The sequence below is a fragment of the Prionailurus viverrinus genome, chromosome C1, assembly GCF_022837055.1.
Source record: "Prionailurus viverrinus isolate Anna chromosome C1, UM_Priviv_1.0, whole genome shotgun sequence".
Taxonomy (NCBI): domain Eukaryota; kingdom Metazoa; phylum Chordata; class Mammalia; order Carnivora; family Felidae; genus Prionailurus; species Prionailurus viverrinus.
Window position 1 is genome coordinate 82,966,826 of NC_062568.1, and position 144,179 is coordinate 83,111,004.

At 35.9% G+C, this 144,179-nt stretch overlaps 1 protein-coding gene across 1 annotated transcript; it reads right to left on the reverse strand.

Moving 5' to 3' along the window:
* Window positions 1-3,352: 3,352 nt before the first annotated feature.
* On the reverse strand, window positions 3,353-115,061 carry KYNU (kynureninase). Its single transcript, XM_047868803.1, has 14 exons — window positions 114,930-115,061; window positions 107,378-107,560; window positions 93,939-94,059; window positions 84,378-84,460; window positions 76,098-76,159; window positions 74,231-74,302; window positions 72,985-73,059; window positions 70,288-70,434; window positions 50,337-50,435; window positions 49,477-49,550; window positions 15,188-15,240; window positions 13,199-13,284; window positions 6,655-6,885; window positions 3,353-4,581 (listed from the first exon to the last, which is right to left on the reverse strand). The coding sequence occupies exons 2-14, from the start codon at window positions 107,544-107,546 to the stop codon at window positions 4,444-4,446; spliced, it is 1,410 nt and encodes a 469-aa protein (XP_047724759.1). The 5' UTR covers window positions 107,547-107,560; window positions 114,930-115,061; the 3' UTR covers window positions 3,353-4,443.
* Window positions 115,062-144,179: the final 29,118 nt, after the last annotated feature.

Here is a 144,179-nt window from a genome sequence, read left to right on the forward strand (position 1 = left end):
CGGTTCATGAGTTCTAGCCCCCATGTCAGGCTCTGTGCTGACAGCTCAGAGCCTGGAGCCTGAATCAGATTCTGTGTCTCCCTCTGTCTGTGCCCTTACTCTGCTAGTGTTCTCTCTCTGTCTCTCAAAAATGAATTAAAATGTTAAAAAAAAATAAGAAAATACATCTTGCTGAGAATAAAATACAATGCTACTAGAGGGCAGGAAATAAATTTGACGTTTTGAAAACTCGGAATACAGATGCTAATGACCCACATAAGCATCAAAACCACCAGTTTAATTACAGGATGCCTTAATCCAGTGATTTCCAATGTTGTGCTTTATAATATGATGCTTTCAGAGTGTTTGTAGGTTTCCTTCTTTAGATGATGCAAAAACCCATTTACTTCAAAATCAATGCTCTAGCAATTTCAATTTATGGAAAAAACGCATAGCACAATTTGAATATAAACTCACATAATTTTGAACACAACAGTAAGTAGAAAGTTACTGAGAAAAAAATAACTGTAGAAAAAGTTTACTTCTTTAATTTGAAATTTAGTTGTTGACCTCACACCCAGCCTTTTCCACGGTCAGTTTTGTATAATAAGTATAATTTAGTGCTACACAAACAGCTCTATGTAGTACAATAACTCCCAAGGGCATCACTGTAAAAGAATTGTATTTATATAAATGTGCATGAGTTATTAAGAAGCACAATTCGCTTTCTATGGAGAAAACAGAAAGTGCATAATATTTTTCCTTTTTGGTCATAAAACATTCCATGACAGTTTAGAGCATATCGTGGGGGATTAAATTATTGAGAACACAAATAAAAATCAATGGCAAAAAAAAAAAAGCCTTTTAAAATGAGATGGCATGAAAGTAAGAAAATTTAAAAACCTCAAAATAAAGTAAAAGCAGAAACCTAGAAAGTAAAAGCATGTGTTGCATCCTAAAAGTGTCTGCCACATCCTAGAGTGATTGAGCTTCAGTGCTGATAACTAAATGGGACATTGAACAAGTTTAGAACCGACCACATACATAAACTGATGGAAGAGCCCTCTAAAATGCTGGCAACCAAACAACATGTAAAAGGTCAGAAAGAAAAATTAGTATCTTCAGAGAGTTTGTAACTGTAAATCGGCCCTCAAAAGGATTAATACATCCAATTTCATACTATCCATGTGATCTGAAAAACCTGAAAACAAAAATTTTAAGTGTTTTGGTGTCAGAAATGACCCTGAGAAATTGGCAGAACCAAAAATGAACATCTTTGGAAAGACTTTTAACACAGTTCTCAAAGAATTCCAAAGGAGTCAATATAAATGAGTAGTTTAAAGTTAACAAGCACAATATACACAAGGAAACAAGTATTATTTGTGAAAAACAACAGAAACAGAACTGAAATTTATCAGACATTGAATATAGGACTATAAAAGGCTTATGGTTATTAGCACTAGATGAAGGCAATGCTTTGTTAAATTGGGTTTCCTAGAAATAAAGAGCAATGTTTGAATTAATATGTTTTTTTTGAAAGAATGCTCATCAGAAAAAACTATGAAAGAGGGAATATGGGGAGGGAAAGGGCTGAGCAAGGGTAAAAGTCAGGTAATACTCTAGTCTTGTCTCAATCCATAGATTAAGGATGGTTTCTGAAGCATAAACAGCAGTGTATGTGTATCTCCTCATTCTGTTTCTCCTTCTACTTGTGTTGAAGTAGAACATTCATTCTGTTCTACTGAATAACATTCTTTCTGTTATTTTAGTAATCACCCTGGCTATGTAAGTCTGCATATGTAACAAAGGCAATCAATCAACAGCTACTATCGGCAAGGATTGAGAGAAGAGATCTCCCATTTCCTATTGGTTGCAATGGAAACTGGTACAACTAGTTTGGAAAAGAGTTTGCTACTTCTTAGTGAAGTTGAACAGGTGTGGATCCTTTGACCTGACGTTTTCACAGTTATTATGTCCTGGGAAAACTTTTGAATCTGTGTACCAAGAATGTTAGTAGCAGCATTGTTGTAATATTAAAGATATTGGGAAGAATTCAAATGTTCACTAGTAGTAGAATAAACTAATAACCCCAAATATATACGAGAACACTGAGCAGCAATGAAAATGGATGAAAATGGATAAATCTCAAAAACCTGACACTGAGCAAAGGAGGCAGAATATAAACAACACAATTAAATTTGCATGAAGTTCACACACGGGCAAAATCAGCTAATGTATATTTTATGGTGCATACATAGGTGTAATACTTCAATGGAAGTAAGGAAATGGTTAACACAAAATATGATTTGATGGTTATATCTGGATTTGGGGAGAAATGGGAATGCAAGCAGGGAGAAAGGGAATTTCTAATGCTTTGTTTCTTAACCCACATGACATAGTGCTGAGTATGCTTTAAATGGTTTGTATGTATAACTTGATGCAATTTTAATGTGATTAGCCTGATATTTTAGAATTTAAAGTTTTAAGCACTACCATATACCTCCCCTTACTTGACCATCTAATTAATACCCTTGAGATTTTTCTTACAGTATCATCTGTTTTTCTTTCATAAAACTTACAGTTTGTAATCATATGTTTATTTGGGTGTTTATATATTTACTACCCATTTCTCCCACTAAGCTACATGCTCCCTGAGAGCTGAAACCATGTCTGTTTTGCTTACATCTGTGAGCTTCAAAACGATTTCTCCTACATGAAGTTGTATATAGTCGAATTTTAGGGTTTTGAGAACTTTTCCATCCACAAAGATGAGTTTTGCCAAAAGTTGGAGGTGGCAGCTTTGCTAAAGCAGTTATGCAACCACTCAAATAAGTAAGATAATGTATAACTAGATTAGCACAATACATGGTACGTGGTGACTATTCAATAAATATCAATAGTTGCTGGCATTGGTGTCTGTCCTGCATCTTTTTATTTAACTCTAGCGGTTGTGTAAGTTATTTCAATTCAAATTTGTTCATCAGGGACAATGATTACATTGCAGTCACTCTTTCTTGCTGCCCGTGTATATAAATGTAGACTGTTTTGCCAATTCATGAGTAGTGGTTGCAGTATCAACAACTGAAAACCAGGGAAGTCCAACAGGGCTGAGTGTAACTGTAGTTTTCCTGGAGGAAAGAAAGGGCCATAGATTTGGGTTAGAGGTTGAGAGATGAAGCTCTCATTTGCTAATTCTAATTCTCAATTGCCAATATCTTGGGGTGATTTATTACACTGTTTCAGAGACAGAGTAACATTTTCTATGGGGAGTGGAGGGTTGACCTGGGTGGCTTAGTCCATTAAGTGTCCTGACTCTTGATTTTGGCTCAGGTCATGATCTCCTTGTTTGGGAGATCGATCCCCACATCAGGAGCTGAGCTGACAGTGTGGAGCCTGCTTGGGATTCTCTCCCTTGCTCTCTCTCTCTGCCCCTCCTCCACTCACACTCTCTATCTCTTTCTCTCAAAATAAATAAATAAACTCTTTAAAAAATAGCCTTCTATTAAGAGAGGTTCCCATTAAAACAAACAAACAAACAAACAAAACAGCAATAGTGATAACATTAAAAAAAGGGACAACCTTGAAAAATGAATTAGGATCCAAGAGTCAGTGGGCAAATAGGTTCAATGAGTTTCAACCAGAATTTGATGTGATGAGATAAAATGAATAATAAATAGCAGAGCACTAATGATTTATGAAACTTTTGCTTTTGGTATATATACCATTAAAAAATATCGTATCTAAGATGCTATCTATTCATTGTGAGAAGCGTGCTAAAGTCAAGGATGGTAACATGAAAGAATGGTCAGTAGCAATGTAAGAATCATTGACTGAAAATTGAAAAAATTCTTCTTTCACAGATGTTGAAATATGATAAAAGTTTGTATATTAGAATCAATAAAATAAGACATAAACACATATAAATACTGGTATCTGATATTAAACATATTTCTTAGTGTGGACTGTGGTCAAAATATTTGAAAGCTACTACCCTAAAAAATGTATTTTCTGTTCTTTAGATTAGAGTTGGATGGAATACTGCAAAATCATACATATATCAGACTGCGAAATTACAGTGACTATAATAACCTCTTTGGTAAATTAAAACTAAAGCAACATTTCTAAAATTGACACAAAAAATTGCACATATATTATGAAGTTGTCAGTCAAATTATAAATTAAATCAGCATAAAACATTCACTGACCATGAAATGTGACAGCTAGCTAAGACTGTATACATAATACTTGGACCAATGAAAACTTTGATCCACCACGCATGGAGAAATTGAACAGACATGTGGATACCTCAGAACCCCAGACATTCAGAGAAAATATATCAGATCTTTCTGTAAACTAAATGATTCATTGCCAGTTATGTGCAATTGGTTTTGAAAAAATTTCCAATTATTAAAATAAGAACAAAAATAATAAAATATAGTAGCTCTTAGTACTACTTAAGTTGTTCTAGAGAACACTGGTATTTTTGGTTTCTGCAGAGTCAAGTGCAGAAGCAAGTAGATTGATAAACTTATAAACATCATGAAAAGAGTTGTAGAGAGGAACTGGAGCCACTCGGATGCCATCTGGATCCCGTTTGTCACACTGTGGTGGAGAAAATAAAGCCACAGGAATGTTAGCACTTATCACATAATGAAAATCTACATTCAAGATAAAACTGCATAAAGCAATCATGCCGATTTCCCTAAAACTTAATATATAAGCCTTTTGTTAATTTTAGTAAAATACAATGTTTCTGTGTTACTTGAACTCTCCTCTTAATAATAGTTAAAATATGAGTGAAAATCATGAGGATCCCACTAAAGTGCATTCCTTCAGCATTCATCCTCTTGAAGCATCCAGTAAGTCATGTATGCAATTTATCTGTGGGGAGACTCTAAGAGCCTGGAACCCTTGAGCACATTTAAATGAATGAGAACTTTAGGGGCACTTGGGTGGCACAGTCGGCTAAGTGTCCTACTCTTGATCTTGGCTTGGGTCACGATCTCACGGTTCGTGAGTTCCAGCCTGGGCTCTGCGCAGGCTCTTAGGATTCTGTTTCTCCTCTCTGCCCTTTCCCCTTGTGCTCTCACTCTCTCTCAAAATAAATAAAAAACTTAAAAAATAAAAAAAAAATAAAAGAATAAATGAGAACCTTAAAAATAAAAGTAGATAAATAAAATGGGGTGCTAGGCGGCTCAGTCAGTTGAGCATCTGACTCTTGATTTTGGCTCAGGTCACGATCCTAGGGTTTTGGGATTGAGCCCTTCATTGTGCTCCCTGCTGAGCATGGACCCTGCTTAACATTCAATTCCCACCCCCCCTGCCTCCCTCCCCCACTTGTGCTCTCTCTCACTTTCTCTTTAAAATCAAAAATACATAAATAAAAATGAAAAAAAGAAATGAATGATAACCTCTTTGACACCTAGAGAGTTTTAGTCAATTATTTTTACATAATCCTCTAATCCTTAATCTCACAGGTAAAGAATTGGCTGTATCCCTGAAATGTCATGAAATGGACCCAGATAATTTGGTCTAGCCTGAAGATCACTATTATTAATCTTTAAGAAACCCTCACTATGGGTTAGACAATACAATAAATTGTTTATTTGTGCTGGACTATTTAATTCCCATAACAAATTTTGGAGACAAGTAATTTGCACCCAAAATCCAGATGAGAAAACTCAAGCCAGTAGATGTGAGCAAACTTTCCAGGAGCACACAGCTTACAAATGGTAGAAAATGACTTGGAACACTAACATATGGATTTGTGCCTCTGGAATCTGAGATAACCTCTCCTCAAGAGTTTGTGGACCAGGACACCTGGGTTTCTCAGTCAGTTGAGTGTCTGACTCTTGATTTCAGCTCAGGTCATGATCCCAGGGTCATGGTATCAAACCCTGCATCAGGCTAGGCTCCATGTTGAGCATGGAGCTTGCTTAAGATTCTCTCTCTCCCTCTGCCCCAACTCATGCTCTTTTTTTAAAGAGAGAGAGAGAGAGAGAGAGAGAGAGAGAGAGAGAGAGAGAATGACATGAGTGGAGCAATTCCTAAATTACATGGTTACTGGAAATAGATACACGACCACCATTTTTCCTGAAATCACCCTATTAACATTTATTTTCTTCAAGAGAATAGAATGACCACTTAGGTCCAAGCGTTTAAAAAAAATTATTTCATACAATGCTAACATCCCTGAGATGTGTTTACAGCTCTCTTCTTACTAAAATGACAGGTTTGAAAATGACTTGGCTCAATCAAACAACTAAATAAGACTGACTTTTTTCCTCCTCCTCCACCATATTATGTTCTGTAATTCTAGTTATTCAACGAACATATATTATTTGGGCTTTCACTACTAAAAACTAGGGAAAACATGTCCTAATTGATTATGATGAAACCATTTTTTTTTCCTGCTCAAACTGTAATAAAAAGAATGAATAAATTATGGAAGGCTGGTTCCTCATCCAAAATTTGTGGTTTCTTCCCTTTTATCCCTTTTATCAGAAATGACAGATCTCTATGCCCTTCAATTAACACAGTGACACATGCTTAGCTGACACATAATCTATCCTCTCAAACTGACTCATGAAATAACATGCAACAGTGAATTAACCAAAGAACCCCAACGTGCCACCCAGAGAGAAAACCTGGTAGCAAAGCAAGAGATATACTTACAACCACTCCTCGTTTTTCTAGTTCTTGGAATACATATTTTATTGGAATAGAAAAGGTTAGTGTTAGCTGGCAGCCACGATCCTCTATGCAGGATGGAGTAATTATGTTCACAAATGGTCTCTTGGTATCTGCTTTATCTTTGTTACAGTAATGCTTGATCATGTATTCCAGATAACCAGTTAGCAAAACAGATTTTCTCCTCAATGCTTTCATAGTCGCTTGCTTAAAGATCTACAGAATGAGAAACAATAAGATTAACAGTGTCTTGTTGATCTGCAAAGAAGCAAAAATTAACTGAAAAAAAAAAAAAAAGGAAATGCGACTTTTGACCTTTCCAAAAACATCCCGTTTTAGACTATCCTTTGTAAAAACATATCCTCTGTTAAATGCTTGGCCGTTAAAAGCCAAATGGAAAGGTTTCCGTGACAGAAAAACTGTATAAATGTCATTTAAACAATACTTGCTAAAGAAGAAGGAAAAGTAAGGTACTATAGTGTTCCTATACAGTTACTTTACATTAGCTCAGTATAATTAGTACAAGTAAAACTTACCTTAATAAATGCATTTAAAGATCATGAAAGTCAAACCTTTTCCCCAAAGCCATTTTACACAATCATAATCAAGAAGACTTTTTTTTTGATTCTGATACAAAGTATTTTGGTCCACACCAAAGTGTAAGAGTTAAACACTCATGTATATATGGAAGAAAGTGTTATCAACATTATTTATAATTGTTTTTACTAATTCCTAAATCTCCCCAGCATAACAGTAAGCAAACAAACAGTTAAATAATAAAGCTAAGTTTTGTCAGTCAGGGAAACAAACCATGAAACCATAGTTATTCAATGAACATATCTATTTGGGCTTTCACTACTAAAACTAGTGAAAACATGTCCCAATTGATTATGATGAAACCAATTTTTTTCTGTTAGATAATACATATGTTAGTACTGAGGCAGTTAGGTTTGCTTCCCTCTCTCTGTGTCTTTCTGTCTCTCTTTTCTTCCCTCTCTCTTCCTTTTTATCTTTCCTTCTTTCATCATTTTTTCCCCTGCTAAACTCTAGCACTGGTGTGAAAATACTGCCATTTGCTGCCTGAAGTTTCTTATATTAAGATGAGTGACAAGTGCACACAATAACTGGTATTGGAACATTAGAGGTCAGAACAGACACGCTTTTCTAGCTTATCTCTTAAGGTCAAGTAGAGTTTAAAAATATATCCTACATATAAGAACTGAATGAACTGCAAACAGAGCGTGATGCACTGGCATGTCACTTAATATCCCTTTTCTGTATCATGTTATGCCACAGAGCTAAGATAGGGTCACTCAGTGACATCTAGACTTTATGAAGCTTGTGAAAATAGTTATTTTGGTATATACATGTGGCATGTGTGAGCAGGCATTCTAATAGAACTCAAACCATTTGGGCAAATGACCTATATTGCATGAAAGGTATGGATTTGGCTGAAGGAGACCAAGGGAGTTGTATTGATGGTAACAGTACCCAAGGAAAAGAAGAGAAACAGGATAGAATGGTATCTGTCTCTCTGCAGCCAGATGTTGCAGACTATGGAAGAGAGTTTGCTACAAGTAGGGTTGGATGTCTGTTTCAGAAGACATTCTTCAGAAGACAGAAGCCTGTTTGGATCAAGAGGGCCTGGGTCTAGAACCAAATCTCGTAAAGGGCAGGAGAAGGGACAGGCAAGGCACCATCCACATGTGGTTTGGTTGCTAGGATAGGAATAAAAGAATAGGAGAGGAATTTTTCCAATCTTCTCTTTGGACATTAATAGTAATTCAAGGTAAATTTCATTTATAAATAATTCTGAAAAACTTTCTGGTTCTACTATAAGCCCCATAAGAGACAGGTAAGAGCAATGTGCAAAGTACTACCTTTAATGATATTTCATTTGTGTTTATAGGTTAGTAAGACTTGGGGGAATATTATTTAACTTTATTGTTTTTCTTTTTTAAGGAGATTTTGTTCTTGCAGATTTCTCTGATAACTAGAAACTAAAGTTAAATTTTTTTATGATGGTTTCAATTTTGACATACTGTTACTCTTTGATAATGAAATAACTTTAAAATATGAAACCATTTTCCATCATTAAACCACAGTAAGGGCAGCTGCATGGTTAGGCACTCTTAAAATCCTGTCAGAGGGTGTAAAGGTCTCTTTTGAGGCATCACATAAAAATATTAAGAGGGGATAATAGGAGTTAACTGGAGAATAGAATAAATATCTTCTTTTCTTTTTAGCTTTTCATTATTTCTATGCTTTCAGTATTGAGAAAGGACGATTTTTTTTTAATAAAAAAATGAAAACTGTAGGTTAAAAATATTCAGCTTATAACAATTCTTGGCAGAGTTTCAACTACTCGGGTTATTTTTCTTACTGAGCAAAAAGAATACAAAGCTAGATAAGTTAGATAAGTTTAAACAGGAAAAAGAAGTATAGCATGACATTTTCAATTGTTGCATTTTTTTCTCTTCAGTTCTTAAAATTGGCTGCCTAATAACTTTCTGAGGAAACACATAGTACATTTCTCCTTATTTGATTTGTATTTAAAATTTTTTTAATGTTTATTCATTTTTTGAGAGGGAGAGAGAGAGGGAGAGAGAGAGAGAACCTGTATGCACATGAGGGAGGGAGGGGCGGAGAGATGGGGAGACACAGAATCTGAAACAGGCTCTAGGCTCTGAGCTATCAGCACAGAGCCCAACGTGGGGCTCAAACTCATGAAATGTGAGATCATGACCTGAGCCAAAGTTGAACGCTTAAGTGATTGAGCCACCCACGTGCCCTACTTGATGTGTATTTTAATTGAACACTCTAATTTTGTATTTTGGAGATATTTACTTCATTATAAATTTATATACTGAAATGTTCTAAAAATTGTCTACTTATCATTGCATGCAAGTATGACCCTACAAAATAAAATAGATGTATTTTTAATTTCAAGCTAGCAATTGAAAAGATTGAGGAGACTTCTGAAATACTCTGGTCTAAACATCTTCATCTTAAAAATGAGACAAATGAACTCAAGAGTATATATATAGTAAAGAGAAAGTTGTCACCTGTCTAAGGTCATACTTGGTGCCTCAGTGAGGGATAGAGTGTATGCCTCCTGGTTCCTACCTTAGTTTCTATTGATCCACATATTTTTATATGTAAAATTTGTACCATATTTTACCATATGCATTTGTACCATATAAATATATAATACAAATGATTAAGAGCCACTAATATAAACAAAGGACAGTTTGAAATTGATTACAAGGTGCTATTTTTCATGTTATCAATCAACTGGAGGCACATGTCATTATAAACAAAACCATATTAATACTTGTAAAAAATCACTGTGTTGCAAAACTGAGATCATATCCATCCATGTACACCGATTCTTAAGTTTAGAATCTCTCCTCTAATTGGTATTTGACTATGCAGAATATTTTTTGAAAGAGAAGTAGCTACAACAAAGACAGGCACTGTGATTCATGCATATTTCTCTCATTGATTCAAACTTTTTCAATCACCTATCTCAATGCATTAACTTAAGCACAGTAGCAATATGATTGCCACACCGATGCTTACCCACTTGGCATCGAGGGAGTAGAACATTTTAACAGTTAAGTAAAGAATAAGAAGAATGACATGCATTGTTTTGTAATTTCAGAATTTTGCAATTTATGATGGGGAGGAAGAATTTCAACACTTTCTTCAACACAACTTTTGCTTACCTAATGATAATTTTGGTTAGAATGTAGGCTTAGCAGTGAATAGCTTAAGTACAGTATTTCTTTCTTTTTTCTTTTTTAGTTTTTATTTATTTATTTTGAGCAACAGAGAGAGCATGAGCAGGGGAGGGGCAGAGAGAGAGGGAGAGAAAAAATCCCAAGCAGGCTCCAGGCTGATAGTGCAGAGCCTGACACTGGGCTCCATCCCACCAACCTGAGATCATGACCTGAGCTGAAATCAAGAGTCAGATGCTTTAACCAACTGAGCCACCAAGCACCATTTACTTAAGATATTTCTAAGAGGCTCCAGAAAAATACTTAAGCGGTAAGAGAAGTACACATCCACTCTTGTGGCCTTTGGGATCCTTTTGTTATTTGTTTAGATGTTAAAGAAAAAAAAATCAATCAATCTTCAGATTCCAGCTGAAAATAAAAACCTTGTCTAGGTGGCTACAATACAGCGTAATACGTTGATAAATACTTCCAAGCTTTTTATCATTCAAGCCTAGCCTAGGGGACTAGTGGCAGGAAAATTGAGAATGTGACTTCTTTTTCATGGCAGAAGGGGTAAGTACTTGACACCACCCACTGCGAAAACATACCAAAGTTAGAGTGTCTAAAAGAAAATTTCCAGATCTGGCTGAGAACTCATTTGCAAAGGTAAGGAAAATCAGAGGACAAAACGTCAAGTACCAGTTCTTCCTAAGGTACACCTCGGTGCTTTTCCTATGGTAACTCACCTTCTCCCTGAGACAAACTTGCAAAGTGAGAAAAACTGTGTATCATTTTAAAACGTTTAACAGAAGTTTTCTCTGAATAGATATTATAAAAATAATTCAAATACCATTATCTGACTTGCTAAGCAGATTCTATCCCTCCTCACCCCCCAAAAATTTTTAAAAACTTTTTTTCCCACTGGCTGAAAAATCTTGTTACTGGGTCTATTTTCAGTTTAAAAAAAAAAAAAAAAATCTGCCAAAAAGTGAAAACAACACAAGCTCCATCTAGTGGCCACATTGAGTAGATGGTCTTTAAATTGAGATGAAGTGAAATGAGTTGATTACCACTATCAGTGAAGTTCTATTAAAAAAAAAGTGCTTTACATTGCCATCCAGTGGCCAAAGTGAGAAACTGCTATATGTGTTCGCAGAATCCTAAAATTTAGGTTTAGAGATTTTGGAAGTCTTTATCTAGTCATTCATCCTGGAACACTCCACAATAGAATTTCATAAAATATCAAAAACCAGATGATTTTAAAAGACTTTAAATTAAAAAAGTCAAATTCTGGGGCGCCTGGGTGGCGCAGTCGGTTAAGCGTCCGACTTCAGCCAGGTCACGATCTCGCGGTCCGGGAGTTCGAGCCCCGCGTCGGGCTCTGGGCTGATGGCTCAGAGCCTGGAGCCTGTTTCCGATTCTGTGTCTCCCTCTCTCTCTGCCCCTCCCCCGTTCATGCTCTGTCTCTCTCTGTCCCAAAAATAAATAAACGTTGAAAAAAAAAAATTAAAAAAAAAAAAAAGTCAAATTCTTTTTTGAATACCTATATATTTAAAATCTCTGTTAGAAAAAAAACACATTTAGCTAAAATATATTTTACTTTAATGTATGTATATAAGTATATTTACTTAATATGTGTATTGATGTTATTATTAATTATATAGGATATAATTATTTACAATATATATTTCCTTAAATAAATTTAGTCTCATTCTTTTTATTTAATTTTTTAAAATGTTTTATTTCTTTTTTAGAGAGAGAGACACAGAGCATAAGCAGGGGAGAGGCAGAGAGAGGGAGACACAGAATCCGTAGCAGGCTCCAGGCACTGAGCTGTCAGCCAGAGGCCGACATGGGGTTCAAAAGAACAAGGTGTGAGATCAGATGAGCCGAAGTCAGATGCTTAATCAACTGAACCACCCAGGTGTCCCAAGTTAGTCTCATTCTGAAATTAATTTTATCAAATAATTAAGCTATATTGATATGGATATGAATATAATATAGATATAAAAGGACAAGGTAGGTATCTATATATCTATATAAATCGATGGAAAGGTAGATATAAATATTGGAAACCAAATTGATTCTTTGGATATTATTATTTATGGTGAAACTAATGTTATTTTAACTAAAAACATTCATTTACTAAAAAATATATATTGAGCCACTAATAGTAGAGAGATTATACAAGAATATGATGGAATAGACACTCCAGTAAAAAAAAAGAAATCCATTTAACTTATGAGACAACCTTTCTCATTCTTTGGTTTACTCTGATTATTTGTATTTTTTTCCTTAAAGTATGTCTTCCTATAGTTCTATCATATGGCACTTGGTGAGTTCGTTGACTCACAGAACCAGAAGAAACAGAGTCTCCAGTAATCACAACAATATCTGGCACATAATACTTTCCTAATAAGTAAATCTTGAATGAGTGAAATAATCAAGAACTAAATATTGCATGCTTATTTTGTCACAGAGACACCAAGAGAAGATTAAGCAACTTCTTTAAGGTCACACAAATTCTAAGAGGAACTAAAAATATGTATCCCCAAATCAGTTCCAATTAACATTTATTAAGTGCCAACAACATTTATTATGTGCCAAGCACAGTGCTGGGGCTGGACACATAGATAAGAGATGTCAGTTAGCACAGAGTCATTGTCCTAAAGGAGAATACCAGCTTTTGACCATTGTTTATACATAATGAGCATTAATCTTGCTCTTTAGCAGAGAAGGTCCTACAACATGTCACAGTCAGGTAAAGAAAAAGGTAAAGATATGAGAAGGGTAAAGCATAGTTCACTTACCTCTAAACTAGCATGTAAGGAACAGACCAACAAAATGGGAGGATTTGAAATTCGAAATCCACTAACCCCAGGGATTAATTGCAGTTCTGAAAAATTAACATCATGTCATTTTTATAGAATGTACCTTGAAAAGTGTCCTTCATGGGTTTTTTATGACACTATAGTAGAGAGAAGAATAAGATTTAAAAACTTTTATTTCTAAGATTTCTGAGATATTTAAGAGAAACTCTGTGGACCTAGAATACTGGCATATTTCCCCTTCACTTGCAATGTCTCTCTCCCCTGCCCCACTTTCTTAGCAGCCTACAAAATACTAGAGCCCTTAGAGATATAAAAATGACCTCTTAAAGAAGATTTTCTGTACCTCATTCTCTGTCCTTCCACACTCCCAAGCCAGCATTCCTTAACCTGCCCCATGCTTTGCTTTTCTACTATGAAACCATATCAGTGAGAGAAAAAAAATCAAAATTTTAATAGTTTGTAATTGTAATGTCATCCAAAGGCAGGAATATAAATTAAATGACCTATGAAGGTGACTTCTAGCACTAGTATTATTAGGTCAAGTGGCTTCTCCTAGGGAAAAAATAATAATAATAAAAAGGCTTTAAAAAAATGATCTGCCTAAGTATGATACATTTAAAAGGTAATTTAATAGCAGGTATTATCCTAATTAGAATCAATTAGATTGAATAGTAGCAAGTTAAGTCCAATAGCGTTAAGACTGCTCGTTGGAGATCAAATTAAAGCTAAAACTGACTAAAAGAGCATTAGAATATTCTAGGTCTTTAGAGATGCATCTAATCCAGGGCTCAACAAGCTATGTACTGAGGACCAAATGTGGCCCTTGACTTGTTTTTGTAAATAAAGTTTCATTGGAACATATAGCCACATTCATTCATTTATGTATGTCTATGACTGCTTTAGCACTACAATGGCAGAACTGAACATTTGCCACAGAGACAGTATAGCCCCCAAAACTTAAAATGTCTCCTCTCTAGCCCTTCACAGAGAAACTTTCCCCACTCTCGATCTAGTCCAATTCTCCCATTTACAGATAAGAAAAGCCAACACAAAGAGTGTAGGCAACAGGCATAACAGAGCTAACTATTCCAGCAGCCAAGATAAAATGCAGGTTTCTTGATTTGACTGGAAGAGCCCATCTTGATCTTGTGCATCTTAGTTTTTGCAAATAGGAATATATTTAAAATAGTAACTCAGGTTAGTAGTAGTCTGAAGGATCAAGTTGAACTGAAGACTCTCAAAACACTTATGAAGCTTTCTGTATCCCACATGATTGAAGATGGGAGTCACTCAGGAAAAAGAAGCAGGGCAGTTTGGGAGAACCCTGCACGTGTTGAAATTTCATTTCTACCTGCTGGGGTTCAACTGCCATTGTTTCGTGTGTGGCAAAAGCCACAGAAGGAAGAAAAATTGGAAAAAGACATAAAGTGAACATTTATTAAATAGCACTGCTATGTGCTGCTTGGTTTACAGCTTTGAACTTGTCTTACCCTCAAACCAACCCCTGAATTGGATATTATTATTCACATTAGATATGCAAGAAGGAAAATAAAACAAAAAACAAAAAAATCCCGAGAAGTTATAATTTGTGCAGCATCACAAAATTATTAAGCAGCAAAGTAGAATTGACATCCAAGTCTCTCTGGGCCTGACTACAAGCCAAAAATTCTTTCCTGCCCTCACTTCCTGATGTTCTGGGTACTCAATATTGATGAGATATGAATCCTATACATTACAGCTCATTTCCACTTTCTTCCCTACAGAGGGATAGACTCGAAATGATGCTAAAATCTACAAACACTTAGTCTTACACTCTGGAAATGTCATTTCTTATTTTAAGAATTCTCAGTGGCATTTTCAAAGTGCACTCTCCATGAGGCATGTATATTACATGCCATACAAAGACAGATGAAAATTGAAATAAAGGTAAAATAAAATGACTTGTGAAGTGAAACTGAATACACTTACTGTTATCCATCTTAAATCTGGTGCTGAGTTCATGGCCAAACCATCCCACTAACCTAAAACATAAATAACAACATTAGATATTTTGGTCTACAAAAATAACTGCAATTAATATAGGAATCTGGGCCCTACATATGAAAGCCATTTGTGTTGTGATTCATCAAATACACAGGCATATATATGTTATATGATATCATAAGGCAATTAATATTTATAACCTTATCAAGAAAAGGATAAAATCAATTTATTCATATAACTGTATAATTTTTGTAAAGTTAAGCCATCTGAAAATCTATATTTAATGATATTTTATTTTTTAAAATAAAATGAACAAAAAATGTTGAGTTTTTAAAATTTTTTTAGATTTTGAAACAAAAGTAAAAGCTCAAAAAGAAAAAAACAATTAATACAATAATATATTTTTCACAACAAGCTCCCTAAAGAACAATGGTGTAAAAATAATCGATATAATTGTTGAAATTTTTTGAATAATTTCCTAAGGAAATTGACTGCTTTTTTTTAGTGAGATAAAGAAATTAGAAAAATCATATACATGCATTCGTGTGTGCATAGTAGAGGAAAATAATTATAAAATAATTTAAAGAAAAGTATACAATTTGGGAAATATGAATTCAATATTTCTGATAATCTGTTCTACCTAAATAAATTTTTAGTTTTTTTTTTTTAAGTTTATTTATTTTGAGACAGAGAGAAAAAGAGCAAGGTGCAAGCACATGCAAGTGATCAGGGGAGGGGTAGAGAGCGAGGGAGGGAGATAATCCCAAGCAGGCTCCTCACTGTCAATGCAGAGCCGGATGTAGAGATCAGTCTCATTAATGGTGAGATCATGACCTTAAGCCTAGATTGAGTCAGACACTTAACTGACTGAACCACAGGTGCCCCAATAAATATTTAGTTTTAATGCTGCCAAAATAAAAAATCCCATGGCATTTTGTTAGAACTGGGCAAAATATTTTTAAGTTTACAGAAAATATGTGAGTGAATATAGTAAATTTTGAAATATAAGACTACAATGTTTAATTGTTCCTATCAAGGAACAAATAAATAAGTCATGATGAATGAAGAAATGTTGTAAGTGAGGTGCAAAATAAACAAGATTCAGTTACAGCAAGCATAGAGGAAGCAGAGAGGAGAATAGGTGAAATAGAAGATAAAATGATGAAGCTGAGAAAGAGAGATAAGAAAATACTGGACCACAAGGGGAGAATTAGAGAACTAAGTGATTCAGTTAAATGTAATAATATCTGTATCATAGGAGTTCCAGAAGAATAAGAGAGAGAAAAGAGCAGAAGGTTTCCTTGAATAAATTATAGCTGAGAACATTCCTAATCTGGAGAAGGAAGCAGACATCCAAATCCAGGAGGCACAGAGAACTGCCTTCATATTCAGTAAGAATAGGTCTTCACCATGGCATAGCATAGTGAAACTGACAAAATACAAAGATTAAGAGAGAATTCTGAAAGCAGCTAGGGACAAACAAGCCTTAACCTACAAGGATAGATGCATAAGCGTAGTAGCAGACCTGTCTACTGAAACTTGGTAGGCCAGAAGGGAGTGGCAAGAAATAATCAATGTGCTGAATATAAAAGATGTACAACCAAGATTCCTTTAACCAGCAAGGGTGTCATTCAGAATAGTAAAAGATATAAGTTTTCCCAGACAAATGAAAACTGAAGGCGTTCATGGGCACTAAACCAGCCCTACAAGAGATCCTAAGGGGGACTCTGTGAGTAGAATGCTGCAAGGACTACAAAGGACCAGAGACATCACCACAAGCATGAAACCTAGAGATAACACAATGACACTAAATCCATATCTTTCAATAATAACTCTGAATGTAAATGGACTAAATGCTCCAATCCAAAGACATTCAGTATCAGAATGGGTAAAAAAAACATGATCCATCTATATGCAGTTTATAAGAGACTCATTTTAGACCTGAGGACACCTTCAGATTGAAAGTGAGGGGATGGAGAACCATCTATCATGCTACTGGAAATCAAAAGAAAGCTGGAGTAGCCATACTTATATCAGACAAACTAGATTTTAAACTAAAGTCTATAACAAGAGATGAAGAAGGGCATTATATCATAATTACAGGGTCTATCCATCAAGAAAAGCTAACAATTATAAATGTTTAGGCCCCCCAACTTGAAACACCCAAGTATATAAATCAAGTAATCACAAACATAAGCAAATCTTATTGATAAGAATACAGTAATTTCAAAAAGATGTTAGAATGGGAGAGAGCCAAAGCATAAGAGACTGTTAAAAACTGAGAACAAACTGAGGGTTGATGGGGGGTGGGAGGGAGGGGAGGGTGGGTGATGGGTATTGAGGAGGGCACATGTTGGGATGAGCACTGGGTGTTGTATGGAAACCAATTTGACAATAAGTTTCATATATTGAAAAAAAAGAATACAGTAATTTCAGGGATTTTAATACTTCACTTACAACAATGGACAGATCATCTAGGCAGAAAATCAGTGAAGAAACAATGGCCCTGAATGATACACTGGACCAGAAATGCTTGACAGATATATTCAGAACTTTTCATTCAAAAGCAGCAGAACACCCATTCTTCTCAAGTGCACATGGAACATTCTCCAAGATAGATCACACATTGAGTAAAAAAAAGCCCTCAATAAATATAAAAGAATTGAGATCATACCATGCATATTTTCAGATCACAACACTATGAAACTTGAAATCAACTACAAAAAAATTTGGAAAGCCTCCAAATGCATGGAGGTTAAAGAACATACTACTAAAGAATGAATGGGTCAACCAGGAAATTAAAGAAGAAATTGAAGAATATATGGAAGCAACAGAAAATGAAAACATGACAGTCCAAACCCTTTGGGATGCAGCAAAGGCAGTCTGAATAGGAAAAGACACTGTAATCCAGGCCTACCTCAAGAAACAAGAAAAATCCCAAAAACAAAACCTAACCACACACCTAAAGGAACTAGAAGCAGAACAGCAAAGAAAGCCCAAAGTCAGCAGAAGAAGAGATATAATAAAGATTAGAGCAGAAATAAATAATATAGAATCTAAAAAAAATAGCAGGACAGATCAATGAATCTAAGAGCTGTTTTTTTTGAAAAAATAAACAAAATTGATAAACGCCTAGCCAGATTTCTCAAAAAGAAAAGAGACAGAGCCCAAATAGATAAAATCACCAATGAAAGAGGAGAGATCACAACCAACACCACAGAAATACAAAAAAATTTAAAAATACTATGAAAAATTATATGCCAACAAACTGGACAATCTGGAAGAAATAGACAAATTCCTAGACACCCACACACTACCAAATCTCAAATGGAGAGACATAGAAATTTTGAACAGACCCATAACCAGTGAAGAAATTGAATCAATTATCAAAAATTTCCCAACAAATAAGAGTCCTGGACCAGATGGCTTCCCAGGGGAATTCTACCAGACATTTAAAGTAGAGTTAATACCTATCCTTCTCAAGCGGTTTCAAAAAATAGAAATGGAAGGACAACTTCCAGACTCATTCTATGAAGCCAGCATTACTTTGGTTCCCAAACCAGACAGAGATCCCACTAAAAAGGAGAATTATAGGCCAATATCCCCGATGAACATGGATGCAAAAATTCCCAACAAGATACTAGCATAAGGCAATCCACTGTATATTAAAAGAATTATTCACCATGATCAAGTGGGATTCATTCCTGGGCTGCAGGGCTGGTCAATATTTGCGAATCAATCAGTGCAATGCATCATATTACTAGGAGAAAGGATAAGAGCCATATGATTCTGTTAATAGATGCAAAAAAAAGCATTGGGCAAAATACAGCATCTCTTCTTAATTAAACCCTCAAGAAAGTCAGGATAGAAGGAACATGCTTAAACATCATAAGAGCAATATATGAAAAGCCCACAACTAATATCATCCTCAGTGGGGAAAAACTGAGAGCTTGCCGCCTGAGATCAGGAACACGACAGGGATGTCCACTCTCACCACTGTTGTTTAACATATTGCTGGAAGTCCTAGCCTCAGCAATCAGACAACAAATGAAATAAAAGAATCCAAATTGGCAAAGAAGTCAAACTTTACTTTTCACAGATGACATGATGCTCTAAATGGAAAACCTGAAAGACTCCACCAAAAAGCTGCTAGAACTGACACATGAATTCAGCAAAGTTGCTGGATAAAAAAATCAATGTACGGAAATCGTTTGTAGTTCTATACACCAATAATGAAGCAACAGAAAGAGAAATCAAGAAATCGATCCCATTTACAATTGCACCAAGAACCATAAAATACCTAGGAATAAATCTAACCAAAGATGTAAAAGATCTGTATGCTGAAAACTATAGAAAACTCATGAAAGAAATTGAAGAAGGCACAAAGAAATAGAAAAATATTCCACGTTCATGGATGGGAAGAACTAACATTGTTAAAATGTCAATACTACCCAAAGCAATCTGCACATTCAATGCAATCCCAATCAAAATTGCACCGGCATTCTTCTCAGAACTAGAACAAACAATCCTAAAATTTGAATGGAACCACAAAAGACCCAATGTTTATAGCAGCACTTTCAACAATAGCCCAATTATAGAAAGGGCCCAAATGTCCATCAACTGATGAATAGGTAAAGAAGATGTGGTTTATATATACAATGGAATGTTACCTGGCAATGAGAAAAAAATGAAGTCTGGCCATTTGCAACAATGTGGATGGAACTGGAGGGCATTATCCTAAGTGAAATAAGTCAGTCAAAGACAGATGTCATATGTTGTCACTCATATGTGGAATTTGAGAAACTTAACAGAAGACCATGGGGGAAGGAAGGGGAAAGAATAAGTTCAAACAGAGAGGAAGGCAAACCATCAAAGACTCTTAAATAAGAGAAAAAACTAAGGGTTGATTGGCAGCAGGGAGAGAGGAGAAAATAGGTGATGGGCATTGAGTAGGGCACTTGTTGGCATGAGCACTGGGTGTCATATGTAAGCAATGAATCATGGGAATCTACTCCCTAAGCCAAGAGCACACTGTATATACTGTATGTTAGCTAACTTAATAATAAATTATATTTATAAATAAATAAATAGATATAAAATAAAAGAAGATAATTGTCACATTTCAAAAAAATGCAAGGATGAATAAAAGATATCCACATTTTTATAGTTTTCAAAAGAAAAATTTCTTTTTGACTTTAAAAACAAAAGAAAATATAGAAGGAAATATCAGTACGTTTATAAACACTTAAAATTCTATACTGAAATGACAAATAAAATTAAAAGGCAAACCAATGATGTGGAAAAGGCTGCTACTTGCCATGTATGAGTTTTCATCAAGTTTTTTGTTTTTGTTTTTGTTTTTTTGGCAGAAAAGGGCAATGCGCCCAAAGCTACCCAACCATAGAGCATGAACAGGGCATTATAAAAGCAGAAATGCAAATGTACCACAAATTCAGGGGGAAAAAACCCTTAATCTCTGTAATAATTTTTAAAATGTGAAATAACATTAAGATGAGACCATAGGAGGGATGCTTGGGTGGTTCAGTTGGTTAAGCATCTGACTTAGGCTCAGGTCATGATCTCCCTGTTCATGAGTTCAAGCCCTACATCGGGCTCTGTGCTGACTGACAGCTTGGAGCCTGGAGCCTGAAGCCTGCTTCAGATTCTGTCTCCCTTTCTCTCTGCCCCCTCCCCTGCTCATCCTCATGCTCTCTCTCTGTCTCTGTCCCTCTCTCTCAAAAGTAAATAAACATTAATAATTTTTTTTTAAATTCTACATATATTCTACAAACTCCATATACCAAACTGGCAAGTCAGTCAAAAAGTATGAATCCTATTTTCACCAAGGATTCAAAGAAAAAGAAATTAGTAGTTTGTCTAATCATGAGAATAGTAAGTAATAAAACCTTCATAGAGTACAGTTTGAGAATATATGAGACAAATATGTAGAATTTCCTGTCCCAGGACTTTTGTTCTTTCCAATCCATTAAAAGTACTATTTAGATCATACTACTTGAAGTATGCTAAAATTTATGCGCTCGTACAATGAGTACAATACTATTTACAGGGTCAAAACACCTATCTCAGAATAGAGAGTTAATAACATGAATTATACTACTTTCATACAATGGAATACTATTGAATCCATTATAAAGATCTTATTTAAAAGAATATGTATGCAAAAAGAATAAAGTGGAGATCACAATATTTAGAATATTACTCCAATTTTAGAATAATCATATATTAAAAACAACAACAATAAAAAAATATAACGTATGCATTCATTTGTAATTCTGGTCAAAATTTTAAATTTTTTAATTTCTGATTTATTTGTACTTCTGTTTTCCAGAATTTTCTAAAGAGCATGTATCGTTATTGCATCAGAGAAAAACTATAATTATCATTTTAATCCATATTCATTAGTTCAAAATTTTTTAATTTTAAAAATTATGTATATACATAATCTTGTATATACATACATATATTTTTCTATGTATATATAACATATACTTATGTAGAATTAGTCACCAAAATTAATTATGTAAGATAACTAATGCTTTTATCCTACCACTTAAAAATATCATATGGCTTCCCTTTAGTTGAAGGGAAAAATTCACAGTCTATTAGCCCAAGCATAACTTTCAAACCTTATATATAATATTTCTTTTCTCATTTCAAATAATTCATTCTCAAAACCTATCAAACACCTCTCCCCACCTCACCCGAACACCACAGGTTTTCTTCCTGAAATGCTTACATGGGTAGAAGCTGTGTAGGAGCAATGGAAGAAAAGAATCAGGGCAGAGCAGTGAAAGCCGAAGTGATATAGTACCTGAGGAAACTCCAGTAAAAACCTATTTTCTGAAGTGGAGGCAAGGTTTTCTTATTTTAATTTCAAAAGCTACATCCTTCGTAAAACCATAGGTAAAGTACAGGGGTGAGCAGGATTATTTTCAGAATAGCTGCTATACTAAAAAAGAAAAGAAGAGAGAGCATTTATATACAAAGAAACAAGAGGAGCTCTAATAGTTGGAAGTAGTCAGAGAAGAAGATACCTGAAAGGCTACCCTGTCGCCTGACCTAACCTCCGGTTTAGTCATCTCCCCAGATTGCTGACCCAGGAAAATTCAACTCATTCACTGATGAGCAGTGTGAAAAGGAACTGGATATTGCACTGTCACAAAGATTTTACATGAAAAATGTAAAAGGAGAAAAATCTACCCACAGATATAAAACATGCACCAGGAAAAGGTTGCCAGAAAGCTGATGAAAATGTAAAGCAAGTGAGTAAATTAATAAAACAATAGAAACCGAATGAGGAAATTTTCCATATGATGGAAAACTACCAAGTAGAAATGCAGGAATAGGATTGATATAGCTTGACAATAGGAGGGATAGCTTGCAGAAATCAAGAAAAATTCAAAAAAAAAAAAACATGTAAAAGAAATTTTGAAAAAAAAAGGAAAGAATGCAAGGAAGTTAGGAAACTAAGGAAAAGACAGCAAGTGTCAGAGGAAAGCTGTGAGAGAAAATGAACAAAACAAAAAAGAAAATAAGAAAAATTTGAAATAGCCAAGAAAGAAAATAATAAATGTAATTAGCAAATGATCTCTATCATAACCAAAGTAAATTTCTGAAGACAAAAAGCAATAAAAAAAAGAAAAAACTTTTTAAAAAGTTATAATTCAAGACAACTATATTAAATTAAAAAATGCATTGAATCAACCATACTGAAAAAATGCAACATTGAATTGGGGAGAATTATTCAAGATTGGTCAATTTTATTTAAACTTTATTAGTTACTGAATTTTGGGGGTGAAGAAAAATACTGAGATTTCAGGCAAAAATGGTAAGACAGAATAAAGGAAAAAAATATTAGATTTGTTTCAAATTCATCAAATGCCACACTTCAATGAAGAAAATAACGTAGAAATATCTATATAACATCCTCCAAATAGAAAGAAAATGTAATGCATGAATATTATGTGTGGATAAGCCAAATTGTATAAAGATTACTGACGTTGATTAAGCAAGAGATCAGCTGATATTTTCCCCGTGAATTCTTCATGAAAATCTACCTGAAGGTGAATTTAGTCAGCCAAGAGATGCCTGAGGGCATTATGACAAAAAGATATGTGGTGGTTATTGAGTGTATTTAATTATAGGACTAAGATTAAACAAATGTGGGGATGAAGGTGACAGAACATAATGAAAGAGAATGCTATATGACAATGTGAAAATGGACAACTGGCAAAATGAGGGAAAATAAATTTCACTGATCATCCATATTTAAACTTGATAAATGAAGTAATAGAAGTATAATTAGATCTAAGAACACACATTAAACACCAAGAAAGTCAAAATTGACTAAGTCATGGGGTGATGAGTGTTTGGGCGGAAGGAAAAGGACATCTGCTAAATCTTTCATTGTTCATGGAAGAGAACTAATAGAAGAAAACAAGAAAGATTAGAATTTTAAATTAAAATCTGAAATATCAGAAGTATTAGCTGAAAAATAATGAACCAAAAAGGAAAACATATATCATGCTGAAAGACTAAAAAGATCTAGAAACAGGGGTGCTTGGATGGCTCAGTTGGTTAAGCATCTGACTCTTGATTTCAGCTTAGGTCAATTTCATGGTTTATGAGTTCATGCCCAGCATGGGTCTCTGTGCTAACAGCATGGTGCATGCTTGGGATTCTCTCTCTCCCTCTCTCTTCGCCCCTCTTCACCTCTACTCTCTCTCTCTTTAAATAAATAAACATTAAAAAAATCTAGAAACAGAAAATATGACATTAAGTGGCATTGAATTAAGACTAGACATAGCCATCAAGGCAATGAAAGTCAATGGGTTTGATTTAAGTACTGAAAGACAACGTTATCAGATTGTATCATACAAAGATTGTACCATAAATCAAAGAGAATCAATTAAAATGAGTGATTCAGAAAAAAATAGACTAAAAGGATGAGCACAGGTATAAATAGAAAATGCACAAATGAAGCAAGGGTGGATGCAATCTTTATATTAGACAAGATGAAATTCAGACCAAAAGAGTTAAATGTTTTGGAAAAGGACATTTTATAATGCTTATGAATTAAAATATTCACAATAAAGACAAAACAGTTATGAATTTCTAGACATCACACAACAGGACAGCAACATTACAGAAATAGAAATATCTTGTGGTTTCAGTAACGTTTTATTGACCTCTTTGAGTCTATGACAGACCAAGTAAACAAACTATCAATGAAGAGGTAAATCTTATCTATAAATGTTTAATGCTTTGCTCTGAAATAAAGATTATAGCTTTCTAAGAAGTGCTTATAAAATATTGACTAAAATTAACTACGAAAAATGTAATATTTCCAAAGTGGTTATATTGCTGACTATATCTTCTGGTTACAATCCAATAAAAATAGCAATTAATAAGAAATTCAAAAAACCAGAAGACTCAATTACTTGGGAAATTAAAATAAAATTTATCTCAAGTTATTTTTATGATCAAATTGAAATGGTAGAATTTCTTTAAAAAATAATGAAAACACTATAGATCAATATCTTTTGGATATTGATAGAATAATGCATAGAGAAAAATTCATAGCTTCAAATTCAGATCAATAGAAACATTTTTAAATGAAGCAAATAAGTCAATAATAATACTAAAAAAATCATAGAGAACAAGAAAATAAACTGAAATAAAGCTGTAATGTAAAATTAATAAAGATAAAATATGGAATTAATGGTTAGAAAACATAAGTTACAATGATACATAAATAAAAAATCAATTTTGGTGAGGGTGCGAGACATCAATGAACTGAGTAAACACAAGACAAGTGTAGCTATAAAAACATTATGGGAAAGAATAATCACAAAGTGGGAAAAGTAAGTGCATCATAAGAGACAGATTGCTAAAATTAGTTTTAAAACCTATATTAAAATGGATAATTTTCCAAGACAATTTATTTATCCAAAGTAATTCCAGAAAAGAAAAAATATCTAAATCTACAGATTTTAATAGAAGAAATAAAGAAACATCTCAAACACCTAAAATTCCTAAGAGAAAGTGATCTCATGAGGAAATTCTGCCACACTACTCAGAGTAGATAATTCTAAGATTATTTAAACTACTCAGAAGCATAAAAACCAAAATTAATACCAGGAAAGAAAGAAAGAAAGAAAGAAAGAAAGAAAGAAAGAAAGAAAGAAAAGAAAGGAAAGAAAGAAAGGAAAGAAAGAAAGAAAGAAAGAAAGAAGATGGAAGGAAGGATGGATGGAAGGAAGGAAGGAAGGAAGGAAGGAAGGAAGGAAGGGAGTATGAAAGAGATTTCCACTTTTGGGGGGGAACAAATATAACATTAATATCAAACCAGATTAGAACTGCACACATAAAAGCGGAAGCCAATCTGACTTAAGAATATTTAATACTAAAATCATAAAGATTCAAATAGCACATTAAAATAATAGTGTGTTATGAACAGTAGAGTTTATTTAAGGAATGCAAAAATGGCTTCATATTAGCAAATTTAATAATATGCAATTTATTATAGTAATAAAGCTAAAAAGACAATCATTGGACCATCTCTATAGACCCTGTAGAGATATTTGCAACCTTCTGCAACTATAGTTAATTGAAAGAAAATCTAAAGAAACAAAATAGTAACAAGAAGATACGTATTACAATGTTTACAATACGTATTAGAATATCTTTGTAATACTAAAAGTCAAACTTGCATTTAATGGAGAACACTAAACATGCTTTCAACTAACACTAAGATTTTTCAGTTATAAAAATTGGAAAAGAGAAAGTAAATTATCACTACTTTCAAACTCTACGATTTTGTATCTGGTATGGACAAAAAACCTTATTTAATATGGAAGTCTGGCAAAAAGTTAATATGAAAAATAAATATGTAAAAAATGGAATTACAACACATAAATCTATTACCAAGAAATGTTCTAGACCTACATAAAGAAAAATTTAAAACTCTCCTGAACCTGAACAATAAAAATATTTGAATAATATTGAACATGAAGAAAAAAATTAATTCTCCTCAAATTAATGTTCAAATTTAGTATGATCCCAGCAAAAAATATGAAGGATTTATTTTCATTTTTATTTTTTTGTTTTAGAGAAAGAGAGTGCGAGCGCGGCAGAGAGAGAAAGAAATTTAAACAGGCTCCAAGCTCAGTACAGAGCTCCATGCAGGGCTCAATGCCATGACCTTGGGGTCATGACCTAAGCCAAAACCAAGAGTCAGAGGTGACTCAGGCACCCTGAAGATTTTTTTGTTAATTGGGTATATGCCAAGATGGTTCTAATGCTATATAGAAAAATAAATCATACTAAAAAAAAGAGCAATGAAGTATTTCTACTTCATTGAAATATAGAATATTCTGTATTTCTAGAAATATAGAATATTTCTACAAAATATTACTATATCACAAAATTTCAGAATAAAAAAATGTGGTACTGTGTTAACAAGTCAATTAATATAAATTTGCTATATTTATAATGCTAAAGAAAAAGTCATAACATCATCTCCACAGACTAATGAATCATAAGAGAAAGTTCTATCAAACAACAATCTATTTAAAAATATTTATTTGTAACTCATGTCACAAGAGATTAGTTAATCCTCCTAGTATAAAAATATCTAGAGATCAATAATATAAAAATGACCCCCCCAAAATGACCAAAAGATGTGAATTGATCATATAGAAAAGGAAAATGCCTCTTCAATGTTAAGAAGAACACCTCTCCACCACTCACTAAAGATAAGAAAAATGTAAATAAAAACTACACTGAGATACCACTGTTCACCTCTTAGATTGGCAAAAATTCAAAACTTAGATTATACATTCTCTTGGTATTAACATGGGTCATGAGTAACTCATGTATTATTGTGGGAGTGTAAATTGATGCACCTCTCTGGAAAACAATTGAATAACAGCTACAAAGTTTTAAATACATATACCCTTAGACCTAACAAATTCACTTCTGGGAATTTACCACCAGAACCTGTACAACTATGGAGTGAATTATGTAATAGTCATTGCATCCTCTTTGGTAATAGTTTAAGATTGAAAAGAACCTAAAATCCCTTCAATAGGAAGTTGGTTTTAAAACCATGGGAAACCTGTACAATAAAATGCCATATAATTGTCAAATTAAAAGTAGTTGAGGAAGACTTCCGTGTTCTGCAAAGGGGAAGATTATAAGAGACATGAAACAAACAAACAAAAGATGTAGAATAGAATGTTGAGTATATTTTGTACGTACTAAATAATTACTTGCTTAGTTTTGTTTTTGCCCCCAACTGGCACATAAGCTGATAAAATGAGGGCCTTGCCTTTTACAGTTTGTAGAGGAGTGTTTGTAATGTGGGGGATGTGATGTGTGATAAGCAGTTAATCAGTGAAGCATTGCATAAGGCAGCTGAACCAGTATGGGGATGGTCAGGGGAGGCTCTGAAGAGGAAGCTGAGCAGAATTAGTATATTCTGGCAAAAGAGGAAGGAAAGACTGTTCCACATGGTCAGAGCCGCACATGCAAAGACCAGAGCTAAGAGAGGGCAAGATTTTTTGGGGAGTTGAGTGACTTTCCCAAGGCAGACAACTCTATGTTGCCCAAATGACAATTATCTCAACTATTTGAGATGTAACCAATATGTAATGAAGAGGTATTATCTGAAACTTATCCAACATTTTAAAAACCTACTTTTCTTTCAACTTTTAAAATCGCTCATTTAAACTAGAACCAAACAGAAAAAATATATAATTATCAGAAGTTATTTTTTAACGGTTAGAATACAAGGCAGAAGTTTCTCAAATCTAATGTAAATATGAGTTCATATAACATTTTGAACTCCATCTGTGGGATAAACTGAGAGAAAATAAATTTTATGACACAACTGGTCACATGAGATTCTGAAGTTTATCATAATGGATATTTACTTCAAAAAGCATTAGGAGTGCCTGGGTGGCTCAGTCGGTTAAGCATCTGACTTCAGCTCAAGTCATGATCTCATGTCTGTGAGTTCGAGTCCCTCATGGGGCTCTGTGCTGTCAGTTCAGAGCCTGGAGCTTGCTTTGGATTTTGTCTCCTTCTCTCTCTGCCCCTCCCCCCCGCTCACGCTCAGTCTGTCTGTCTTTATCAACAAATGAATAAATGTTTAAAAAATTCAAAAAGCATTAAGAAATGATTCCAAAGACAGCTACAACAAAATACCTGAGACTTCTGGAAATGATTTATAAAATCCAGAAAATTTGGAACAGAAATATTTGAGAAAATTTTCAACCTATATTGTTATAAAAGGAAGAATTTTCAACTTATATTGTATAAAAGGAAGAATTTAATAATCCTAGTAAATATAAGCAGATATTTTTCTAAATGACATACTCACATATTGAAAGATGTATCTATGAGAAAATAGAATTTTAATTATGGTTGCATCTGAGGTCTTGCCTCAGATGTGAAGACCATGTCATCTCATTTCAAATGAAATAATCATTAACTATGAAATTTTACATGATGGTAATGTACTTAATACTTTATCCACATAGATGCCCACTTTTGCTTTTAAAGGTCTTAGGGCAAGCTTTATTTTGAAAGTTAACTTGCCAAAAAATTTCAACAGAGTAAACTTTGGGAGCAAAGTATATTCCAGAATAAGTTGATATCATACAGATAGCTAAATGATAAATTTGGCATAGTCTGAAGGGAAAAAGCAAAAGGTACAGGATATTTTAATGTAGAAAATAGGAAAGGCAATTCCTCAGTTTTCACAAAACCATTTATTTGGCATTACTCTAAATTCAGCTCAAGCCACTGAGTTTAATTCAAAGAGCCCATACATGAATTTCTCATTGTTTGAAGTTGACATTCCATCTAAACGACACTATTCACTGCTAGTAAGATCTGAGTTTCCAATTTTATATGACATATTCTTGTCCATCCCAAAAAACAAAAAATATGCAGGGAAATATTTTAAATGGTCTCATTTCTGTGCTCAAAAATCTATCATTATACTTCAGTAATCTTACATATTGCCAGTTCTCCACAAACAAAACAAAATAAAAAAAAAACATAGTGGGGAAAAAAGCTAAGAGGAAGGAATATTCCACACATAAGTAAATGAACAAATATCTAAGTTTACATTTAGCATGTCATTTTGCCTCTGGGGAACATGAGAGAGTTTGAATGTTAGGAGGTTACTGTTTGTTCTTTATCCAGCCACTGGTCATGAAATCTGTAGCATTTGAAAACTGGTGAGATTTTCAGTTGCATACATTGACACTGTGAATAATCATCACACATCAATTCATTCTGTTTGGCTCATTGAGCATTTTTCATGATGTCCCTGATGTGTCCTCCACCTCTAACACACACATAGACTATGTGGGCCCATTTCCCTCCACCTCCCTTGTCCAGTCTTTTTAATGCTATTTAATCTTAAAATAATTCTGATTTTTTTAAATTAAGTTTACTAAATTCTAGGTGTACACTAATTCAACTTCAGTATTGTCAGATGATTTTTCCAGAATAAAATACTAAATCTGATTAAAAAACTGATGGTCCAGTTTGGGTTCTATTCCCACTACCAGTGTTATTTTCAATCACAGATTAATTGCCAATTTTCCCAACATGGAAAATTTATGGATTAAGGAACAGCTACCAATACGTTGTTGTTTGGAAAAAAATGTTTGAAGTGGTAAAACTCTGAAGAAATTAATTAAGAATTTGTCCCATAATTTTCAAACAGTTACCTACAACTTTCTTCTCCATGGTGAATCAGTAAATTTTATGTTTCAGGGTTCACTTGTTAAGTGGAAAGCACTAAAGGATGTATATAGTATCAAAACTCTTTTGATTTTGAGTTCCATAATGAGCTTTTTGAAATTTATAACAAAGACAGTAGTCTTTAAAAGTCACGGCTTCTGGTTTGCAATAGATACGCATTTTAGAATTCTAATCATCATGTGTCTCATACAGCCTAATGTAAAGTTAACACTGTAAACAGAAAATTGAAAAAGAGAATAGAGGACAAAATGAACTTAACTCACAAAGTTTTATCATGCTAAGGAAGGAGAAACTTCAGAAAGGGAAGAGAAAGATTGGATTCAGATTCCTAATAGTGAGCCCTGCTGGACTCCCTACCCTTCGTTAAGTTCAAGGGGATGGGTGTTGATATGGTTGTGAGGTCACTGGGAACTCCAGATATGTTTGGGAGGAACTGATGATAAAAAATGCCTAAACCATCTTCCCTTAGCCCTTGAAGGCAATCCAGAGGGTTTGTATTGAATCCCTCCATGGCAGCTTGGTGCCATAGTCTTAGTGTAAAAATATTATCAGAATGAAACAATAATAACACATCCAACAAAGATTATTCTAACCCGAGAGACCCAAGAGAGAATCCTGAAATTCCTGAGCCTCCAGAGAAGAGAATAGAAATGACTGAGAGGTTCAGCATCCCCAGTAGATTTAAAGGGTTGGGACAGGGGTGCCTGGGTGGCTCAGTCGGTTGAGTGTCTGACTCTTGATTTTGGCTCAGAGCATGATCTCATGGTTCGTGGGACTGAGCCCTGCATCGTGCTGACAGTGTGGAACCTGTTTGGGATTATCTCACTCCCTCTGTCTCTGCCCCCCATCTCTCAAAATAAATAAACATTAAAAAAAATAAAGGGTTGGAATAAAGGGCATGGGGCCATGGTGGTTCCACAGAGAGCTTGGAGGATGCAGCAGTAAGAGGAACAGTTGACCAAGGGGGTGTCAGGTGCATTTTAGTGGATTCCTAGAGATGGTGGTGGGCCAGATGCTCCTCCCTTTACTATAGCTGAGTGTTCTGTACATCACCCACCCCAACAATCTCAGATGCCATCTTAAGAAGAGAACAAGAAAAAAAGTCTGAACTGACAGAACTTAATCTCCGGAGTTACTGAAAAATATCACAAAGGGCACTAAGTTTACTAGAAGAAACAAAACTGAATTTCCTGCATCAACTCAGTTGATAAAAATTAAAAAAAAAAAAAATTTATCCACCACAGTTTATCACCTGATGATATTTACATATATAACTTTAAAAATTATCAAATATCTGATAACTATAATTAATAATAAATTAAAAGTATATTTATCAAAGTTCTGAAACGTTTTTACACTAAATATCAGAATCAGAACCTAACTTAAGTTAATTGGAACATATAACTGGGTTGTATCAATGAGTTAAAGTGAGTGGGAAAGCAAAACCACTATACAAAATAGTTGTTTATTTGAAGTCCTTCCTTATGTTTATTGTGATGTATATTTATTGAAAGTCCATCCTTTCTGCAGCATGGAACAGAGGTAAATACTGAGGGGACTCACTGTCATTGAAGCTTGGATTAGATTTGCATAAAAAGGAGGGATTAGGAAAGGAGTTCTAGTCTAATGATTAGCTCTATTTATCAGCCATTAGAACAAAGGCATTGGCTATTATTTTATTTTTTATTTTATGAAAGAGAAGAAAAATACTACAGTTTGTTAAAGAGAATTATTTCTTCTGTAGTTACATATTGAAAAATAATATATTGCACATAATACTTTCTACAGAAACATTCCAAATTTACCTCTTGGCATTTTCATTTCAAAATATCTAAAGAAAATATAGTGTCTGTGAGAGAGGTCATGAAAATAATGGCAACATGGTTTTTTTCCATTACTTTTCAATAGGATCAAAATAAAAATTGGGAGAGTATTTCAACATGTTTTTCTTACTTAGGAACTTTTCTTTCATTCTTGTGTATTTGCTAAAAGACTAGGTATTTGTCATTTCTGTTGGTGGAGTGATATTAAAAATTCAAGAGCATGAGTTATGATGGTTGCTGGGAATATCTGACAGAAACATCAAAGACCAAGTGTGCGAACATGGTATCAGAGGACGAATAATAGTGTGTGCTTGAAAGTACTGACATGTTCATAACCTAAATGTGAAAGAAACAATTGACTACATGAAGGGAAAAATGTGTTCTTCCTAGAGAAACAAAAATTGAGAACTGATTCCATAACTGAGGTCAAGGCATCATTTTTTATGCTTTATTTACTGAATCTATAAAAAGTACTTTAACTTTATATCTGAGAAAGTACAAATATGGTATTCTGATTGTTTCTGAATGGTCTACCTCATTATTTGATAACATGCCTCTTTTGCATTAGTTTACTGAAGAAATCATATTTTGTTATCCAAGGGCTTAGTACGAAGGGAACCAACCCCCAGACCCCATTGGAGATTCTAATTGTTTGCCAGTCATCATCTTCTGACACTACAGCCACATTGTGCTGGGGTGGAAGTTATATAATCCCATAGTACATTTCAGAGTGGTCTAGCTAATCAAATTATTGCTTCTTATGCCAATAGGAAATCTTATTCAAAAGGCATGGCTGGGCAAATCTTTCAGAAGCAAAGTGCTAAGGAGAAAAGGAGCAAAACCAAAACATGTTTGCTAGGAAATGGACAAGACAGTTTCATGTCACTTTACTTAATCTTTACAATAACACTCTCAGGAGGTATTGTTTCCACCATTTTAGATTTGAGAAAAGTAAGGCTTACAGAGACTGAGTGATTACCCAAAGGAACCTAACTAAGTAAGCCCATATCCTACTTATAAGCAGGAACACTGACCCAAAGTAAGAAGCTGTGGTTGAGATGGCATCATCAGAAGGAAGTTGAAGATCAGGGTTCAGAGCAACTGTCTTAAGAAACCAATAAGCAAGTAGAAGCTGAGATGCACAATCCCTAGAAGCTGAGTGGAAGAGTAGTAGCTAAAATAGACATGGGTAAAGTAAAATAGCTTAATAAAAGTTGAAGTTGACACTTGTTATTAGTGAGTTCATTTCTATCACTTATGCTCCTAATTAAATTACCTTTCTTTTTGAGGCTTATTAGACTTTTTCCATATTTCATTCATCAATTCCTCAGAAGTAGTTAATGAGACACTTTGCTGGAAGCTATGGATAGAAACAGCACAGTGAGCTAGAACAGAAATGGTCCCTGCACACAGGTTTAAAGTCTCTTGGGTAGGCTGGGGCCAGGAACTAATTAAATAGATATTAATTCAACAAAGGGGTGGGTAGGTGACCCCCCCATCCCTGTCTCTTGGTATTCATGCCTTTGGGTCACCCCTTCCCTTATAACGATGGGTGGACCTGTGAGTCTTCATCAAGAAGCAAGAATCCAGGGGATGTAGTGAGGTGGGAAGAATTGAGAGAAGGCAAATGGACTGGAGCCTAAATGTTTGATATTAAACAACTGCTAAGTGGGGTGCCTGGGTGCCTTGGTCAGTGTGAGTTTGAGCTCTGTATCTCTCTGCTGTCAGCACAGAGCCCACTTCAGACCCTCTGTCCCCCTCTCTCTCCACCCCTCCTCTGCTTGTGCGCACATGTACACCTGCTCTCTCTCTCTCAAAAATAAACATTAAAAATAAATAAACAAACAAACAAACAGTGCCTACGGAAGATAGAGCCATTGACATATCCCATTAGAAGTGAGATATCAAGTATATTGAAACCTAAAGAATTGAAGATTAAGTTCAGTTTCATCAACATGAATATTGAAGTTATTAAAAGAAGGAAAGTAGAACAAGAGAAACAGAAGAAGGATAGAGCTCTTCATAAAGGCTATTTACACCATCATTTCCCAACAAGTAGTAGTAAATGGGGTAAGAGTACACCAGAGCAGGAAGATAATACAAATATTATCTACATAAAATGACTGATATATGGATGTGACAGTAATCACATTGATAACATGATCAATTTCAGTTATCAAAGTGATTACTTGATGAAAATATTCATCAAAACAACCCAACAAACATAAATACAAACTCTCTTAGTTTTATGCCACATAGCCATAAAAAAAACGGCAGGAGGAGACGTTCCATGTTGTACGTGCTTCTAAGTTCTGGGTCCTGTAGTTGTGAATTGTTTCACATTGTCACTGATTGTTCATATGATGTTTTTTTTTTCCCTTTGCATCTTCACTCTGATATAAAGCATTAGTAATTACCATGTTCTTTTAATTGCTGGGTGGGGGGAGGGTATCTATCTTCAATCTTAATGACATTCTAAATGTTATTTCTTAGGGAAATGATTCAAATGTCTAAAATTAATTGCTCTACACTTTCACTTGATAAAAAGAAATTTAATCATTTAAATGGGATTGTATAACAGGAAAATGACATTTTTATCTTATTAAAATTTATTTTTACCTGTAACTCTTTGTGAAGTAAAAAAGTACTAAGATCTCTTCTATAATGTTTGACATTTTTCAGGTTATTCTGGATATTTTCAGGAAAAACAACATAAATACGTTTTTAATATAAGAGCCTATGCTACTATAACTCTACCCTACTAACCAGATTAAAGTTTTGAATAAAACATTGTTAATTTAAATAAGATAATAAAGAAAAAAAGAATTCTATCTAGTAAAATAATATGTAAGAGAGACAAAGTCTTTTTCCCATATTATCTTCCAGTTGAACAACATGAACTCAGGTGATTGATGCCTCAACCATTTAGCAAAGGTCTTGTAAAAACTGTCCAACAAGTTTAATTTAGGGATGCATGTGTTTATCCTGATTTAGGTTCATGTAATTGTTTAATAGTTTTGGAAGCAACAGAAACAAATGTTAATCAAGCTTTCATTATGAGCCACGGTTCTTTTTTTTTTTTTTTTTACATATTTATTTATTTTGGGGAGGGCAAAGCAAGCAGGGGTGGGGCCGAGAGAGGGGGACAGAAGACCCGAAGCAGGCTCTGCGCTGACAGGGTGACAGCAGCGAGCCCAGTGTGGGGCTTGAACTCAAACCGCGAGATCATGACCCCAGCTGAAGTTGGACACTCAATCGACTGAGCCACCCAGATGCCCCTATGAGCCACAGTTCTAGGCAATATCTTTAAAATAATCTTATAACCTAGATGCTATTATTATGCTCACTATACAGATGAAAAAATTGAGATTCCGAGACTCTCAATAGTCTACAATAACACAAGTGTTATTTGTTGAAGCCTAAATGTAGATATAGACCATTATGATCAAGAATAGTCACAAACAGGGGCGCCTGGGTGGCGCAGTCGGTTAAGCGTCCGACTTCAGCCAGGTCACGATCTCGCGGTCCGTGAGTTCGAGCCCTGCGTCGGGCTCTGGGCTGATGGCTCAGAGCCTGGAGCCTGTTTCCGATTCTGTGTCTCCCTCTCTCTCTGCCCCTCCCCTGTTCATGCTCTGTCTCTCTCTGTCCCAAAAATAAATAAACATTGAAAAAAATTTTTAAAAAAAGAATAGTCACAAACAGGGTGCCTGGGTGGCACAGTCAACTAACCATCCAACTCTTGATTTAGGCTCAAGTCTTGATCTTATTCCTGAGATCGAGCCCCAAGTCAAGCCCTGCACTGGGTTACATACTGGGCATGGAGTCAGCTTGTGATTCTCTTTCTTTCCCATATCCTCTGCCCCAACCCCCTCATTCACCTCTCCGGTCTCTCTCTCTCTCTTTCTCTCTCTCTCTCTCTCTCTCTCTCTCTCTCTCTCTTTCTGTGTGTGTGTGTGTGTGTGTGTGTGTGTGTCTCCCTCTCTCTTTCTCTAGCATAATGCACAATCACCTGAGGCAGATTTTTTTAAAAAAATGAATCAAAGATTCTGTAAAAGTAATATTCCCCAGATTACTTAAAAAATGCACTTAGAGTTCTGAGCTGGCAGAAATATACAATTTTTTCCTTGAAAAACTTTTTTTTTTACTTTCTCTGTTCTTTTATAATCTCTGTAATCAATTCCTCTTCTTCAAGGGCACTGACTGAAGCATCTAATTTAGTAAACTTGGATAAACATATTGTTCATATTGTTCATACATCACACCTTGAAGCCTTTACAGATGGAATGGGGGTTGTTTAAAGTCAAATAAAGAATGATCACTTAAAAAAAATTTTCATTCAAACACAAAATACATCACAAAAAAACCTAAGGGAAAGGTAAATTCATTTTAAGGCTCTACCACTTGGAGCATAGGAAAGACAAAATAAAATACAAAAGAAATGTAACCTAAATGGAATCCTGGCATGAATTCTAAAAAGCAAATATTCTAAAGCTAATGAAGAAAAGTTAAAAACCATTAAATTAGTTTATAAGTAGCTGCTATCACAACAAGCTCATAAATCATTTTTACAAACTGAATATGAACAATAACAATTAAGATGCAATTTCATCTCACTTGGGCCAGAAATTTGAATCTTTTCCCACCAAAAATTAAAACTCAAGCAGGGAGTTCATTCACTTAGAATGAAGATATTAATAGAATTTTGAGAGAAGTTGTTGGAAGAGATCTGATAAATAATAAAAAGTAAAGATTTTAATATGCTTTGTGTTCTTTGAACATCATAAATTTCCTGAAAGGAGTTTCAAGTAAGTATTATCAAATGGAAAGTATCACTTATTATAAAGACATCTTGGAGGCATGATATTCAGATTCAGTAAGAGAAAGCCACCAGGGATCCCCTGAATATGATTTTGGATGCTAAGAGCTATGAAATGAAAAACCCAAACTCGCCTTGATCCCCTTAGCAAGCCTTTAATGGCAGAATCTCCACTATGAATCCCTGAATATTTCATGCACTGAATTAATTTAACTTGTTCTGCAAACCCCTTATCTCTCCTATCCCATATCACACCAAAACAAGACAAAACAAAACAACTTTTCCCAGTTTTATTAGTCTGTTTTAAAAATGCGGTTCATCGCTGGGGCAAAATTCAACAAATAGAGATCAGATCACAATCTGCTCTAAGAAAGTATATTTGCATAAAAGATTGTTTACATAATGTCCTTTAAATTGACAATTTATTACCATACATTTAATAATTTTCATCTGTGTTTAGAAATACGAACCTCACCAGAATAAGTTTTTGTTTCTTTTCCTTTTCCTCATCCTCTCCCCCATTTTCTTCCCTCCACACCACACCCTCTCCTCCCGACCTCTCTCTCTCTTTGTCTTACTTAAGGTCACAACTGGGAACTAAATACAATTGTCTCACTTCTTTCATGGCTTCAAAAAATGTGTTGAATCAGACAAATTGATACAACATTGCAAAAAAATGTGGAACATTTGGGGTACAGCATAATTATTTATTCTTAAAAATCTGTAATAGCAACTGGGGATAAGTTTGAATGCCTGCCATCTTATATCCTAATATCCTCTATAACCTAACCTCAAGTAAAAGTATATTACTTAAATTCCTCATGAAATAATTATGTTTCACAGAATCAAAAAGTTCCACAAAGGTTGTTTTATTCAGAAAGTAATGAGAAATTTATTCATTCAAATAGCTTTTATATATTCTTAATTTTCATAATAAAATTCTGGCAGATGAACTTTCAGAAATATGCATATAGTACTCTGTTATACTTGAGAAAAGGAAAAAGATGGGAAGGTTATAGTAAAGTTTGTTACAAATTTGTCTGAACCTAAGTCTGCTTGATTGCATTCACCTACTACAAAAAAGTAGAAGGGAAGAGGGTCACCAAAACCATCAATAGGTTTTAGTTTCTCAACTACCCATAAAGGTGGTTCACCTTATTCTGATGGTTCATTTTTATTGCTTACAAGCAGAGTTTAAAAGCTGGAAGAAATCTTAGCAATCCCCCAGGCCTAACTATTTATTTTTCCCCTGAGCAAACCAATACCTGGAGAGGTGAAGAGACCTGAATTTGTAATCAAACAGTCGATGGCTCCCCACTGTTTCTAAGCTAAAGATGAAAATTACTTACTTGGAATTCAAGGACCTCAATATTCTGGTCCCTGACTGGGATGCGTGTAAAAACACCCTGCCTGGAACACCCCTCCAATGCCTGTTCCTCTCCAGCCTCAGTACCAGTTAGGAGAATTTCTCCAGTCAGCTCAAATATCACCTCCTCAACAAAGGTTTCTCCAACCTCCCTCTTTCCTTTCTCTGCTCACATTGGGACAATGGGGCTCATTCACATCTGTATCCCCTATGTCCTGCATACTGCTTTGCCTATAATAGATATCAAGAAATATTTTTCAGTTGATAAATGAAATAACCACATGACATTCGATTAATGATTTAGCATTCTTTTGCCCAAACATCAAATTAATCTTTCCTGTCTATCCAAACTTTTCCCTATCCTATTGATTCAATTTTCTAATAACTTTTAACCCTATCCTGTTTCTGTCATCCTATTATCTGTGACCATATTTTAGATAGTGAGCAGCTCACTTCTGTATGATTGCAAACATTCCTTAACTGGAATACACGTTTCTATTCTTGACCTCTTTCAGAATGCTGCCACCTATCTTTTATAATAGATCCCTAATCCTACAATTTCTCATCACCTCCTCTGCTACTCCTCTGCTTTCAATTGTGACCACCTCTTGCCTGCTTTCTCTAACGGTTCCCCAGCAGGTCTTCTGAAGACCATCCTTACCTTCCTATAGTCTATTCCCAACAAAGCCACCAGAGGGATCATTTTGAAAATTGCTATGCCATGTTGCATTTCTGGCAAAATGGGAATGGATGCCATGTCTTTATATAGTTTTCTAAGGGTCTACATGTTATGGACCTTTCTAGCTCTCTAAATTTCATCTACTCATCTCCTGTTTGATTCTATTCTATTCCAGCCAGGCTAGCCTCCTAACTATTCCTCAAATATTCAAGACACGTTCCTGTCTTACGTTTAGATTGTCCCTCTGCCTGGAAATTTCTTGACCAGATAACTGCTTGGCCCACCCTCTGTCTCCTTCACTTCTTCATCCACATCTTATTTTCTCAATGTGGGCTTTTCTGAATGTCTTTTAAATACTGCACATTGCCAAGGATCCCACATACAGTATTTTTATATCTCCTTTTCCTGTCCTACTTTTCCAATTGTCCATAGGACTGATCAACTTCAAATGCATTATATAATTTGCTACTTATTATATGTATAGTTTGTCTTCTCTGGCTGGAATGCAAACTCTTTGAGGACAGGGATTTTTGCTTTGTTTGTACATACATCCAAACACTTTAAAAACTGCCTGGAATATATATATGTATATGATGCTCACTAAATATTTATTCAATGACTACAAATGTATTACAAGGACATTATACAACTAGAAGTCAAATTTTTTTCCACAGTGTTCAGTGAATATATTAAACTTCTTTTCATGAACAATTATAGACTTTTTGGGCTCTTCATTTTTAGTTGTTCCAAACTCTATTCATCTATCATTAGCCAAAGTGTTTCTTCCAGCCTCCATTGACTGTCTCTTCTAGCCAATCAATCCAGTTTGAAAGACCAAATGCAAACAAGGAAGGGTTTAAGCATACTAAAACTCTGCCCTCAGGGAAGATATGTTTGGTAGGATTTGGGCATGGTCTCATGGGTACCTAAGACTCCTAGTCCCGTTCTTAGGCCATTCCTCACAGCATCCCACTAACTCTGCTAAACCACTTTGCAAAGTAAGAAGAGAGACTTGGAAACAGAAACACTATTGCTATCATTTAAGGAGACATTGGAATCCAGAAATAACAGTATATCAGTGTATAAAGAAGGTGGAACTAGTTAGTGTATAGGAATAAGGAAAGCAGTAGATATAAACTATAATAAGAAGTTAAAAAAATAAAAGAGAAAAAGCAAGGAAGTCTAATTCTAGGCAGTTGGAGACCGGCACATTTGCAGGAAAAGTAAAATCATGGCTAAGTGACAGCAGAAGATTCAAAAGTGTCAATGACAAACAAAAAAATCTCAAAAACTGACAAAACAGGTTGCATTAGCTTATAAATTGTACATTCATCCCGTGATGCCAACAAATAGTCCCCAAGCAGGACTATGATAAGGCTTGACATCTCCATGACCCTGGACAGGTAAGATATTACCAACTCACTCCTAGTTAGTAAAGAAAATCTCTATCAAATCTTATTTTCTAAAATATATATATATACACACACACACACGTATATATATATTCATCTCTTCCCAATTGCTCTGCTCTATTCTAAGTCTACCAATTTAACACTGCTCTGGAAAACAGTGTGAGAAGGTATCACGAAACTCAACTCCTTTTCCTCCTCTCATTTGCTCACTCACCTATAAATATGGTTTAGAGTACTCCACCTGGTTCTGTTACATATTCACTACATCTTCAAATCTTCTTTTTAAAAAAATTTTTAATGCTTATTTATTTTTGAGAGAGACAGAGAGACCGAGTGTGAGTGAGGGAGGGACAGAAGCAGAGAGGGAGACACAGAATCCCATGCAGGCTCCAGGCTCTGAGCTGTCAGCACAGAGACCGACGCAGGGCACGAACCCATAAACAGAGAGTTCATGACCTGAGCTGAAGTCTGACATTTAACCAACTGAGCCACCCAGGCACCCCAATTACATCTTCAAATCTTATTCAAGGGGTGGTTTGTTCAAGTATGTCCACGAGTCTAACAGTGTGACAAGTGTAGTTATAAAAAAGCACTTCCTGATATGATGACTTTTGATTAATGACAATTATTTCCTGAAGTTTCAGAATAATATGGTCTCTTTAAAAGAACTAAGTCAATATTTTCCTGGTGTGAAAGCTTTGTTAACAAATAAACCCTTTGAAAATTTTCTATATATGCTTTCTTGAATTATATTATTATTTTGAAATATTGATTTATAATCCTTTGAGGTAATATTGATGTTAAAAGCACAAAAACAGAGATGTCTGAATTTAGGACTTTCTAAACGACTTGCTGCAATGTTGATTAAAATACTCATGAAGGATTTTTTTTAAGTTGTCTATAGCTAGTTTTCCTGGATATATTTGGTCTTTGTAGAAGCATATGGAAATGCATATTTAATTTGACAGTATTTTGCAAATCATGCCCCCTTCAGAATAACTTGCAAAGTAGAAATGCTTTCATATGCTAGAAGATGGTTTGTCTATTATGCTGAGAGTAAAGAAAACCATATATTCAACAACAAAATTTTTTAAAAAGTATTTTTTTGGGACACTGCAGATTATGAAAGAAAGAAATATCACAAGACAATGTCCTTGTACTCAAGAAAGGTAGAATTAATTTATAATCAATATTCAAACAATCATATTGAACATGTAAAGATGATTTCTCACAAGCATCACAGGCCCCTTAAAAGAAAAAAAAGACCATTTTCAGACTAAGTTTCTATGACTTCTACCAAATCTTCTAAAATCTTGTCCAAAGCTGATTAGAGCAGAGATTGATATGGGAACCAAAGCAAAATATCTATACATGAACTAGTCATGACCAAGGCAGACCTCAACACTAGAGAAAAAGATCATTTCCACCCAATCAAATCTTCTCCTTTGTAGTTGAGTAAAAACAAGTATGCAAAGAAAAAAAAAAAAGCAGATCACATGAGTTCAGAACTTTGTTCTGAACAATGTATTTTATTACAAATGTTCTTGTGGTTGGTGAAGTTAGCCCAGCCCAGTCTTTTGAAAGCACCAGGATCCAGTGGGTCTGTGTGTGGCCCACACACAGGTATCACTGCACCATGGCTGTTTTGGCCATCATAAGGAGCCAAATAGATACATGTATTTTTCTCAATACTAACAAGTAAAAGTTTTAGCAATAGTTCTTCATATACATATATATAAAACTACCCTGCAGATTCCAAAGGTCACTTTAGGGGCAAAAATTGAAGTAATTAAAACAAGAGCTGAAGCTCTTTGACAAGTTTTACTTTTGGTGTCTGAAAGGTTCACTGACCTCATATATCTTCAGAGACACTTAACTGCAACTTTAGAAGAAAAAATAAATTTTGAGATTTAAAAGGACTCCACAATTTTCCCAAATTAATGATTATGTCACCATTATCTGAGAGTAGTGATTTGCAAGTAACGATGGCTTTAATATATCTTTTTATACTGATAATTACTATTTTGGCTTCCCTTTAAGAGCCAGGATTACTTTATCTCCTGAGTTGAAAAAATCAGATTATTTACTGAACTTATTTCTAATTGTGATCACACCCCAGAGTATAAATGTTATTTTTATGATTACAGCTTAAATTCACAACACACAAAAATCATCTAGATGATTATGCATAGTTAAAATTATTTCAAGCCAAGAAGATAAGGGATCCTTTTAGAGTTACTGATCTAACATGGTTTCCAAATGAAGATAAGTATAGGTTATACGTCATGATTCCATTGATTTTCTTCAATCAGTGTGCCATCTTTTGGGCTCCTTACAGTGAGGATTTAGGGACTAAAACTTAGAACAAGTTTAATGCCCTCCATGAGCTTGGCTCTGAAATTAAGTGTGAGCATGAAGCAAACTTGATTTCACCAGTGTTTATAATTTCTAAAATATTGTAGAATAGGGATAACGAGCAATTTCATGATAATAGGCAGAATTTTAAATGTTAAGTCAATAACTCAGGTTCCATAAAAATTCTAGTGAAAAGTATTAAAAGAAAATGATCACTTGACATATCCCTTTAAGAAATGTCATTTAAGTAATTCTTTCTTCTTCTTTATACTTTCTCAAATGTGTGAAACTAACCAAGTGAAATCTTTCTCATAGGCAACAATTTCAGCTCTCAAAGTAACAAAGAGTAAATTTATTCACTTAGTTAATGTAGCATTCCATTCAGCAGAGGATTTGTAACTGTAAATTTCCCCACCAAGCTTTTCCAAAGCACCTGAGTTAAAGATATCTATCCACAGCTTCTATGGCAAGGTCTGAGAATTCACTTAGCAACTATAAAACATAAAAACATATAAACATATAAAACATATAAAACACATATTCTAACTTGTGTTACCTGTCATCTAAATCATCTATTCAGTTATTAAAATATTATCTCTATAGTGGATTATAAGTTAAAATCATAGGCAGTATCTTATATTTATTTTCATCTGTGAAAGTTACTTGTACAAAAATATGTATTGGTTATATTTGTTCATGTCTTCTTAATTGACTCAGGATCGTTCTCTCTTTTTTTTTGAATAAAATTTTTTAATGTTTATTTTTGAGAGACAGAGACAGAGCATGAATGGGGGAGGGGCAGGAAGATACGGAGACACAGAAATAGATGCAGGCTCCAGGCTCTGAGCTGTCAGCACAGAGCCTGACCTGGGGCTTAAACTCAGGAGCCATGAGATCATGACCTGGGCCGAAGTCGGATGCTTAACCGACTGAGACACCCAGGCGTCCCAGGATCATTTTCTTTACATGACAAAGATGAGTACCTTAAAAAGGATACTTCTGCTGAAGTAAGATAAAATGGAAGTTTCACTCTGTTTACACCCTGAGATTAGAAAGAAATATGGACGTAATGGAATTCTTCATTATTTGATGACCAACGGAATACTGGGAAAAGGTCATTTAAAATAAAATCCATTTTAAACAAATAACCATATTTTTATAGTAATTAATGGAAGTTTTTAAAATTTGATTGAGATGCTTTTAAAAGGTAAAGTTTAAAATTATATAAAAATGTACACAAAATTTGATAAAACAAGTTAGAAGTATAATGTGCTAATTATTAAAAGGAGTAAATAATAAATTGAGTGTTGATTTTTTTGGTGTATTTCAAAAAATGTTGGGATAGAAAAATACAATCTCTTTCATATTACATTTAACTTTTTCAGCATGACCATAGAAATGATCATTTCTATAAAAATTTTTGAAGCATTCATCATTTCCTTTCAATCCTTGATATTCAAGTCATTTGCTTTTGAAGTACCGTGTCTAATTTCTTCTACTTCATCTGTTATTGGTTCTAACTCTGGAAGATTCTCACTGCCCATAATTTTGTGATTCAGCAATTCTTCAGTATCACTTGCATCAGGAAATCTTGAATCTCTTGAAAAATTTTACTTTACAATCTATTTTCATTATGTTTTTATTCTGTTACCTGACAGTTATAAATTTTATAACCAGCAAGAGACCAAGACATTTTATAAGTCGTAGAGATAGATGCTAATACTAATTGGGAAAGGGTGTTCAGTAAAGGCTAATTTTGTGAGTAGTTCATTAGGGAATATTTTCCATTATGGCAATCTTTGCTTTCTAACATTACTATGTGTCTTTGGGAACTGGGATAATGCCTTGGTAATCAGAAACTCTTGTAATTTACAATCAGATTAAAAGAAGGGCTAAAAACTAAGCAAGTGATAAAGCTGGAAATGCAAATTGGTGTCCTCTACAAATGTCTATTATTGAAACCAAGACTGTGGATATTTCTGGACTCAGGGACCAAAGTTGAGGCACTGAGAGTGAAAAGGTGAAAGAGTAAACTTTGTAAAATTTAGAAGAATCATCACATAAATTGGAGCTGAAGCAAGAGAAAATGGCGCCCTGAAGCCTAGGGCTGTGGGAGGGAAACATCAATGACAAAGGGGATGGTGAAGGATATCTAATATAACTGAGAAGTCAAAAAGTTGTGGCTGAGAAGTCATCCAAGTTAATAGTAAACACTGAACTTGAGAAACAGGCTAACAGATGACCTAGGAAGTGGAGGTCACATTTCAACTTAAGATTCTCTGAAAACGGAGAAATCTATTGATATTGGCCTACTGCATTTCAAAGGACCTGGAGTTTTATGAATTTACACACCTTGCTGGTGTCCCCTACACTTCCTCGTTCTCTAGCCTTTAACCAGGAGAACTTATGCAGGTAGTAGACAAGAATACAATACCTAAGTCCAAAAGGATCACTAAGAAACTAAAACCAGGTTTAAATTATAGATAAGTTTTAGATGATGGCATTCTCCAGCATTGCCTGGAGAAGTATATAGAATCAATGTGTCAAGTCAGCATTCCCTGGAACAAATGTGTATTAGATGGTCTTCCCATATAACATTAATTGTACAGTTGGGCCAAGCATGGCATGAGCTTTTCTTAAGTCGTTTTGCTAAATTTTCTTTATGCCTCTTTTTATCCTTTTTTAGACTTTCCTGAATATTGTTTGGCTTGTCTTCTTTTTTTTTTTTTATTTTCCCAAATAAAAATAATAATAACCTACATTGCTGAGTTCTAAAATTTGCCCTAACCATGCACTGAAGTTGGCCAGTCTCTTCAGCTGGTTCTTCTTAACCTGGAAATTACTTATTATAATAAAGAAGATGACTCAATCCCTTTAAAAAGCCTTAAAAATGTCATCTCTATTTCTAGGCTTCAATCACACACTTCTAGCTGATTATGGGAATGTGCTAACACGATTTGAAATTCTAGCATTTTCATCAAAATTATCAGTAGGTCTCATTCTTGGTCACTCAAAAAACTTAAAAAACCTGAGGGAAATGAACATTTCAATAAATCTAATACATTGGAGCATTTGGAGCTTTATTATGTCCTTTATTATGGAAATAATAAAGCTTTATTATGGAAAGTGAGGAACAGCAATTTTCTAGTATGAATGGTCTTACTGGATGGGGTAAAAAAGCAGGTGACAGAAGGAATCTTAATATGGGGCTCCTGGGTGGCTTAGTCAGTTAAGCATCTGTGCAGAGCCTGCTTAGGATTCTCTCTTTCCCTCTGTCTCTGCCCTCCCCATATCGTTTTCTCTCCTTCCTCTCTCTCTCAAAATAAATAAAAACACATTAAAAAAAAAAGAGCTCTTATGATCCAGGCTTGTTCTGTTTTCATGCTAGAGTCTCTTTCTCAAAAAAAAAAAAAAAAAAGTATATACACACATGCACATATATATGTGTATGTATGTGTGGCTGGGGGTGTTGAATTGCAGTCTATGGGCTCCTACAGAAGAATCATTTTATGAGCTTCAGATATTTTTGAATTCCATAAAATCAAAAGGTTAATTACTGATCTAAAGTGTACCAAAAAAGTCAACATTTATAAAGTTAAAAAAATTCAATGTATTTAAGTCCTTTTTTAGTGATGCATTTCTGATCTTCAAATTCTTTTTTTTTCACTTTTTTTTTAACGTTTATTTATTTTTGAGACAGAGAGAGACAGAGCATGAACAGGGGAGGGTCAGAGAGAGAGGGAGACACAGAATCGTAAATAGGCTCCAGGCTCTGATCTGTCAGCATAGAGCCTGACGCGGGGCTCGAACTCATGGACCGTGAGATCATGACCTGAGCCGAAGTCGGACGCTTAACCGACTGAGCCACCCAGGCGCCCCTGATCTTCAAATTCTTATAGCTAAAAGTATTGCCCTTTATATCTCAGAGCAGTAATTATTAATTTTAGAGACTGAGTTGAAGTCATCCTTGAAGGAAAAAAAAAACAACAAGATGGCATTTACTCAAAACTAGTTCTGATTTAGAATAATTCTTAGCTATAGACAAAGTTTAGAATATGACACTGGAATGAGAAAAGGTGATGATAAACTAGGACAAGGTCAAGTTTTACTTGAGAATAACAGCTTGAGTTATGATGCTTAATGCAGTGGATTAACGATAGTCTATACTCTTTCTCTTTATTGGCAAAAGGTTTTTGGAAAAAGTCTTAGGTCATATGTTCTGAAAAACGGCCAAAATGCCTATTTAAACAAACAAACAAAAAAAACAGAAGTGCAACTTCTTGGTACAGATGTAATTTACCAGTTGCTAATGTTAACATATAAAATATATTTCAAAGTTATATACTGAATATTAAACTTTAGAATTCAGGGTTACATATTCTGATATCCACTGTCTATACCAGGTGGGTCAGTCACTCCCATAATGCCCTTTTTCCCACCCTTGATGAACATTTATGCATTCTGTTTAACCACACACTTAGAATGCCCCTAATTTAACTTTGACCTTCATCCTGTTTTACTTTTTTTTTGAAGGTTTTGACTACACAAGTATTACACTATAAATACAGTCAAATAGTACAAGAAAAACCAATTTAAATATATATACTTTAAAAATTCTTAAGAAAGAATAAATGACATAAAAGAAAATATCACTTGTATACTACTTGTTTGAAATAACACGCTTAGCCACTAGATGTCACCCTTTAAAAAAGCAACAGAGTTTACTTCCCAACGTTTGCTCAATCAATTGCTGTTACATTCCATTATTGGATGGAAGTTGGCACCGTTGGAATTAGTCATTCTGACATGATGTAAAAAGAAGCTTTAACAACAAACAGGGTTTCCTGTAAAGAGGGCTTCATGAGTCAAGCCTGATTTGAGTCTTTGGAGACCAAAGCCGGATGGTTAAAATGCCACAAGAGATAATAACATATAATTTTCAAAATGTTAAAAGCATGTCTCTCCTATAAGTATGAAGTGAAGATCGATAAAGATCTCATTCAACTCATTAATTAGCGAGGAACCAGTCAGACGGTAAGGAATGTAAGGCCTGTAAAAGAGCATTCAAGGAATGGAAACTTACACAGCTTTTCAAAGGCCTGCTGAAACGAACTTGGTAACAGACAAAAAATTGTGTCATGTTCTACAGATTACAAGCCACAGCCTCTGAGGTTATGTCTTCTATTTGAGATAAATGATCTCTGCTAGTCAGAAGTCTAAGAGGTAACATACAACTTCACAGTAAAGCGACAAAGTATTTAGCCTAGATGTATGGACAACATGTAATTCTTTCACAATTGTGCTTAGTGCTTTACATGCACCATCTCATTTTATTCTCAGAATCATTGCTTATGAGGTAGATGCTGATATTATCTTTATATAGAGGCTAGAACACTGAGAGGTCAAGGAACATTCTTTAGGTTATGGACTAGCGAGTGATCGTGCTGGAATGTGAATTTGGCCTGTCTATACAGTCTTTCTCCTGGGACCAAAGATGTAACAATTAGAGTGGTCTAGAGGATGTTGGGATTCTACAAGACGAAGTGCATGTGAGCACACTATAACGGCTTCACCCCCTCCTGTTTCTCATCCATGAAGGACAAATAGTGACAAAAGAAATTTCAAGTGCAACAGACATGTGCTGTAAGATCAGAGCTTAGCTGCTAACGCTTAAATTCTTGAAAATTTGTGTAAATTACTTAACATATCCCTCACCATCCCACCAGCTTCTCTTTGGATTGGTATGATACACCAGATCCTCTATTACAATTTAAATAAGTGGAGAGTGGGAAATGATCAGAGTAGTGAGTCTCCACACAAAAGCAAGCAGTACCTTATATACTGTCTACAGGGAAACCAATTATGTTAGGTAAAACACTATCAATGGGTTTTGCTAAAAATGAAAAAGAGACCATTTAAAATATGCATAGTATTCCTGTAACATAATAATGCTTTATATTCTTTTCAGAGAATTTGGGACATGGGGAGAAATCTAATATACTGACAATATATTTGGGGAAGACATCTGCCTGACAAAATACCTGTCTAAAGAAAACGCTCTATTTAATTTTAAAACTTTAACATCTTGAAGAAATTTTAGACATGATTAAATGAACTGTAGAAAATCATCTTAAATTTCTTGGATTTATATGCATAGAACCTCAGAAATGTGAGGTGCTCCAAGTTTTATTACTAATTCAGCTTCAATTCTTGTAAAGATTACACCACTCAGCTAGTGGCTGAGAGGATTCAGAAAACTAATCAAACATTATTATATTACCTATTATGAGTCTAGACAGTCTCCTCATCACACATACTTTGATACAAAACTCTGAAAGGAGTTTTTTCAGAATATTATTTCTTTATCTCCATACAGATAAAAACAAACTTACAAGTTCCCTAGTCAAATAAAAATGTATAAATTTGTTAATGTATCACATTTGCATTTATACTTGCTCTAAAAAATGAGAAAGTTATATAAAGTAGAAAAGTATTGCTTTTTATGCAGTCTGTGTTGTTCAGTGTTCAGCTTCTTCAGTTTTCATGGATTATAAAATCTTTTAGGACAGAAGATAATCCTTACAAAACCATCATATAATGTTTCTAGCTTTAAAGGTAGATGTAATTTTAATAATAACATACCACATTTAAGGCTCTATTAGGCACAGCTCTGGTTGCCTTTGATTTATTCATCAATGTGAGGAATCTGAAATTTTCTGAAGTCTAATTTTGAAAAAAAAAATAAGTCATCTCTTTGCATTAAACCATCTGCTCTACATGATTACAGTGACTCATTTTTAGCATTGAGCTTCCCCTTTTGTGATTCATGTTCAACCAACTGAACTCTTCAAAAAGCATTTATTTCTAATAAAGTGCATCATTGTTAATAGAGTGTTAATATAATTATAATCAATCCAGATTCTTATTGGATAGCACCTTAAAGAGCTCATGTAAATTTAGCATATCATTAATGCAAATTAATTTATTCATCACCAGAGAAGAATCTGAAGATGGTACTCACGCAGGTTTAATTGTATGAGCATGTTTTTCATGGACAAAGGCACCAGCAAGACCTCCCGCTCCTGAGTTTAAATACTGGATAGAAAAGAAATTAAAATGTATGAGCATATGATAAAAATGAACAATAAAATCACTTGACTTTTTTGTTATGAAACCAACTTTTGACCAGCTCAAAATGTGTGATTATTTGAGCTTTTATAATAAAACATAATTTTACATTACCTAACTCAAAGGAAAAAAAAAATAAACATAAGCATTATTAATTGAGACTAAATACCTATTACATTTTTGGCCAAATTTTGCATCAACTAAATAGGTAACAGTTCCAATGAAGTCTATCTAATTTTAAACCCTATTCATTCCAATTATTTTGTTACAAAAATATTTCCATAATAATAAAGCATCTATTTTTAAAACACCTACATTAAAATAAAATCAGTTTCATTTCCATAATCCCTGTCAATGAAATTATCTTCAAATATCAATATCAACTTGATTCCATAAGAATTATCTTTATGTATGTAGAAATGACACAGCATATCACCAAAACCTAAGAACCTAATCAATTTGAATTAAGTTCTAAGGGTGGAGCTTTTTTCCTAAAATCTCATGATTTTTCTATAGTAGCCAAGCAATTAAAGGAATTAGTACTCTATAGTGGATGGAAATACCCAATTTTAATTATTTATTATACTATTCTATCATATGACTTTATAATTAACTAAAGTCAGAAAAAAAACAGTAACAAAAGAAATGGAGGAAAGTAAATCAAATAGTTAAAACTGGCCACCAATCAAGTTGTTCATTTAGATAACAATCAATGTGTAATAAAAGGATATGAACATATTAACTAATTTGTACCTTGTAGGAGCACCAGCAGGCAAAATCAACCCCCCAGTCATGTAAGCGGAGTTCGACATTTCCAACTGCATGTGCTAGATCAAAGCCAACAAAACAACCCTGGGGAAGAACATAATAACAAGTTTTGAATTTGCTTAATGATTAGAAATAATAAGTACAAATATCTCTAAAAAAATCTTTGACCAACTGCTGTACTATAAATATGGTTTATCCTTTGGTACAGTGGTTCAAACATGTAAACCACAAAACACTGGGCATTCCCAAGATCCTTCTAGGTCAAAATTGTTTTCAAAATATGAAGACATTTTTGCCTTCTTCACTGTGTTGACATTTGCAATGATACTTTAAAAACAGTTATGGGAAAATTGCTGGCATGTTAGCACAATCAAGGCAGTGGCACCAGATTATACTAGCGGTCACTGCATGCTGAAACCATTTAGTTGCAGGGGGAAATAAGAAGATAATTTTGCTTAAAAATCTCCTTGAGGGCGCCTGGGTGGCGCAGTCGGTTAAGCGTCCGACTTCAGCCAGGTCACGATCTCACGGTCTGTGAGTTCGAGCCCCGCGTCAGGCTCTGGGCTGATGGCTCGGAGCCTGGAGCCTGTTTCCGATTCTGTGTCTCCCTCTCTCTCTGCCCCTCTCCCGTTCATGCTCTGTCTCTCTCTGTCCCAAAAATAAATAAACGTTGGAAAAAAAAAAAAAAATCTCCTTGAAAAGAATGCCTGGGTGGCTTAGTTGGTAAAGTGTCTGACTCTTGAGGCTCAGGTTGTGATTTTTCAATCTTAAGATCGAGCCCCGTGTCAGGCTCTCCCTCTCTCTCTCTGCCTCTCCCCTGCTCATGCTCTCTCTCTCAAAATAAATAAATAAACATTAAAAAAAACTCCTTGAGACATCTGTAAAAATGATAAAGTTAGGGGCGCCTGGGTGGCGCAGTCGGTTAAGCGTCCGACTTCAGCCAGGTCACGATCTTGCGGTTCGTGAGTTCGAGCCCCGCGTCGGGCTCTGGGCTGATGGCTCAGAGCCTGGAGCCTGTTTCCAATTCTGTGTCTCCCTCTCTCTCTGCCCCTCCCCCGTTCATGCTCTGTCTCTCTCTGTCCCAAAAATAAATAAACGTTGAAAAAAAAATTTTTTTTTAAATGATAAAGTTATTTTAAATCTCAATGCCTTAGTGCTCAAATTTTTAGGGCTTAACATGAGAAGTATGCATAAAACATTTGACCACATTCTGAAGTAAGAGGGTTACCTCAAAGTAATGCACTTATGCAATTATTTGAGTTGCAAACTGAACTAGCCACCTTCACTCCACAGAGAACAATTTTTTTTAATGAAAAAGCAACTGAGAGACAAACAACAGTAATTCATACTTGGGCATTTGATAGACATTCTTTTGGAAATGAATGAAATGAGTGTCAAATCAAGGAAAACAAGTCATAGTATTTGCTGCCAATGAAAAAAGTTTCTAAGAGAAATTAGGATTTTGAAAACTTGTATCCACTTCTATGAATATGACCACTTCCCAATATTTAAGATATTTCTAACGAGTTTAGTAGTAACATGTGCTTTTTAAAATAATATATAATGAAATATGTAGGTGTTTGGAAAATATGAACCAATATTTTTCAAACAACCAATGTTTGATATTACATATCAAGCATGAATAAAGACCTCTTCAAAGTACAAAACCATACAATGGATTTTAATGTAACAAAGCAGAGAAAGTTAGTAATTTGGTTTCACATTGCATACCACAACTTGTCAATTCTGGTACAGTATCAAAGAATAGTCGTAACTAACTGAGAAAAGACTATTAAAATACTTTTGCTTTTTCCAACTATCTATCTGCATGAGGACTGATTTTCTTTTTTTTTTTTAAATTTTTTTTTCAACGTTTATTCATTTTTGGGACAGAGAGAGACAGAGCATGAACGGGGGAGGGGCAGAGAGAGAGGGAGACACAGAATCGGAAACAGGCTCCAGGCTCTGAGCCATCAGCCCAGATCCTGACGCGGGGCTTGAACTCACGGACCGCGAGATCGTGACCTGGCTGAAGTCGGACGCTTAACCGACTGCGCCACCCAGGCGCCCCAAGGACTGATTTTCTTAATATGCTTCATGAAGGAAAAAAAAAGCAAGAGATTGAATGCAGAAGCAGATATAAAAAACTAGCTGTCTTCTATCAAGCCAAATTAAAGAGATTTGCCAAGTGTACAACATTCTTATTTTGTTTTAGAAAACATAGTTTTGTTTCCCTAACAGCACATTATTTATGTTAATATGTAATGTGTTTGGGATACCAGGGTGGCTCAGTCCATCGAGCAACTGACTCTTGACTTGGCTCACGTCATGATCCCAAGGTCGTGAGATCAGGTCCCATGTCTGGATACATGCTCAGCATGGAGAGATGCTTAGAATTCACTCTCTCTCTCTCTCTGCCTCTGCCCCCTCCCCCTCTCATGTTCTCTCTCTCTCTAAAATAAAAAAGTTAAAAAAATATATGTAATCTATTTGTTATTATTACTCTAAAATAAATGAATGAATAAATGTATTTAATTAAAATATAGTAAATACATATATAAACACAATATCAAAACCTCTTTGAGGTCTTCAGTGGTTTTTAAGAGTGTAAAATGTGTGCATTACTAAGTTTGAGAGGCACCTGGGTGGCTCAGCCTATTGAGTGTCTGACTCTTGATTTTGGCTCAGGTCATGATCTCCTGGTTTGTGAGTTCAAGCTCTGCATCAGGCTCTGTGCTAACAGCTTGGAGCTTGGAGCCTGCTTCAGATTCTGTGTCTCCCTCTTTCTCTGCCCCTCCACCTCTGCTTGCATGCTTGCTCTCTCTCTCTCTCAAAAATAAACATATAAAAAATTTTTTAAAGTTTGAGAACCTCTGCTTTAGTATATCCTCTAACCTGATGGAGTTAATAGTAGTTTTCAGTTTGTCACTGAATCCCACATCATGCCCACATTTAATTTAATTAATTCAAGTATATATATGATATGATAAATTGCCTTAATGGCTTTCATTCTTTGTCCATCCTTGTATCCATCTTCTTTGCCATGTAATTTTTCAGTTCTTCTCACTGTGGGCAGAATGTAATTCTCTGCACTGGGATTAGACAAGTTACATATTTTGACCAATGGAATGTTAGCACATGTAATACAAGGAGAGTCCAAAGCACTAGAGTGATTAGATTAGGCTTGTTTTCTCTTGTTCTCTGCCATCTCTGTAACAAGGACCTGCTTAGCCAACCTGCTGGCTCAGAGTCTTCCTCACCTGAGCTCAGCTTGGATCAGCTGCTCTCCCCACCTCTCCTTAGTAGGTCAAGAGATGCATGAGTGAGTTCAGTTGAGACTTAACAGGATCTCTATGACTAAGTAATGCCTAGATCAGTTGACACAAAGATGACCAATAAAAGTGATGCTGTTTTTATGACTCAACACTGTGTTCTCCCTATACATTTACTTGAGACCCTAATAGCCTCTTACTATTTGACTTTGCCTTGTTTACTTGTTTACATTGTCCAAGTGTTCTGTATGTCTGCCTAGCAGAATTCACTGTTTTAGAAACTAACCCTCTGTTTCTACTGAGTTCCCAGAAGGAAAATCTGAAGCAATGAATTATATTACCCAGACTGTACCCAAACAATAAGTTCATTTTAATGGCTTAACATCAAAACCTTTAACTTCCTATAAATCAAAATGTTAAAAGTTTTACTTTGAGAATATAGTGATTCTTTCCACATTAAGACAATTTTGTACATAAACATGAATTTTAAAAAAATCCCTGATCATTAAATGGGGGTAATAGTTCACTTTGCACAAATGTTTTACCTGTGAGTTTTTCTATTTTTAGCTTACTAAGTGCATATAATAATTATGTTTTCAAAACTTTAGATTTCCTGCAACTTTGAAGAAGCACATCTATCTATAGAAATTATTGCAGTAAATAATTTCAGAGGGGCCAATTTTAGATTTTTCTAACACCTTTTAAAAATAACTAATGTTCAGGAGCCTGGGTGGCTCAGTTGGTTAAGTGTCTGACTCTTGGTTTCAGCTGAGGTCATGATACCACAGTTCATGAGATTGAGTCCTGCGTCTGGCTCCCTGTTGACAGTGCAGAACCTGCTTGGGACTCTCTCTGTCCCTTTCTTTCTGCCCCTCTTCTGGTCTCTCTCTTTCTCAAAATAAATAAATTAATTTTTTTAAAAAAAAGAATAACCTCAAACTGCTATTACAGGTACTTTCCCTGAACAGAGGGATGCAAACTATGACCTGTTTTTGAAGGTAACCTTGTATTTGAACACGATTAGTTTCATTTGTTTATTCATTTATTTTTTTTTATTATTTTAAATGTTTATTTATTTTTGAGAGAGACAGCACGAGTTGGGGAGGAGCAGAGAGAGAAGGAGACACAGAATTCAAAGTAGGCTCCAGGTTCTGACCTGTGAGCACAGAGCCCGACACGAGGTTCAAACTCACAAACAATGAGATGGTAACTTGAGCCAAAGTCAGATACTTAATCAACTGAGCCACCCAGGCGCCCCTCAGTGTTTAAATTTTGTCTATGACTACTTTTGCAAGCAGAATTGAGTGGTTTCAACAGAGACCATATGGGTCACAAATCTCAAATATTTACTATCTTGCCCATTAAAGAAAAGATTTGCTGACCCCTAACATATAGAATTAGTTTCATAAAGAAAACTCAATATATTGAAGAGTCAATTAGAAACTTTACTCATTATAAAGTGGCCAGAACTGGTATCTCATAGAAGAAAAAGTTTTTTACCAGTATTATATATCTGATTTTGTTTTGTTTTGTTTTGTTTTGTTGCGGGGGAGGGGATGGGTTTGTACTTTGTTTCTCTCAGGAAAAAAAAAAAGGCAATTCATGTCATAAATTTAGAGAATGATAGAAAAGAAACACAATTAATCTCTATCAAGATTTAAAGATGGTCAAAATCTGGGTTTGCAGACTAATGTTTAAATTCAGTACACACACACACACACACACACACAGATTTTTTTGTTTGTATTTTAAGATACATTTTAATATTGAAATTAAATTTAGAAAAAAAAAAGGTCTGAACTTGACATCCTCTTTTTTCTTGCCAACATTTCTAATTAAAACCAGGGTTTTTTTTTTCTTTTTTTGTGAAACAGTATTTACAACTCAGTTTTATATATATATATTTTTAAAACTAAACTTTTCTTCGAAAACTTAAGAAACAGGAAAGGCAGCATTTTTATTTTATTATCAATTATTTATAAAGAATGTCACAATGAAGAAACAATGAAACTTCACCTACCATATCCCATTATTAAAAGCCCTGTAGTCACATCTGTGGTACCACATTAAAAAATCACTTGAGGCTCTTACAATATGTTTTAATGTATGTACAATTCTTTCCCCATGGATGGCAGAAACATAAATTATTAACATGTAACTGTTTTGAGGAAAGGACCAGAAGATACAAACTTGAATGAGACCACCAAAAAGTGATCTTTCAAAAGTTTCACTAGATGGCAGCATCTTAAAAATAAAGAAACAACACATAGTTCTCCAAACCCTCTCCATACTCATCCAGTTAATATTTTCATTATTTTACCTCTTAAGAGTAGGTAGAAAAACAATATGAATAGGTGAAAACAGAAACTGCTCATTTGAGTGCCTACTTAATGCAATTTTTTAAATAAAAATAAAATATTTTTCAACAGATTTCTATAAAATTATCCAAAGAGCTCACACTGATATTGACACAGCCACATGCATTAAGCTTGCTAAATCACAGTTTTGAGTGCAAGATTCCCTGTGTCACTTCAAAGAACCCCCGTTGGTTTCAGAATATAACTCACTTTGCTCGGTATGGCTTTTAAAGACCTTTGTCATCTGGTTCAGTCTTCACGTCTCCTGTGCCCTTTACCTACCTCCCTCTATTTGCAAAAACCTTTCTCAGTCTCACTTTGCATGGGTAGCTCAGGTTTTGATGACAAGGTAACCTCTGTGAAAGATTATTTTGCCACACTCTCTTCTATCCCATCTGACAGCCCTGTTTGCATAGCTCTCTTGCAGTAAATTTCCAATCATATTGTCTTCTACTTTTACACAATATGCATGAACTTAAATAATTGTTGAATAAGTAAATGAATAAAAAGTCATACAATTGTCAGTAGATGTTCTCTAAACTGATACTAAATTTTAAAACAATATTATTTGAAGCCCTTTGTTCTTGTGGCAATTTTATGTCATAGCAATTTATTCAGACCTACATCTTTTAAAATGAAGTTTCTTGGACAATTAATAGTAGTTAAAAATACATTCAAAATCCCTCCGATAAAACAAGGAATATTATGTGTTTTTTTCCTTGCCATCTTCACTAGCTCAATACGAACATTTTTCTAACCAGTGGACTAATACGCACAAAGGCTGTTCTGAGATTTCCAGGTGAAGGGGTAGCTCACTGTCTCTCAAGTTTGATTCATTATTTGTCTATTTATTAAAGTAAAATATGGGATAGTACAACTTAATTTTTTTCCTGATAAGTTTATTGATTCATTCAGACAAATTGACTTTATTTATTTATTAAGACCATCAATAAGCAACAGATTTTAGTGTGAAAAGGTAATTATACAAGATATTAGTGGGTATACACAGAGCTGATAGTCAGCTGGTATGCATTGGGATGCTCATATAATTGCTAAAGTAATAAAATACTTGAAATGTTTGTCCTGATCCACTTGAGTAATCACCCATAGTGGTAGGTCCCATGATCCCTAGGAGATAACTGCAGGGATGCTTTCCAGCTAGCTTGTGGCCATTCATACATACCAGTCTCTTCATGTTCCCTCTATAGTGCATGTCCAAACACCAGTGGATGCCCAAGGCAGTGGCACTAACATCATGGTGGGTAAATTACAGATGCCTATAAGTCCCTTCAAGGCTAGTAAAGAGTACTAGTAATGAAAATGTGACATTTCCATGGCTGTTGGGGGGAACTACAGCTTTCACACCATATCAATCAGGTCTTTAAATATTGTGAATATCATTCCTGGTTTGGTATAAAAATCATAGGAAACAATCAAAGAACTGCAGTGTTATAAATCTGGACATTACCTTAAAAAGAAAAACTGATGGCAAACTTTGAGGAAAGTGAACAACAAAAAAAGAAAAAGTTATAGTATATGTGAGTGAGTTCGTGTGTGTGTGTGTGTGTGTGTCCGCGTGTGCATGTTGGTCAACTCTATATAGATGGTAAAAATAAATGGTGGATTAACAGTAATAGGTTAACCAGTTATCTCTGATCTTGGGATTCTCCAAAGAAGTTCATAATTAGGGAGTAATTGGATAGTATTGGAGGAAGGTAGGAATGAAGGGGAAGAAGATGAAAGCTAGTAAGTCTCCTTGCCATAGTCTTTTATTTTTTTTAAGTTTATTTATTTATTTTGAGAGAGACAGAGAGAGACAGAAAGAGACAGAGAGAGACAGAGAGAGACAGAGAGAATTCCAAGCAGGTTCCACAGTGTCAGCGCAGAGCTTGACATGGGACTCAAACTCATGAGCTGTGAGATCATGACCTGAGCCTAAATCAAGAGTTGGATGCTTAACCAACTAAGCCACTCAGGTGCCCCTCTGCCATAGTCTTGAAGCGCTTAATTTTCCAAAATGGATTCAAGTCCTATGATTCAAAAGCATACACAGATGCTAAATAATAATAATAATTATAATACTCAATAAAGAACTCTGTAAAAGGTGCCTCTATCATCTCTGTTACTATCTCATTTCAGAGTCAATTTTTATTCTGAAAGTCTTTCATCCAGCCTGAGTTTATTATGTTCTCCAATTTCTTTTCATTTATTCTACTATGAAAGAGTTTAGAGCAAGTGTCCCCAAAACGTGCCACTTTGGCATGTGGAATATTTTGAGCTGAAGGCAATCAAGACTCTGCAAACTTAAGAGAAATATTTACCCTAGTTACTACCTAAGAGAATCTAAATTAGTTTTTCTCAGAACAAGAGTTATTAGCAGAGATAAATTTTATCTGAAAGGCCCAACTCTGTGGCAGTTCAGACATTTAAATACCAAACATCTGTTCTTCCTGTTGCCGGGTGAATTGCCCACCTCCCCATTGAACTCCAGGCCTCTATCCAATTCCTTAGCTGTGGATGGGATATATACCTCAGTTTACTTTTCTATCTTTGAATCGCTTATGTATATAGGGTTCTCATATGTACAAAATCAAATTTTATTTTCTCCTGCTAACCTGTCTCAGGTCAACTTGTTAGACCACACAGAACAACCTTTGAGGGTAGAGGAAAATTTTCCTCCTCAACAGTGCCTATTATTATTCACATTTGTATAAAGTGCTATTGTAGAAACTTAAATTAATCCTTTTAGTTGGACTTGATTAAAGTACATATTGATGACACTGACAAATCCATAGATGAGTAGTCAGAGGTGGGGAGCATGGAGTCAATTTGCTACTGAAATTTAAGAGAAATGTGTCAGTTAAGAAGGTATGAGACAGAGCCAACAGCTTATGGAGAGAAAAAGGGATTTAGGAGACAGAAAAGGCAAAAAAAAAAAAAAATCTTGAGACTCCTAAGTGTTGTGTAATTTGCAGGTAAAAATGTCTTACTCTAACAAAGAGTGTGCTTTCAAGAGTAAATTTCTGCTATTTCTTTTACCAGAAAAAAAGCAGTGATTGTTGTCTCTATATATTGTTGGAAGTAAGTATAAAACTGAAGGGAAAAAAATAAAACAAATTGAGTGGCAGTGTTCTCTTTTAGAGTCTTTCTCCAGCTGGCAAGGACCTCACACAAAATACTTTGTTTGATTTATTTCAGATACCCAAGATGAGAAAAATAGCTCAAGGTAATTTTTCAAGCTTAATTTAGTTCATTTAATATTTAATGAGTTAATGGAGCAGTCTGCATGTCCTAAGTGTGTCAAAGAATAGAAATGGAATTTGAAAAAGAGCTCAAAATTTACAAAACATATTTTGATTTTTAGGAAAGTTGCCCATTATAAATAATTCTTCCAAATTTTCTGATTCTACTTAAATGGGGGCACAGTTGTGCTTTTTACACAGCATGTGATCCATAAAATTAGCTTGATCCATCCTTGCTGATGTGTACACACTTATTCATCCACTGGCCAAACAGATATGTATTTAAAGAAAGATAAGAGATTATGTGCAAAGCACTAGCATGTGTCTGTGAAGTTTATAGGGTCCACTTTCAAACAGTCATTGAACACTTTGCTGACATAAGCTTCCTAAATTTGAGACTTAAGATAAGCATAGAAATAATTACATGATAGTGCAAAAGGTGGTCAATAATACATTTTTCATCATGCTATGAAAATACAATATAAAGACAGATCTAGCCTGACACAGGGAAGTAAGAAAATTTTGATGATGGAGGTAAAGGATTGCACACTCATTTTTCTATAGGAGGTAGTCAAGAAGTATATGAGTTGGGCCTATAAGAAATATTTCACTTTACCCTTTCTTGTAATATAAGCATAAATACATATGCCAGCTGTCATGGCTTCAGTGCCAGGGTCAATAGCTACAGATAAGAGTTGTGCTGAAGAGCTCAAATCCCATTTAATGGGCAGAGCTATTACCCAGCCTTGCCACTTATTCTACACAAATGATGATCCAGTATTGCCAACCTTTTTATTTCTCAGGAGATATTTGAAACTAGGAATTTTTATATAAAACCTCTTGACTTTTTATTGTTAACATGTGATGATTTTTTTTTAAATATACCATGTTTGTGGGACACCTGGGTGGCTCAGTTAGGTAAGTATCTGACTTCAGCCCAGGTCATGACTTCACAGTTCATGGGTTCAAGACCCGCATAGGGCTCTGTGCTGACAGCTCAGAAGTTGGAGTTTGCTTCGGATTCTATGTCTCCCTCTCTCTCTGCCCCTTCCCTACTCATGGTCTGTCTTTCTCTCTCTCTCAAAAATAAATAAACATTGAAAAAATAGATATACCATGAATGCATGTATAAAGGCTAAACAACACAAATCTTTAGGACAGCTTGTAACCTGTAAAGCAAGTAGTGGTTAAGCTGGAAGAACAGAATTCACATGTGGGAATTCTAAGAGGAGGAAAAGCTAAGAATAAAGGCATGGAAACAGAAAGTATGACACTGGGCAAGAAACCTATGAAACATTTGGTTTAGCTGAAAAAAGTTACATGAAGGAGAACAGAGGCAAATGTGATATTGATAATTTAGGTATATGCAAAATCATAAAAGGCTCAAGTGATTTGGATTTTATTCCACAAATGGCAGAAGTGTGGTGGTCATCATGTGGGACAAACATGAGGCAGGGCATCTAATAGATATATAGATCTATCAGACACATGGATCTAATACAGTATTCCCAAACACGGGCAGTTGTCTTTTCAAAGGCATGGTGACTTTTAACATTTACTTTTCGCTTTATCTACCCATCCTGTTACAAAGTGGATTTGAAGCAACTCTTTAATTTATCCATCACAAGGTAATAATACCCATATTAGAGCCCCATTTAGATGTGAAATGAAAATACAATTTTTCATAAGGTATTTTCCAGTGATTGCTATGTCAATTTACATGGCAAAATTCTCAACTAGATTTACTTATATATGTAAATTTACTTATATACTGAACTTGATAATATTTCAGAGGAGTCCATAGGATAATTCTTGAAGATATCATCCTTAATTTCTTCCCTTGAAGCTTATTTTTACGGACGATATGATAGTAATATTCTTTGTTCACCACCTTACTTAAGATAGATTATTTACTAAGAAAATGAACATTTTGTCTTCACTCAACTGAGGTTTGATATTCTTTTTTTTTTTTTTTAATGTTTATTTACTCTTGAGAGAGACAGAGACAGAGTGTGAGCAGGAGTGGGGCAGAGAAAGAGGGAGACACATAATCCAAAGCAGGCTCCAGGCTCTAAGCTGCCAGCACAGGGCCAGAATCAGGGTTCAAACCCACAAACTGCGAGATCATGACCTGAGCTGAAGTCCGATGCTCAACCGACTGAGCCACCCAGGGGCCCTGAGGCTAGATATTTTTAATCTTGTTTGCATAAATAATTTAAGTGATTAAAGGAGGGAACAGTGAAGAGGACATTAAGGGAAATCTCTCATATTTTGTTGAGGACTTTTTTTTCTTTTTCTGCTTAAAGGTATTTTGAAATTGCACTTTCCTTGTTGTGAGGCACAAAATTGCCCTTCCATTCTTACAGTGGTCAGTGAATAAATTAGAACTAGTGTATATATTTCATGTTGAAACACTTCCATTTTCCAGTTTAACAAAGACTTACATTACTCTTCCTTTGATTAATCAAGTGGTGTGAACAATGGGATATTGGAGAAAATAGCCTAGGTTTTAGACAACTGAAGTATTTTATAAAATGCATATCATCTACAAAAAAGAAAAAACAAAACCCTACGTGTAGTGTCTCATTTGGAGTTGGGGGGGGGAGGGGGCAAAATGTTTGAATAAAGCTAGATCCAGAGAAATAGTTATCTACCATGGCTTTGATGGAAGTGACCACAGAGGCAACAATCCTGATTGGCAATGAGGAGGCTTGCTTTTTCCCAGATCTGTAATTCTAAAATAATGTCTTGAATCCAAAATACTCCCCCCCTTTTTTTTTGAGAATTAATCTGTCTTTCTCACACGATCCATCTAATGAAAAACTTAAAACCTCTGATGAAAACTTCTTAGAAAGAACTCAAAATTTTTAGATTCTTGGGTCCTGATCTTCATCAATATATTTTGACTTATTGTTTGCAGGATCCAACCTGGATGAATTTAAGACTACAGATACAGTTTACTATGTATTTCTGAGTAGAATAATCCTTCATTATTCCCAAAGTAATGGGTGTTTAGTTAATGGGACATTTCATCTCATCTCTGGCCTTTTTCCCCTTTTCTCTATTTCTATGTGTATATCTACACTATCGTCTTTCTTTTATCCTTGGATTCTGTGAATAGAACCAAATCTGGGTGAAACAGCAGGAGCTCAGTACAGACGCTTGATTTCTGATATTTATATAAAACCTGTTTTTAACATGACTGAGAGAATAAAGTTAAATAAAAATGATTTCTATGAGAGATCTGAAAAATATTTCATGTAGCATGAAATAAGTCTGGTATCTGGTACCCCCGTGTTGAACTGTATCATGATAGAGATTTTTCAAATTCTTGTATAAAGCAACTGCAATTGCCTCTTAACTCCTGTCCATGCTTATCGCATTCCTACCGATTCCTGTAGGCAGGAAATTTCTTTTTAAAATTAAAACAAATTCTAGTTTCTTTACTGTCTAGAAGCTTTCAGTGGCTCTCTGTGGGTCTTCAGGGAGAAGCTCAAGATGTATAATAAAGCTCAGTAAGCCCTTCTTTACCTTTGTCTGTCTTATAGATTCCTTTCTTATCATACCCTTTCTAACTGTCCAATCTTTTGTACAATCAAATTATACTAAAGTATTTGCTTTCTGGCAATCTAATCAATTTTTTTTCTTTCTTTTTTTTTTTTTTTTTTTTTTTGTTTTTTTTTGTTTAGTTGTCTGGAATGGCCCTGACACAAAGCTAGGTACCTGGAGGGGATTTTACCTGGTTAATTCCTATCCATAATTCTAGAATTGGCTCGGGTCTCATCTTGTCCCAGAAGGTCATCACTTTGACACTCCAGGATAAATTAGGTGTTTCTATTTGGACCTCCATTACTATAAGTTACTACTTAAATATTTACTGATAAAAAGAATGAATACAAGAACCAAATGCATGTCATTCTACTGTAGAGAGTATAGAGACATGATTCTCCTTATGCACTAATGAGAAGATCATATTAGGTGAGCTCACAGTGACTTTAATAGAATAGTTGTATTCATTACCATTTCTAGTAAAGATTAATTAATATTTAACATTCTAATATTAAACCATTTTGGAAAAGGTTAATTTTTATGCATAAAAATTCATACAACATGCCAATTTATATTATAGTTATATATACAAACATATTTGGTACTAATTTTTCCTCGCTGATCCATTGCTCAAATCCCATGCAAGTATTGTTGATATTATTCTATCATAATTGTCCTTTACAGAGTTGATGCCCAATCTCTAATAATAGAAGCATCTCAGCCAAGCTTTCTGCAGATTTTGAGGCTTGGTCAATCATTTGTCTCCTGAAAATTGTTTTTAATAAGAATTTAGCCCTTCCTGGGGCGCCTGGGTGGCTCAGTCGGCCAACTTCGGCTCAGGTCATGATCTCGCGGTCCGTGAGTTCAAGCCCTGCGTCCGGCTCTGTGCTGACCGCTCAGAGCCTGGAGCCTGTTTCAGATTCTGTGTCTCCCTCTCTCTCTGGCCCTCCCCCGTTCATGCTCTGTCTCTCTCTGTCTCAAAAATAAATAAACGTTAAAAAAAAAAAGAATTTAGCCCTTCCTTAAAGATAAATGGATAGTTTGATAAGGTGATCATTTATATGTGAGTGTTGTTTAGATGTTTCAGATTTTACTAAGTGATGTTAAAGCTAGACTATGTCTTTCTTTTTAGGAATGGTGTTTTCACTTATATTCCGGCTTTTGTCTTACATTATTCTGGATCCAAAATTAATTCCTTTTTATTCAAATTGTTTGGGCTCTACTAGTGATTATTATTTATTAATAATTTAAGCAGCTTATGATTAGGTCTAAGAGATGTTTGTACTCATCCTCAGTGGAAAGTGACACAGGACAAGGTAGAAGCTAATAAATTAAAGTGCAGGTTTGCAAGATTTAGATTTTTTTAGCCATCATTTGCATTTCAATTTTCAGTAGGCTAAAAGAAAACTAACATGCTAGAATGCATAGAAGTATAGTGAAATATAGTGTAAAAATGTGATAAATAAGGGGATCAATCATTCACTGATTGAACAAATATTTATTGGCACCCACTGTCTGCCCAGCACCATGAGTTCCAGTATGTTGTAGGCCATTTTATATGGCATGGAAGAGAGAAGGTGGAGTATAACCAGTTAGCATTGAGTTTTTTTAGGGATACGATTATTACAATTTCTATTATTCCATTATCTAACCTTATAAAATTTCAATCTAATCTCTTGAGTTTTAGCCATGTTGTTTAGATTACTGTTTTGTATTCCAGTATGGAAGTGTCCAGTGAGAGTCTTTAGTTTAAAATTCTGAATATTTCACTTTCTGTCTAAGGATCCATTATTTCTTTTTCTGGTAGATTGGATATTCCAATATGACTTTTCTCATATATTGGTAATTGCTAACATTTACTTGAGTACTTACTAAGCACTAAATACTAAGTGCTGTGAGAATAGTAACTTGTTTAATTCTCTTGGGAAACAGGCACTCTTACCTTCCCCAGTTATTAATGGAGAAGTGAAGTGACATTGGTAAGTTCATTAAGACAGCCAAACTATGATAAACTAAGGGAGAGACATAAACGCAAGACAAGGTCTGACTCTGTCTCCACTATCTAAACTTTTTATTAATGCAAATGCTATCCTGCACCTCAGAATAAGTATCCTACTCCTTCAGCAAGACAAAACACCTGAGTTCCAGGTATGGCAAAACTAATAGCTCTTATTCTTGAGTGTACAAATATAGCTCATTTCCCAGAAATGTCCATGTGCTAGCCAATGTAATATAAGTGGAAATAAATTTTGTCATGGTTAGTGCTTTTAAGAAGTTCGTATGCTCCATTCACATCCTTTTATACCATTCCTTTGGCTGAATCCAGACGGAGGCTCCAGGGTATACAAGTCTCTACTATAAGACCATAAAAGTTAAAAATTTCTTTACTCATGCTCTTTTCAAGCTACCACTTCAGACACAAACTTGAGTCATTGGAAACCTGGATCACTTCATGAGAGAAAGTGAATTTCTGGCCGCTGCATGACAATAAAAGGACATCTATCACAGTGAAAGCATTTATGGCTTTATTTATTTGTTATCAAGACCCAGTCTACCTAAAATACCAAGAATTTCCATTGAAAATAATCTCTATTTGTTACCTTTTTTTTATCCTAATCCAAATTAAGAAATTACAATTTATGGGGAGTCCATTCATTTCTCCAGATGATCCAGAGATTCTCCCTTTATTCTCTCTCTTTATATTTCATTATGTTGCCTAATCAGTTTCCTGTGAATAATTTTCAAATGCTTTGTGAAATGAGGTAGAAAATAAAGTAAGAAAGAAATAAAAGAAAGGAAGCAAAAAATGAAAAATTAGGAAGGGTTGGAAGAGGAAAGAGGAAATAAGTTTTTAAAAAGTGCCCCATGAGGGTGAAAATGGGAAATACTGTGGGTTGGTAACTCAAACTCTTTCCCAACCCCTTTTCCTTAACTTCTTTCTACTATAAGACCATAAAGGTTAAAAATTTCTTTACTCATGCTCTTTTGAAGCTACCACTTCAGAAGGCAATGAATCATAAGCAGAAATCTGCTAGCTTTTTCTGGGAATAATTTTGCACTTTGGATGAAAGGGATAGATTAAGCTGCACTGCTACTTCTCCTTCCTTCCTTCTCTCTGCCTTAAATAGAATTGTGATATCTGGATTTGGGACAACTGTCTTGTGACCGTGATGTGAGAAGCCTAAGAAGAAAAACAAGAGAGCCCTGGAGATGCCATTTAGATGTTACTCAACTGCTTACTGCATCCCAGAAGGCTTCTAATTCAAATCTTTAATGATGGGAAAAAGAAGTTCCTAATTTTTGGCTAATTTCCCACAGGGATTTTGTTTCTTAAAGTTTAAAAACTTCATAATTGATTTAGGAATGTTAAAGTAAAGACCAGGGGCATCTGGGTGGCTGTCGGTTGAGCGACCGACTTCGGCTCAGGTCATGATCTCACAGTGTGTGAGTTCAAGCCCCGTGTTGGGCTCTGTGCTGACAGCTCAGAGCCTGGAGCCTGCTTCTGATTCTGTGTCTCCCTCTCTCTCTGCCCCTCCCCCACTCAGGCTCTGTCTCTCTCTGTCTCAGAAATAAATAAACATAAAAAAAAAAAAAAACTGGAAAAAAAAGAAAAGACCAAACCTGAGAGGATGGAATTAAGCAGTGATTGGTTGAAAAGGCACAGAAGAGGAGCATGTTAGAGTTGCTTGTAAAGGTCCAGAAGGGTGGTGGCATGAAATAGTAGGGACATTTTAGGGGGATACAAACTAGAGGATGCTGACTTCAAAGTGCATGTAGTATTTCCAGGTTTAAGGCACAGATGAGCATAAATAACCATTTTTGAGTGTGGGAGTACCCTGTAGTTTCACTTGGCAGTGAGAGTGGAATCTTGGCAGTGGTTAAAATCTCTAGGGATAGTAATTCAAAGGACAATGGGGAACAATTACATTCAGTGGGTGTAGAAAAGAAGAAATGATTAGTAGAAACAAGTAACAGAATATGAAAATTTAGAAATAGAGACGTAAGGCAGAGCTCCAAAATACCGGGTTGGCCAATAATATGAAATAAAGTAGATGGCTTCAAAGAAAAAATAAAAATGTATCTTCAAATTAAGATCTATTTTTGTTTGCTGACCTTCCCTTATAATGTGATTCTCTAACCTAATGCTATGTTTAATTTTCCTTGGCCTGCCCCACTTGTCACCACCTCAGGCCTTCTCATTTAAGAAAAGCCTCAGCATCTGAAATTTGTTACATGAATCAAAACTATAGTATCAACTGTTCTTTTGATTCATTAATTATTTTTAATTTTTAGATGATCACTAGAAATCTTGTATTTTTTCTATGCTTCAAAATCAATTTCTATACCACCTACAACCAAATAAAAAAGACATAACCAAATATAAAATTGGACAAGACACTTGAACAAGTATTTCATAAAAGACAGTACTCATGCAAAAACACATTTGAAAGATCCCAACCTCATCAATAGTCAGGGAAGTGCAAATTAACACTACAATGCATTACCATTACAAACTAATCAGATTGGCTATTGGTGAGGATATAGAGCAGCAGACACTCTCATACCTACTGATAGGCATATATACCAAATTGATACAACCCTTTGGAAAGTTGGTTTTATTGATTAGGATGGAACATATGTATACCTTATTTCCAAGATTTTCAATTCTAAGTATATATACTTAACAGAAATCGGTGTGAATGATTACCTAAAAAAATATACGAGAATGTTCAGAATAGCATTTATTGCAATAGCCCTCAAGTAGAAATAAACTGCAAATATCTGTCTTGATTAGAATGGAAAACAGGGGCGCCTGGGTGGCTCAGTTGGTTAAGCGTCCGACTTTGGCTCAGGTCATGATCTCACAGTTTGTGAGTTAGAGCCCTGTGTTGGGCTCTGTGCTGACAGTTGGGAGCCTGGAGCCTGCTTCAGATTCTGTGTCCCCCTCTCTCTCTGTCCCAACCCTGTTTGTGCTCTGTCTCTCTCGGTCTTTCAAAAATGAATAAACATTTAAAAAAAGTTTTTTTTAAAAAAGGAATGGAAAACAAAAATATTGTGATCTATTTCATACACTATAACAATATACTGAAATGAAAAGAAAAACAAAACTACTGCTACCAAAAATCTCCACAAAATTACTGTTACATACAACACGAGTGAATTTCAGAAACATAATAGTGAGCAAATAAGACAGATACAAAAGAGGACATATTAACATGTTTATAGATGGACAAAGTTAATATAAATGGCTACAAGTCAGGAGTGGTACCTTTGGTGGTACCTTTGGAAAAAGGCACAACTAAGAATTCTGAGTGGCATAAATGTTCTAGAAGTTTCTTAAAGTGGATGATGATTATAAGGGTTCAGAATAACTCAACAAGCCACTTATTTATGATGTGTGCTCATTTTCGTATATGTGCAATTCCTGTCCCCACTTTCCTTTCACATGATTTTGAAATAAAAACTATTCTTGTTGACTTTCATTGTTCCATCCCAAGATCATTTTGGTTCCTGCCATACTTCATTTCTGGAAACTTTCTTCTTTTTTAAATCTTGTTTAGCCATTTCTCACAGTGACTCTTTTATGCCATTTTCTCCCCAGGATTTCCTAACTCATTTTTGACTGACACCTTTAATTTTCTCTCTGCCTTTGTCTTCAGCTTTATCTTCATAGACCACCCAAGAGAGCTATCTAAGTGTACATTTCAAATAACTTTTCTCAACATCCATTGGGAATGTGGGAAATTGTCTAGCAAGAAAGAGTATAAATGAGTGTTAGAATAATTTTGATAATGGATAAATTGAAGTCTACTCTGTCACCATTTCACTTGCATAGTCTCTGTCACTTCTGTGCAGTTACATTTAGATGGAACTGCTCATTCCTACCTTCATTTGACTGAAAGCTCAATGAGAATTTCATGTGGCAGGCATTTATTATACTTTTTAAGTAAAAGAAAGCCTGAAAAATACCAAGAGAACGGTTTTAGCAACCAAAGTAGTTAAGAATGAGAATTACCTGTGGCACCTAAGCAAACAAATTTATTTTGCTTTTAAATGGGAAATAAAAGAAAATATATATCTGAGCCACCCTCCATAGCTTTGTATTTGTTGAGGTCAGTAGAAGGTGCGAGGGTTCCCTAACTAAACAGTGGAATGTGTGCAATACAGTGGATACTTTACATTCTTCCTTCTCAACACTGGATTTATGAAGCGGGTCCTGTTGTCCCAAATTAACACTTGTGAAAGAGGCTCAGAAAAGTCAAGTGATTTGCCTGAGATCATATAACAATTAAATGACCTAGTTAAGGTTTAAAGCTCAGACTGTGATTCCAAAGCCCGTGGTCTTTCTTCTCTATCTTCCTGCCTCATTTCAATGAAGGTTAATGAGACATGCATGTACACTAAGGGGATCAGGGACTGCTGGTTATTCGCATAGCACTGAAAAATATAATTTTTTATTGACCTCTCTTTATTTTGGTGTTTAACATTTAAAGCCTAAATTAAGAAGACATTATCTTTATATCTTTCGTAATGCACCACCTTCACAGTTATCCATCAAACCAGTTGGAAGCCATGGTTGGAAATTCCTAGAGACGGCGGATAACGGTGCTAAATTTCTTTTCATTAGTTCTATTCATTAGCTTCAATAACTGAATATATTAACTAGACCTCACACATATATTAATCCCATAACTTGTTAATGTTCAGAAGAAAATTCGATTGTCACCTTTTTAAATGCATAATTTCATCGCTGAATCACATAGAACTGTTATGTAAGGATTTTAAATACAAATTGTAACTGTTGAACATTGATCCTCTGATTTCCTTTTTCAGGCAAACAAACACTAAAAACACTTTTTGATAAACACTTATATAAAAAGATGCAGTTTCAAAATAGTAAGCAATTTAAGTGTGATTTAGTAATACGTATGGAAAAATTCTCGTTATTGGCAGGATAATAATTTCTCAACATTCTTAAGAACAAAGTGGCTTTTTAAAAGTGCACTGTGTAAAAATCGACTGTTAATTTTTATTCTGCATCTCCCTTTCTTTGAGCACCTGGGGTTAAGTGAGAACTGAGTTATATTTAGAATGAGTTATAGCATGACAAAGTAGTAGCGTTGTGTTTCGAACAATCCTGGCATATGCAGTTATTTTCTGAAGTATTCTGTCTGGTGCCTGGTGATGGCATAACTCAGTACAAATGACATCACCTGCATGCAGAAACCTCACCTGTCTTACTGATTAGAGGCAAACTTTGGGAGAGCAGAAGGTAGTAAGGAAGTGAGGCCATAGAAGTGACAAAAAGAGGTTTAAAAAGAGATGCCTCAAGCAAAAGACTACAGATTTTTTTTTTTAATGTAAGACTTACTGTGTTGTTTTGTTTTGCTTTTAACTGTTGAAATAATTTTACATGGGTGCAAACAAAAAGATTTCACTACAATGTGCAGTTAGCATACTTCTCAGTAGAGTGATTTTTTTGGGCAATGTGGAAAGGAGAAAATGATGTGCATACCTTTGCTTGTCCAGCTTTTGTGATGGCAGGTATATTAAAGAGCTGTCCAGTGTAAAAATGTACCCCACTGAACAGGATCACTGCAATTGAGTCTCCTTCCTTCTCAATTACTTCAAGGATATCCTCTGTTCTCAATGTTTCTTCCCCCTAAAGTCAAGTTAGACACAAATTACACCAAATCCACAATAATAAATTTATCACTTCAAATTTTCCAATCTAAAATTCACTTTGATGGAGCACCTGGGGGCTCAATCAGTTAAGCGTCAGACTCTTGACTTTGGCTCAGGTCATGATCTCATGGTCCTGGGATCAAGCCCCATGATAGGCTCTGCACTGAGTGTGGAGCATTCGTCAAATTCTCTCTCTCTCTCCCTCTCTCTCTCTACCCCTCTCCTACATGTGTGAGTATGCAGGCTCTTTCTCAAAACAAATAAACATAAAAAAAAATAAAATTCACCTTGAACTTTTCCCACCTAAGAACAATCAAAGACAATTTTTTTTTCAGATTAATGGTCTTCAAAAATCTGACAAGAGAGCAGAATTTTGGTATGGTTTTTGTTACAAGAAATGATAATAAAATAGTAAAAAAAATGTTTATAAAGTAAAGTCTTTGCAAAACCCTACTCACTTGAGTTTTTTCTTCAGTTTTTCAATTAATCTTCAGTATCTCCATACCTACGAATTGTTTTCTCCTCCTTCCCATCCAGTAAAGTATCAGAAAGTACTAGAAGTCCATGAAACATTAAATGGCGAAAATTTCTTGAAAATTATTATTTCATTTATCAACCTATCACAATATTTTTTCCAGGATAAAAAATCCTTATAGATCTTTCATCTGAATATAACCTAATCAATATTTTCTGTTACTTTAAGGAGAAACTCTCCTCCACATTGATCTAAGGATCAAGATCCAAAAATGAAGGGAAATATCAATAAAAGTCAATATTATCAAGGTTAGTTTTCCCTACTTATCCCCAGCTAAGACTAATTATTGCTTACTTAGAGAAAATGGCTAATTAATTTAGATTTGGTCTTGCAAACAACTTGAGCAAAAAGAAATCAGCTAAATAAATACAAAGTATCTACTTGTCCTAATCATTCTTAATCATTCATAAAGTTTTTATGAATTTTCTACTGTGCTAAATCTGACATAGTTTTGAAGTCAAAGTATAATTAACTCCATTAATATCTGAGGGAAACTCCTTAAGGTATTCATAAATTTTCCTTCAGTTATTTTAATTTTTGGTAACTGTTGCTATTTGTCCATTACTATGTCCCATGTTAGGCACATATATATCACAAATACAGCACACACTTTAATTTCTACTAGAAGCTTGGAACTTGTTTACAAAATTGAAATCTATAAAAATGGTATCGATGCTGAAATCTCTAAATTGTTAACTGATGTATACTTTATATGTAAAAAGAATGATTTCAGTAATTATAAGAAACATTCTAAGTAAAATTAATAGCATGGTAATCCAAAACCTTTTTCTGGGAAGAATCTAATATATTTGTCCACCATAATTTCAAAAAGAAGATTAATAGAAGTATTATATATTAACAATCTATATATTTGAGGATTCAGTATAAAGCAAATAAGAAATATATTTTTTAATGGCAGAATGTGGTTCTCTCTGATGTTGAATTTCTCTAATCTTGTAATGCTAAAGAATGCTCCCAAGATTATGATTAACTCATGAGGTTCCACAACACTTGTCTCTCTTAACATTAAAACATCTGGTAAATTAGTGGCTATATTCATTTTTAGTAGAAATTAGCAATTTTTATATGAGGTATGAAATAGATATGCTGTCACAGGTATGAGAACTTTCCATTCCATTAATTTATTGCATGTTGGCAAATAGAACTAAATGGAGTAGATTTTAATTTCTCAAAGTATTCTGAATTGAAAGAAATAATTGTTCAACATTGGCTTAATAGCCTGGGAGCATCATTTGTGAGACCTACAATTTATTCTGTGTAGATCTCTTGATGCCAAATTACACAAGCTACAAGGTTCATATGTCAAAGTTTGTGCAACTTAGCCTTACATACATCTCTATTAATGTAAAGTACACAGTATTTTAGATCGTAAACATATGTCAAACCTGATTAGGTATTTCCTTTGTTACCTGTTTAAATATGAAGGTATTGCAGAGAGATAAAGTAACTATCTCAAAGTCCCTTGCCCGATAAGTTGATGGGTCTGGGATTTCTGTGGAGTGTATTAGCCAGGCTGAAAAGCCCAAGTCCTTTCCACTAAACCATATCCCTCTCTACACCTGCTTTGAGTCAAGCACAAAGGACAACATCTGATACTTAGAGTAAAAAGAGATATTTCAACAATATCATTTTAAAGGCATCCATAAGCTATGGCGCTTGAAACTGAAAATGATATATGTAATTTGCCATCCTTTCCATCTCACTGAAGAATATGAGAGACTCTAGTGGTATTCAAAGGAAAATAGTTTGCTTGTAACATGACTATCTCTTGAAACATGAAAATAAATACACCTCTTAGTTAATTCTCCATTGTAAGCCAAATTAGCTAACAGTAACAGAAGTATAGGTCTTTTATATTTTCTTGAAAGTTCTATTAAAGTAATGAAGATAATAAACTTTTGAGGAAACTGAAGAAAAAAAATCAATCCCAAATAGAAACATAATGAATATTTATTTATCTTTCTCTCATACCTCTCTTGGCTTTACAATCCGCATACTCTTCTCAATGTTAAGTCCATGTAGTTGAAGCTGTGATTCAACAGCATACTGGAAAAGAAGAATGATTTATTAAATCAAGTCCAATGCACAGAAATACATTAAAATAACTCCAAAAAGAGATAATAAAATGACAATAAAAGCACACTATTATATTAACTTTAAGGTCAAGGTTAAAAGTGACTAAACAGAACACATCAGAGAAGAACTGCTTAATATAGTTTATACACAGGAATATGAACATTCCTTGAAGCACTACATTTTTCATCTAGACTTTAGGGTGTTCCAAGTGATTTTTAGAAGATGTTTTGTCACCTAACTTAAGTCAAAAATGGAGCTTACAAAATAACCAGAGTGAGTACTGTGGACTTGCTGTGTTTGAACTAGAGTATAAAAAGGGCTTACCCTAAAAAGAAAGGCTTTACCCTAAAAAGAGTAACTAATAAAAGGAAAGAAGATCAGAAATTTCCCTTCCCTGAACCTACAGGATATGAATGGGAACAGGAAATTACAGGGTTCCTGAATTTTTCTCAATATTAGGGTTTTCATCCTTTTTAGTGAAGTAATGGCTATTAATATGATTAAATGACTTAAAATTACAAGATGTGGGTTAGAATGGTTAGCAGTGATAACAGAAAGACAGAAATCAAATTTGTCTAGCACTAAATCTGAAACACGCAATACACTTTTAGTTGTGTCTCTGTCTGGAACAATCAAATTTCTTAAAGTAGCAAGATTTAATGAACAACAAAAAAAATTTTTAATCTTTAATAAATATTTTTTTTCAATAATAAAGCAGCAATAATTATGCTAGCATGCTATCGACAAATAAAAGTTTATATCCTTATTCTATGTAGCTGAAGGGTTAAGCACTGGGGTATGTATTGATTTGATTTCATAAAATAAAACAGCAACAAGAGTTAATAAAACATTTATAACTGCACTTGATTTAAACCAGCAGTTCACTCAATGTTTTTAAAAAGACTAATAAATCAATGTTCCTATTCAATCCTTTCCTCCCCTAACACATGTTTTACTTGAACAGGAGGAAAAAAAAAGCTACATTCTATATTTTAAAAATGCCTAATCAAAAGCACTTGACAGATGTTTTTATTGTAAGATTACTTAGAAGAGATTAGTGAATAAACATTCAAAACAGGCAAATGGTGTGCTCCTCTAGGAAGAGTAGAAAGAATATAAATATAATTTGAAGAATCCTTACATGATCTGAAGGGAAGGCTTTGGCTTCCAAAAGAATCTTATACCGTTTTGGTGTAGGCTTAAAAAATGATAGCTGCAATGAAATGGATTTATTGAGAAAAGCATTAATGCACAATTTATACCTGTGTTCATTGTATACCACATTACTTAATTACACATCTCCAGCATTACTTAATTACACGTCTGCATGTCTATCAAGGGTACCTCTGCCAATTAGCCTTATTTCCAATGAATTACAAAAAAGATAAAGGTATTGGTTCATTACATTTATCAATGGAAAAGCAAATTTGGGAGACAATGTGAATCAGATAAAAACAAATTCTCAAACTTTACTTAAATTTTAATTGATAAATTATCTTCCTAGTGCTTTTAATGGTGATTTCTCTATCATGAGGCTGAAATATCATGTTCTATATAAATCTTATTTATATTGATTTATCTTAGGCTGTTGATTTGGTTTCTGGTACATAATATTTCCACTGCTTTATGATTTTATAAGATTTTATTTTAGGTCCAAGTAAAAGTACCTCAGGCCTGACATGAGACATTTGGCATTTTAGAGGCACCAGGGAGAAGTGGCTTATTTGTTCAGGGGCCTTTCTTCCCCCCCCCCCCCCCCCCCCCAGTTCCTAGAAGATAACAATAACAACAATAGCAATGGAATGATTGCTGCTGTTAACTCAGTGTTAATCATTGGCCAAGTGCTAAAGCAATTTTCACATATCACATTACACCCTCGTGTATACCTGCAAGGTAGGTACTCTTGTTCTCATTTTCACAAAGGAGAAAATGAAGATTTAGAAATCACTAAAATCTTGTCCAAGGTCAAACAGACATTAAGTTACTTAGCTAAGAATCAAACCCCAGGGCGTCTGACTTAAAACTATGCTATTTACCATCATGTTTAACATAATTCATGAACATGTCCCTCTGGGGATATTTCATAATCATTTCTTCATTTCATTAAAATAAAATATTAATATAGTCATTGTGCACCTTGGTTACATAGACATGTTTCCAAAAACTTGCTTAAAAATGAAAATATTGGGGCGCCTGGGTGGCGCAGTCGGTTAAGTGTCCGACTTCAGCCAGGTCACGATCTCGCGGTCCGTGAGTTCGAGCCCCGCGTCAGGCTCTGGGCTGATGGCTCGGAGCCTTTTTCCGATTCTGTGTCTCCCTCTCTCTCTGACCCTCCCCTGTTCATGCTCTGTCTCTCTCTGTCCCAAAAATAAAAAAAAAAAAACGTTGAAAAAAAAAATTAAAAAAAAAATGAAAATATTTTTCAAAGCATCAAGCAGTTACTATAGGCATATTCCAAATCAAGAATATATTTGACATCTTAAGGTATACATATTTATTAAGTACTTAGGCAGTATGAAACACTTTAAATACAGTAACTCATTTAAGGTATTAGATCCCTTTTCTCCAAGCTAGTTTTATTTTTTAATTCTTTTTTAAGCTACTCCTCCAAAATTAATATACAAAAACATAACTGGTCCATAATCCCACCCTGCTAACGTCCTGCATACTGGAAAACTCTTTCTGAAAACCTCAGTGTTTGCTGGCATTTGCACATCATTGTTTTGTGTGCTTGCAAGCAGTTTTGCTTTTAACCCACTGTGACTTTTATTCCTTATGTTCTGAGATAAGAACTGTTCATCATTTTAAAGCTCTTAGCAAGAGTCAACTCTCCCATGATTATGAAGAAGCCTTTCTATCATAGTCCAGCATTTCCTGGTAAAAATGAAAATAACCTCACAACTTATTTTTAAATAAGTAAACCACCAGATGCTCATGAATTAAAGATAGAAAAATGTCAGATTCTACAAATGAGTGTATACTAAACATTGGTGGGAAAGGAAACTTACCAGTAGAAGATGTAAATTAACAGTCAAACCATTCATTAGGGCTATTTCTTTCTCATTGGCTCCTGCAGAGTAAACATATCATAATTTAGATTTTTCTATTCATGCTAAAGTTACTTGGAAAAACAAAGTAGGAAGGCTTTGCTCCTTCATCCTTAATGCTTTTAGAGATAAGGACATATTTGATGTGTCATCACAAAGAAATGGAAGTTTTCCCGCTTGACTCATTTTGCCAAATGATATCTGGACTCACATGCACATAGCTAGCTAAAATTATATTTACTTTTTGATATAGTAAATAATAGCAACAAAATAATGAAGCATTTGCTTTTTCCTGTAAACTAAAAATGATTTATCCTATTATCAGGTAGCTTACCAAATTCCCACAGAGTACATTTTTGTGGTAAGTGTATCTCGAAAGAAATCAAGGCCAATCACAGGTTTAAAGCTGGTTGTTTCAAATGTCCAATTAAAACGCATCTTTAATAAAGACAGCTACTTTGCCAAACATAATTCACTGTTATTGCAGTGAGACATATAGTAGTTTATAAGACAAAAGAGCTAGGAAGCAAAATACAAAGACCTAAATAGCTCTGGGATTTATTCATACACACCGAGATACAAGATAATTAATATAGATAGGTATCATCTGGTGGAGAACACATGCAAAATTAATATATCCACTACACAATCATAATTTGATCTCATTCTTAGTAAGGAGGGTTTGAGTGCTAGAAATAGACCGAGAGACAAAACATATATTGGATACTTAAGAACTCAGAGTAATACAACAACAATAATAATACTTCCTTATTTTTAGTTCTTATGATGTCTCTTAGACCTGTGGAATAGGAAAAATCTATTTAACCACCACTGACAAAAATGGGTGCCTTAATGTTTGTAAAGCTGTACCAGGTGTTAGAGAACATGTACAATACAAATCCCATATTTCATATCCAAAGAGATATTTCTGTTAGAGTTCCATTTTAAAAGAAGGGACAATAAGTACAATAATTAATCTAATTTATAGATAGATTTTAGGATAAATTCACTTGAGGAGAGGCCACTAGAAATAAGTTTATAACTTAGAAATTTATATTTCAACACAGTCATGTAGTCAAGAAAAACTTTATGTTGCATTTAGCAGATAGATTTCTCCATTTGATCATTTGATGTGCAAGGTTGGTAAACAATTGGTTAGAGAAATATCCCTGGTCATTTGTTAAGGTGAACAGCGTCTGAAGTCAAGAGTCAGTGAGACCAATCTCATTCTACATTCCTAGCACTAAATAAAATTTGTCCTAGACATACAAGATAGATATGAATATGATAACCTTATGTTGCATATAGTGGCATATGTCTTCTCCTACAATATGAAAATCCTTTGGAAATATGTAAGATAAATGCTGCCAGCTTTACTATATTTGTTTCTTTGCATTATGGTATGATTTTTTACTGTTATTTCTAAAACAAAACATTATCTAAGATATCTAACGTAATATTATCTTTAATTCTCTGAAGCTAATTACATGCATCATTTCTGAAAACCATTTATTTCAAAAAAATATTTTGGCAGGAAAAGTGAAAGGAAAAAGGAAGGGAAAGTAATATAAAGAGAGAGGAGATTTCATAGATACAGAAGCATCTGAAAGAATGTAATGAGAAGAAAAAAGAATTCAATAAGTTAGTTACCACAAAATGAAAACAAAGAAATAGAAGAGGCAGGAAGGGAGGGAGACTTTCTGATGAAGTTTAGACATCCTATTTTTGCTTAACAATTACACTCTGATTAAAATGACTGTAGATTTCTTGAAAATTTTAGTCCTCTAAACAATACAGTGTTCATTGTGGATAACCTAATTTTTTTTTTGTAAAGAACGTAATGAACCGTTTGTGCTACGCACAATTAATGTAGACATACACTTGACCCTGCTTCCAGCCCACCCTAGCCCCCACTTTCAATGGCATACTAATGGTTGGATCAATTCTTTGTAAATAATCCCTCACTGTCTTGAATAATTTATCTGTCAGGATGCACAAAAATTATCTCATCTTAGAACACTCCAAATTCAACCAAGTACTCCACAAAAAAGATCTCCTCACCTGCTAGTGAACTTTGTGAAGGAGACAGTCTATTTAATGTGTGTGCATATGTATGCAGGTATATGTGAGGATGGTGCAAATATTAAAGTTTCAGAACATTAATGGAAATGTTTATTTCAAATATAACCTAAAAACACTGAAGAATCAAGGGTTCTTAACATCAAAGGACCACAAATCAGACTTTTTTAGCATGTTTTTAAAGGAAAATTTACCTATTTGACCTCTTTTGATTAAAATTGCATTTCTGAAACCAACAGTTGTTCTTCTAAGATATTTCAGTATCATCATCATGCCATAAGAAAATTTTAAAAATTAAACAAACTGAAATTCTTTCAAGATGGTTTTCCTTGTTCTTTTTCTTTTTCTTAAGAGCTTTTTTTGAATTAATGTTGACACATTAAGAACTATCCGCATTGCAGGGTAAAAACATTTTTAAACTTCCTGAAAGCTTATCAAGATTTGAAAATCTTTACTTTAGAAGATCACCCTCTCTTAGAAAAAAAGAAAGTTTCAAGATTACATTGGGAAGCATTGTCTACATACATTATCAACTCCCTGTAAGTCAAATATAGGAGGCTGATGTTCATTACCAACATTTCCCTGCATGTTTCTAATTTTAGTTTAATTTCAAATATTTTGCCAAGAGAAGATGATAGGGCCCCCAGCTGGTTAGTGTTTAATAAGAGGATTCATGATGGATCTCCTACCTGCCATCCATGTTCTGTATAATTTATTAAGCAGATGCAAATGTTATTGTGGATTTGCTTATTTATAAGGTTTGTAGTTAGGCTAACTCTCAGAACTTTCCATTCTGTGTTTCAAGTAGTAAATTCCTGCCGCCTCTGTAGGTAGCTAGTGCATGGTTGAGGATTTGTAACTGGAGACAGCTTCCAGGGATTATTGCTTCTCAGAGGGTCAACCATGAGTTTCATAAAGCAAATTTATGTCCACATTACAACATTTTTATAAGCTGAAATGCATGTATCTAGCCCTTTGTGATTTTTATGCACCCAGGGAAGAGTAGGCTTAATAATAATACTAATAATATTCTTCAGCAATTCTATTTCTAGCATCTAGATAATATGACATTAATTATAAGGGGAATTTACTCCATGTTTTGCAAAATTGTTGGCTCCATATAAAATGTTTTATTAATAGTTTTTCTGCTCATCTGAAATTGGAATTCTTTCCTATGTCTATGAAAAAATATAGGTGCTAATTGTCTCCTCCTCCTCTCCAACTACTCTATCAATTTGTACACGTAATAATTTTTATTACCCTCCTGCTACTTCTTTTAGGGAAATTTTATGGTGAAATAAAGGCTGTGGTTTTAAGAACCTGGAAGATTCTATCATTGCCCCAACTATACAACTTGTCTGTTTGCTCATGACACATTTAGGTAGCTGGGCAACTAGCAAAAATAAATTTGACTTCCGCTGCTCTTACTGTGCTTACCATATAATTATTTTAATTATTTCATGATTTATACAACATCTACTTCCAACCAGGATTTGAGGTTTCTTTGGTTACAAAGTGAGGGAGCATTATAAAAAATAGCATTAGAATACAATATATGCAGATGAGAAACAAACAAAAACTGTTAAATGTTTTTGTTACTTCCAATTCAGTCAAATTTTCTCAGAATTTCCTAGGAATCCAGGCAAAAAGGGAACCTGGGTGGGATTTGCAACAAACAAGATAAATACAAATATATGTAAAAACATTTTCTAAAACGATCTATTCCTAATAAAACAAACAGTGTGAACTTATTCATTTTTCAACTTGTCTTAAGAACCATTTCTCTAATATACACAACTGAAAAAGTAAAGAAAATTGAAGGATAATAGTGACTAAAACTTTTTTTAAAAAAGTACCAAGTTTTAAAAATATCATTTATAATACACATTTGTAGACACAGTCAATTCATATTCCTTTGGTCAATAAGAAATAGTAGAAATATTTCTCCTGATAAAACACAAATTGTAGAGAACAAAACAGACATGTAATAAAATCACAATTAAACTAAAGATCACCTTCATTCACTGACATTTCAAAAGAAATTTTACAACGTATTTGTCATATGAGGCTTGAGACTTCAATAAGACTATCTACCTTATGTAAATCATTTATTATATATACTTACTATATATAATAGTTACTTATGATATATACTAACAATCATATATCTATAAACAAAATACATAATGTTTCTTGAGCTCCATGTCTACAAACGTGACTGTGCTCATTTCAAGAAGTAATTGTTATCTTTTACAACCCATATCATATTAGGATCAACTGTCTGTAATTCAGTTAATACAACATTAAGGACAAAACCACAAAAAACAAAGAAGTTTGTCCCATATGTGTGATAACTTTGTATGGTATTTCAAAGACACAGAAAAATCCATAAAAGTAGAGTTGATAAATATATATATTTAATTTTTTAATACATTCAATCCTTTTACTTGTCTAAATAAATCTGACTAGTTAGTGGGCTTTTTTTTTCCCTTTTTCCTTAGTAATTATAATGAGAGGTGGCTCGTTTAAAATTTCAGTGATTGCTGTGATGCATTTGCTGGGCAACAAAATACTTGCATATTTAATAAGTTTCAACAGAGCTATAAACTTTTAAATGGTCAAAGGAAATCTACTTGCAGGGTTTATTGGCTTCATAAATAAATCTCACAAAATAATATTACCTTCCCACTTGCCTGGCCTGTATATAAATATCCTAACTTGTCTATAGAGGATGATAAATATTAAGCACAAAACAACAGGATTAGAATGCAGTTTATGTTCTGAAAGCAAACCTCGTAAAGAAAAAAACAATCCACAGCTAAAGAAAACATATATGCTCAGGTCAAATTAATCCAGGATTTCTTCAGGTTTTTTTTTATTTCTATGTTAGACATTTGAATGAATATAATTAGCTTCTAAAAAAAATGAACCCATATGGAAGCATTATTGAACAACGATTTAACACATCCTTAAATATAATCAAGGACTTTCCTCCATCAGAATATACACTCCTCTGGATAATGCTGACACCTGATCAAGTGCTCTGTGTTCTCAAGGACCTGATTGGTCTGGTAGGAGATGTTAGGTTTTCATACCTGCCCTGGCTGACCAATATTCTGCCCATGGGTCCCAGCCTCAGGCATTGAGAGCTATGCAGATTCACCCCAGGGCTCCTTGCAAAGGTCTGGATTCAAGCCCTGCACACTCAGCCTGTCTCCTTGTGCTGCCTCCAAACTGTGTTTCCAGGCTTCCAACTGCTACATTGTTGAGCAGTGGAGGTATTTCTGGTCTATAGAGATTTCTATTGATTTTTTTTTTTTAGTGCTGTTATAAGTCTGTAAATCTAATGTTTTTCCTATCATTTCTATGTGTTAGGAATAGAAGGGATCCCTTTCAGTTTGTACTTAAATCTGTTATTTTAAATGAGAAGTCAATATTCTGATCCTATAATATAACCACATAAAACAGAAATGTATATGGTATAATGATTACTCAACAATGGCTAGCAGGAAATAGCACTTGCTTTTGCTTGCAACCCTTCTATTTGTTTTCAACTTTATGAATATGTAACACTATTTAACACAAAACTAAAAATAGATTTTCCTTAGAAGTCTGGTAATTTGGGCTACATCACACATGAGTGTCTTTTCCACTGTGCATGTGATGGGGTTTGCTGTAAGGTGACCCTATTGAGCCACTGTATTGGGAAAACTCATGTCAGAATCTTTAGGTTGTCTAAATATCACAGAGAAGACTTTAGTAGTTTCCTGCATAGATACTGGATGCTAAGTTAGAACAGAGGCAGGTAAACATTTATTTAACTCTTTTGTTTTCACCAAGGAATTTGTTATAGACTAAACTGTGTCCTGCTGAAATTCCTATGTTCAGGCCTTAACCTCCAGTGTGACTGTATTTGGAGACAGGGCCTAAAGGAGGTAATAAAGTTTAAATGAAGTCATAAAGGTGAGGTCTTAATCCAACAGGACTGATGTCTCTACAAGAAGAGAGACACCAAAGATCTCTTTCTCAATGAGTGTGCACAGAGGAAGGGCCAACTGAGGAGGACACAAAAGGCAGCCACACACAAGCCAGGAAGAGAGTCCAACCAGAAACCAATGCTTGGATCTTGGACTTCTGACCTCTGTCTTAAACTGTGAGAAAATGTCTGTTGTTTAAACCACCCAGTCTATGGTATTTTGTTATGGCAGCCTGAGCAGAGTAATATAGTATACATATCCTCCCTTTGGAACCTGCTTTTCCCTTCGCCAGAGACTCACCCAGCAGTCCCCGGGGGGCGGGGCGGGGCGGGGGGGGTGGGGGGGGTGGGGGGAGGACTCACCTGACAGCATGGAGTGGGCAAAGGGAGCTGGCACTCTAACTGAATTTTAAACAGACTTACAACACATCTCTCTGTTTTCATCCTATTTTACTCACACTTTTAGAGATGCTTATTGTAATTCCCAAACTTTTGAAGGCTCTGCAGTGTAAAGCAGGTGGCTTTCCATTTTTTGTCACTGAGAGATTAAGATTTGGTTAATTTAATTTTATTTTGCAAAAGCAGTTACCATTTGTCCACCTGCTATCCAACTCCCAAAATGTTGCTATAATCTCCTTTGCTATTCTATTTGTTCTTCAGGGTTTACACTTTTTTATTTTTATTTTTTTTTAAATTTCATTACAAGTTGTTTAGTGAGAATTCAGTAAAAAGAACACTTAAATGCATGTTCAGTCCTCTATCTTTAACTGGAAATTACCTCTGTTTTGAAGCACTAGTCCCAATGTTTGTTTTGTTTTGTTTTGAATTTCTTTGTGCTATGTATAGATTATGTATATATATATATATTAATTTTACTTTTTTTTTTTTTTTGGTATCTTCCTTTAATGGGAGTCCCATGAGGACACCTCATGGGATAAGGGTGTTGAGTATTCTTACTCACTCTTTTACTTACTCACCATTTGTCCTCAGTGCCTATCACAAATCCTGACAGACACACAGCAGAGGCTCAATAATTATTTTTTGAACAGACAAACTATTCCTCAGGTTTACATGGTGTGCCGATTGCCATAATTCTTTCAGGTGTAAGTCTTACTTTCTTCACTCTAATTCTACTTTGTCCCAGCTCACATTGCTTTGGTTTTCTGATCACTGACCAAGATACAATTGGAATGAGGCAATAAAGATATTTTTATACTTGTCTGTAGAGGAGTGAGGTTTGAAAAGGCATTTTGGAAGTTTGAGGTTTCCTCCAAATAGTTCCAAATAATAGCACTCCAATTGTTTAAATATCATTAATTTTTTGTTCAATGCCGTAAATATCATACAAGATTTCAAGCAATGCTGAATATTTAACCCAATTAAATATTTTTTTTAATTTTTTTAAAATTTTATTTATTTTTGAGAGAGAAAGAGACAGAGCATGAACAGGGCAAGGGCAGAGAGAGAGGGAGACACAGAATCTGAAGCAGGCTCCAGGCTCTGAGCTGTCAGCACAGAGCCTGATGAGGGGCTCAAACTTGTGAATCAGGAGATGACCTGAGCTAAAGTCAGATGCTCAGCTGACTGACCCACCCAGGCACCCCCCACCCCCGCAATTAAATAACTTTTTTCAAAATGTTAACATATTCACCATCTAAAACTTTCCTTGAATATTACCTAGAGTACATACAACTCATTTTAGGAAACACATAAACCAAAGAACAGCATCAACCGTATTATTTCTAATAATTCTCAGCTTAACTTGAAATTTATCACCATGGATCAAACTGAAACAAGCCAAACCCTGCTTGGCATTTTAGGATTTTAGCATGTAAAGGTTAGTGTTTACTTTATCATGTATAATGAAGTATTAGAAAATTTAAGTTGATTTTTATGAGATTTATTTAATTACAAATAAATACAATGCATGTGTTTTTTATTGGAGAGTAAATGTTACTGTTAAAATACACAAGAAAAAATAATAAACTATTTTACTTCTGTACTAAATAACCCAGTTATGTTCTCTATAGCCACCAGGTCTCAAAGGTATCCTCACTCTTTACGTTATTGGGTTAAAATAGAAAATCAGGATGTTCTTCAATAAGATTTTTACTTTATAATCTAGGTTTATATCTAAATGGCAAGGCCTTTATGATTCTTTTGGGAAAAATCCATTTTGTACTTACCTACAATGTCATTCATAAGGCCTAAAATAGTCTCATCTCCTGTAATCCAAGGACGTTTCCCTATCTCATGACCATAGGCTCCCCTGAAATTGGAAAGGGACATAAACATTATTAGTTTCTTGGAGGGTACTTGAGACTGCCCATGTACTATTCCATTTTTTTTTCTCTATTTTAGCATCTAAGATGTTCCTTTTTCTTCTTTATTTTGAAAATTTCAAGACTATTTGAACATTCTACTTGTATACCTGTAAGCATATAGTAAGTAGTTTCTACACTAAAACATAGCTACTATTTTTTGAGGCTAAAGATTAAAATGATTACGAAATCAGTTTTTAAATACAGCTACCATCTGTAAACTAAATAAGAGTGTATATAACATGACTACACTCATGATGACATTTTAAGTAGATAAATAAACTTGGTAATAATCAAAGCAAACACTGTATCTTGACCTGTTTTCTACCAATTACATCTACCATATTATAGCTCAATTTTATTCTTCTAGTAAGTAAATATCCCCGTTAGGCATAATGACAAAACACAAAATGCCTAAGAGAACTTTAACTTTCAAGAAGTTTCCATTACATGAGGAAGGCAAATACTTTTGAAATACGCAGAAAGGAATTGAAACAAAGAATCAAGGTGGGGAGTGACTTCATGTGCTGTTTCAGACTTGTGCCTTAGGGAACTCTGAACTAGACTGTCCTTAATTCTTTAGGAATCTAAAGACTGCATAAAGTTGTAGGAAAGGCATAAGCATGTATGTTTTGTGTAGTGCGGTCTGTGCCTGGATCTATGCTTGAAATCCAGTGAGCTGGCAGTGGTGACGTGGTAAACATGCTGTCAGAGATGAAGGGGGGCAGAATATGTCCCCCCGAAACATGTCGCTGTGGTGTATTGATTATCTTGAGTTGCAGGCTTAAAAAAAAAAAAAAAAAAAACTGCTAATACAGGGAGAGGTTGTCCCTGAACTCCCTTATCTGCCTGAAGACAGATCCCCAAAAGGAATTCAGCTGTCATCAATCCCCTCCCTGGGAGTTTCATCAACCAGAAAAGATTGACTCTTGTCACAGGAAAGGGGACTAGAAGTCAACACCACATCCAGTTGGGCTTTGTCACAATCTATTCTATCTTTTATCTATTCTCCTAAGGGCTCTTTCATCTTTCCTGAAAATCACTTATTCTCTCCTCTGTGGCCTCTCCTCTTATCCTCCTCCTCTTTCCCTATTAAGATAGGATTTAAGCCTGAATTCTAAGTCATTGCGAGGAGTTCTTTTCCCCTGCACGTGTCTCCCATGTGTACGTAAGGTATACATGCTAATAAATGTGGGTTTTTTTTTCTCTTGCTGATCTTTTATTATAGGGGTCTCAGCTAAGAATTCAGAAGGATATGGGGAATTTTTTTTCTCCCTGAGAGAGCAGCGAGGTAACAAGAGGAAAGGACCCCTGTTTTTAGCTTTTGTTGATTTGACGGTGTGAATATTCCCTGTGGTCCATTTCTTGGCATCCACAAAATTCCTGAATATTTAATGACTGGTTTTCATTGCCTGGTCACAGCCAATTCCAGGTCACCACTGGTTATGACACTATATGTATTAGAAGCTGATAAGGCCTGTAAAAGCAAAAGTAAATGGGTGGCAATATGTACCTTAAAGGATTGCAATGAAATAACATGTAACACCCTTTTTCTGACTATTCCCTAACGTAAATCTAATGCTACAACTCCCTTCTTGGGCATGTGGGTTACAATGCAGTTTTTAAACTAATATTTTGATTACCGTATAAACTGACATGAGGGAAGAGGACTTTCTTTGAGGATAAACAGAGACTAAGAACTGAGGAGGAAGAGAAGGGCAATTGCTAGCTATTATTATTCATATTATTATTAGACAGCCTGCAGCTTGCCTCTTCTTGACTTCCAATATAAATGCTAAAGACAAAAATCATTATCATTAAATGGTAGTTAAAGGCAGATACTTGGATCCTTTTTTATTTTAATCACACAGAGCTCCGTGGCCTTGCTGATAGCACAATACATCTTATTACATTTAGGTAGTAAAATTCTATGTTCTGCCTCAGAGAATTTATATCTCAGAATATTATGCCACCTACTTCTCACTCTGGTAGACACCATGGCAATAATCTTTAAGAGTATGTTTCTTCTTGCAATGCATTTGCCATCTCCCCCCCTTTAAAATATCACACAGAGTCTGCTTCTTCATTTTGTCAGTCTACTAGCCTGGGGTAGTGAAATGTATTTAGGAAGTTGTTACCCCAATAAACTCCAAGTAAAGTGGCCTGTCTTTATAAAGAGTTGATGTAGATTACAGTGCAAGTTTAAACATATGTATCAGAGAAAACGATGGTATTGCTCTCATTCAAAACTGCCTAAAATACTTGCAGCACAGTTGGAATGTTCTTTTACAAGTGCTGGAAAGGAAAAGAGCGTGGCAAACAGTTCACTCCCCGTTGAAGCATAAATCATTCCCCCTGAGTGAGGTGCTCTCTGAGATGTCTATGGAGTGCTATCTGCTCACGAAATTAGATCTCAGGACGTAAAAGCCTATTAGGAAGTTAATAGTGGATCCTCTTTGAAATAGGACCATGCTTTAACCATCCTACAAAATAAAAATTAGCCCAGCTTTTTAAAGCTCCTCCCAGCCCCGCCCATGAATAAATAAATAAGACATTAATGATTGGCCAACACAGATGTCAGGAAAATCTTTGTAACATGTAATTCCATGTACTTTCTTATTCATGCTAAAGGCTGGCAGACTATGCCACACTAAAATTTGCCTCTTTGGCATAAAGAATACCTTGAGCTGAAGGCACCTGATGAACAGCAGGGGCAGGGACTAGATTCCTCTGAACTCCCCCATCTGCCTAAAGACAGGTCCTCCAGGGGAACTCAACTATCATCAATCCTCCCCCAGGAATTTCATCAACCAGGGAAGATTGACTCTTTTTCCAGAGAGGAGCCTACAAGTCAACACCACACCCAGATGACTTTGTCACAAACTCTCAGGTCTCCCATCTATTCTTCTAAGTGCTTTACATCCTTCCTAAAAATAATTTATTCTCCTCTATGTGGCCTACATTTTCCTCCTCTTCCCCTCTTAAAATGATATATAAGCTCTCAAATGTCACCAATTTTTTTTTTTGGTTTTCACTTTTTTTCCTGCCATGCTCTCATGAATATAATATTAACAATTAATAAATATTAATTATTATTTCTTATTAATCTGTGTGTTGTCAGTTTATTTTATAGATCAGTTGTTCAATGTAGGGGGTAGAGGGAGCATTTTTCTCTCCTAGAATACACTTTTTTTTTTTTTTTTTACAGAAACACTTGAATTGAATGAAACTGTAGTGTCGGCAGGAGCATGCCTCTCCCACGTGTGTCACCAGCACCCTCCCTGCACACATTGCCATGTCAAGTCAGGCATTGTCTGAACACTAGGCGGTTTGTTCCTAATGTGAAATTCAGTGGGCTATTTTCTTAAATAAGTCGACCTAAAATGTCACAGGTCTTAGAAGAATCCCCGTAAAGATACACACTGGGTCAAGTCTTTGCGCCTATGAAAAAGAAAGAAAACCATATACCTAGTAGATATGACAATGAAAAAAACCCTAAAGTATTGTGATTATATCTTAGAGACCTAATAAACATTTCTCAACTTACAGTGTGCTCTTTGGGATGGATATCTCTTTCTCGTCTAGCCAAACTTTCCCACTGTGATTATTAACCCATGTTATTCTCCTTTAATCTGGGCCATTAGTAAATCCATAATACATAAATATGTAATTTTAAATTTCTAAAAAAATTCTGGCCAACCCACAGTATTCAAGCATATTAATGCTGTTTCTTATGATTATAGCCCCATTTCTGATAATAAATTATCATATGTGAAATGAGTCAAATAATCATAAAAATTTTCTATTTCAGAATATTGAAAATATCTAAATGCTGTCATTTCACAAAGCAGAAATAATTCTCCCAAGTAAAGTGTTATTAATCTACTTTAAAAATCTCATGCAGTTGAAAATAGCCATAATGAGAAGTTAAACAAAATCCACAGAGGTAAGTGCATTATTTTCATTGTTTTGTCTTGAATAACTTAAAATTTTAGAAGAAATCAGGTCCAAAAATATTTCTTTTTAAAAAAAATTTTTTTAACATTTATTTATTTTTGAGACAGAGAGCACGAACAGGGGAGGGTCAGAGAAGAGGGAGACACAGAATCTGAAGCAGGATCCAGGCTCTGAGCTGTCAGCACAGAGCCCAACGTGGGGCTCGAACCCACGGACCACAAGATCATGACCTGAGCCGAAGTCAGACGCTTAACTGACTGAGCCACCCAGGCACCCTGGTCCAAAAATATTTCTAAGTGTGCCTCTATTCTTGACTTTCCTTTAACAGAATTAATCAAAGATGGTAGCCCTATGAATTGTAAAAATCAGGCTGCCTTATCGCCAGTGATGGTTTATTTTGTAGATAGGTAGGTACTAAGTCTGTGATAGGATGTAAAAGATAGAGATACAGACAAGAATAGCCATAAGCCATGGCATTTCCTACCTTATATGTCATAAATGGCCAGTCAGACTTGGTATCAATATCCCAGAGCCATATCTTACTTAGGCAAAGTACTGTAATTTTTAGTTACTGCTAAGATTATAATTTTTTAATATATTTTTTCCTGTTAAGAAGCTAATTTCACTTTGCATTATTTAGGAACTGTGTAGTTCTCTTTGACTCAGTCTTTCTTGAAGTCTTCCACTGGTCAAGAAGAGAGGAAGGCACTGGCCTGATTTGGTTATCAGCTAAGAAGTAGGGCCGAAGTGGCGTTGGAGAAGGTGAAGAGAAACAGATAATCAGAAAAACTCACCACAATAATGGGAGGCCCTGGACCTAGAGGCAAACCAAACATATGTGGGGGTATTTAGTACAAAAACACAAGCAGAAGCCAGACAAGTGAATAGACCAACAGCCCACCATAGTGGCAAGAAGATTACTTAAATTAAAAGCATGTGAACAAACAGCAGCCTAAGAAACACTAGACTTAGGGAGAACATCCTGAAAATGATTAGAAATATTTTAAAAATATATTCTGATTATTAGAATCTCAAAATAGATATGAAGGGAAGCCAAACCTGAAAGTCAGGAAAAAAATGCAGGAAAATGAAACCAAATCAGATAAGAATTCTGAGCAAGACATTTGGCTCTCATGGAAACTCTGTCTTCTTCTTTCTTCAGTTTTCATGCCACTGGTCCTTCATATTGGTAACAGTGCCTCTGTTTCAAGTTTATTTTAACACTGCCTGTGCTAGTACCACAGGCATTAGATAACACTGCAAAGTTCTTTTTTTTTTTTAAGTTTATTTATTTATTTTGATAGAGACAGAGACAGTGTGAGTGCATAAGGGGTAGAGAGACAGGTAGAGAGAGAGAGTCCCAAACAGGTTCCGTGCCGTCAGCACAGAGCCCAATGTGGGGCTCGAACTCACAAACCCAAGAGATCACTATCTGAGCTGAAACCAAGAGTCAGACGCTTAACCTACTGAGCCACCCAGGCACCCCGTAACATTGCAAAGTTCTTAATTTCAGTGGTTAAGAATATAAATTCACAACTCAATGCAAAAATCATAGAGGCTTACATAATTTATTAAGCCTGTATAACTTTATCTGCATAACTTGTATGCATAAATTGAAAAGTAAATATCACCACATTTGGAAGCATTTTGCACTAGCAGGGTTTAGTATTTAAAAAATGAGGGTCATAGTTAATAAAAATGGTTAATATTCATTTTTGGCCCTAATATAAAAGAGAGCAGAGAATTAGATTGGATTTGAACTTTAGAGTGTCCTTGCCCCCTGGATATTCGTTCAGCAAGGCTGTGCATTTTTATCCTTTAGGAATTTAAAAAAGATTCTGCCCTGCTGTCCTGTTCATCTGCTATGATTACCATACTCTACTAGGAGACTGGTTGATTGTTTTCAAGACTTTAAAGTTGTATTCCAGGGAAGTGTCTTTATGTCATAACACCCTTCTATTGTTGTTGATTTTAAATTTTATATTTTACCTTGTGACAATGGAAAATTACATACTCTTAAGCCCTTCTACCTATTTTTCATTAGACAGATGATTCAGAAAGGAGGTGCATTATTAATGCTTCAAGCAATGTCAACTAAATTTTAAAAAGACTTCTGAGTAAAAGATGAGGTAGCTAGTTTGTTTTATTTTGTCTTTGTTTTGTTTTATTTAGCCTTCTTGCTTTATTATTTTTTAAATTATTTTGTTTATTTTGAGAGAGTGAGAGAGAGAGAAGGAGCAGGGGAGGGGCAGAGAAAAGCCCAAGCAGGCTGCATGCTATCAGTGCAGAGCCTGTTGTGGAGCTCAAACCCACAAACTGCAAGATCATGACTTGAGCCAAATCCAAGAGTCAGGCGCTCAAACGACTGAGCCATCCAGGTGGTCCTGGTCTTTTTGCTTTAAATTGTGGTGGCCCAGTCAACATCAGGGTCCCTGTTGCCCTGTGGATGTCAGTGGTGTTTGAGGGCCATGATCAAAATTGTGTTCTATCCTATCTCACTGCCCATCTTTGATCTCAAAAGTGGTCATTATTTCTTTGGTTCTAAATGTTTAGCTTAAAATTTTACTCTGGACTTTTCCAGCTAAGGTTCTGTTGGGAGGAAAACTTTTCCTCTATTAGTTTACATCCTTTTGGTTGAGGGCCTGCGGGTTGATTGATATGAGATAGATTAACAGGAAAAGTTTCTTTCATGGGCACGCAAAAGTACTCAACAAAAAAGCGATTCACTGAATCGCTTAGGATGATTCATCATCCTAAAAAAGAATGAAATCTTGTCCTTTACAACAATGTGGGTGGCTCTAGACAATACAATGCTGAGTAAAATAAGTCAGTCAGAGAAAGACAAATACCATACAATTTCATCAGTTGTGGAATTTAAGAAACAAATGAACAAAGGAAAATAGAAGAGACCCAAAAAACCAAACTCTTAACTAAAGAGAAAAAAACTGATGGTTACCAGAGGGAGATGGTGGGGGGATGACTGAAATAGGTGAGGTGGATTAAGAGCACATTTATAGTGATGAGCACTGACTAAAATATAGAATTGTTGAATCACTATATTGTACACCTGAAACTAATGAACTCCATATGTTATTTATACTTGAATTTTTTTAAAAATGAAGAAAAATATTAAAAATGGACTATATATATATATGTATATATAAAACATCATCTTTATCTTTATCCATTTATCTATGGATGGACACATGAGTTGCTTCCATATCTTGGCTATTGTACGCAACGCTGCAATAAACATAGGGATGCACACATCTTTTCAAACTAGTGTTTTTGTTTTGTTTGGGCAAATATTCAATAGTGGAATTACTGGATCATACAGTAATTCTAGTTTAAATTTTTTGAGGAACCCTTGCACCGTTTTCCACAGTGGCTGCAACAGTTAGCATTCCCACTAGCAGTGCGTGAAGGGTCCTTTTTCTCCACATCCTTGCCAACACTTGTTATTTCTTATGTTTTTTATTCAAGCCATTCTGACAGGTAAGAGGTGATATCTCACTGTGGTTTTAATTTGCATTTCCCTGATGATGAGTGATATTGAGCACCTTTTCACAGGTCTTATTTTTAATAGTGTAAATATTAAACAATTTAAAAATAATATGAAATTTTGGGGGGCGCCTGGGTGGCTCAGTTAGTTAAGTGTCCAAATTTAGCTCAGGTCATGATATGGTACATGGGTTCAAGCCCCGCATCAGCTCCGCACTGACAGTGTGGAGCCCATTTGGGATTCTCTCTCTCTCCCTTTCTCTGTCCCTGCCCCACTTGTGCTCTCTCTCTCTCAAAACTAAATAAATATGCTGTAAAAAGAATATTACATTTTTTATAGCTAAAAGTATTTTTAAAGTATTTTTAGTTTCAGCTTTATTAGTAACTACTGAGGAAGGATAAGAAGCACATAGGATTAAGTTATTTCCCTAAAGGAATTTATAATATGGCTGAGAATATGAGGCCAATGAAAATAGATACCTCTAAACTACTTATCCCAGAGCAGTGATTATTAATGCAATGGGCAGTTGGGGAGAAGAGATCATCTGCATGATTGAGAAGGTTGAGATTAAGAAAGGTAAGCATCCAGGGAAGCAGAAGGTATGAAGGGTTTCATAGGCAGAAGAGTAAAAATAGAACAGAAGAGATGGAGGGGAAAAAAAAAAACAGATATGATTTCAGATTCCCACATGGTTGGAGCAAACCTACTTAGCTAAGCCCAGAGTATCTTTTTAGTAAGCACGCTCAGTTTGGGGATAGCGGTACCTTCTGCTCCACTATTTTCTCACTCTCGATAATTTTTACTTTCTTATTTATAAAAATCAGTGTGATAGAATTTAGCTGGAATGACTCATGAAAATACTGAATTGAATTCTAAATATTAACTCCTTTAATTAGTCACAAAATAAAATAAAATGATTACATATGATTTAGATATATCAACTTGGGAGAGGGACTTTTTTCTAATAATGTAAAAGTGTTATTCTTGACTCTGCTACTAACTTGTCATCCGACCTTATTTACTGATCCTTAGTTATGTCATTAATAAAATAAGAGTAGTGAATGACATGATTCCTAAGGTCCCCCTGTATCCTAAACTTCCTGGAGTCTATTGTATACCTTTCTAAATATTAGATAACCTAGTGGGATTTTTAAAGTTCTTACTAATTCGAAGAGATACATGCACCCTGATGTTTATAGCAGCATTATCAACGATAGCCAAATTATGGAAACAACCCAACTGTCCATCTATAATGAAGAGGATATAGATGCAATGGAAATCTACTCGTTTATAAAAAGGAGGAATTTTTGTCATTTGCAACAATGTGGATGGAACTTGAATATATTATGCTAAACAAAGTAAGTCAGTCAAAGAAGAATTCCATATGATTTCACTCATATGTAGAATTTAAGAAACAAAATAGAGGGGCGCCTGGGTGGCTCAGTCAGTTAATCGTCTGACTTCGGCTCAGGTCATGATCTCGCAGTTCGTGAGTTCAAGCCCCGCGTCGGGCTCTGTGCTAACAGCTCAGAGCCTGGAGCCTGTTTCGATTCTGTGTCTCCCTCTCTCTCTCTGACCCTCCCCCATTCATGCTCTGTCTCTCTCTGTCTCAAAAATAAATAAACCATTAAAAAAATCTTAAAAAAAAGAACTAAAATAGATAAACATAGTAGGGGGGAAAAAAGAGGCAAGCCAAGAAGCAAACTCTTGACTGTAGAGAACAAATTGCCGGTTACTGGAGGGGAGGGGGACAGGGGAGTGGGTTAAATAGGTGATGAGGATTAAGGAGGGCACTTGTGACTAGCACTGGGTGTTATATATATGTAAGTGATGAATCACTAAATTCTACACCAGAAACCCGTATTACACTGCATGGTAACCAACTGAAATTTAAATAAAAATTTGTAGAAAAAAAAATAAAGTCCTTGTGTGAGATGTCAAATGATAGCTTTTGAAATAATACTTACATTTTGGCCCACTTATCTAGTTCTTCTTCCAGATATGCTTTAACCATTTTTGGTTGCAGGCCAAGAGAATTGCCCAAGAAATAGATGGCATTTTCATCCTTATTCACTAAAGATAAATCAACTGAAACAGAAAGAAATGAAAAAAATGCATATTCAATTAATTAACCTTCTTCCATTTGGCATTGTTAATGCAGTACAAATAATTAATGTAATTAACTCCAATAAGGATAATAAATAACTTATAATTCTTCCCAAAGATAATATCACATTCTCAGGAAAATAATTATTCTTTTACATTTATATTTTAAAATATAATTTAAACGTATAGACTTTTATTGAGAGCTCTCATATTTATTGTGCTCCACAAGAAAGTCTAAATTAGCAACTATACCCGATCATAAATGGACGAAGGCAAAGAAAAAATGTTAGAAGCAGAATTTTTATAGGAAGTATATCAGCCCATCTAGTCATACTAGAAATTTACCAGAGTCTAAGCAAGTACTCACCCTCTTCAATAACTGATGTTGTAGATAAGGCAAATAAAAAAAAAAAAATTAAAGGAGTACTTACATATCTGAAGTAGATATATTAGATTTATACATTTTGTCACTCTATATATCTATATGCATATATTAATATATACATATGCAAAGATTGTTCTCTGTATCTATGTTTCATTCAAATAAATCAGAATTTTAGTGATTTGTCTATCTTACAACTCTCCTTTGACTGCAACAAATGCAGTTTCACTAGCAAACCAATTCATGTCTGAAGATTCAATGTGTTCCATGCAGGTCAGCCTCAGCAATGACCCAGCATGAGTAGCCAATCACGCATATCTCTGTTCCCATTGTCTTGTCTTGTTCTTTCATTGCTGATGCTTTTACACACAAATAAATAGTGGGCTGCTCATATCTAGACAGTCATGTTTAGTGTGCTCAATGTGAGAGAAAAACAGAATTATAAACGAAATTATCTTGTCCCATGCCAGACAAAAGTATGCTTCCCCATCTCCTTTCCCCATCTTTGTTGAGTTGGTTGTTTAAAAAGTCTCAAAACACATCAAATGGCTTTGAGAATTCAATTGGCATTGTGTAATATGGCAGAATAGAATATCCAGGAAATATATTTTATAAAAACCCACGACAATAGATTGCCTACCACTCTCCACCTGAGTCGCATTGGATCTGTGCAACATGAAAGACAAGCAGAACTTTAATCCTTGGGGCCTAGGCTTCTCTTGTGCCAGAAAAATGTTAAATATGTTTGTTATTAAACACTGGTGTTCTTGGCAGTGATGGGATTCAAAACTGCGCATTTTACACCAAAATATGGCACCTGGGCATACTAAATATTTTCAGCTGAGAGAATTTGAGAAATGGAAAGACCTTCTGACTTTCCCCTAAGGAGGTCATAAAACCCTCCTGTGAGAGGTGCCCTCCCTATATATCTTTATCTCCAAGACACTGAGAGGAATTGAAAGAAATAGGCCTTACTGTTCCCCCAGTTTACTACTCTTAGCTCATACCCTTCATTATCTTGTCACATTCCCCCATGACCTTTCAGTCTTCATCAAACCTAGCATTAAAAACTCAGGTTTAACTGCTTCTTCAGATCTGCATTTCCTGTTGAAGTCTCCTCTGTCATGTAAAACTTGTAATTAAAAAAAATGTATGCTTTTATTGTGTTAATTTGTCTTTTGTTACAGGGCTTTGGCCTCGAACTTAAAAGGGTAAAGGAAAAAGATATTCTTCCTTCCCTACAGCAGCATAGGGTGCTAACAGAAAAAGGACAAGGCCTCCAAGGGTTGAAGGAAAAGCAGGTGAACCAACTTGGTGAAACTGCTTTCCATAAGACTGAGAGAAGGAAGGAATGTATCCTGTACAAGTGGCTCCACTAAAGATCCCAGGCATGACAGAAACCTGGTCTAGTCCCCAGGTGTCCCCAGATTGATGGAAAGGAGAGGCTGCTGCCAGTGAAGCCACTTGCTCTCAAATGGCCATAGATGCGGGGCAAGGGGGATGAAGACAGTTCACCACAGACCTGTTCCTAGGGATAGCAAGAGGCCTCCACAAATTTCTGGACCCCTAGGAAGAGCGAAGGCAAATTCCCAAATAAAGGAACCAAGATTTTCCATCAAATCTTGTAGGTGTCAAATTTGATTCCATTTTCAAAAAGTGAAAAATGAAAAACTATACCATTTTCAAAAATGAAAACCTATACCATTTTTGTACCTCCAGTGTGAGACTGCAAATTATATCCCTTGCTATATATTTTAATTGATGTACCATGGCTCAAATTTCAACTAAGTATTCAAATAAGTACAGTAATCCAGACCATTGGGAGGATATTAATAAGGATGACTTTTTTTAGGGAAAAAAATATGTATTTACTTATTTAGAGAGAGACAGAGAGAGAGAGAGAGACAAAGAGAAAGAGAGAAAGTACAAGCAGAAGAGGGGCAGAGAGAGAGGGAGAGAGTGAATTCCAATCTCATGAACCATGAGCCGAAATCACAAGCTGGACACTTAACTCACTGAACCAGCTAAGTGCTCCAAGAATGATTTTTTTTTTAAAAAAATTTAATGTTTGTTTATTTTTGAGAGAGAGAGACAAAGACAGAGTGCTAGCAGGGGAGGGGCAAAGAGAGGGAGATACAGAATCAGAAGCAGGCTCCAGGCTCGGAGCTGTCAGCCCAGAGCCCGGTGAGGGGCTTGAACTCATGGACTGTGAGATCATGGCCTGAGCTGAAGTCGGACACTTAACTGACTAAGCCATCCAGGCACCCCTAGAATGACTTTTTAATTGCACCAAATAAAAGATCCTCCTTCTCATAGTGATCTCTCATTCCTCTTAAGTCTAATGAACCTTGGGAACTAGCTTATTTTCCTAGTTGGATTCTGTAGAATAATTATAAACTCACTTTATTTTTCTCACACCACTGCCCTTCAAACAAGTTTTACTTAAGATGCATTCATCTCCCTGTGTGATATCTCCTACAGGTCTCACACTTGTAGGTATTACAGATGCATTTTCTTCTCTCTCTCTCTCTCTCTCTCTCTCTCTCTCTTTGTCTCAGCACTGCCATAATGGTTTGTATTCTTGGAGAAAAGGGAGAATAAAGCTAGCAATGTGAGAAGGACTATCAGGACCTAAGTTTGGGAAGAACCACCTCCCACCTTCATACATATGTACTGTACAACCATGGCCCTCCCCTGTTCACTAGACTGTAACCAACTATGAGAAACAGTAGCTATGGTAGGTCAGAGACGGGGGATGCATTGGAGAGGAGAAATTCATAAATGAATTTCCTATTGCAATGCCTTTCAACAAATACTCAGTATGTTTGGAGCATCCAGTTAATGTTATCAAAGTTGGTCAAATATTGATCTAATTGCAAATATACTGTCGGATAACAGTACTAGCTGTTCTCTTCGAAAGAAATGAAGTATTATTATCTTACAACCATATATACATAGGTATAATACTTTTTAAACTAGTTAAGATAATCTATTCATGAAATGATAATTTTAAAAAGACAAATATAAAACTAGACATTTATGATCTTTATATACTTTATTTGGATTTATGTACTAATTTATCACATCAGGAACTTTACAAAAATACAGTGCCTAAGCTTGATACAGAGACTCCAATTTAATTGGTCTGTATGGGGCCTGGAGGTAGACACTATTTTAAAATCTTTCCAAATAATTCATTATATGGCCACATTTCAAAAGTCCTGGCATTAGCCCCCATATTAAAAACAAAACAAAACCAAAACTGAGATTTCCCAAGTTTAACTGATTTCTTCAGGTCACAGAAGATACCTAACTTTTAACTTAATGTAGTATGTCATTATTATAATTTACAATTTTATTAGTCCACTTAAAGTAAAATACATGTGAAATCATTCTAAAGCAAGGTTAGTTAATTATAAAGTAATTTTAATATTTTCCTTATTATAAATTAAAGAGGAAACCTAGAAGTAACTGAAAAACAGAAATAAATTCCAAAGATTTAAAAAATGACTAGTTTATGTAAAGAATATTTTCTAAAGTAAATTTTATATAAAAAGGAAGTCAAGCGTTAATGGTTTTGTTTCTAAGGTGACAGTGTGTATCTTTGTTATGTATGCCAGGGGATACTATATGCACGTAAACCAACATAAACTGAGAGTGTCAGTGTGTGAAGTAAATCTAAATATTTCCTTTCAGCATTGCAAATTTTGTTTAGTTAATTCTGTATAATTTTAATGTTTATTATCAGAATATTATTAGATACTTATTGATTGGAATAAAATACTAGTTTGGTAACATATTCTGCTCTAATTTTTTCAAATAATAAATTTCACTCTTTTTAAATATAGCTAGTTTTAATTGATGCTTTTCTCTTGAACTCCTGGGTTGGCTCCTGTGACTGATAGATTTTCATCATTAATTTTTCTTTTTGTCTGCAGTAATGGGAAAAAAAAGAAAGAAACATCTCTGTGAAAGTTAACCCCCACCAGAAATATATTTGTTTATTTGTTTTGAAAGACTTTATATTTAAGAGTTTGTTTCCTCCATATGAAAAAACGAAACCCTTTACCCAGCAAAGGGACATTAGATAGGTAGGTTTATGGGCATTACTGCAGTGCTGTGCTGATTAGAAATCCTAGGCTAAAACTTTAACCTACTATGACTGTTTATTTGACAAATCTGAGCTAAGTTTTTATTTATTTTAAAGAAGGAATTCTGTTCTCAAATTCAGGAAGAAAAAGAAAAGAAAAAAGGAAAGAAAGAACAATTTTTAAAAAGACCCTCCTCAAAGAGATACAATGTTTTTGCAGATTAGTGAACACGAAATTATTGCTGATTGTATTATAATCATTAATGGAAAGCATAGGGATTCAAGCTGTGTTTGTTTCATTCGTGTTTTGATTATTTGGAACCCTGGTAATACCGATAAGATTGTAAGCAGATGATATGAATTTATTGGATAAGAACTATCTAATTGTAAAATTGTCTCAGTCTAAATACTTCTGGTACTAATATGACTGGGTTCGGGTTGTTATAGTTGTTGGCAGTACTGATCCAATCTTGGCAATTTGGAATACTGCTGAACTGAAATTGATGCTTAAGTCTATAAGTCTCTGAGACGATAGTCCTCTGAGGAACTAGATCAAAATTTTATCAAAAAACAAATAATCTCCAGATGAAAACCAAAGGGGGGCCAAGACCGATCCCTCTTATTACATGACACCTAGGGTACTGCATCTCAAAATTCCCAAGGACCAGTTCTGGTTCTGGTCATCAGAATGAAAAACTAGCTTGCTCTGGGTGCCTGGGTGGCACAGTTTGTTGAGCTTTGGACTTCAGCTCAGGTCATGATCTCATGGTTCATGGGTTCCAGTCCCACATCTGGCTGTGCTGACAGCTTGGAGCATGGAACCTGCTTCAGATTCTGTTATCTCTCTCTCTCTCTCTCTGCCCCTCCCCCACTCACTCTCTGCCTTTCTAAAATAAAATTTAAAAAAAAACATTAAAAAAACTAGTTTCCTAACATAATCTTCAAAAAAGTTTTAGAATAAATGTTTTTTCCTCAAAGTATAGTTTAGATTTAACATGTTTTTTTTTTTCTTGTACTACAGAAAAATACTTCTGGCCTTCTATATTTTAGAAAAATCTAAGACATAATTTGACATGGGAAAGTACATCCTGACACACTGAATTTAAGTAAAATACATTGAGTAGCATTTTAGAATCTGAGGAGTTTGAAAAATAAATGATAGTAAGTATACTGGGGAAGAAAACCAGAATTTGAAATGCCACCAAATTGGCATTGAGTTTCTCATTTTCTTTCTACTTCTGAGGAATCTCTCAGGGTTTGCTTTCAAAGAGAGCCAGAAACTCCAAGTTTTGTAGTGAGTGTGAACTATAAGAACTCCAAGAGAAGCCCACTATCCCTATTTCTGAAGAGTTACAAAGAGAATCACTAAGGGCCAGAGAGACAGAGAGAGTGAGAGTGGTAGAAATCTTGTTGATGAAAGGGCGGGCCTACCCGGCCAACTCCATCTTGTTCTGTGTCCTTCACCTTGACCACACCTCCTCCTCTTGACCCCCCCCCCCACCTGCCTAACAGGACTCGGACCCTTCCCCAGCCAATCGGCTGAGGCCATAGCCATTACCTCACCAACTGCCCCTAGGCCCCAATAAAACCTTTGTCCTTTTGAAACTCGCTCTCTCCCTGGTATCTCACTGCTGCGTCGGTGCAGGTAGGGGATTGAGCTCAAGCTAGCTAGAATAAAGGCTCTTTTGCTTTTGCATCAGACTCGGCTCCCTGGTGGTCTTTGGGGATCACGAATTCTGGGCATAACATTGGCTTTTCTCTTTTTTCTTTCATTTATTTCTGTTCTCTTCCACAGTAACCACTAGTCAATTCTGTGACAGTGGCAGCAGTTATAATAACAGTAGTTGCACAGGAACCCAAATCACTGAGAAAGGAAACCCTTCCCTCTAACTAGAGGAAGGATGGTTCTAAGAATGTGGGATAACTCTAGTTGTTTTGTTTTCTCCCTGTCCTCTTGCTTCTGGTGCCCAGAAGCAAGCATAGTCATATGCATAACAAAAAGGATCAATTAAAATGCCCATTTTCTAGCCAGAGGAAAATGAAGATGGACCCTGGGAAGCAAGAAATTGTTAGGCTTATTGCAAAGAGAGAGCTTAAGAAAATGATCATATACCTTTGTACATGAACTTTTGAGCTCACCCATGTACTGTGCCTGAATGGATCTAAGTCTAAGTGATTCAACAAAATTTGAGAATTGAACCTAGATTCTAAATTGGTGTTTGAGTGTCATATATACAGGAAAGATCCAAATAATACTGCAAAGGTTTTGAAAACTGAATTACCATTGGAACTACCATCCACAGAAGGTGAGTAGCAACTTGCAAACAACTTATCTGAGTAGATTGCTTGCTAAAGCAAACCAAAGGAAATGAACAATATAAACATTCTTGATAGGATTTAAAATGACAAAGACTTATAGGGTAATACCAAAATGTCTAGAACACAATATAAATTTACTCAACACAAGATGAACCAGAACCGTCTCAACATATCTTAATGGAAAAGAAAATCAATGGACATCAAACCCAAAACAACACAGATATTGGAATTATCAGACAAAGACCATAAGGTAGCTATTATAACTATACTCCAAGATGTAAGGGAAAGTACTTTTGAAATGAATATAAAAAAAATAAAAAGTTTCAGCAGAGAAGAAAATATTTTAAAAAGAAACAAACTGAAACTTTAGAACTGCAAAATACAATAAATGAAATTTTTGAGAAATTCCAAAATGGACTTGAGAGCAGAATGAACATGACAAAGGAAAGAGTTCTTGAACTTGTAGACAGATCAAAGAAATTATCCAATTTGTACATCAGAGGGGGGAAAAAAAGAAATTGTAAGAAAATGAATACAATCTCAAGAATATGTAAGCCAATACCAAAAGGTATAATTATTTGTATTATTGTATTTGTATAATATTTGGTATGGAAGCCAATACCAAAAGGTATAATATTTGTATTTTGGGATGCAAAAATGTTTTAAGAAATAATGGTTAAAAATTCCTCCAATTGGTCAAAAATTTAAACTTGCATACTTAAAAATCTCAGTGAACTCCAAGGAGGATAAACTCAAATAAATGCATGCCCCAAAGAGGTGAGAGGTTAGAATAAGAGACTCTTAAAAACTGAGAACAAACTGAGGGTTGATGGGGGGTGGGAGGGAGGGGAGGGTAGGTGATGGGTATTGAAGAGGGCATCTTTTGGGATGAGCATTGGGTGTTGTATGGAAACGAATTTGACAATAAATTTCATATATTAAAAAAAAAACAAATAAATGTATGCCCAGACACATTATAATCAAACCGCTGGTAATTTAAGGCAAAGAAAAATCTTTAAAGCAACCACAGACATCGGTCCTAGGTCTATTGGGGACCGATAATTCTAATGATGACAATTTCTCATCAAATAACGTGGAGGACAGAAACCAATGGACCAAAATTTTTAAGAAGTGACTGAAAGAAAATAATTGTCAGCACAGAATTTTATGTCTGGCAAAAATATTCTTCGGAAATGGAGGCATAATAAAGACATTTTCAGGGGAAGGAAAATGAAGAAAAACCTTTGGCTGTAGATCTGTCTAAAAGAAATACTAAGGGAAGTTCTTTTGGGTGAGAAGAAATAATACTAGAGGGAAGTTTGGACGTTAGGAATGAAGGAAGAGCAACATAAGTAGTAGATATCTAGGTAAATGTAAAAGACTCTTCTTTAATATTTTTAAATATACATGATATACGGTTATACATATTGAAAAGAAAAAATGAAAACAGTATCTGGGTTTTCAGAGTTTGTAGATGTAAGATATATATAACAACTATGACATAAAAAGATGAGAAAGAGAGCTAATTATATAATTTTAATTTTCTACATCCTGTTTGAAGTGATAAAATATTGTTTCTAAATCAAGTAATGAGTTTAAATAGATATTTAATATATATTAATAACTATTAATTAATATATTATATATAATGTATATTTTATATTACATATGTTTAATCTCTAGAGCAACCAGTAAATCAAACCAACAAAAACTACACAAAAAGATATAATACAAAACTTAATATGTAACTTAATGTGATACCAAAAAAATATAGATATCATCAAAGCAAAGGCAAGAAAGCGGGAAAGAAATAAAGGAAAATTGACACAAAACAAATAATAAAATGGTTGATCTAAATCTACATCTGTCAATAATTACATTACACATAAAGAGTCTGAATATGCCAGTGAAAATTCATTGCCAGAGTGAATTTAAAAAGAGACCCAACTCTGTTCTATCTATAAGTAGACAGTCTATTTTTCAATTGCAATGATATGGGTAGGTGGAAAAAGATATGCTAAGGAAACACTGATCAAAATGAACCTAGATTAGTATATTAATATCAGACAAGGAAGACTACAGAGTAAAGAAATTACCAGGGATAAAGTAGAACATTACATAATAATAATGTATCAATTCAATAAGATATAACAATCTCAAATGTGAATGCATCTAACACCAGAGTTATTTCTCCCACTTAACAGTTTATTCATTGAATAATTAACTCAGGTTTGTTCAATCAGTATTTAAAATATTTCTTGAATCTCTTCCCTTTTTTCACCTCCAATGCATTTACTTTGATTTTTACAGTTCCTTTTGGATTTCTGAAAAAATATTCTACATCATTTCCTTAATTCTACTTTTGCCTTCTTCAATATGAGTCTGCAGTCTTGATGAAATGATATTAGTAACATTAATATACAATTTTGTGGTTCCAAGCTTAAACATTTTCCACAGCTATGAATAAACTCAGCAGAAATTCAAACATTACTGGGCAGTTAAGAAAGAAAGAAAGAAAGAAAGAAAGAAAGAAAGAAAGAAAGAAAGAAACACCCACATGCGAACACACACACACACACACACACACACGCAAATTTTCTAATTCTTCAGCAACTATGCTTTCTCTTGCTTGTGTGTTTACAAATGCTATTCTTTCTGAGGGATAAGACCTCACTGGCCACCTCCACCTTAGGGTCTGCCTAGATGACTCCCATTCATACAAAGAGAAATAACATAGCCCTTGCTTTCAGAGAACAATTAGTCTAATACAAAAGGAAAGACAAAATTACAAGTAGGTCCATGGGGTGCCTCGGTGGCTCAGCCGGTAAAGCATCCGACTCTTGGTTTCCGCTCAGGTCATGATCTTGTGGTTGGTGAGTTCGAGCCCTGCATTGGGCTCTGTGCTGACAGCTCAGAGTCTGGACCATGCTTAGGATTTTGTGTCTCCCTCTCTCTCTGCCCCTCCCCTGCTCATGTTCTGATTCTCTCTCTCTCTCTCTCTGGTAAAAATAAATAAACATTTACAAAAATTTTTTAAAAAGATTACAAGTCCACAAAATTGCATAATGCAAGTGCAATGAGAAATTCAAAAAGTCTATGAAATCAAATTTTTAACTAAGAAATATTCTTACTTTTTTTCTTATAGAAATTAGATACATAAATCATTAGAATCCTATAGTCATAAATATAGCTGGATAAAACCTTTATTTAACATGTTAGCTACTATAAAATAAAGGATTATACTTTATGCTAAAAAGCATACTTTCCCATATTTCATTCACTGATACCTCATACTTGTCACTAACTTCTGAGCCTAACAATAGTTGAACTGAAGATGCTCTATTATATTACATGGAACCCCTGGAGACAAACTCAAGCATGGCAGTTTTCTATGCCAATTGTATCTAACAGGATAATATCACTAAGTCATAGTAATGGTAGATCTTGTTTGGAGAGCATTCAATTTAACTTATTAAAGTTGAATGACAATTTTCTCATCTTTCCTGAACATATGATAAAATTGAAAGAGGGGAATATTTGAGGATGAAAGAAACAGTGATAGGAATACCATTGAAATAACTTTCTAGGTCCAAGACGGAGCTGCTTCTGCCCAGGATGATACATCAGGATGGAAACTTAGGTGACTTTCCTAGTCCCTATTAATGTTCTGCTTGACCAGGAAGGCAGTACATACTGTCAGCCAATCCTAATGCCAAGCCAACTCTGGACTCTATACTTATTTCCTTATTCCTTCTTGCCCCAAACAAGTCTCACTATGTGGCCCCACCAAATCAGACATTTTCTATTTTTCTCTTCCTTGTTCTTTATTCTTTGTCCTATAAAAGCTTCCTGCCTCCCACCCCATTTTGCAGTTCCCTGGACCCTAGGGAATGGAAATTGTGAGTTTCAGGAAGTGTTAAATAAAGTCTGTATCATCTAAATTGTCTTCCTTATCATTTTTAAGCAACTCTGTGTAAAACTACTCTCAAACACAAGTTACTTGCAAGGGCATTGTCTGATTTAATGATCTATATAGAGCAAAATAGTAACAGGTTTGGTAGATTACTGGCCACTTGGAGCTGGGGATGTAAAAAGGGAGTAAAGACTCAGGTTGTGGTGATGATCATCAAACTATAAGCACCTATTGAACTATGCACTTAAAAACATTTTTTTAATGTTTATTTACTTTTTGAGAGAGAGAATGAGAGAGAGAGACAGAAGCAAAGGAGGGGCAGAGAGAGAGAGGGAGACACAGAATCTGAAGCAGGCTCCAGGCTTTGAGCTGTCAGCATATAGAGACTGATGTGGGACTTGAACCCATGGACCATGAGATCATGACCTGAGCCAAAGGCAGACACTTAACCGACTGAACCACCCAGGTGCCCCAAACTGTGCACTTAAAATACTAAATGATATAAGTCAGACAAAGAAAGAAAATATTGTATGATATCATTGATATGAAGAATTGAATGAATGAATGAATAAATAAATAAATATAAATGAACTGATAGATACAGAGACAGATTGGTGGTGGTTGCCAAAGGTGACAGGTGTGGGGTAGGCAAAATAGGTAAAAATAGTCAAAAGGTACCAATTCTCAGTTATAAGATAAGCAAATCCTGGGGGTATCTTGCAGAGCATAAAACAAAGTGGATTCTATGGTATATAAATTCCAACTCAATAGAGTAGTTTCTTTTTAAAGTAAGCTCTATGCCCAACATGAAGCTTGAGCTCATGACCCTGAGATCAAAAGTCCCATGCTCTACTGACTGAGCCAGTCAGGTTCCCTTAGAGTAATCTTTGAAAAAGTAATAGCTTTGAGTCAAGACAAGTGGAGAAGGAGTCCCAAAATTTGGAATCCATTTCTGGTTATATCGTCCAACTACATGGACTAGGCAAATTCATTTAAAATTCCTTACAGGGGTGCCTGGGTGGCCTAGTCGGTTAACAGTCCGACTTCAGCTCAGGTCATGATCTCATGGTTCGTGAGTTGGAGCCCCTCATTGGGCTCTGTGTGGATAGCTGAGAGCCTGCCTCAGATCGCTGTCTCCCTCTCTCTCTGCCTTACCTCCCTCCACACCGCTCACACACTCTCTCTCTCAAAAATAAATAAACATTAAAAAAAAAAATTTAATTTAAAACTCCTTAGAACAAGTTGTTAATATAACTAAGACCTAAAAAATTAAAATCAATTGAAAAATAAAATATCTAGAAGCAACAAACTTTATACATGAAGAGAAAATTACAACTTTTTAAGAAAAGCAAATAGCCAAGGAGTTTATACAAATTTCAAACACTGTTCCAAGATTTGCAAATTCAAACAAGGAAGGAACAATTTTTGATTATCAAATAAGCAAAGATGTCCATGACACAAGTGCTTTTGTTTCTGGAGGAAATACAAATGTAAATGTGGAAGTCATTTTGGTACTTTGATAGGTAGGTCATAAAAACTTTGTCTTTTAGCTCTGAAAAACCAATATATCTTATGGAACTATCCAGTATCCTCTCAGAGATTCAGGAACAATTATGTTCCAAACAGGAATAATTTAGAGATATTTAGACAGGTCTTTCCAATATTTATGTCTTGCATGCCTTCCTTGCTTGCTTTCTTCCTTTTTCTTGGTGCATATGTTTGTGCATGAGTGTGTGTGTGCATGCATGTGTGCATGTGTTATTTTGGGGGTATGGTCTTTAGAACAACATTGAACATTAAGTGCAACATCAGCTAAGTAAAAATAATTTTGACCCTTTTCTCTAACAATGTCTCAAAAACCATCTAGGAAAAGGAAAATAAAACCTATATTTATTTTGACAAATCTTTTTTCATTGATGTAAAATGGAGCAAAGTCAAATATTTTAAAAATTTCATATTTTTATACTTGTGCTACCTATTTTTTTAAAATAGGACATCCCCAAACCAAGAACAGAATCAGCTTACCATATTATTTAAAAGAAAAAAAAATGCAATATGTATTTCTTAGTCATTGATTGTTTCCTTATTTTTGGTAATTCTTATACATGCCATCTTTACTCACAGCATACAAAGATGGTTATTCACATAATATCTTCTTAATATGCCCAAATCACAAAATAATATCTCCTCTAAAAGAAATATCATGCTATCATTAACTAGGTGCCACAAATAAGAGATATTCTAATACTGTATTGAAAAGAAATTGTTTTGAGCTCTAAGTGCTTAGAGAACAAGTAAATGCGTCTGCCTATAATTTTCAATCAGTCACTCTATTGTTCAGAGAAATAGATGACAGTATAAAAACGCTGCAAGTATTTTATTCAGAAGAAGAAAAGGAACATAAAGAATCTGAGGCTAAGGTTGGCTGACAGGCTGATTTAGTAGCACCAGGAACTTTCTGTTTTTCAGACATAATTACAATGGCTCTATTATGTAAGAGAACAACGATTTCAAAGGTTTATGATAAACTCATGTAGTAGCAAAAATAAATTAATAAATTAATTAAGAAGAATAGAATTCTTTTCAGTGTTCTTACCTGCAGGTAGATCCTGCATTTTGGGGATATGAAAATACTCTCTGAAGTGCCTCAGCTTATCTTCCTTATCAAGGTGGAGGGCAACCCTCTCATCTGTCAGGTGACATCTAAGTTCAGATGCGATGCGTTGAAGTGTGTCAGCTGGTAACTCAAGAGGTGAAGCCTCCATTACAAGTTGTTTCTCTAAAAGTGAAGAAAAATAATTAAAAATAATTTAGCCACCACCATTTTTTTTTCTGTAGAAAATGAGCCTTTTAGGTAAAGAATGTTGTGTCTTTCCTTTTTTAAAAAATTTTTAATGTTTATTTATTTACTTTATTTTTTTAATGTTTATTTATTTTTGACAGAGAAAGAGAGAGAGCATGAGCAGGGAAGGGGCAGAAAGAGGGGGAGACACAGAATCCGAAGCAGGCTCCAGGCTCTGAGCTGTCAGCACAGAGCCCGATGTGGGGCTCAAACTCACAAACTGTGAGATCATGACCTGAGCCCAAGTCGGACGCTCAACCGACTGAGCCACCCAGGCACCCCTAATGTTTATTTATTTTTGAGAGAGAGAGAGAGAGAGAGAGAGAGAGAGAGACAGACAGAGCATGAGCAGGGGAGAGGCATAGAGAGAGGGAGACACAGAATCCAAAGGAGGCTCCAGGCTCTGAACTGTCAGCACAGAGCCCGATGTGGGGCTCAAACCCACATACCATGAGATCATGACCTGAGCCGAAATCAGATGCTTAACCAACTGAGCCACCCAGGCACCCCATGTCTTTTTTTTTTTTTCTTTTAAGTGTATTTCTTTTGAGAGAGACAGAGAAAGTGTAAGCAGGGGTGGGGCAGAGAGGGAGAGAGAGAATCCCAGGCAGGTCCCAAGCATGGTCAGCATGCAGAGCCCCATGCTGGGCTCAAACTCATAAAACCACAAAACCATGAGATCATGACCTGAGCAGAAATCTAGAGTCAGTCACTTAACCATCTGAGCCACCCAGGCATCCCAAGAATCTTGTCTTAAATAAGATTCTTATTTTTCTAACCTTAGAATAACTTTATTAACCAAACAGCATTAAACCTCATGCTTGAGTTTTTCTCATGTATGAAGTAAAGAAAATGATAATAACTTAGGGATGTTGAAAAGAATAAATTAGGTAAAGGTGGTCAGGACAGAGTATGCTCTCAATAAATGTTAGCTCTTTCCATTTTTATTTTCTGGATAATGGTCCAAATTAGTGGCTTTCAAACATACATAATTTTATCACCTTTTCCTCTAGATGTCTTACTGGGGGTAACAGTAAAGAAGCTTTTGTGTGGCAACAAGGTGGCTCAGTTGGTTAAGCAATGGACTCTTGATTAGGAGTCAGGTCATGATCTCATGGTTGGTAAGACTAAGCCCTGCATTGGGCTTTGTGCTGGCAGCTCAGAGCCTGTTTGGGATTCTCTCTCTCCTTCTCTGTCTCTGTCCCTCCCCTGCACACACTCTGTCTCCTTCTCTCTCAAAATAAATAAATAGACATTAAAAAAATTTTTGTTTTACCTTTTTAAAATATTTACTTATTTGTGAGAGAAAGAGATACAGAGCATGAGTTAAGGGGGAAGGGCAGAGAAAGATGGAGACACAGAACCCAAAGCAGGCTCTAGGCTCCGAGTTGTCAGCACAGTGCCTGACATGGGGCTCAAACTCACAAACTGTAGGATCATGACCTGAGCCGAAGTCAGACACTCAACTGACTGAGCCACCCAGGTGCCCCTTGGATCATAATTTTAAAATTAGGGACATATATATAATAAAATCTTAACAAAGTCTTTATTGTGAATGAAAAAGGTAAGTTTACCTTAAGAAATGTTGACTTTTGCCATAGGAAGACCAAAGAGCTGTTTATGCTGCCATAATGAGAAACTTTTCTCTCACAATTATATGTTCCATCTTAGAATGAAACAGGGCCCTGTGGTATTTTATGAAACTATATCCTGCTCTACGTAATCATCATTTAAATTTCGCACAATTGTGGAAAAAAAGCTCAATTTTCTGGAAGGGAAAAAATAACAGTGGAAATTTAACTACGTATTCTTAAACTTTACCCAAGTTTTCTTTATATTTATTTATTCATATTTCACAAAGTTTTAGTTTTTTTTGAAATTGAGCAACTATGGTATTAGAGAAAAAAACATTTTCTCAGGCTAGCTTGATTTACAAATTTATACTTTTGTGGCTCCACGTATACATTCCTCCATTTATTTACTTTCCAACAAGTACTTGTTGAATACCAGCCATGTAGTTCCAAGCACTGATAGAATAACAGTGTAAAAGATGGTGTATAAGTAATTAATTAGTGGACAATGAAAAAATAATTTTAAAAAATGTAATTTGAGATCGTTTCAACAGCTACGAGTAAACAGAACAGAGTAATGGGATAGAGAGTCACTGGGGTATGGACTGGCTTCTCAGGGAGAGGGTCATTTAAGTGCATCTCTCTGAGGCAGGGACATATGTGCATATGTGGAACATTTTATGGAGTCAAATATGTGAGGACCAAGAACCAGAGAAGATGACAACAAGTACACAGATCCTGTGGTGGATGGAGATGGTCTTGGCCTGTTCAGCTAATGCACTAAGGGAAGTAGTCAGAAGGAGAGACTATGAGATAAAAGAGGCAGAGGCAGAGGCAGAAGTTAATTATGAAGAACTTTGAAGCTAGAAAGGAGTTTGGGTATTTTTCTAAGTTTAATGGGAAATTGTCAGAGAATCTTGAGTAGGAAAATGACATGATGTAATTTTGCATGAAATAAAAATCACTTTTTCTGCTCTCTGATGAATTAGAAGAGTTGAAAAAGAGAAGCAAGGCTATTTTAGTAGTTCAGAGAAAAAGTGATGGTGGATTAAATGTGAAAAAGAGAAAAATAGAGAAAAGGGTGAATTCATTATATATTTTGGAGGAAAAGCAAATAGATTTTCTCTGGTGTGGGATATGGGCAAATATGTTGGAAGTGGTGAAATAAGAAATACCCAGGGAAGAAAAATTTTGAGAAGGAAAATCAAAGTTCTATGTAGGACACATAAAGTTTGAGGTAGAAATATCAAACTGGCCATTGGATGTTGCGTTCTATAGCTTAGAAGAAAATTAGATCACAAGATATAAGCTTGATATTTTTCAACTCATAGACTTTACTTAAAGCCTAGAAATCCTAAGAACTAACTAAAAATAACAGAGAGGAAGCTCTCAAATCTCAATTCAATCATCTGTCTTTAATTCATCACCCTTACTTCTCCCACCCCAACCAACACACCCAGTATTAGGCAATAAACAGTTGCATGTCTGAATATTGTACAATGCCAGTAAAACAAGCATATTTTTTATTGTCTAAACTTGAATTCTTCTGCTTGTTTATTTGAGCTCTTCTTTTGTCAATTGCCAGTGGTCTCCTTGATAAGCTGTTCTGTATATTCTCAAAGAAAGATACTGATCTTGATCTGAATATGTTTCTAGCTTTGATGCCAATAATGATTACCAATTGCTCCAATCCATGCTTGTACAAAAGTCAATGATTTCAACATTGGTGTTGATTGTTCTTTCACTATGTGACCATACTAAATTATTGTCTTTTTCATGAAATTTTCTATGTGATTTTTCATGTCATTCTCATGTCATTCCCTTTGCCTAAAATGTCCTATTTCGCTTTATACACATTCACATCCTAGTCACCTTCAAAGCCCTAGCTCAAATGTTACTTTTTTTATCCTATAAGTCCTCAGCTAAAAGTAAGTTTTCCTCCTCTGGATACCTGTAACACTTAGAAGCACATCCTAATTGATAAATAATGCATCTTGTCAGATACTATATTTATTTAGATGCATATATGTTTGGGAAAGCTTAAACAAGTTGCCGTGCCTACAACTTGATTCTGCGTGGGTTCCTACCTATTACCTTCTGATGAAATAACCTGCCTTTTGAATGGAGATGACTGTGCCTCTACCACTTGACAATATCAACTGCTTGGTCACACTTGATTAGACCCCTAATGGACACGACCCACTTGAGACAATCACCTGTTGTGTCAATGATCTGCAAGAGACTTGTGAATGCCTTAGCCAAACAGTCATTCATGATTGTGTTTAGCTGAGCATCGAATCAAATTCTTTCAGGAATCATAGCTATGACATACAGTCATTTATTCAGTTAGAAACAGGAGCAAAAACTTTAAAAAACCATAGAAAGCAATGATAAAATGGTTGGGTGTAGGAGTCTTGTCATGAGTGACTCATTTTTTCAAAGTTAAACAGAGCCACTGGTTGCTAAAGCATGAAGTGATTTCAGCAGCAAATAAGAATCAACTTAATTATGCAACAGCAGGTGATGGAATAGCTATGTCTCCTGAAAGGTCCAGGAAAAACCAGTCTGGAGAGTCACTGAATCCTTCCATGCAGCAAATTATGTGTAAGGCCTGGAAGGCCACCTACTTGGCTGTTCTGAAAATCCCACGAGCTATTTTCTGCCTATCAAGGGTGTCTTTACTATAAACCTATTACTTACAGTGGCTTGATTGAGTTGCTAGTCTACACTACTGAACTGTATTCTACCTAGGGGCCTGAGTCTTGTTCATCTTTGCATCCATTCCATTCCTGAGCAGTGGCTTTTAGATAGAGTGTTCCCCTAAAACGACAGTTGAACAAAGATGCACAAAATAGCTTGAATTATTTCACATGATTAATGACTGTTCACAGAGGATACCATTCTTATTACAATCACATGGAAATTAAAAACATTTTCAATGAGACTAAGAATCAAGAGAGCTCGTCTTATGTTTAAGAATGTCTTTGGAGAGTGAGCACTCTTTTATTTTTATTTATTTTAATTTTTTTTATTTTTTTTTTGAGAGACAGAGAGACTGAGCATGAGTGGGGAAGGGGCAGGGAGAGAGGGAGACACAGAATCTAAAGCAGGCTCCAGGCTCTGAGCTGTCAGCACAGAGTCCCATACAGGGTTCAAACTCACGAGCTGTGAGGCCATGACCTGAGCCGAAGTCATATGCTTAACCGACTGAGCCACCCAGGTTCCGTAAGTCAACGCTTTGATGGTTCATTGGAGTTGACTGTAAACTCTAACTGGGTTACCTAAATAAATTGACACATTAGTTTGCTACCATTATATTCCCAGTAAAATCCAACTTTCTTTGTTTAAAACAAAAAAGATATTCATATTCATTCATTAGCTAGTTTATATTTGTTTCTTATTTAATCCTTGTAACAATCCTGAGGGATCAGAATAACTCTCCCATTTCCAGACCAAACTCTGGAATCAATAGAGAAGAAAGAAAAAGGTATGAGGACTCTCTAGTTCACTGTTTGGGACCGTACTTCACTTGAGGAACTTAGTCAATCGTGCTTGTCTTTGGGATGGCACGCAGGTAGAATGTACAGAGCAGGATTCCTGGCCCTCTAAATTTATTTTTCCTTTCATCTTGTTTTATGACTTTTAAAAAATGTTTCTTTCGCTCATTCTTTTTTCCCCCTTTCATTATTTTTTTCAGCTTTGTACTCAGTCTGCAAAATACTGCAGGCAATGAATCTAATCTACTCTTTTTAATCAGTCCTTCCAGTCCAGTCCCAGCCAGGCAGAGGTTAAAGCAGCTGGTTCCTCTTCTGGGCCTGTCACAGCCCAAATGTCACAACCCCACCTGCACTGACAGTGAGATACCTGCTGGCAAAATAATATTTCTGGGAGAACACACCTGGTCTCACCCTGCCAACAGGCACAGCCACCACCAGAAGCTAATACAGTCCTCAGTGCCCACAATACCACAGTGCCCTCACTCCAAGGAAGCAGTTTATTAACTCATAACAGTTGCTGCTTCATTCTGCACTCATCCTGCCATGTAAGACAATTAGTGCTTCACAAGCCATAATTTTATCCCTTGTGTAGGTTTATCATTTTCAAATAAACTAACATGCCCTTATTGTGAAATAAAAAAATTCAATCCAAGTTAAAAACCCCAAATTGTATATGTCACATTTTTAATAATGATGTTATTAAGAAAGTGGAGATGTATATGCATTTGGTCTTGGGCAAGTCACCTAACTTTTCTGTTCCGCAATGCTATATAAAACTAATTTAAGTTTACTTTCTTCAGAAGATCATGATTAAGAGTGAATGAAATTAAGTAGGTAAATTTCTTTATAAAGAGATAAAAGATGTGCTCATGGTATCTTTAAGTATTAATACCCTGTGATGAAAATTGCCATTTTACCCTCACTTTAGCTTTTGAAATTTTGAAAATTGCATTTTGCCAATTTTATTTGGACAGCTACAACTTTAAGGCTAAAACGTCTATAAAAAATGATTGTTTTGGGGATTCTCGGTGGCTCAGTCGGTTAGGTGTCTGACTTTAGCTCAGGTCATGATCTCAAAGTCCGTGGGTTCGAGCCATGTATTGGGCTCTATGCTGACAGCTCAGAGCCTGGAGCCTGCTTCCGATTCTGGGTCTCTCTCTGCCCGTCCCCACTCATGCTCTGTCTCTCTCTGCTTTCAAGAATAAATAAAACATTTAAAAATTTTTTAAATAAAAAAAATGGACTGCTTTTAAGGAATCATGGAATTCAGGATCCTCCAGTCACCCATGGGGCTAAGGTTAAATAGTTAAATAAATGGCTATTGAATACTCAGTGGTTAATCTTTATACAACTTCAGGTTTCATGCCTGAAATGAGCCAATTAAACACATGAGTTCAAAGTTTAGAAGCTGACAAAGCAAATTATAAAGAAAGTGCATAGTGTTTCATTGAGAAAGAAATAAAGTATTACTTAACATATGTGCACAGAGCAACGTTCTTTAAACACATCATTGTTTGAGAAATGAGTGACATCATTGTCACAACTGCATGTTTCATATCAAGGATTATATGAGTTACATGCTGAATTTCACATTAATAAGATCAATGCATTTGCTCCAATGCTATTACCTAAAAAAACACCCCACCTCTCTCAAAAGAAAAGCAGGAAAGAAAGAAACAAAACAAAACTTTCTTACCTATTAAAAAAAAAGTGTACCAACTCTCCATTCTTAGGAAAATATTTCATAAAATGAAAGGGGAAGAAACCCTGTTCATGAAATAGATGTTTTCACTTCCCCAAATAAATATTTAATATGACTAATGGCACCACAAGACAACTAGAATTACCAGAAAACAGAGGACTTCATGCTTCTTTAAAGATGTGAATTTTTATCTAATCTTACCACTTCAACTCAAGTAACTGCAGAAGTACTTTAATTAGTCAAATGTAATTATCTTTTAGTAAATGAATTGCACAGTACTATTGACAACAGTTCTTTTTCACTACATTGGTAAAGATCCCTTTATTTAAGTGAAAATTTTAAAGGAGGGGAGGGCATTAGGGGACTGTGTCATTTTTATAAAGATAATTTGGAGAAATAAAAAGAGAAGAAAGAGCCTGGCAGAAGAAACCACTAACACAGTGTAGCAAGGATTCTAGCAGAAAGAACTTTCCTTTAGAAAAAAATCACTGACTATATATTTGTGTAGAGTGTATTATCTGTGTCTCTGTGCTTACCAGCTAGGATTCCGATGATGGGATGGATCCACAGCTCCCTGCCTCCTTTAAAAAAAAAGAAAGAAAGAAAGAAAAGGAAAAAGAAAAACTCTCAAGATTTCCTTGCAGATTTACAGGTCAGAACTCAGGGTGAGAAACTCCGGGCACTTCTGCATAGACAAAAACCTGTGGGGAATTTGTGAGCTAACTTTAGTTCCTCCCCCTTTTTCTAAACTGATAGTAAATCTCCAGTCACTGACAAACACCTAAGCAACAGGCGGCTCTTGCTCTCTCTTTCAAACAGGAGGGGCTTATTTAGGACTTTGTCCTCTAAGCCGCTCTAAACACTAAACTCTAAACACTTCTTTGCCTTGCAACTCCTTAGAACTTTGGGCAAAAAAACTATATCCTATAATGATCCTACTGAGTAAATAGAGTAACCTTGTTGGTGTGTAAGTCATACCAATGAGTTTGCTCTGGAGCTAAATTCCAAAATTCGCATTTCTTCTTGGTTTGGGCTCTGGAATACACTAATAAGGACGGGAGAGAAATTCTTTCCCAAGTCTCAAAATAAAGGAAACTTGGCTTTTGAGGCCACGCCCGGTGATCAAATGCATTGTGAGTTTCTAGTCTGAAGGCGGAGTTCGACATTTAACAGATTAACATTTTTAGTCACAAGTTTAAAATAGGTTCTCAATTCTAGAATATACTTTATTGCCCCATAGGTGCATTAAACACACACACACACACACACACACACACACACACACACACACAACTTCTAGATTTTCAGTTTAGTTAACAAGACAATCAAGGAAGAGAGTTTGAAGATAAAGTGGAAATTTAGCCTCAAAATCTTCATAAATGCAAATTCTTCCTTTAAGTCTATGGTCTGTCTATTGTTCTACCTCTGTTATCTCTTCATGCTGATCCCTGAGCTTGGGTCTAGTGGGTGAATATACTTTTAGGCATAAAATCAAAGAGTAAAGAGTTTTAGAGTGAAGACTAAAGATAAGGACTGGGCCTTTTGTATGTATGTCTATGCCTTTTTGAGCACCCACACACAGCAGGCAAAACATTATTTGATTCAATCATCTCTGCCATGTGTTCACTATATAACTCAGGACAATTTACCTAATGCGCCCTGAAACTCAGTATCCATCTATCAAATGGACACCAAATTACCTTCTCACAAGATTAGTAAAATACAAAACAATGCATGTGGAAAGCCAGCACACCAAGACACATAAGTCAGCAAATGACACATTCTTTTTTTTCTGAATTAATCAAAAAGTATTGCCCTCCAGTGTCCAAAAGAGGACGATAAAACACATGAAATGAATTTAATACAAGTAATTGAACAGTGAAAATAAAATATATTTCATTTTATCTCTCCTACCCTTACAATAATCCTATAATGTGAGTACTGTATCCTTACACTATTTAGTTGAAAGAGTAAACCTTTGAATCCAGTCTGGGTATCTCAAAATTTGCATTTTTTTTCCTATTTTGTTTATTTCTTGGGATGTAAGAACTTTGGAAGATTTGACTGGTTTTAATATCCAGGAAGTGAGCCTGGGCTGGAGTCTGTGTCATTTTTGGTAAAGAATCATAATCCTTTAACTACTGACTATGGATATTGAAATAGAAATAGAGCTCCAGGTTTATAGGTCAGGACTTACTTTCACATTGCTTCTTCTAAAGTCTTCTGATAGTAGTGTTAGAAACCATCCCATCAAAATATTAATCTGCCCTATCATAAGATCTCCTTCTTTCCCCATAAAGGAAGGTGGTCTTGTCTGAAACAATCTTCTCTTTTGCCAGTAATTTTCTTGCCTCCCTATAAAATCTCCATTTTTTAATGTTTATCTATTTTTTTTTTTGAGAGAGAGAAAGAGGAAGGGAGAGAGAGAGAGAGCAGAAGCAGGGGAGGGGCAGAGACAAAAGGAGAAAGAATCCCAAGCAGGCTCTGCACTGTCAGCACAGAGTTCAAGGACTCTGGTGAGCATAGAACTCACCAGCCTTGAGATCATGACCTGAGCCAAAGTCGGATACTCAATACACTGAGCTACCCAGGCACCCCAGCTACATCTTATTTCTTATGTTTTGTAAATCTCTTTTTAAAAGTTTGTTACCTTCTACTAAAATGCAAAAATTCAAAATTTAATCTCACTGGCTTTATTCAATACTTCATAAATTGGGAAGTGCTCAATTTAGCAGATAGAAAGCCGCTCCTAGGAGCTATACAAAATGAAAGATTTTCATAGAAAGAAGGAAGAGAGAACAAAGATGTTATATTAGACAAAAAAGATAGATTGGTTATGGCAAAGTCACTTTCCTTTAGGGCATGACAGGGGTTTTCAAGTGCATTATCTAATTACTGTTAATCAGGTAATTCCTGATTCCTGGTTTAAGATGTCATTTCTAGGAAAGCCAAAACTATAATTAAGTCCCAGTTTGGTGATGTGGAGCTTAGCATAAGTGACTCCCTTATGGGTCTGTTATCTTGTTTTTAATTCTTCATTCACTTAAAAAAAAAGTATCAAGCGTATTCTTTGCATCAGGCACGATTATATGGCAGGGATATTAATGATGAGGAAAATCTTTATAATATTAACATAAGTCCCTAAAGTTATAAAGGAACTGTGAAATATCAAGCCATGGAGGGAGTGGTGGAAACAGGGCCCACTGCAGGATCAGCTCTGGAAGGAAAACAAAGAAAAGATTGAGCTTCTATTTCTTCTTTTTTGGAAAAAGGAAGAAGAAACACGCTGCCAGGATAAACTGTTGTTATCAATTCAGTTGTGCATTAATTTCCATATATATCATCTTGCCTACAACATGATAAATCTCTAAAAGGTAAAAGACTTGATTATACCTTCCTGAGCACCTTGCCCTTAAAATGGAGCTAAATAAATATGTTAAATTAGTTACTTTTTTCAGAAAAGATTGTTTCTTCTATCAAAATAGATGAAGGGGATATAATGATGATTATTATCCTATTCTTCAGGGCTTATTCACCATGGCTAAGCCAGTGCCAGGCAAATAGTAGACTTCACTGGGTGCTTGCTGTATTATTTACCAAATTAAATTCAGTGCAGCAAATTGTGTCTGCAAGTATCCAAGGCTACACACCCAACTATGACACTCCAGTGTTAAATGTTCCATTAGTAGAAATGGGTAATGAGATTGAACACAGAGCTGCTGCTCAGCAGCTAATTCAGGTCCTACTATTAATACAAGTGTTCTGTAGAAGTGAAGAAAAACCTCAACCATAGGGACCAGTTGGGGAAGAACTGATAAAATGCAGTCTCAAACTTGGGTGTTGAAGGATAGCAGAATGTGTCACCCAAAATTATGACTGCAGGTGTTCAGAAATTGCCACCACAAAATATGTCTCTGTGGTATATTGATTGTCTTGAGCTGGAGGCACTTAAAAAACAGCAAATGGGGGAGAGGCTGTCTCTGATCTCTCTTATCTGCCTGAAAACAGATCCCCCAAAAGAAGTCAGTTGTTATCAATCCCCTCCCTGGGAGTTTCTTCAACCAGGGAAGATTGACTCTTATCATAGGAGAGGGGACTAGAAGTCCACACCCTGACCAACTTTGTCACTAACTATCATATCTTTTACCTATACTTCTCAGGGCCCATTCATCTTTCCTAATAAGCATTTACTCTCCCTTAAGAGGCCTACATCTCCCCTCCCCTTCTAATCTAATGGGAGTCACCCATTTTTCCCTGGGTATCTCCCATGTATACATGAGACATTCATGATAATAAACTTGTTTTTCCTCTTGTTAATATTTTATTATAGGGGTACCACCTAAGAACTCAGAAGGGTTGAGGAAGAATTAAAATTTCCTTCCCTACAGTATATAGAAAATCTCTCATTATTCTATTATATAAATTAAACAACATTTTAGGATCTCAATTATCACTTCTGTAAAGGGAGAATTAGTCTTGAGTCATTACTGGGACTCTCCTTTCCCACACGTTTTAAGCACAACAAAATACTCTGAGATGAGCCTATTAGCTTCCTTAAGTCTCTTCCCTTCTGCCTCTCTCTTTTCCCCATAACATCACCCTGCACTCCCAAACACTCTTTTCCTCTCTTCTGAGGGTGAACCAATATAACATGAGCTTTCTTAAAAGTCAGGTCAGGATGTTCTCACTAAGCAATTTCTATCCTGAAGCCAAGAAATGCAGAATCTTCTTTATATGGGTAGAGAAAAATATAAAGAACAGCACACACACACAAAATTCTTTCTCCACTCTTTCCCTTCCCCTTTCTTTTTCCCCCTCCTCCTCCTTTTCCTATCTTCACTCTCTCCTTCTCTCCCCCTTCCCTTTGTCTTTATTTCCCCTATCTCCCCTTTCTCATTCCTCCTCCCCTTCTCCTCTCCTCTTCTCTCCCCAGTGTCTCTCCCCTTGCCTCCCTCCTTCTCCTCACCTCTTCTTCCTCCCTCCTCCTTTCTCCCCCTTCCTCCTCTTCCTGTGCTTCTGTAGCAAGGAAAGCAAAACAAATTAATGTGCCAGTAAATCACTAGGTTGTATTTAAATAAGCTCTTCTCTCCTTCCTGTGAGGTATATATTCTGGTTATTAGAAAAATTTTCCAGTAATGGACAGGGAGTTTCCTATCCTCTGTACATAGTATTTTCAGTTTTTCTGAGAAACATATAAGAGCTCATTATAAGCAAATATCATTTTGCCAGTTGATGATTAAAATTCATTTAGAAACTAAAATTCCTGTAACCCATTCACTTTTCCCTAAATCAGAATTTCTCCCTCATTATTAAATTCACAGAGATATTTAAGGCAATCTATATGTGGTGTTCTGGCAGGGGAATTTTAATAGTTCTCTTTTATGTGTGTTCAGATGTCAATTTGCCCAAATGTCTGATTGTTTACCTTAAGAACTGGAATTAACAAATTATATTTTTCTCTGTATTTAAGTAATGAGCAGATAAAAGAATCTGAGCTAGATACAAAGGGTTTTCACACAATCCATATATACAGTCTTGCTAGTTGAGTTATTTGATATTCTATGTAGCTAATTAATTAGGTCTATTTGCTTTGTTGACATGTGAAATATGTTAATTTTAAAACTTTGAAGTTTTATTGATTTTATTGATTTCATTTTTAATTTTTATTTTGAAATAATTTCATTCCTGTAGAAAAGTTGCAAAAATACTACAAAGAATTTTATGTGAGGGTGCCTGGGTGGCTCACTTGGTTGAGTGTCCGACTTTGGCTCAAGTAATGATCTCATTATTCAAAGGTATAAGCTCTGCATTGGGCTCTGTTCTGACAGGTCAGAGCCTGGATCCTGTTTCAGATTCTGTGTCTCCCTCTCTCTCTCTCTGCCCCTCCCCTGATGATGCTCTGTCTGTCTCTCAAAAATAAACACTAGGGGCGCCTGGGTGGCGCAGTCGGTTAAGCGTCCGACTTCAGCCAGGTCACGATCTCACGGTCCGTGAGTTCGAGCCCCGCGTCAGGCTCTGGGCTGATGGCTCAGAGCCTGGAGCCTGTTTCCGATTCTGTGTCTCCCTCTCTCTCTGCCCCTCCCCCGTTCATGCTCTGTCTCTCTCTGTCCCAAAAATAAATAAACGTTGAAAAAAAAAATTAAAAAAAAAAAAATAAACACTAAAAAAAAAAAAAGTATATTCTTCACCAAGACTTACCAATTTTAGCATTTTGATATATTTGCTTTTTTCTCTCATAAACATAGCCATATACTCCTCAAGACACATCTGTGTGTCCTTTCTTGAACCATTTAAGACTAAGTTGAAATGTCATATTCCCTTATTCCTAAAGCTTCCTAAGTGTGACTTCCAAAGAATGAGGATATTCACTTACATAACCTCACTATAGCTATCAATATCAGGATACCCCATATTAATATAATAGTATTAGCTAATAAAAAAAAAACTTCATTCAAATTTTTCCAATTGGCATAATAATGTCCTTTATAGATATCTTCTTTTTAATGCAGCCTCAAATCCAAGATTATGCATTGAATTTAACTGCCTTGTCTACCTTAATCTGAAACAGTTTTTTAGCCTGTCTTTGTATCTTTTATTCTTTTTCATTTTTTACTTGTGTTTGTGTGGTGAAAACACATAACAGAAAATTTACCATCTTAATCAATTTTAAGTGTAGAGCTCAGCAGTGTTAAGCATATTCATATTGTTATTGAACAATTCTCCAAAACTTTTTCATCTTGCAATCTTTAAACTCCATACTACTTGACCAACTCCCCTTTTCCACCTCCCCCAACACCTGACCACCACTATTCTACTTCCTGTTATGAATCTGACTACTTTAGGTACCTCATAAAAGTTGGATCATATAGTATCCTTTTTTTTTGACTGGCTTATTTTACCCAGGATAATGTCCACAAGGTTCATCTATGTTGTAACATGGGACAATTTCCTTTCTTTCTATGGCTGAACAATATTCTATTGTATGTATACATCACATTTTGTTTATCCATTCATCTACTGATGGATATGGGGTTGTATCCACCTTTTGACTTTGTGAATATATTATTTTTTTTGTGAAGAATGTAGTTTTAATGATGACAAAAGTAGTTTGATTTGTCAAAATATGTTTTGAAAGATACATGTCCAGATTTTAACCATTGTATGTTATATATTGCCCATTCATTGAAAACATTTTTTTTCAAGAAATACAAAAAGTATTGCCCCTGTCCCAGTGGAATTTAGATTCAGTAAGTCTAGATTTTAGCACTGTCTGTCATGTGCATTACTCTTTTTTTAAAATATAATTTATTGTCAAGTTAGCTAACATACAGTGTATACAGTGTGCTCTGGGTTCTGGGGTAGACTCCCAGGATTTATCACTTGCATACAACACATAGTGCTCACTCATCCCAACAAATGCCCTCCTCAATGCCCATCACCCATTTCCCCTCTCCCCCACCCACCCCCATCAACCCTGTTTGTTCTCTTATTGAAGAGCCTCTTATGGTTTGCCTCCCTCTCTGTTTGAAACTATTTTTTCCCTTTCCCTTCCCTCATGGTCTTCTGTTAAGTTTCTCAAGTTCCACCTATGAGTGAAAACGTATGATAACTGCCTTTCTCTGACTTATTTCATTTTGCATAAACCCTCCAGTTCCATCCATGTCGTTGCAAATGGCAGGATTTAATTCTTACTCATTGCCAAGTAGTATTCCATTGTATATATAAACCACATCTTTATCCATTCATCAGTTGATGGATATTTGGGCTGTTTCCCTAATTTGGCTATTGTTGAAAGTGCTGCTATAAACATTGGGGTACATGTGCCCCTATAGATCAGCACCCCTTTACCTATGGGTGAATTCCTAATAGTCCTTGCTATTACTGGATCATAGCATAATTCTATTTTTAATTTTGTGAGGAAACTTCACACTGTTTTCCAGAGTGGTTGTACCAGTTTGAATTCCCACCAAAGTGCAAGAGGGTTCCCATTTCTCCACATTCTCGCCAACATCTGTTGTTTCCTGAGTTGTTAATTTTAGCCACTCTGACTGGTGTGAGGTGGGATCTCAGTGTGGTTTTGATTTTATATTTCCCTGATAATGAGTGATGTTGAGCATCTTGTCATATCTGTTAGCCATCTGGATGTCTTCTTTGGAAAAGTGTCTATTCATGTCTTCTGCCCATTTCTTCACTGGATTATTTGTTTTTTGGGTGTTGAGTTTGGTAATTATAGATTTTGGATACTAACCCTTTATCTCATAAGTCATTTGCAAGTATCTTCTCTCATTCTGTGGGTTGCCTTTTAGTTTTGTTGATTCTTTCCTTTGCAGTGCAGAAGCTTTTTATCTTGATGAGGTCCCAATAATTTATTTTTGCTTTTAATTTCCTTGCCTTTGGAGACATGTCAAGTAAGAAGTTTCTGTGGCTGAGGTCAAAGTGGTGGTTGCCTGTTTTGTCCTCTAGCGTTTTGATGATTTACTGTCTCAAAATTTAGGTCTTTCATCCATTTTGAGTTTATTTTTGTGTGTGGTGTAAGAAAGTGGTCTGGTTCTATTCTTCTGTATGTTACTGTCTAGTTCTTCGACCATCATTTGCTGAAGAGACTTTTTTCCATTGGATACTTTTTCATGCTTTGTCAAAGATGAATTGGCCATGCATTTATGGGTCCAATTCTGGTTTCCCTATTCTATTCCATTGGTCTATGTATCTGTATTTGTGCCAATACCATACTGTTTTGATGATTACAGCTTTGTAGTAGAGGCTAAAGTCCGGGATTGTGATTCTTTCTGCTTTGGTTTTCTTCTTCAACATTACTTTGGCTATTTGGGGTCTTCTGTGGTTCCATACAAATTTTAGGATTATTTGTTCTAGCTTTGGGAAGAATGCCAGTGCAACTTTGAGTCGGATTGCATTGAATATAGATTGCTTTGGGTAGTATTGACATTTTAACAATACTTGTTCTTCTAATCCATGAGCATGGAATGTTTTTCCATTTCTTCGTGTCTTCTTCAATTTCTTTCATAAGTTTTCAATAGTTTTTATCATACAAATCTTTTACATCTTTGGTTAGGTTTATTCCTGGGTATTTTATGGTTCTTTGTGCAACTGTAAATGGGATTGATTTCTTGATTTCTCTTTCTGTTGTTTCGTTATTGGTGTATAGAAATGCAAACCAATTTCTGTACATTGATTTCATATCCTGTGACTTTGCTAAATTCATGTATCAGTTCTAGTAGCTTTTTGGTGGAGTCCTTGGGGTTTTTCATGTAGAGTATCATGTCATCTGTGAAAAGTGAAAGTTTAACTTCTTTACCAATTTGAATGCCTTTGATTTCCTTTTGTTGTCTGATTGCTAAGGCTAGGACTTCTGACACTATGTTAAAAATAGTGGTGAGAGTGGACATCCCTGTCGTGTTCCTGATCTCAGGGGGAAAGCTGTCAGTTTTTCTTCATTGAGGATGATATTAGCTGTGGGCTTTTTCATATATGGCTTTTATGATGTTAAGGCATGTTCCTTCTATCCCAACTTTCTTGAGGGTTTTTATTAACAAAGCATGCTGTATTTTGTCAAATGCTTTTCCTGCATCTATTGATAGGATCATATGGTTCTTATCCTTTCTTTTATTAATGTGATGTATCACATTGATTGATTTACAAATATTGAACCAAACCTGCAGCCCAGGAATGAATCCCATTTGATCATGGTGAATAATTCTTTTAATATACTGTTGAATTTAATTTGCTAGTATATTGTTGAAAATGTTTTCATCCATGTTCATCAGGGATATCGGCCTGTAATTCCTTTTTAGTGGGGCCTTTTTCTGGTTTGGGAATCAAGGTAATGCAGGCTTCATAGAATGAGCCCAGAAGCTTCCTTCCATTTCTATTTTTTGGAACAGCTTGAGAGGGATAGGTGTTAACTATGCTTTAAATGTCTGGTAGAATTCCCCTGGAAGCCATCTGACCAAAGACTCTTAATTGTTGGGAGATTTTTGATAACTGATTCAATTTCTTCACTGGCAATGGGTCTGTTCAAATTTTCTATTTCTTCCTATTTGAGTTTTATAGTGTGTGTGTGTCTAGAAACTTGCCCATTTCTTCCAGGTAGTGTCCAGTTTGTTGGCATATAATTTTTCATAGTAATCTCTAATAATTTTATTTCTGTGGTGTTGGTTGTGATTTTTCCTTTTTCGTTCGTGATTTAATCTATTTGGGTTCTCTCTATTTTCTTTTTTTTTTTTTTTTTTTTTTTTTTTTTTTTTTTTTTTTAAAGGCAGACTGCCACGTGCAGCGCCTCATTTGGATGTGTCTGGAGTCTTGGAAGCTTGACTACCCTACGTTCTCCTACAAATGGACCTTGAGAGCTTGTTTGGAGGTTCTAGCAGGGGAGCGCAGCTACTCGTATACCCTTGACCGAAGAACGGTCCTCCTCTATCGGGGAAGGTCGTCCTCTTCGACCGAGCGCGCAGCTTCGGGAGGGACGCACATGGAGCGGTGAGGGAGGAAGGGGACACCCGCCTAGCCAGCCAGATCAGCCGAATCAACCCTGGCGATCAATGGGGTGACAGATGTCGCAGCCAGATCGCCCTCACATCCTCTATTTTCTTTTTGAGAAGTCTGGCTAGGGGTTTATCAATTTGGTGTATTTAAAAAAAAAACAGCTCTTAGATTCATTGACATTTCCACTGTTTATGTTTTTGTTTTTGTTTGATTCCATATTGTTAATTTATACTCTAATCTTTATTATTTCTCTTCTGCTGACTTGGGGTTTCTTTGCTGTTCTGCTTCTAGTTTTGTATTTGGGATTTTTCTAGTTTCTTGAGATAGGCATGGATTGAAATGTATTTTCCTCTTAGGACTGCCTTTGCTGCATCCCAAAGTGTTTGGACTGTTGTGTTTTCATCTTCATTTGCTTCCATATATTTTTTAACTTCTTCTTTAATTGCCTGGTTGACCCATTCATTCTTTAGTAGTATGTTCTTTAACCTCCATGCATTTGGAGGCTTTCCAAATTTTTGTGTGTGGCTGATTTCAAGTTTAATAGCATTGTGATCTGAAAATATGCATGGTATAATCTCAATTCTTTTATATTGATTGAGGGCTGTTTTGTGACCCAGCATGTGATCTATCTTGGAGAATGTTCCATTTGCACTCAAGAAGAAAGTGTATTCTGCTGCTTTTGGATGAAAAGTTCTGAATATATCTGTCAAGTCCATCTGATCCAGTGTATCATACAAGGCCTTTGTTTCTTTTGATTTTCTGCCTAGATGATCTGTCCATTACTGTAAGTGGAGTATTAAAGTCCCCTGCAATTACCATGTTCTTAGAAATAAAATTGCTTATGTTTATGATTAATTGATTTATACATTTGGCCATCCCAATTTGGTTGCCTAAATATTTACAATTGTTAACTCTTCTTGATGGATAGACCCCGTAACTATGATATATTGTCCTTTTTCATCTCTTTTTACAGCCTTTAGTTTAAAATCTAGCTTATCTAAGTATGGCTGCTCCAGCTTTTTTTTTTTTTTTTTTTTTTTTGACTTCTAGTAGCATGATAGATGGTTCTCAGTCCCCTCACTTTCAATCTGAAGGTGTCCTCAGGTCTAAAACAAGTCTCTTGTAGACAGCATATAGATGGATCTTGGTTGTGTTTTTTTGTTTGTTTGTTTGTTTGTTTTATCCATTCTGAATCGCTATGTCTTTTGAATGGGGCACTTAATCCATTTACATTTGGAGTTATTATGGAAAGATATGGATTTAGTGTTATTTTGTTATCTGTAGGTTTCATGTTTGTTGTGATGGTCTCTGGTCCTTTGTAGTCTTTGCAGCATTCCATTCAGAGTGTCCCTCCAGAACTCTTGCAGGACTGGTTTAGTGGTCATGAACTCCTTCAGTTTTTGTTTGTCGGGGAAAGCCTTTATCTCTCCTTCTACTCTGAATAACAGCTTTGCTAGATAAAGATTCTTGGTTGCATATTTTTCCTATTCAGTACATTGATTATTTCCTGCCACTCCCATCTGGCCTGCCAAGTTTCAGTGGACAGGTCTGCTACTGCCCTTATGTGTCTATCCTTGTAGGTTAAGGCCCTTTTTTCCCTAGCTGCTTTCAGAATTCTCTCTTAATCTTCGTATTTTGCCAGTTTCACTATAATATGCCATGGTGAAGACCTATTCTTGTTGAATCTGAAGGGAGTTCTCTGTGCCTCCTGGATTTGGATGTATGCTTCCTTCTCCAGATTACGAAAGTTCTCAGCTATAATTTGTTTGAGTAAACCTGCCACTTTCTCTCTCTCTTCTTCTGGAAGTCCAATGATATGGATATTATTACGTTTCATTGAATCACTTAGTTCTCTAACTCTCCCCTCATGGTCTAGTCTTTTCTAATTTCTCTTTTTCTCAGCTTCATTTTCCATAATTTTATGTTCTATTTCACTTATTCTCCCCTCTGCTTCCTCCATCTTTGCTGTCACTGCATCTAGTTTATTTTGCACCTCATTTACAACATTTCTTAATTCATCCTATTACTTAGTTCCTTGATCTTTTTAGCAATAGATTCTCTGCTGTCTTCTATGCTTTATTCAAGCCCAGCTATTAATCTTATGACTATTATCTTAAATTCTTGATAAGATATATTGTTTACTTTTGAGCAAAACTAAACTCTAGCTGTTGTTTCTTCCTGGAATTTCTTTTGAAGAGAAATCTTCCATTTCATATTTTTGGCTAGTTTTCTGTCCCTTACATGTTTTAATAACTTGTTATGTGTCTTGCACCTGAGAGCACTACTATACTAATAAAGGGTCATACCCTGTCCAGAACCTGGCCTTCAAGACTATTTTTGGAGTTTGTTGCATGCTTTCTATTGTTGTGACCCTAGTTGCTTTATGTCCCTACTCATGGTGGTGGTTTGGACCTTCTGCCAGGTGCGCTTTGATTTGTTCATTGAAGTAAACTTGGAAACATTTTTAAAAAGGGGGTGGTGTTGGAAGAAGCCTTATCCCATACAAAAAGAGAAATGACAGGGGCAGGGGAAAAGAAAAGAAGAAAAAATCAGACCAGGCAGAGCATCTGAGAAACTATACGGCTTAATCCATAGAGTGAGAGAGAGAGGAAAATAAAGAAGGAGACAGAGAAGAGGTATAAAAAGAATAGATTAAAAATGTCTGCTTAAATAAACCAATAACTAGAATAACCAGAATAAAGGAAGAAATAAGAGAAAGAAAGAAAGAAAGAAAGAAAGAAAGAAAGAAAGAAAGAATATATATATACATATATATACACATATATATACATACATACATATATATAAGAATTGATAAAAAATCAAGTCCAAAAATGCAAAAATGCTGGACTCATATCTGATGCTGCCTTGGAACCAGTGGCTGCACTGGTCTGGAGGAGGGGCTGTCTGGTTCAGTCAGTGTCAATCTTGCTCTGTTAGCTATGCAGTACCAGGCATGGAGGGGTGTGTTTTGGTATAGGCGGGTCCTGCCTTCACTGTGGGCCTGTTGTCTGTTCCCTGAAGCCCCACCTTGTTGGTGATTGAGAGAAAAATTGCAACACCCCAGTCTCTCCTCCCCAGACCAGGTACCCAAACCATTCTGTTCAGGTCATCCTCACAGTGCCACATAGGCACAAACAGGCTGGTTTGTTCTGCTCCACAATCTCCCGTGCCTCTCAGGCACTTGGTTGGGATCCAAACCCTGATATCTTATGGATCCTGCTCCACATGCCCTGGTTCCAGGTAGTGTCACTCCATACCCACTGACAAAGGGCCTCTGGCTGGCCAGTGCCGACAGGGTCTTTTGTCCTTGGAGTGGCTATATGCTTTCTTCCCATATCAGTCAAGGGAGGGGACTGCTATCTCCACTAAGCCCCTGAGCTCACTAGGGACCCCGGGCCTGGCTCCCCCTCCTCCTTAGTTGTGCAAACAGGATAGCAGGCCCCAGTCTGGAGAAAGCCTCACAACCCCAGAATGAGTTAGAAATTGATTCTTTTTCCATTTTTTTCCATTCTCCAGTCCATGGTTTTTCTCTTGTCCAAATACAATCCTACACTTCAGCAGCCTCTCTTTCTCTTTTTTTTTTTTTCTGTCCACAGAAAGGAATCCCTCCCCTCCATGCCTATGCAGCCTATTTTATCTCTTCCAATTCACAGTCACACACCCATGGCCCGCCACGTTGTCCCCATGGGCCCCTGGAGATGTTTCTATCACTCTATAACCCAAATTCCTGGAATTCCAAGTCTTCTGGCTTCAATGCTGCTGTGTTTGAGGGAGAGAGAACTTCGGGTCCTGCTACTTCTCCACCATGTTGACTCTGATCTTTGCAAATATGTTATTATAAACATGGTGTGCAAATATCTCTTCAAACCCTGTTTTTAATTCTTTTGGTTATACACCCAGGAATGGGTTTGCTGGATCATGTGGTAGTTCTGTTTCTAAATTCTCAAGAAACATCCATTTTAATGTGCATTCTCTAATGATTAGTGATGTTAAACATTTTTCCATATGCATGTTGGTTGTTTTTGTAATTTAAAACACTAATATTTCTGGAGCACCTCGGCAGCTCAGTTGGTTAAGTGTCTGACTCTTGATTTTGACTCAGGTTATGATATCATTGTTCGTGAGACTGAGCCCTGCATCAGGTTCTGCACTGACAGCGCAGAGCCTGCTTGCAATTCTCTGTTTCCCTCTCTCTCTGCTATCCTCTGTGTGTTCTCTCTCTCTGTCTCAACAAGAAATAAATAAATGTTAAAAAAAACTTATATTTTTAAAGTGCACAAAATAGTTATGTTATAGAATATTCCTCATTTTAAGATTATCTGATATTTCCACATGATTTGACCTATGTTCTGAATTTTTGGCAAGAATGCTTCATTAATGATATTATGACTTTCTAAGTGAATCTCTTTAGGAAGCACACGATGTCAGTTTTTCCCATTGTTGGGAATGATAATTTTTGTGTTCCAATTGTCCCACATTAGCTAGTGGGAGCGCTTTCAACCTGGTTCCTATGTCTTTTTGACATGTCACCATCATGTTATTTTTGAACATTTGCTTACTTTTTAATACAAGATGTTCCAGGCTAATCCTGGATTTTTCTAGCATCAGCACTGTAAACAGCCATTCCTCCAAGAAGCTTTGGTTCTTTTTAGAGGGGACAATTTAGAACCCAAATCTGGTCTCTAGATAAGCCTATTGCTACCAGGTATCAATGTCTCCAGGCACATAGTACTGAAAGTTATTTAGATTAGTTCCAGCTTTATCCCATTCAGGGTGGTTTTATTATATTATTAAAATACAGTTCAGTTTATTGTTTTGTTTATATTTAATTTTAGGATTTTCCCAATTCTTATTGATTTAATTTTAATTTTTAATAAAGCTTAAAATATTATTTGTAACATTTTAATATTTAATATTAATCTCACAATTAAAACTAAAACAGTATTTTAATATTTAAAATATATGAATATATACACATAAATATATTTACATGCACAAATGCATATATAATAAATAAACATGTATATGTTTATATATATAAATATATGTATTTAAGTACATACATATACATGTAAATATTCAACACAAGAGAATACTTTATTCCTTAAATACGGATAAATATATTTACATGCATAAATGTATATATAATAAACATGTATATATGTTTATATATATATAACTGTATGTATTTAAGTACATACATATACATGTAAATATTCAACACAAGAGAATGATAATACCTTATTCCTTAAATATGGAGTGATCTACCCATTTTTTTAAAGGACAGATACTTTAAGTCTTTCAACTGGACCCTATCATTTCCCTCTGGATGGGCAGGAAAACTATTTAGTAACTGGAAAATAATTTAGCATCTTTAAGAGAAGAAGGCAAAATTTTTTGTCCCCTCAATACTTTGAGCACAAGGGAAAAAGGTCAAACAAACACTTCAAACTTACTCTTAAACAGTTCATTCTTTAAAGTTCATATAGCTAAGTTGAGATGGAACAGACAGAAAGCAAAATTTGTTTATCATTTTAAAATGGAATCTATGTTAAGATTCTTATAGATGGAAAGTGGTGGGTAAGTAGGAAAAACAGTGAGAGAGACAAAGTCTGGTGATTGTTTCTGGTACTGTCCTACACTGTAAACATTTTCCAACTAAAATTCCAACCGAAAGTCTTTTGTCCACATTACACTTCTATAAATAAATAAATAAATTTGTAGAAGTAAGAACTCAGGATAGAGGTGATAAGTATATCCTCCTTACCCCACCACACTCACACATACATACCCTTGGAGAAAGGATGGATCTCTTCAGATATCACTGACATTTAAAGGAACATGGTCAAATTAACTGGCACTTGGTGACTTTTCAGGGTCATTAGATGCACACTTGAACCCCACTGCTTCAGGCTGTTAATGAATTTCACTCTTGTAGAACTCCAACTTGACTTTCTGCTTTGGTGTGAATTGGGGAGGGGTTAAAAAAAAAGCAGAAGCATGGATTTTACTTTATATATATTCTACCTCAAAACATGATTCTGCATTGAGAAATCATAGAAAATATATTCAGGCCTTAGCTTTCGGAAAATTCTGCAGAATTGTGCTACTCTTTGCTTTGGGTACAAGAGATGTTAAAATCAACTTTTTGCTCTACCTTTAGTTGTCCTTGTGGTACCTTTGGTTTACATCATTGGGTTCTAACTTCTTTCTGTATTTACTGTACAATAATTTATCCACTGCATCAATGAATTTACTTATTTATTTTTCAATCTATATGTGGCCTATTGCATTTTAATATATATTATAAATTCCTCCCCCTGCTTAATTAGTAATGGATAAACAAACAAACAAACAAACAAATAAACATATATACAATTCCGATTCTTGCTCCCATACAAATTCTTCATCTCTCAACTCTGGCCCTGATATGCTGTTCTGTTAGCTACTTACTGCTTACCTGTTGACTCCATATTGTATTCTCCAGAACATTTGTTTAAAATATTCACCCTCATGACCCTTCATTATAGGAAGCTTTTGAAAAGTCAGATCTCCATACCCTTCACTGTGTTGATCAAAGCCTCTGCAAACTATTTTGCATGATGAGAGGGCTTTATGGTCTGGATGTTTGTTGTGGCATCCAAGCCAGCCAGGGAGTAGTTTGTAGAGTAGCTATGTCTCTTATCCAGTTTACAGAGGACCTACTTTCAATAGGAGAGTATATATATTGTCTGAGTTCTAACTTTCAATTATCTGACCCAGAACAAAGATAATTTCTTGTAATTATTCACTCCTTATGAGACCCCTGTATCTTTATCGTGCTTGCAAGAATGGACTTTTGGACTCACTGCCCTGACACAGGATGGATGCAATACTGGGTTAATGTTTTTCTTTCTTTCTTTCTTTCTTTCTTTCTTTCTTTCTTTCTTTCCTTTGTGAAATGTTTATTTACTTATTTATTTTTGGAGAGAGAGAGCGCACACACAAGCGAGGGAGGGGCAGAGAGAGAAGGGGACAGGGATCCAAAGCAAGTTCTGCGCTAACAGCAAATAGTCCAATGCGGGGCTCAAACTCACTAACCACGAGATCATGACCTGAGCCAAAGTTGGATGCTTAACCAACTGAGTCATCTAGGTGCCCCAGGTTAATGTTTTTCTAATGCCAACAGATAGTTAAGTAAGAGGCCCTAAAATTTAAATAAAAAGACACTAATACTAATACAGAACAAAAATCATCACCAGGAAGAAAAATGCAGAAAGAATTATTTCCTTTTATCCGTGTGACTCTTTATGAAAATCACAGAATCATCATCCTATTGGTGCTTTACAGAAAGCATGAAGCCCTCACTTTGAACAAATACTGTGTATTCATTCCTTCCATCCCACTTCCACTATCACTGCCTGTCATGATTTACAAAGGGCTTTTTATAATTTGGTCTGTGTCTACCTGGGATTTTCATTTTAGCCCTTTTTCTCCACAGCTGTTTTACGCTAGTTATGCTAAACTGACTCTGAGAATTTGACACCCCAGTTCTCATCTACCTCTGTATTTTCCCTTATATAGTTACTTTTCTTCTTTTCTCTTTTGATTGAACTTTTCCAAATTTCAACCTAGGTTTTCATCTTAACTCTGTGGCCTTCCTTTATACTCCAGTAAGACTTTATTGTCTACTTTAAATTCTTCCCATGATATTTTATTTAACTGACTGATTATGTTCCAAGAGAGTTTAACATGTTCTGTAACTCAGAAGCATGACTAAGGTAGCCAGGAGGTGTAGGGGATTTATCTGCTCAGTGCGGTCCAACCCTTTTAGTTGTTGTTGAAGAAATAAATCAGCGTGGCTTAGAGTGCAGAACCAGGAGACAAAGATTTTTGTGTTGTGAGATGATTTATCTAATTCTATTGTGTGTAAAGCCAATTGTTGTTGCACTTCCCTCCACACTACCATAATGGCTGTGACTTCTTATAACTTCTTATGTTTCCTTCCAATATTTAGAGTGCAATGGAGTTTAGAGGTTGCTCCTCAGTCTATCCAGTTGTCCAGAATTATTGCTCTGATAAGATAATCTTTATTGTGTCCCATAGGACTGGACACCTGCCTCAGAAGAACTCCTTCCAGGGTTACATGAGCTATGAGTGTACTTTCTGCACTGAGACTTCTTAGGTCTGAAACATTACTATATTCAGCAACTATTCTTCATAAGTTCTGGTTTGGAATTATAGCTATTACCTGTTTTATTAAAGAGAAAATTTTCTTCTCCATTTACTAAGAAGTTTTCTCTTGACCTCAAAGAAAAGAGCAGAGTAGTAGTGGCTTTAATTTGCCTCTTTAACTGCAAGCTACCCTTAAGACTTACTTCTACTTCTACTGAATTGATGAACCTCTTCAGAGGCAAAGTTCTAATAATTTGCCAATTAGGAAAATACAAACTTCCTTCTCTGCTGACAGCCTCTACATTGACTACTCTTATGTCACAGACTCTGGGTCTGGAGTTCTCTCTTGTCCAGCAAGAGAGTGGATGCAGGATTTAAAATGCAAGAGAGGCTAATGTCTGGGAGGAGACAAGAGCCCTGAATAAGGGTCCTTGCTCCCTTGCTATTAGGATCGCAAGGCTTACAAGCTTGATGGGCTTGCACAAAGAGACAATGAAACCATGACTTTTAACTCACGGGCGTGAGAGAAAGCAGGGTTTGAAGATATGAGGTTAGGGGTTTGGGTCAATACAAAACAAAGTCCTGGTGTCAAAGTCCTGGTGCAGGGCAGATGACTGTTTACAGCAGACATGAGGCCCCACCTCTGTTTACCTAAACTTGCCTACGGGAAAAGAAAGACAGAGCATGCTACCCAGGGTCAACAAGGCATCTTTCTTTTGCTAATTAGCTCCACTCTGGGCAACTTCGCCCTGCTTTGGTCTAAAGTCCTGTTGCCTTGTTTACCTATTTTGGTTTCCTTCCTGTGAAAGCAGCTTTCTGCTATTTTACTAAGTTGGGGGGTGTTTCCACCCTGAATACCTAACCTTGTTTACCTAATTTTTGATGCTTTCATCCTGAGGCTTTTCTATTCCTATATCTTTGTCCTATACTGGGGGCCTTTGCCCTGTTTACCTAATCTTATTTACCTAAGCTTGTTTACCCAAACTTGGGTGTGTTCATCCTATTGCTTTCTAATTCTTTATTGTTAACCCATCAGTGCAAGCTCAGGGATTTCCTAAGCTTATTTCCCACAGTTCCCCCAAGTTATGTTGATATGTGGATTTACATAAATTTCACCATGGCTAACAGTACCGGTGCAGAAGGGAAGGCCTACCTTCCAAAGATTAACAAGCCAAGGTCCTTTAATTTCCCTTTATATGCAGAAATTATAGGGCCAGACAAGTCTCCGTCTTTCCAAAAAAAATATTCTCCCTACTAGACTGGTCAAAGGATATGGTCTATGTTATTTTGTTTCAAGATGTCCTCCAGGACCTTTGTCAATAATAGCCCAATTGTCCCAGTGAATATTATGCCCAGTCTCTCCATAACAGGTTGTCCAAGGAATATTATTCCAGGGGTTGTTTGAATATTTGAGACTAAACTGTAACGTTAGGAGTGTGAAATATATGGGGTTTTTTGTTTGTTTGTTTGTTTTGTTTTGTTTTGTTTTTTTGAGGTGTATCAAAGCTTGTGGCCGAGAAAAAGATAAAATTGTCTGGCCTTGTAGAGGCTTTGGTCTGTAGACACAAAAAGTCAGCTGATGTTTAGTTTGAGACCAGCAGATAAATTGCTAAGTTTGGTAACACACATAAGAAGTGCTGAAGTAAGCCATCTTTGAGATCTTGGCATATAAAGCCAATTCTCTTGTTCAGTTTGGAAGGGTGGGTTAAGATTGGCTCCTCCCACTAACTCTGTCATTATTGCTAACAGGAATATCCCAGGCTAGGAGTGTTAAACTATCAAATATAGGTGGGTTAAAGATATGAGCCCAATATGAATATTGAGCTTGACCTGGACAAATGAGGGCAAGGAGAAGAATCAGGGTTACATATATCAAATTCCAATTAATGATGGAGATCATGGCCATCAGATGTGAATTAGGGGTATATGCAATATCATTGTGCTGTAAGAGGATGCTGGCCTGGTTAGACAGTGGTTAAAGGCTTCCCCATGTTATACCAGGGGAAAAGACCTGCGTTTGTAGAGTGGCTTCAGGATGAGGAGTCAATGAAGAGGCTTCCTCCATCTGGAAAAAGGGGGGTGGTGGCTGCTCAATCAGAGCCATTCTCTGGAAGTTCTGGTTCATTGGAAGATATCCTGGGTGTCTCCATCATGCCATGGTATGGCTTCACCAACCAAGAGGGAATCCACAGAGGTCCAGAATCTGAAAGAACACAAGCATATCCTTGACCCCAGGTGAGAAGTTTAGTGGGCGCAGTCCATGTGGGCCCCCTTCGGTGGTTTTTTATCTGATTTTGAAGAATGTCACTCAGTTGCAGTTAGTCTTTGAGGAATAATATTTTAAAAGTTAAGAGTAATCATAGCACAATCAAGAAGGAGCCGAGGCTGTGCAGACAGCCAAGGGTATCTCCCCCTTTTTGTTTTTTTTTTAACATGTTTTTGAGCATATTATGTGCTCATTTTACAATTGCTTGGCCTTGTGGATTATAAGGAATGGGTAATTCCAACCAAGGCCTGAGTAAAACAACTTAAAAGGGTGTGTTGTCTTGTTGTTTTAACCTTTTTGTTAAAACTTTATTTATTTATTTATTTATTTATTTATTTATTTCCTTTAATAAAAATGTATTCTCATTTTTTGTATCTTTCTTACATATCTTTTTTTTTTTTTTAAAATATATACAGAGTTACTTATTTCCATTAGCCTTACTGGCTACATTTAGCAGAATTTTAACTCTTAGAAAGCTTAGTCTCCAGTGAAAAGTAGTAGCCAATTGTGAACTGTCTGTTACATCAGAAAGTTTCTAGGTGGCAGACTGATGAATCCATTAAGGATAAAGCTTTTTTTTTTTTTTAAATGGATTTAAGTATCCCTAGGTTTTTTTGCCATAGAAGTCAGAAGCATAAACCTATGTTTAGTAAGCAATGCTTCAGCATTCCATTTGATTTGGAAGAGGCCTACATGTCCAATGAACTTAATTTAATTTATCATTTAAGCAAAATGTTCAAGTTTTAGGTTACCAAAGACCCTGAAAGCTATTTTGACAATTACCCATGAAAACTATGAGACAGACAAAGTTAAGCATTACTTTAAGTCATCCTTTTGCTAACAAATTGGAACAGGGATAACATGAGCTTATTTTACCTTCAGTAAACCTGAGTAGAATAGAGTTTTATTATTCAATTTTGATAATTTAAAAAACATGTCTATCTTAATTACATTTTATCTGTGTGCCCTTAAAAGTTTACCACAGTCAATGTTTTCCCGTGGAACCAGTGAGGAAATATGAAGTGGGTGGTGAAAGTCTAAGGGGATGTTTTTACCTTTTGACAGCGTGGGGAGGAGGAGCTGATGCTGCTTGAGGCCTTGAAGAGCCAGAGGTGCAGACTGCACCCCAGGTGGTGCAGAAACAGGAGGAGGGGGAAGGGAAGGCAGAAAAGGTGAGGTGTCACCAAGAGGCCTCAAGGCAGATAAAGGCGCAGAGGGCAGGATGAGCAGATACAGATTTTTGTTTTTCTTTTGTTTTGTTTTCCACTAGTGGAATTAGGCAGCCCATGTCGGGGCCAGAGAAGACAGGGAAGTTCCCCAAAACAAAAGGAGTTTCAGCAGCTGCTTGGGAATATTTCTTAAAATCTTCATCCCGAGGTAGACTAGCCAGAGACAATTGGCTGTAATCATCATAGTTATTAACCCAGAAAATGAGTGAGGGAGAAGCCCCCACATATGTTTGAGTAACCAGAGCGTATTGGGAGAATCAGTCAGAGAAAGAGTTAAGAGTCCCCTATATTAGTGATGCGCTGTATAAAATACATCACACCAGTTTAGTGTATTATTTTACTGACAGTGATTGGAAGCTGGGTTTGCTGCCTTGGTTGGGAATATTGCCCTGTGCCAGATAGTTGTTCAAAAGACACTGGAATAGCAGCATCCAAGTTTTGCACATCATGAGTTGCACAAGCATTATGAAACTCTTGGGCACAGAAAGCATATTGGGCTGAGGTTGCTGGGAAAATGAATAAAGTTTTACACCATAAGATGGCTGACGGGACTAAAACAAGCTCTGGTCTCTGGCTTAGAAACCCCTCTTCTGGGTTTTTCTTGCCTTGTTTGCCGCGCGGAACCACCCCCCCCCCCCACACACACACACATACACAAATATGAAGGTGGACAACTATACATTACCCTTCCCGCTTGCATTTGGCACTCAGATCTTTGGAGAAATGGTCTCCTCTGAGCCTGCCGATGTTAAATAAATCTCTGATCCACCAAGATCTCCGAGTGCCGCTTGGTTTTTCTGCCAGCGTTCCAGCCTGGTTCCGTAACATATTTGGTTCCCTGACTGGGAAACCCAACCACGCTGGCCCATTGTTGACACCAGTTTGGGAGAATGGTGAGGCGGTGAAGGAATGAGGGATCACAAGGGAGAAGGTGCACCCTGCCTGAATTTCGGCAGTCTTCTACTCAGTCACCTCAGGCTGGCCCCGCTCCACCGTTCCTGCCAGACTCTAGGAGACTTGGCAGGTGAGGACCTGGACCTGATGTCAGAACCGGTAAGGCTGGGGCCCAATCTAATCAGGCCCACTTGCAAGAGCGGAAGGGGGACCTGATCACTCCCTGAGACTTCAGAAGTCTCACAGGTAGGAATTCTATGGGAGGGAATGTAATTACCTCTGGTGTGTATGTGAATGTGAATGTGCAACTCTGTCTAGCTTGCCTGCTGAGTTCAATTCTGTGGCTCCACAGGCGGGTGCCCTTGGGGTCCCCAGGGGCCCACAGAGTCTGAATGGGCCCATCTGCGATTCCATGATGGATGATGTGTGGTCTGTGGCAGCATCAAGTGGTTTCTGATCATGGCTCGCAGGGCTGAGACCGCTGTGGCTGAGTGTCGCCTGGGTTCCTTCAGGACATGGCCAGTCAGGCTTCTGCTGGTCTACTCATTGGAGGGGGTCCCTCTGTCTGTCTTTGCGACTTCGCCTCATGGGAGCATTGTGGGGTCGGGATGGAGTAAGGAGGGAGTTTTTGGGAGGCTGTGGAATTGGGATAGCCCCTGGCACATTGGGGACCCTATGTGATTTGGAATGGCTCACTTTTGGTGTGTGTGGGCCTTCTGGGGGAACCTTGGATGTCCCAGTGGTCCACTGCATCTGGCATATTGTCTCTAGAGACCCAGGTCACACTGACCAATTCCCATGCATCGACTCCTGGCTTGAAATTGCCCCAAATCCTCTGCCTTGGATGCAATTCATCCATAGTAAGCAGAGCCAGGCAAAGGTTTTAGCCACTTTATCCGGAAACTCACCCAGGGGACCAAAGAAGCAACCCACTGCTCCCCTAGTGTTCCACCTCCTCATGACTCATTAGGCTCCCTCCCCACTCCCCTGAGCTTGAAACTCCTCCCCCGTATGCTGCCCATTTCTCCTCCCCTTCCAGGCCCAGAGAACCCTCCCCCACAAGGACCAATGGCCAGATTGCACCCTTGGCCAGGCACAGGCACCCTTGGCCAGGCACAGGTGCTCTCCAGATGCTGGTCCACATGTGCCGATACCAAGAGGCTCTCCTCCTGGGGACCAGAACAGGGGGCTGAGAAGGCCATAAATATGCCCAGCAGCAAGGGGATCCCCCCCTCTCAGGGATTATTATACAAGACTATGTGAGGCTTACACCCTGTTCGCTCCAGAGGCACGACAAAAGGACAGGGAAGGTCTAGCCACCAAGAGGGGGGAGGCCCAGAACCTCCTTAGCAAGGGGTCAATGAACCTACTGTAAGGAGAAAGGACATTAAAAAGAATAAGTGTTCCAACCAGGGAAAGTCCCAAAACCCAGCTGATATCAGGAGGAACCTCGAGAAGGGGACCTTAATAGTCTAGCCAAGATAGAATCAGACTAAAAGGGCACTGACTCTCAGGACACTGACTCAGGACACTGACTCTCTCTCCCTGTTCCTCTGCTAACAGATGTGAGGGATTATCCCTCATTTCCCAGGTTAACAGCTATAATTGGAGCCAACTGTGGTTAGTCTATCTTGGGACAGGGACTTTAAGGAATATTCATTCCCAAGCAGTTGCTGCTTCTGCCTTCCCGTCCCCCTCAGGTTTCTGCACCAACTTGGGTGTGGTCATATACCATCTTCAGTGTCTCAGGCACCATTGGTTCTTCCTCCCACCCTCCAAGTCAAGAAGCAAAGTGCACACCCACTTGGACCACCCATTTCAGAGATCTCCACTGGTGCCCCAAATGAAAATTGACAGTGGGGAAAAATTGATTGACTTTTGGGTGGATGCAGGTGAAACATATTCGATGTTTAAACTAATTTAAGTTTATTGGACCTGTCTTTAAATTATCGCCAAAGGTCAAATAAGCTCATGTTATCTCTGTTGCAATTTGTTAATGATAGTTAATTTTGTCTGTCTCAAAGTTTTCATGGGTAATTGTTAAGATAACTTTCAAGATCCTTGGTAACCTGAAAATTTCCAAATAGGATGGAAGGCTAAAGCCTTGATTATTGAACATAGGTTTGTGTTTTTAACTTCTTATTGCTGAGAAATTAAGGCTATTCAGACCTATTGGAAAACATTTTTTGTACTTAATTGGTTCATAAATTTACCATCTAAAAAAATTCTGGTGTAAACACCTCTCAGTTGGTTACTAAGTCCTCAATTGGAGACTAAGGTTTCCTAAGAGTTAAAATTCTGCTAAGTGTACTTAAGACTGATGAAAATAAGGAAAGAAACCCTGTATGTAGGAAAATAGGTATATAAGAAAGATATAAGAGGGGCACCTGGGTGGCGCAGTCGGTTAAGCGTCCGACTTCAGCCAGGTCATGATCTTGCGGTCCGTGAGTTCGAGCCCCGCGTCAGGCTCTGGGCTGATGGCTCAGAGCCTGGAGCCTGCTTCCAATTCTGTGTCTCCCTCTCTCTCTGCCCCTCCCCCATTCATGCTCTGTCTCTCTCTGTCCCAAAAATAAATAAACGTTGAAAAAAAAAATTTTTAAAAAGAATGATATAAGGAGTGGAAATACAATTTTGTTGAGGGTAGATGAAAATAATTTTGTCCTAAATGAGACTGGTTATTTGAAAATAAATGGCTTTGGGACAAAATCTTAAAGAAAAAGAAAGTTGTAGAAGGTTGAGATGAATGGAATTTTAAAAGTACACTAGTGTAAGGTTGAAATTCTGCTTTTCTCTCTGCTCAAATGACAAAGTTTTCTTGAACTGTTGATCTACTCTTGATAAGACAGTGCAAAGGTCTGTCCTCCGGGAAAATCAAAGTTTTAAGTTTCATCTTTATCAGGTCTTTGATTACTTAGTTAAAACTGCTCAATGTTTAAAGAGCTATGTTTTTTTTTTTTAATTTTTTTTTCAACATTTATTTATTTTTGGGACAGAGAGAGAAAGAGCTTGAACGGGGGAGGGGCAGAGAGAGAGGGAGACACAGAATCAGAAACAGGCTCCAGGCTCTGAGCCATCAGCCCAGAGCCTGATGCGGGGCTCGAACTCCCGGACCGCGAGATCGTGACCTGGCTGAAGTCGGACGCTTAACCAACTGCGCCACCCAGGCGTCCCAGGAGCTAGGTTTTGATAACAACTATATAATGCTATACATTCACCTGTGGGATCTTTTATTGCCACTTTAGTTGAATAAATAAAATTTTAAGATTTGTAATGATCTGTAATGTAGGATGCACTTATGACTTCCTGGGGTTTTAACAAATTTCTCAGGATTTAAATGATAAATGAAGTCTTCTTGACCAATTAGGCCCTTTTATTTGGGATGCTAAGTTACTTGGAAAATCACTGTCATACAAGGGTAAACCTTAGGTTGTATTGCACAGGTAAATGCTGTAACTGCCCAAATATATGCAATTCCTAAAGTTTTAATGTTTTGATATAAGGTCATCACCTAATATTCTGATTACTTGAAATGTTATGTGCCACAGAAATAACCAAATTTCTTTGTCAATTGCATCATAATGAACTCTCATCAGATCTTTAACAATGTCTATTTCTGAGATTTTGTCATTTATAATCATTCTTATTCTCTCACAAAACATGTTTCTTCTTCAAGGAGATTTACAAAAAGGACTTTGAGGACAAATACAGGTATTCTACATCTTTAAGATTAATACTAAAATGGGTAAGAATTTCCAGAACTAAAAAGCTGCATTCAAATTGAACAAGAATTAGGAACATGGGATTAAATGAACTGAGGAAGATTATAGTTTTGTGATTCTTGTTGAAAATATTGCTGGTTCTCTAATGTTTCCTCTTCCAGATTAAAGAAACTTTCTCTTAAGACAGATACCATATGGTTTCACTCTTATGTGGATCCTGAGAAACTTAACAGAAACCCATGGGGGAGGGGAAGGAAAAAAAAAAAAAGAGGTTAGAGTGGGAGAGAGCCAGAGCATAAGAGACTGTTAAAAACTGAGAACAAACTGAGGGTTGATGAGGGGTGGGAGGGGGGGAGGGTGGGTGATGGGTATTGAGGAGGGCACCTTTTGGGATGAGCACTGGCTGTTGTATGGAAACCAATTTGACAATAAATTTCATATATTGAAAAAAAAAAACAAATAAAACAACATAAGCTTCAAAAAAAAAGGAAACTTTCTCTTAAGATATCTATGATATACAAAAATTTCATAAAGTATTCATTTGTAAACTGAAGCATTTATCTTTTCTCTCTACATAATTCCCCTGAAATTCAAAAACTCCCAATGAGTATTCTTTCTTTCATGGAAATTACCATTGTTTGCATAAGTTCAATAAGAATCTCTTCATCTTGTAACAGGTCACCATTGGAAATACTGGTTATTTTACCAAGGCTTTGACTGGAATGTCATATTTGATGATGACATTCATAGACTCAGATATGACCAGACAGCTTTAAGGAACTAGGGTTGGCTTTATAAAACATGGAGCCATAAAGCCTCTTGGAAATGTTGGCCTGGTGCCTTGCTTACAGAGTTCCCAGCAGCCTCACCAGGTGAGTAAAGAAGGTCACTTCCTGGCAGGCGCAGGAACCTCAGGATATCTTGGGGACCTCATGAAGAGGAATCCGCCCAATTCTACAGGTATTGCAGGCCTGTCTGATGGTAAGTATTTGGCTTGGCTTTTGGCCTGGAGATGCTACTAAAAGTTCAACCTGGAAATTCCTTATAAAAGGTTTCAGCAAAGCAAACTTTAAAGGATCCTCATGATCAATCACTGTTCTTGCTGTGCTTATGTCAACAATTAAGCCAGATTTGTTAAGACTGGATTTGTTCTACAAATGCATTGGTCTCAATTTGGCTATCTCTGGAAAGGGGTGGGGGGGTTTAGAGAGAACAACTATGTTTCAACAATGCACCGTTTTGGATGCTAAATTCTAGTTATGATTGCCTTTAAATGTTTGTTGTTTGCCTAAACTAAACTTGAGGTAAACTTCAGAAAATTGTCACAGTATTTCATGTATAGGCAATCTTCTGTGCTTGTTATTCTATGGGGATAATAATAAGACCCCATGGGCATATGATTATTTAAACAACTGGAAAACAGGATGGATCTCTAAACATCCAAATCATATCTTCCCTAAACCTGATCTGACAGTTACCAGAAACCTACCCCTTTCGAAGACTTGGAGATGGACTTTACAGATATACAACCAAATAGAGGATTCAGTTTCAGGTATCACCCCACAGGTCCATCACTCCAGAGTTAAGAAGAGCAATTCAAAGGAACCCTCAAGCTGGCGAAGTGATCCAGATCCAGTCAATCTGCTTAAACTGACCCTCAAAAAGACACTGGCCCCTGAGATCTCCAGCCCTGCTCCAGCCACACCCCAGAAGCTGGCTGGCCTGCATATCACTGAAGCTTGAGGAATCAACATGTGGGCTGAGCCCAGGGGTTCGGATCAACTCTGCCAGCCCTTGCCCCTTACTGGTGTCATAGCCCTGATCTTGATCCTTTCTGTTGGGCTAATAGAGACTGCACCAACAAACTAAGACATGGAACAGATGGCAGACTCCCTGGTAACCTTACAAAGCCAAATAAACTCCCTGGCAGCAGTGTCCCTCCAAAATAGGCGAGCCCTCGACCTCCTCACTTCAGAAAAAGGAAGGACTTGTATCTTTCTGGGGGAGGAATGTTGCTATTTCATAAACCAGTCAGAGATAGTTACAACTAAGACTAAGGGACTCAAGGAAAGAATTGAATGTAGACAACAGGAAAATATCAGTCAATGGAGAGAATGGGATCTCACAGACTGGGCATCCTGGCTCCCTGCCCTGGAAGGGCCCCTCCTTTCCATAATTTTAATTGTGACCATTGGCCCCTATATACGAAATACCCTGGTACGTTTTACTGAAAACACTGTTGTCCGCCAAACTGCAGCACGTATCTTAACCCTCCGAGGGTACCAACCCCTAGAACTAAAGAGTGATGCCTAATAAAAATTTTTAAAATGGTATCAAGGGGGGGAATGTTGGGAGAATGAATAAAGTTTTACACTATAAGATGGCCGACGAGACTAAAACAAACTCTGGTCTCTGGCTTAGAAACCCCTCTTCCGGGTTCTTCTTGCCCTGTTTGCCACGCGCATGAAAACTCCCACACAAATATGGAGGCGGGCAACTATAAATTACCTTTCCCGCTTGCATTCGGCGCTCAGATCTTTGGAGAAATGGTTCTCTCTGAGCCCGCCGATGTTAAATAAATCTCCAATCCACCAAGATCTCTGAGTGCTGCTTGTTTTTTCCACCAGCGTTCCAGCGTGGTTCCATAACAAAGTCAGAAGGATGTTCATAGGAGAACCTCAGTCCCAGGCACACATAGAAACGTGCCACAAATATTTTCTAAAATGCCAGTTCTAAAAGGGATGAGAGGGACAAAAACCTGAACTGAGTTTTGCAATTCTTTTACTATTGGAAAGAGCAGGACTTCATGGATGTATTGCCTATTTTGCCTGACAACGGGAAACAGCTGGAATTTACCAGCCTTATGGGCTTTCTTAATGTACTTTTGAACTGGGGTGAGGACTTTATCGGAACTTGTCAGTGAGGTTTTTAGAGGCTGGATATTATCCCAACTTTTTCAGGGAGGAGGAGAATCTCTTGGCTATAAAGGCACCAAAGGCACAGGCTGACTATAAACAAGCT

Coding starts and splice junctions, on each gene's coding strand:
- KYNU (XM_047868803.1), bottom strand. CDS start 107,546: ATGGAGGCTTCACCTCTTGAGTTACCAGCTGACACACTTCAACGCATC. Junction 76,160..84,377: donor CCTTATGAATGACATTGTAG/GTAAGTACAAAA, acceptor TTTACTCTGCAG/GAGCCAATGAGAAAGAAATA. Junction 70,435..72,984: donor GGATTGTAAAGCCAAGAGAG/GTATGAGAGAAA, acceptor ACTTGACTTTAG/GGGGAAGAAACATTGAGAAC.